Consider the following 144,179-nt stretch of genomic DNA (forward strand, 5'->3'; position numbering starts at 1 on the left):
CGAGTAAGGTATGAAGGACTTAAAGTAATGTTAGAAAGTTTATTTGAACAGAAAAAGAAATTAAAATAACACACAAATCAACCTTATTTAAGTTAAAGTCAGTTTCAGAGCTGGTGCCTTTATCGTGCTTTATGTGCTCTCATTCAAAATACATGGTACCTTGTGGACAAAAAATGAAATTGGGTATCGCAACAAAAGGACTCATAAATTTTAAACAGTAGTTGTGATTCACTTCATTTTTTCACAGAAGGTGACTATTGAGTGTGGCATTTATAGAAACTTTCAATAATGGGAAACTTCGACATGGTTCTTACATAAATATCGATTCTTTGCTCTATTGCACTTTTTTTGACTCACCCTGTAGCTACAGTAGCAAATCACAGTTATGTATTAATTTTAAACTTAGAACAAACTAAAAATAAGTCTTCACTCTATCTATTTTTAGTTTCATACAAATTCTAACATTTTTTATGTATTTCTTTATTTTTTGAAAATTACCTAAATTTTTCCACATTTTATTTTTTATTTCCAAAGTTTCAGGAATGGTGTATAAGCTTAATATCTAAATTCTCTCGCCAGCTTTTTAAGATCATAAAGTGTTTAATTTTTGAGAAAAATCATTTTTAATTTTTTTCCCCAAAATTTGAAAACTTGAAATAGAAATAGAAATAGAAATAGAAATCCGATTTTTTAAAACCAAATTTTGAATTGAGATGCCATTTTTCGAATGTTCAAAAGTACACAGCATAAAATTGTGGTTGATTTACACAATTGAAGTGCAAATAAAAATTGTTTTATACCTAAACAATGCGAGTATCAAATAACTTTTCTTTCAAATTTGTTTCAGAATTTCACGATTTTACGGCAAAAAACTATTAAAAAAAACACAAAACACCTTAATACTATAAATACCCTGTTTTTTTGTTACGTTTGCAAGAAAAAATGTAATGTTTTGTAAACTGGCAAGTTTAACCCCCCCCTAAATTCACATTTTTTGTCAGATTAATTATTTTTTGTTGTCACTGATGCTATATATAGGATAAATACAATGCATATCCAAAAAATTGAGGTCACAATTCATTTACATTTCGAACAGCGCCCTCACGAAGATGAAATTTATTGCAAATTTAACATTTTCAGGGGGCTCAAAGTCGATGTGGTCCACCTTCAAAATTTATAAAACATCACTTTTATATGACTACTAGTCTTAGAATTTAGGGGGGCTAAACTTGCCAGTTTACAAAAAATTACATTTTTTCTTGCATATTTAATGACCCCATGACACAACGCGCAATTACAGAATTTTTTTTTTTTTACTTTTTGACAAATTAGGCATACACACAGTTAGTGTGTATACAAGGTTTCACACCTCTCTCTCTCTTTTTATAAAGAAGGCACAGACTCCCAAAGATGAAATTTATTTAAAGGGCAACTTTAGGGTCCAACCCACACCGACATCGCCTGGCTAATAATTACTTTGTCAGCAGAGATACTAAAATAAATACCCGGGATCGATACACGTGAATTTGCTATGCACGAGTTTGATATGAGAAGAAAATCTTTGGATACCGTGTAGAAAATGATGAATATCTCCGTAAATGATTTCGTATAAAGAAACCAGATGTGGTTCCTTGCACATGAATATATATTTTGAACAGATATGATAGTCGTTAGCTTGCGTCTTGAGACAGTAGCTTGCGTCTTGAGTCAAAAACTGACAATATTTCTGATTTATATGTGCCGAATTATATAGCGCAGTGTATAGGCCAATCGTGGAAGTAGTCTAAAAGAATATGACCTATGGTGTACTATGCTCGACTGACACACAGCGAGGTCAGTCACCGAGCTAATCGGGCTATTGTCAGTAGCCTTAGTCAGATGTCCTTCGCCTATTATGTGACTCAAAACTAGTAAACAGGTTGATACAAAATGGCCAATTTTGGCGGTGGATTCAACCTACCATGGCGTTTTCTGCCATGAAGATATCGGGGCGATGACACTGTGCAACCCCCCTACTCCAACTTTAAATGGCTGCCACAGAAAATCCGTAAGAGCTACAGACCTCAAATTTGCAGGTTTTAATGTTTTTATAGGTACAACATATGACTAAAATATAAAGCAAATCTGAGGGGGTCAGGTGGGGGCCTCCTTGATATCATATGTAGTGACCCTCTTTTTAAAAGAAAGAGTGCATAAACATGATAAACAAAGAACATTTTGGCAAGAATGAAAATTGGATGTGGGCAGGCAATTTGAAACTTTGATTCATTTCCATTAGCCTAATGACAATTTCATTTTCTAATGAAGTTCGTATTCTTGTCCCTCTAGTCAAAGACTTTGAAAGGATATCTTTTGATGCTTGACCCAATGCTTTTAGCTGCAATAAGTAGCCTACTGGGATTTATTATGCTATTCCTATGTGATTACCACAATGCTATCTTAACCACACACTTGGGCTACTTTCACATGGCTTGCTGTCAAATTTGGCTACTTCCATGTTTAAAGCCATATTGCAAAATCAACATTCCCATAAAAATAAATTTGTATTTCTTTTCCACACAATGTTAGGATTTACTTACTGTCAGATATGTCCCAATTTAATTTTGAGCCGAACAACAGCTAACAACTGAGGTAAAGTCCAGCACCAAATGTTGCCAATGTGTGTCACTTTGTCCATCTGAGGTCAGTCCTGTTAATGCCTTTAAATTATATGACACCCCTCTTTCTTGGAAATTATGGTGCCCGGGGAATGGTGACAGTTATTGTACAGTCTTGTCTTAATTTCTTATAACTTTTAGTCACTAGGTGGGGGGAGGGGGGCACTTAACACAAATGACCATACAGGTATGCTCCCCTGAAAGACCCCCCTTTTCTGATTTTGCAGCTCCGAAAGACCCCCTATATTTGACCAAAATAGAGCTCCGAAAGACCCTTGATTTTGATCATTTCAGTTCTAAAAGACCCTAAAATTGCTCATTCCTCATATTTCTCATATTTAACCAAAAAGCGAAGAAAGACCCTTGATTTTGACTGTTCGCAGCTCTAAAAGTGCCCATTTTACTTGTTCTCAACCCGGTTCACAGCTCCAAAAGACCCCCTTTACCGGTACCCTGTCAGCTCCCAAAGACCCACCACCTCAAAATCTGGGGAACATACCCACCAATAATTTTGATGTGCCCCCCCCCCTCCTGAGTCACTAGGTCCAGTATTTTTTTGCACTTCATTTGAGTAAAAAACAAAACATGCAAATACTTGTTTACTGGGTGCTTTTTACATTGACTGAGATTTATTGAGCTACATGACAGTGCCTACCCAATGCCGCCTTGACATAGTGCTCCCGCAAATTTCCATCTGAAAACCCATGGCATGACATTCACTAAATGTGACTAGCAAGGTTTGATATGGAAGGCTCAAGTTGAGTACTTTTAAGTACCCAACTTGAGCCTTCCATATCAATCCTTGCTACTTAAAAGTCTCCTCTGCTTAAGACTCCAGCAAAGTGGTTTGGTGGCAAAATGGCTGGCTAGAAACTGGAAAAACAATCACATATCATAAGCCTAGATTAAAGAACATCTTACAGCTAAGAAAGCAAAAGCTCATTTCATCAGAAATGTTGACTTAACATTAAGGAGGCTGTGTACTCTCAGACATGCATGTAGTAAAGGTGCAATAACTTTGTAATTATTCGTGCAAGACATATAAAAAGTATACATTTTTATGAAGGCAAGACATCAATAAATCTTAATATAAATACAGATTTGGGGTAAAAATAACAATTATGAAGAAAATCACAAAAAAGTGAGTTTTTGGTAATATTTGTTAGGTACATCATAACAAAAAAACACTCTTTCCAAAATATTTTATTTTGTTTTTAGCTCAATCTTGAGGCTCCATTCCAAAAACGTTTTTTTTATTTTGTTGATATTGGCCTTATTTTTTGAGATATTGACCATATATGGCATCAAATTGAACTTTTTAAAATTCACAAATGCCTATTTGCACAAAATGATGCCTAAAATCAGAAATAGACCAAAATATAAAAAAATGAGAAAACCGTTTCTTGAGTCGATCATGTTTTTTACGATGATCATATTTGCTTACCTATAGATGCTGTATTTATTGAGTTATCGTGTAGGCCTAAATCGTCATTTTTAATTTTTTTACCAAGAAAATGAACATTGAAATAATGGCCGTTGAAGTTTAAAGTGGTCACATTTTGCACTTTCATCGAATCTCGCAGGAGAATGCGGCAGTTTGTATTTTTCTACCTTACATTACATAAACATCGGGTAAATCCACAGCCCCTTGAGAAGTTTGAGCGAAATCCATTCATAACTTGATATTTAAATCGGGGAAAGAACTTGAAAAAACCCACATTTTATCAGCTAAAACGGAGCCATTTGACCACTAGGTTTTTGTGCTTCTGTGGTGTTTCCATAAGATGCGCCGCGCATGCAGATAAGCGTCGCGTATGGGTAGCGTATTTGTGCGTTAACAAATTGCGCGATACGCAACGCGATGCGTTGTTGCGCGCGTGTACCCTGCTGGTACAACAAAGATTTTCTTTCCTTTTCAATTTCAAACACGAGTGGAATAGTGAAATAAAATCCTTAAAATATTGCAGTTGGAGTTTACAAATCTGGATTTTCATTCCTCGTATTTATAAAAAACATAACAAAGTACAAACATATCAAAAAAACTCAATTTTGCGATAGAAACAATGTCTAGAGTACACAGCTGCCTTAAGATGGCAGGCTGGACTTTCACATTTTAAAGTATTACTTTATTTAAATTTAGCACTTTATCATTTTCACTGTGTATCTTATCTGTAAAAATGTAGTAGTATTATTTTGTTATAGTTCGTTTCACATTTGTTTTTAACATAACAACTTGATTGAGGACTAATATCAAGGCTGAGCTATCAATGCCTGTGTCTGTTGTTCTTGTATTTTAAATTGAATGAAAAACAAATGAGTTAATGAATTTTTTTCTTTCAAAAGCTAAGAGATACAAGGTTTTCAGTCAAAAATTAAAAAACACTGCAGACAATTTGACACCAGTGATGCTGTATTATTAGCAAATCATATCAAGTAAGTTTTCATACCTAGAAATAGTGTTTGTAAACACACTTTTGGCTGCTAAACCATGGTCAAATTGTGAACCTCGTTCATGGCAAAACGTGACATTTGTATTATTTATCAAGCTTTGTTTATATTTACATAATGAATTTAAATATCATGCGCTGATCAAGGTTTACTATCAGGGTCAATGCAATGATACTAGAGCTCTAACCCAGGGGTTCTCAATCATATTTGTTTGCGGGTCACAGAGGGCCAAACTCTAAAACTCCAAGATCTCAGTTTAATTCAGGCTTAAATACACATTTTTCTGTTAGGTACTGTATTTCAGAGCTGCTGAAGAGCCAACCACATTGGTCGGCAGACTTGCACTTGGGCTAGCACTAGTCTCAGGACTCTCAGTCAGGAGTATCCAATTCACTTTAGCCTCTTCTAGTCCTGGTAGGGATATCAAATTTACCCCTTCTGGTCTCCAAATGGGTATCAAAGTCATTGTCATATTTGTTCCCTTGGTCTTATAGGGGTAACTGCCCAGGGGGGTCACTCTCACACAAAAGTGCTACAAAAGTGCTATCTCTGAAATGCACCCTTAATGGCGAATTTTCACATAACCAAATTATGTCAATATTTAGTCCATTGCTACACATGAGGTGTCAAGTTGTGCAGAAATAAATTCTGCTTCCAACGCATTTTACAGATTTGTAACACAGTCACCCGTTTTTGAATAATGGTCATTATTTAAGTGGGGTTAGTTACTTTTTTTGAGATGTTTACATCTGATCAAAAAATTCAACTCTCCATTGGACACCTGACAATAATGTTGACACATACTTTATGATGCAGCCAGACAAAGTTGCTTTTGTGTTTTAGTTTTGCACAACCTGCCAACTTACACATTTGGTCAAAATTTCACAATTGTGAAATGAGGGCCCATGATTCATCAAGATGGACCAATCAATGCTAACTATTTAGCATTACCTGTTGTTTATTTGTAGGTCTTAGGAGTCAAATGTAGACCATATATAACACCAATATTGTCTAACAATTGAATGTTATGATATTATCACTGCTATTGGATACAGACCATAGAAAATAGACCAGGGCCTGTACAGTTTCAGCCCCCCCCCCAAAAAAAAAACACTGGTCATTGTGATAAATGTTTCTTTAAACCACAAACAAAAGTATTAAGATAACTATCCCTAAGGTGGGGCATTTTTGCTGAACCATGAAATGGTATCAGCCTTAGATAAAGGGGTCAAAGGTCAAGTTTTCAAAAATGCTCCAATTGAGCTGATATTTAAATGCAATGATTCTTATGACATTTTAAACATGTTTAAATATTTTAAAATTAATTTAAGGTCATTAAGGGGTCAAAGGTCAAGTTGATATATACATGGGAGCGATTGCCGAATAGGGTGCAACTCTACTAGTCTTATTACAAGACTGCCCCACCCCAACCCTAAACCCTAACCCTATACTCCGTAAACGAGGACTGGACTCAAGTCTAGCAAGTTGCACCCTATTCGGTAATCGTACCTATACATGTACCATGGTTCAGCTATGGTGCGGTAACCGCTCTATTTTTACCATGAATATATAAATAAGTTAACTTTGATCAAGGATGATCACTAATTAATATCCTGCCACTGATAAATTTGAACCTATTAAGTGGGCTTTTTTGTCACCTTCATAAAATGATATAGGCCTAGGATAAACTATGGCATTTATCAAGTTTTGTTTTGATTTCATGTGCTGATCAAAGGTTACTATGGTGTGTGTGGATATCCACCCTTTTGTACCAGACTCTTCTAGAAATTCTTGGCAATCTCTCCTTGCTTTTATGTGTACACATGATATGTTAATATTGCATAAAAGTTGGATAACTTTTTCTTTTGTACATCATGTATAACCTATATTTAAGGGGGCAATATGTAGGCCTAGTTTGCTGCCTGGCCCCCCAACTCAAAACAAAAGTTGACAAACATGAGAGTTACCAAATCTTTCAAAGGCCCCCTTTTTCATGCAAAATCGAGGACAAAATTTGGCACAAAACAACACCTTTTTTGGAATTTTTAATGACCAGAATTTCAAACACCCCTTTTCAATGATTAGAATTTTAAACACCCCTTATCAATGACACTAAATATTGACATAAAATTTCTGGATTTTCTCAAGTACCCTTTTATCCAGATTTCTCGGACCTTGCATATTAAATACCCCTATTTTGCTGATTTCATTGTCAAATTTCACAGACAGTGCAACTTAAATACCCCCTATTTTGCCTATTTCGCGGTCCTTGCTACTGGTAAAAAAAATAACCCCTTTTCTGCGAATTTGGTAACTCTCATTACGCCACTTGCAGTTCCGCCATTATGCACTATATATGCGGGGAGAGCCTCGAACTGGCAGCATACATGAATGGGAATTGAACCAGTCATATAACATTCTGTGTAAGGTTACGTAATTCTTCCTTTCATGTATGCTGCCAGTTCGAGGCTCTCCCCGCATATAGTGCATAATGGCGGAACCGTGCAAGTGGCGAATGGTTATCAACTTTTGTGTTGAGTTGGGGGCCGGGGTTGGCTGAAGTAGAACATGTAAATAGTTCACTATTTTTAAAAATTCAGATTTGCCATTTCTGAAATTATACCAATCAAATGGTGAAGGTAACAATAACATTATGACCACAATAAAAATTTGTTTCACATCCCCACCTTTTTGGAAAAGTGAGGAAGGAGGGACGTGGTTTGTTGTTGTTGCTACATTGACAAAATACAGCAGTTTTTACATAAAGTTGACAGTAATTTTCAGCCAGGAAAACAACCATGCTCTTTTTTATTTAAGATTATGAGGGGTGGGACCCCTAAAGAGTTCCATAAAAATCACTTGCTAGTGAATCATGTGTAACAGAATTAAAGTCCGAGCGGTCTCTGGCAGGCGGGGTAAGGGTCAGGGGCAGAAACCTGTCCGATGTCTGGCGTGCGAAATCGCATGCGCAAAACACAAAAAAGGCGCTTAATTTGGATAATTTAACACATGCAGCATGGGACGCGCCAAAAGCAGCCGCGACAAAAGGGACTTACTTAAATACAAGAAAATCACACAGGAACACAATTTGGCGATTAATTTGAATATTGACACAAGAAACATGGGACGCGCCGAAAGCAAACGCGATAAAAGGGTGCTTACTTAATAATACAAGAAAATCACACAGGACTCATTTTGCTTACACCTTGGAAATACATCTTATATTAACTTGAACACATGAATAAAATACACGGCACTGATTGATCTCTAATTTGAAGTCAAATCCTGGTTTCATAAAAAGTTATTTGTACCACAACGGTTGGCTTGACTCATACAAACATAATGAATATCACGCACCACGCATTACCAGCATTAGGAGCAAATTATTGGTTCCAGAAAACAATTTAGTCAATAAAATAAAGTCACTGGGTCACATAATAAAACATAATAAATATCACACAACATCATGTTATTTGCTGAGATCACATTAGAGGGTCAAACCTTAGATCAAACTCACCAGGGCACATAAAAAACATAAAAATATACACAATAAAATGGAACCAAAACCAGTCATGAAATGCAATTTGGTCAACAGAAATGTGTGTAAACCCGGTATATTAATTTATGGCCATTTGTTTATGTCTGAAAAGTGTACAATATTTTTTATGTCAGCGCTGAATAATATTAGAGTGATTCATTTTTATACACAATCTGCGAACCTGTATCATACAGTCTATATATGCTGTACACAAGATCATGATCGTCCGAATCGATGACCCATCACAATGTCCCAATGTACTGTCGCTTGCAGACTGAGATGTAAAATAACGAAGCACCCAAATCTCCATTGCACGCTGTATCCAATGTCATAACAATCCAGAAGCACTCACATTCTTGCATCAAAAATCTCCGTAAATCACCATGTATTCATTCAGCACTGGATCACATTTGCAGCAGAAGTTCTTGTATTAATCATAGCTGCAGCTTATATTTCAAATCATCCTCCATATCAGCATAAATCAGTCAAAATCAGTGAAATTATCATCTGAAATTACGCCCCCCCCCCCCCATGATTGTTGTTGATTCTCCCTCGATTCTGCCCATGCAGCAGAAAATGTCACGTTTTAGCACGATCCTCCGGGAGCAAAGTTCAGCGGAATACCACAACACACGGCCAGCGCTTCACTGGTGCACAAGAATGCTGAGTGAGTCTGATTTCTCAGAAAATCACGCAATTTCACAGCCAAAAATGAGGGCGCTATGACGGTCTGCCGATTGATGACAATTCCAGACGGTGCATTATCATGATTATGCGAGGGGTTGATTTAGCACAGGAAAATTCCGTTACACAACCCCCTCCTCCATCGAAGCGCTGTCCCAGCGCTGACAAACCACCAGGCATAAAGGGAGTGTACATGTATTATTGTTCCACAGTACTCTTTGGTATGTGTCCATAGCAGTAGCATTTTTATAAGTATCAGTTCAGCAACTTTAAATGTTCACTGCCAGCACAAAAAGTGACATGTGTATGGATTAATATGGATTAATACTATATCACAGTGCTCCTTTGTATGTGTCCATAACAGTGGCATTTTTATAAACTCAGTTCAACTTTAAATGTTCACTGCTAGCACAAAAAGTGACTCTTTAGTTTCTCAATATACTTTACCCGTCACTGTCAATTGCCTGCTAAATTACAGCACAGATTTGTTTACATGAAATATGTAGATTGATTCACACCTTTACTTTGCATAAACAATATATTATGACACACAATTTACAATTATCTTTTTCATTGATTACTTGGCAAGAATTTAAAGGTACATGTCATTGTCAAACAAAATGATGTGAATGAATTAATGATGTATTAGTGGAATGGAGGAATGAATGAACATGACATGAAATGCACAATCAATAATCAACATTTTGCATAGATTAAAACACACATTTTCCAAGGTGTAAACTTTAGTGAAAAAAAAACAGCGCCGAACCAAACGCTACCAAAACTGAAAATTACGCAAGCATATGTAAATGCCGAGCATCGCCAATCGCCGAAACAAGCGCCAAACTCTGAAAATAGTTAAGTCGGACATATCAGCCACCACAGTGATAATTTAAAAACCTGCACATGAACAAAATAGCAAACGTGAATTCCTTCCTCTGAACAATCATCTCGTAGATGTCTATACGTGCATCTAACAGCTAGTCTATACTCTCCACAGACTGGTAAAAGTCGGTACAACCAATTTACTCCTTCCAGGCAATACTCGAAGTAGATGTCTATAAATGCATCGATCAAATCTTCTCCACAATGTTCGCTTCAGATTATTTTATGACACTTGAAAACAGCATTGAAACACCATCCTCCTCTTCTGCTAGACATACTCCGATTGGTTCCTCCCAATTAACTGCGCTTGCATGGCCATAACTCCGATAATCAAATCACTGTCGAGTAATCTATCAGCCTCAGGTACATAATTGAAATCACTGCGCAAACACGTCATTAAAACAGTCACTGAATCGCCACCTCCGATTGGAATCCTGATAACACACAAATAATTCACATAATTTACTGCACATACGCGTCTCAAATCACTACTATGAACTACCACCAGGGTCGTCCCGGACTACCGGAGCCAGGGGGTCAACGTGGTCCTCCTGGTCGGCACGAGCCTGTCATCGCTCAAAAATTACTTCCGCTGACTTCAGCATATTTCCCCTGAATTACTTCCGCATGACTAGTCTCTCTCCAAACGCAGTGTTTCGTCAACTCCAGCTGTCCTATTAAGTGTCTTCACTCTTGGTACGACAACACTCCCTTGTGGCACACACAGTAGCAACGGCCCGGAAAGACACCAGTCTACAAGAAGACGAAGTCTACCTACAAATTCAGCAGACCTGTCTCCCGATCCAACCGAGATGGGCACCACAAAGGAGGCTATCAGGATGATCTCATGTACAATGTATTGGTTGGCTGTACTTGTCCTCATTAATGGCGAGCTCTTCTTGTCATTAAATGGTTCAATTACGCTACATATGTACAAATCAGTGCAGCTGGGTAGTTACAAATCCTCTCCAGAACGCACATATCCATACTCAGAGTCTTCAGGGGCTAAATTAATCATAAGTCCATCTGCATCCATCATTGAGTCTCCATCGCAACCTCTTGAAGGGATCACGTCTCAACTTCAGGCATTCCGCAGACAAAACACTTTGACTCTCCTCCGTTGACACCTGGATTATGCTCTGGTTGCAACTCCTACTCTGCTGACACAAGATGATTTTAATTGGTAAACACAAAACATGACATGAAATTTTAAGAGTCATCCAACACTTGTAGTCTTTCACCTGATAAAATATTTACAAGATGAACATCACATTATTGTCTCTGCTGGAACTATTATCACCTGAATCGATGTGTCGGATCAATACCTGTCTAACAACCGAGATTTCCCTACATGGCCAGGCAAGAAAATCCATCAGACAAGGTCAGCCATAAATAGTCTCCTTCACATGACACTAAAAGTCCTGCAGTTATGATGATGTCAAAAAGTACTACAGATGCTCCTTTAATTACTCCTTGATTGGTAAAAATTACTAATTTTTACATCTGATTAGGCTTGAGTGGGTCACAGCTGCCAAATTCAGTCACTCCAAAATCCATCCTACTCCTGACACCGATGAAACAGAAATGACCGAACACAAACAAAAATCCCACTCCTGACACCAATGTAACAGAATTAAAGTCCGAGCGGTCTCTGGCAGGCGGGGTAAGGGTCAGGGGCAGAAACCTGTCCGATGTCTGGCGTGCGAAATCGCATGCGCAAAACACAAAAAGGCGCTTAATTTGGATAATTTAACACATGCAGCATGGGACGCGCCAAAAGCAGCAGCGACAAAAGGGACTTACTTAAATACAAGAAAATCACACAGGAACACAATTTGGCGATTAATTTGAATATTGACACAAGAAACATGGGACGCTTGACCAAAGCAAACGCGATAAAAGGGTGCTTACTTAATAATACAAGAAAATCACACAGGACTCATTTTTCTTACACAATGGAAATACATCTTATATTAACTTGAACACATGAATAAAATACACGGCACTGATTGATCTCTAATTTGAAGTCAAATCCTGGTTTCATAAAAAGTTATTTGTACCACAACGGTTGGCTTGACTCATACAAACATAATGAATATCACGCACCACGTACCAGCATTAGGAGCAAATTATTGGTTCCAGAAAACAATTTAGTCAATAAAATAAAGTCACTGGGTCACATAATAAAACATAATAAATATCACACAACATCATGTTATTTGCTGAGATCACATTAGAGGGTCAAACCTTAGATCAAACTCACCAGGGCACATAAAAAACATAAAAATATACACAATAAAATGGAACCAAAACCAGTCATGAAATGCAATTTGGTCAACAGAAATGTGTGTGTAAACCCGGGTATATTAATTTATGGCCATTTGTTTATGTCTGAAAAGTGTACAATATTTTTCATGTCAGCGCTGAACAATATGAATGAGTCATTTTATAAACAATCTGCGAACCTGTATCATACAGTCTATATATGCTGTACACAAGATCATGATCGTCGAATACGATGACCCATCACAATGTCCCAATGTACTGTCGCTTGCAGACTGAGATGTAAAATAACGAAGCACCCAAATCTCCATTGCACGCTGTATCCAATGTCATAACAATCCAGAAGCACTCACATTCTTGCATCAAAAATCTCCGTAAATCACCATGTATTCATTCAGCACTGGATCACATTTGCAGCAGAAGTTCTTGTATTAATCATAGCTGCAGCTTATATTTCAAATCATCCTCCATATCAGCATAAATCAGTCAAAATCAGTGAAATTATCATCTGAAATTACGCCCCCCCCCCCCATGATTGTTGTTGATTCTCCCTCGATTCTGCCCATGCAGCAGAAAATGTCACGTTTTAGCACGATCCTCCGGGAGCAAAGTTCAGCGGAATACCACAACACACGGCCAGCGCTTCACTGGTGCACAAGAATGCTGAGTGAGTCTGATTTCTCAGAAAATCACGCAATTTCACAGCCAAAAATGAGGGCGCTATGACGGTCTGCCGATTGATGACAATTCCAGACGGTGCATTATCATGATTATGCGAGGGGTTGATTTAGCACAGGAAAATTCCGTTACACATGCTTATCAATAAACTTGTTTATCAGCATTAACATTTTATTAAAGTATCAAAAAATTGAAATCAGCAATTTGCTTAACCAAATAAAGGCCAAATCTGTCATCTAACTTGAAGGGACGGACATAAAATCAGCAATTTGCTAAACCAAATAAAGTCCAAATCTGTCATCTAACTTGAAGGGACAGACATACAATCAGCAATTTGCTTAACCAAATAAAGGCCAAATCTGTTATCTAACTTGAAGGGACGGACATACAATCAGCAATTTGCTTAACCAAATAAAGGCCAAATCTATCATCTAACTTGAAGGGACAGACATACAATCAGCAATTTGCTTAACCAAATAAAGGCCAAATCTGTTATCTAACTTGAAGGGACGGACATACAATCAGCAATTTGCTTAACCAAATAAAGGCCAAATCTATCATCTAACTTGAAGGGACGGACATACAATCAATCAGTGATTTATTAAACCAAATAAAGGCCAAATCTGTCATCTAACTTGAAGGGACGGACATACAATCAGCAATTTGCTTAACCAAATAAAGGCCAAATCTGTCATCTAACTTGAAGGGACAGACATACAATCAGCAATTTGCTAAACCATATAAAGGCCAAATCTGTCATCTAACTTGAAGGGACCGGACGGACATACAATCAGTGATTTGCTTAACCAAATAAAGGCCAAATCTATCATCTAACTTGAAGGGACGGACATACAATCAGCAATTTGCTTAACCAAATAAAGGCCAAATCTGTCATCTAACTTGAAGGGACAGACATACAATCAGCAATTTGCTAAACCAAATAAAGGCCAAATCTGTCATCTAACTTGAAGGGACGGACATACAATCAATCAGTGATTTATTAAACCAAATAAAGGCCAAATCTGTCATCTAACTTGAAGGGACGGACATACATATTGGGTGATGACTGATCAAGTATGGGTATTAAGTCGGTGAGCTTTTACACTTGCACAACCAAATAAAGGCAAAATCCGTCATCTAAATTGAAGGGATGGACATACAATCAGCGATTTGCTTAACCAAATAAAGGCCAAATCTGTTATCTAACTTGAAGGGACGGACATACAATCAGCAATTTGCTTAACCAAATAAAGGCCAAATCTGTCATCTACCTTGAAGGGACAGACATACAATCAGCAATTTGCTAACCAAATAAAGGCCAAATCTGTTATCTAACTTGAAGGGACGGACATACAATCAGCAATTTGCTAGACTAAATAAAGGCCAAATCTATCGTCTAACTTGAAGGGACAGACATACAATCAGTGATTTGCTTAACCAAATAAAGGCCAAATCTGTCATCTAACTTAAGGGACGGACATACAATCAGCAATTTGCTAAACCATATAAAGGCCAAATCTGTCATCTAACTTGAAGGGACAGACATACAATCAGCGATTTGCTAAACCAAATAAAGGCCAAATCTGTCATCTAACTTGAAGGGATAAACATACAATCAGCAATTTGCTAGACTAAATAAAGGCCAAATCTATCATCTAACTTAAAGGGACAGACATACAATCAGTGATTTGCTTTTAAACCAAGTAAAGGCCAAATCTGTCATCTAACTTAAGGGACGGACATACAATCAGCAATTTGCTACACTAAATAAAGGCCAAATCTATCATCTAACTTGAAGGGACAGACATACAATCAGTGATTTGCTTAGGCCAAAACTGCCATTTAACTTGAAGGGACAGACATACAATCAGGGATTTGCTAAACCAAAAAAAAGGCCAAATCTGTTATCTTGCAGGTCTTTTAATGGCAAAAAGTCCTGATGTTACGTTCATGTTGTCACAGATACGTTACCTAAACTCTACTCCCCTCAGAAAAAACACTGTGATAAATGAAGCCAAATACCATACCAGACTTTAGTACATTGGGTGATGACTGATCAAGTATGGGTTTTAAGTCGGTAAGCTTTTACACTTGCATGATTAAGACAAAGGTGGGAAAGGGCTTCACAGATACGTTACCCCCAATACGTACAAGTAATATTGCCTAAAAATGAAGTGTTATTGAAAAATTACCCATGCATTGTTTCGTGTTCTGAAACTATTAAAGTTCTGATTCTGAATGATTTTCACGAATTCTTCGTGGTTTGCATTTTGTCATTTCTGAGACCAAACTTTAACACTTTATCGGAGAATGGGCCATAGAGAGCAAATAATTCAGGTTTTTTATGCTTTTTTGGTCAAAAGACTCCACACTTATATGTAACCCGTCCTACCCCAAAACCTGATCTTGTAATGACAATTGGATGCAAAGGTCGAGTGCAGAATCTTGTTAGCTCTAATTTGATATCAAATTTGCTACCAAACACTATTGCCAAAGATTGATACCAGTATATGAAAGTTGGTGCATTTTCAAAACTTGCAAATCAAAACAATGCACACGGTCAAAATTGCTAAGCGTCAAGTTTGTTATATGTGACCCATCACATAGAAACAGACCACCTTGCGGCAGAAATAAAAATGGAGATTTAAACACCAAGATAAACTGCTGCTTTTTACTTGTTGAAATCAGATACAGTAAAAATGTTTTGAGGCAAAACAAGCTCAGAATTCTTTTTATTTTCTTTATATTTTTTCATCTTCTTTCATTGTTATCTGCTAATGAAGCTAGCCGCGATGTGGTCGGTTTTGATGTGATGGGTCACATATATTATTTGTGATATGATCAGCTAAATTGGGTCAGATGTCAGTAAAAAATAATAATAATAATAATAAAAAGACATTTATTGAAAGCGCACTAATGCATGCAAAAGCGGCCTCTAGGCGCTATAAAAACAGAGTTTTTTTTTTTAAACAACAGCAAAATTCAAATTACAAATGACATTTTCAGATATATACTTCTCAGATATACTAGCTTCTTCAACTTCTGTTATTTTATTGTTTTCTGCAACATTAATGTTACCGAATCTCTTGAACCATCATTTTTTCCCAATTCTGATGGCACTTTCAATTCTAATGTCATTTTCAAATCATAGCCTTGAAAATGAGTAAAAAGATGACATTAAGGTGGTATTTGAGGCATTGGGGAAGTGCTCTATTCATGTTTTAAACAGATTAATTGAGTAGGGCAAAGAGCACTGATTAACATGCCTTTTATTTGAAGCTTAGAATCGGACATATAGTTTTTATCAAGAAAGGAAAGGAAAAGAAAGAAAAGGAAAGGAAATAAAAAGGGAAAAAGACACCATCACAGAGCCCTGTCACCTCAGAACTGAGGCTAATTTTAATACAAAGACACTCCCTGCAGCAGATAGGCTATATGTTTATATGAACCAACCCTATATTATTGATTGTTGACATCCTTAGAGTTGACTGACATTGGCTTTCAAGGAAATGCACTTGCTGCCCATGTATTACTCCACTTCTGGTCAGTCTCCCTATGCGTGATCTGGTCCAGGGTCTGGTCCACAGATTCAAGTTTGCTGTCTGTCACCACTAGTCCACACTATAAACAGAAGAATCAACTGTCTACTGTCACAACATGTGTCTGTATACCCAGCACAGATCTGTGTTGCATACCACCTTTGGCTGATCAAATATCAAGTCTTACCTGCTATTGGCAGGTAAAAATTTGAAAGTGGGCCCATCCATATAGCAATTTTCAAAGAAATTTTGATCCATCGCTATACCAAAAGTCAAAATTAGCGGTCACATTTACTGCAGATTGCCAAAGTTTTACCAAAGTTATTGGCAAATTTCAAAAATTTTGATTACAGTTAGGCAAAAGTGGCTAATGATAGTACTTTTTGATTGGTTAAATTGCAAGTGGTGATCGCTAGCGAATTGATTATGATGTAGGTTTCTAAGATTTGCAGTAATTAGTATTACCCTTCATGAGATGGTGGAATCATTGAATGACGTCACTGGAAATTTTCTTTTTGTGGGAATACAGTATAGGGCCGCTACTGAAAAACCAACATTGATGATTTTTGTGTGGGATACCGTACAGCAGAAATATTTTGCAAGATTTTAATTTTCCACGACTTTAATAATTAATATCAGAACCATGAATATAACTAATATAACTGCAAAACCGCTTTGAACAGTTCAAATAGTGAAAATTGAATACAGTGAAAATATCACGTTTTACAGTACTTTGTAATCTGCTGATTTGAATCGACTTTCAGCCATATATATATAGGGTGTCTGTTGATAACAAACTACAAATAGAATAGAATATTGACACAAAATCTAATTACAGTTACAGCAGGATTACTTCTAGTTGAGCAAATTTATTCTATCTCTCACAAGTATTGTGTCCGAAAATTTTTAAGCTTATTCCCAAAATTGCAACATTCAAATAATTTATTACAAATCAAATAATTATAAGTCAAATTTATAATAGAGGATCAACTATCATAGTTACGGATTTTGTATCAAATAAATGTTATTAACACCAACAAATTCACATGAAAGAAAATCCAGTTTGGGTTTTAATACTTTTACTCTTGTTTAATGACTGGGTATACACTTCCTGTCAGTGATCCCCCTTGAAAGCATGAATTTGATGAAGTAGCTGAAAAGTGAAGTTTTTCCTGATATCTTTACAGAATTAAATATGCGGCTCTGTTCAATTGCATGTTACAGTAAGTGTCCATACACAGAAAACTAAAATGTCAAATTTGTATCCTAGCTGCCCCTGCCTGTGAGAAGTGTCCCCCTCCCTCCATGTATAGTCCCGCCAGCTTAGTCAGGTGTTTTTCAGAGGGGAGAGCCAACTTTCAAGGGGGATACATTTTATGAAAATTGGCTATAAGGAACAAAAAAGGCCTAAAAATATTATATATCATGTTGGCCAACTTGCTATATAATATTTTCAGGCCTTTTTGTTCTTTTTATAGCCAACTTTCATAAAATGTGTCCCCCTTGAAAGTTGACTCTCCCATCTGAAAAAGTCCTGACTAAGCAACTATTCTTAACCCTAACCGCACTGTATACTACAAAATACTACTTGATATATGCGCTGTTCGTGCATGCATCCCACGTGGTGTGATGACGCAATCGCCTAAGTGATATATAGGCACGGTTTCGCTGGCCAGCGAAGCCCAAGACCTGTGGCAAGGTGTCGCCGACCGTGTGCTTGGCATGCGAGGGGTCTCGGGTTCGAATCCCACCCAGAGCAAACAACTTCTTTCCTTCTTTTCTCTCTTTATTCCTTCCTTCTTTCCCTTCCCGTCGCCGAAAAGCCCCTAGGCGGTTAGGGTTAGGTTACTTTCTATCTATCATATTTTGGATTATTTTGTAGGTTTTCAGATCTTGCAAATTAATGATATAACCTTCAAAGGAGAAAAATGGTATGATATTGTCATTAGACGGAGGTGCCCTATTATAATAGCGTTAGCTTTGATATTTAATATTTTCTTTATTTTCCCCTAGAGTGAAAAATCAATAAAATAATTAAATGTCCAAAGCCAATGTAAAATAGGCCGGGTGCCTATGCCTAATGGTAATGCCCTTTTAGCAGGAAATTGAGATATGTGCAGAACGTCTTCCCCCTTCCAGGGTCATATAAAGTACAGTGTCCTGATCCCCTGAATGTGTTATGACATATAGTATGATATCTTGTTTTTTACCTAGGTGGGTTTACACCCACCTAGGTATTCTTTTTTAGTCCATTCCTTCCGCTGGCAACAGAGACTCAGAGAGGGTTAAAGTATGAAACCCAAGTTGATGTCATGGAAAATTGTTTTGCCTTTGTTTACTAGAGGCTGTTCCTCTGTGGTAATAGTGTGTGTTAGAACCTGTGAGGGTTAATATTGTGGGCAGTCTCCGTGGGACTTGCAAAGAAAGTTTAGTAAAACCATAAATAACTGATGGCACCTCTGGGATAGCTGCTATGAGGAAAGTGGAATTTGTTTTGTAATTCTTTAACATGTCTAACATCTGATGTTTGTTTGCAGCAGCTATTATCATGATGATGCTCAAATTGTTGAGCCGATTCAAGTGATTTAATGCTTGTGGGTGACAGTTTGGAATTATGTGCTGTGGTCCAGCTTTCTGAAAATAAGGACAAAATAACTTGTTGCAAGTATTTGTTCTTTGCTGTAGCTACTTTAATAGCTTTTCAGTCAGTGCCCCAAACATTTGTAGATTGGTTTTTGATTTGGTTTCTAAAATTTAAAGATGTCTTTTCCAAAATTGCACATATTTGCTAACAAATCGCGGCTTTGCAGCAATTGCAGGCATACTTGTAGTATGTCTTTTGAATTTGTACTCATTTTGTGGGACAGGGACAAATAGCATAATTTTGAGGTTTACTAAATACTTGCTAGCCCAGCCAGGGTACAATGACATGAACGATCTAGACCCAGGGTCTTTGATGTGAAAATAATGGCATATCCAGTGGAGTAGTTTTCACTTGGAAAATGTGTTTATACCCTCTATATCACTGAATCATGAAAAAAATAATAATACAAATTCATGTAGGCCTATACAAAATGTCCCAATTGAAAAATCGTGTACAGATAGGCCTAATACTGATATCAGAGACATGGCACACTAATTACCTAGGTGGGTTTACACAAACCTAGGTATTAGAATCAGTCGTGTTGTACTTCCGCTGGCAACAGAGACTCACCTATCATGGCCCAGTTCTTGAACCCCAATATATTTGTATATTCATTGAATAACCTTTGACAAATTTGGGTACAAAAAACTCATACTCTGTAACAAATTCAAAATGCTATGTCACTTGCACATATAATCATGGAAGTATACTATATAGTGAGCATGGTCAGAACAGAGATCAAAAGTAGAATCAGACTTGCAGCTGGAAGTTGATTCCCAATTGGAATAAAACCACCCCTTGCTGCAACCCAGTCACAACTCTAATTTCACTGACCTCCAAGCAGGTGATGTCAGCCACTTACTCCGATTTCACCATTCAGAAGTTCACTGGCGGTTGTCATGGTTGTTGTGGATATTATAATAATGTGCAGATGATGAGCATTGATCATGTTGATTACCTAGCTGGGGGATTTACACCCCCCCCCCCACCGAGCTAGGTACTGTTTTGCTATTCGATCTTTCTTACCTATCTGGGGTTTACAACCCCGAGCTAGGTACTGTTTTGCTATCCAATCTTTCTTTTTTCTTCTTCTTTCTGACAATAACTTCAAATTGCTTCTCCTCCTACATGTAATTGAGGTCAAAGGTCATTAAGAGGGCATTTCCGGTATTTAACCAAATACCTTCAAACTGCTTCTTCTGTCACATATTATATATAGTACAATGATGTCATTTGCATGCATCGGCTATACCACACGCCTATAACTTGCATACAGAATTGGGGTCAACGGTCATTAAGGGGTAAAAATCTTACAATTGTATTATCTGGATATCTGTAAGGGGTATGGGGCTCAAAGTCGGTGACGACAAATCTCATGACCAGGGGAACGTTTTGCAGGGGTCAGGGCAAAGGTCATGCAGATGTGAAATTTTAGAAATGCATTTCCTGTACATCTGTAAGGAGTACGGCGCTCAAACTTGGTGACAACAAACTTAATGATCAGGGGAACATTTTGGGTCAAAGGTTATCTGGGGTTAAATCTTAGAATTCACTTTCTGGATACCTGCAAGGGGTATGGGGCTCAAATTCAGTGACAACAAATCTCATGATCAGGGAACATTTTGCAGGGGTCAGGTCAAAGGTCGTATAGAGGTCAAATCTTAAAATGTCTTTTCTGGACATCTGTAAGGGTACGGACTCAAACTCGGTGACAACAAACTTGATGACCACGGAAACATTTTTGAACATTTTGCAGGGTCAGGTCAAAGGTCATCTGGGTCAAATTTTAAAATTGCATTTTCTGGACATCCGTAAGGAGAAAGGGACTCAAACTCAAGCGACAACAAACAACATGACCAGGGAAAATTTTTGGAAAATTTTGCAGGGGTCAGATACCTCCACAACACCAACACGCCCCACCTAGGTTTGTGGTCTATGACCATCATTTGCCTCTAGTTTAATCTAAATTCACACAGAGCTATTGAGGAAACTGAGTCAGGTCTACATTGTATAGTCATTGCATATTTCAACAGGTTGCAATTATTTGTTTTAACCATCAGTTTCCTATAGGCATTTTTCAACATCTGTCATGCCACATTGTAAACACAGATATAATTGATTTAATAAAAACAGGAAAATGCATTTTCTAAAATTTGCATTACAAATCTAACCTCTAACTAAAAAACAAATAACTAACACAAAAAGTCATACTATCTCTGTAGAATAGTTGGTAACATCATATTGATGCACCATTATGGTTTAATATCTTGGAAAAGTCTAGTTTTGACAATACGTACTCCTACACTCTGATATTGTCATACATACTTACGCCACATGCATTGGGAATAAAAAACGTCCCACTTTCTTAACCCTAACCGCCTAAGGGCTTTTTTGGTGATGGGAAGGGAAAGAAGGAAGGAATAAAGAGAGAAAACAAAAAAAGAAGTTGTTTGCTCTGGGTGGAATTCGAACCAGAGACCCTTCGCATGCCAAGCACTCGATCGGTGACACTTTGCCACAGGTCTTGGGCTTCGCTGACCAGCGAAACCGTGCCTATATATCACTTTTTTACTTACTAATTCATTTTGCCGCCCCCTTCGTTTTTGCCGCCACTGGTTTTGCCCCTTCTTCTTCCGCCGCCCTTCATTTTGGCCGCCCCTGCTTTTACCCAGGGGCTTGGCGCCCAAAGCCCCCCAAAAATACGCGCATGCATGGTTGAGATGATGATATCTAAATGGAAACTCATTCAAATTATCTTTATTTGTTTTCCATTTTCCAGTCCTTTTTAATGCTATTTCTGTAAGTGCCTGCGATCTTTTCATGACATAACTTTTTTTCAGAAAAAAAGCAATTTGTTTATCACCAAAAACAAGCAAACAAATTGTAGCCATTTTAAATCTTCAGAATGAGTGTTGACATTCCACAGTATAAGATAAGTTGAGGTTTTAGGGCTTGGATTACTTTTAAAATATCAGAATAAAAAAAGGATTTTAAGCCCCAATAGGTTGACTTTTCGGGTCATTTTTTGAAAAACAAAATGCACCAAAAAATTTATATGTTGTGATTTTTTTCTTCCAAATTAAGACCTTTTGGGACAAATTTTCATGCGCACAAAAAATTGACCCTTTTAGTGGACACAGTAGGAGGGGAATGCATGATGGGCCTGAAGGAATTATATGATATACAACTAATACACAAATTGTATATTTATTTTTTTTAAATCAGAATGTTTTTTCAGCAAATCATTAAGTAAAGATCAGATTAATCAATCAAGTTTTGTTCCATATTAGATTATTTATTGATCTGGATCAATTGGGCAAACAAAATTTACAAATTATCATATTTAGTTTTAGAAGCATTGAAAAACAATTCTTTACATGTACGCTATTGAGTACCCAGTATTACGCTGTAACATGTTACCGCAAAGACATGGGTATCTGGTAATGAACTTTCACATTCTATCAGGAAGGCACATACCCAGTAACTTTCACAATTTAACTGGAAGGCAAAACCAATATAAATTATTCCGTTTCATCCTTTTGTGCAGCAATCTCCCATCGTATTAATATTTAGGAAATATACTGATAAATTATTACCGTAGAGTATTTTGTTACCACATATTGAGAAGTACATACATGTACTTTGATCCCCCATGTTTCCCACTTGTTGGGAAAAAATGTAAGTTGGAAGATTCTTTTGTTTTCTGTTAAATTTCGACATGTTCAGAATCAGTGGATCATATGTAAAAGAGTGCTGTCAATTTATTGAGCTGCCCTCCAGCAGACATTAATTGATGTGGGCATGTTGTTCTGAAAAAGGGAGTGAAAATTAACCTATTAGGGAGAAATCTGGGTCATTTTCCATTTTTTCCTAATTTTGAATGAATGAACAAAATTAATAAAGAAATATTTAAAATAATAATAATAAAAAGTACAATAAAAAGACTAGACTAACAAATAACATAAACTTAAATGAAAAAACAAATAAATTAACAAACATGAAAAAAACTGATGCAACCATCTCGAAAGTCCACCGGAGGGAACAAAACAATTTTTCCCTTATATGGGAATAGGTCACATGTTACTATGGTTACAACGCAATTGCGTTTTATCAGGAAATCTTGGTCATATCACAATGGGGCACCATCAACCCTCCAGACAAGACAGTCATCAAATATCTCACCACCCGTGTCCATACCGCCGTGAATCACACATACTAAACATCGCTGCATGCATTCACCACATGCTTTACCTGACTCACTGCTGCTATCACCCGATGACATAATCTGTTTAGCACCCTCTATTGACAACAAACTTGTCAGCGCTTCTACATTGGTATCAACGTCTGTATTACCTGCTAACGGTGGGTCCTGTCTGCTGCCCTCTATAATAGTTAACCCACTTGCCAGGGCTGTTGCATCAGCTGATGTTTTATCCATACTTTTTACAGCTTCTGCCTCTGTATCTACACCTTTCAAATCAGTATTTTCATCAACATTTTCATTGCTTTTAGAAACACTATCTGGTTCCTTAACATTTACCTTTTCATCACTACTTTTCACCTCTCCTTCACTTGCAATCGCTGTATGTTCTTGCCCACTTGTAAGACTCTGAGTGTCTTTGGACTTGGAACCATCACTAGTCCTATCTTTCTTGCTTTCACATTCACTTAAGTGTGTTCTAACATCTTCATGCTCTTCATCAGACACATTGTCTTGTTTAGTTGCATCATTCTTTGGATATGTTGTGATGTAGCCAAGACAGATAGCATGATCAAGTCGACACTCTGGTGGTGAACCTTCAAAGTTCATCTTTTTCCATCTGCAGCTGACTGAGAAAATATTATACAAAAATAAGATAGTATATTGATTATTTAAATTGAATACACACCATAAAACAGTTGTAGAAACAGGGGGCATGTGCCATGGTCAAAATCAAACTTATTCTACTTATTATTTACCTTGGTTTTTTCCTACTTATTTTAAAATCTTTAAAAAGCTTTTCTTTTTTCAAAAGCACACATTCTTTGCATTTTAAGCTGAAGCACACTACCAGACAATAAATGTACTATCTATTTTCTGTTGACTTTTACTTAATGCAAAACATGGTTATAAATAGGGGCTGTGCAATAATTATCTGTCCCACAGGTGGGCAAATTTCAAAATGGCTTGCCAAAAATGCTTGTCCCCCCTCTTGACCTGCCAAAAACCCTTGCTCCCCCCTCTTGGCCTGCCCCCCCCCCCCTTAGCCTACTAAAAATCCTTGCTGCCCCCCTTGAACATGCACAATTTTTTGAAACCCAATTTGTAAATCTTAAATGGTGTAAATATAGAATGCAAGAGCATGACATTTGCTCAAAGTCTTTACTAGATACCCAGGTAGACACCATGGTAAGCAACTGCTGATCAACTTGCCTTAAGCATTTGCAACTGAGCCAGATTCTTGCAAAATTCCACTGAGAGAATCCAAAGGCATTCTCGCACTTGGTTGCGAATTTCTGACCCTGCAGGGGGTATGTGGGTGCGTGCATATGTGTGAGGGAGGAGTGTTTGTAAGTGCACCCAAATCACAACCATGGCCACACACAGAACCAATGATGCCAAAGTTGCAAAAAGTATTTTTTTAAAAACTACTTAGAGCTAAGCTTCTTTGTAGGGGGTATAAGATGTCAGTTTATAATGCAGTTATAGTGTGATATCATGAGTGTAAAGAGTATGTTCTCAGTATTGATTTACAATCTTGTTTGCCCGTCATTTTAGACAGGGAGTTTGCTCATGGGATTGGCAAAATTAATGCCTTTGATAGATGCTACAATTAATATAATTTTAAGCATAAAGGCTATTAACCTTTTTAGTAGACCAGATTTGCAAAACAAGGCCATAGCAATGCATATTTGAACTTTTTGAACCCCCAATGGCCCTAGAAGTCTGGTTAATGTTTTAAAGGTCAACTCAGGACAGGCAATTTTATTCAAATGATGGGCAACAGTGGCATACCGTGGCCGCTCCTACCCGGGGGGGGCTGAAGGAAATTCAATTTTGCCGCCTTCCTCAACAGCCCGAAAAGGTTGACCCAAATTTTTTTTCGGTGGTTTGAAAAAGTGAAGAGCAAAAAAAAAAAGAAAAAAGGAATATAAGTGCTAGCGCCCTGAAAGTAACATATTTTGATGTAGAGTACAATTTTTCAATTTTTTTATAGTTTTCACATGTTTTCCGTCCTTTTTCTTTAGTAATTCTTTTTGCCGCCTTCTTATTCCGCCGCCCTTCTTCTTCCGCCGCCCTTCGTTTTGGCTGCCCCTGCTTTTACCCGAGGGGCTGGTGCCCCAAAGCCCCCCAAATACGCGCATGGGCAAACCTCAATTTCTGCCTAAGACCCTGCACAACAGGTTCAAATTCGATGTCTGTTTGACAGTGCTTTCATGTAGGGTTGCGTCTGGTCTTAATATGCGTGTGGTCTTACTATATTTCAGAGGACTTTTAATAGATCTCAGGGGCAGGGTTTTCTTTACGCTTTTTGCTGAAGGGGCATTTTCAAATTTTTGGAACCTTTCAATTGTGAATTTTTCATATGAAGGGGTCAAAAACATTGCCCAAGGGTTATATTTTATTTTGGAAGACATTTTTAATAATGTGTGTGTTTTTGGAGTACCCGATCTCATCTGCGCACCGGGCTGTGCACTCTTCATCATGAGTTTCACTGGCACCTTCATTGGCATCTTTGGTAGTTTTTCTGATTTGTGTCAGAAACCGAAAAGTGCCATTTTCAGCACTTGATACAACTGTATGTCCGTCTCAGCTTTCGATGCATGATGAAAAACTAAATAAATCGCACCTCTTTTTGTTTATTGTGCATTGGACAACAAATTGATGCCAATATGCTTAAAGGGACCATTGAAAGAAAATATTATTTGGTACCAAAATAAAGCCTATAAAATATAGAATCAATATCTAAAACAATTAAAGAACTAACTATTTTAGAAATAAAAATACAATGAAAACAACGTACTCGATTTACCCTCTTCCAACGCTACATCGTGCGTCATTTATCAAAAATAGAAAATTGGGCACTTTCCTGATGACGTCATTGTGGTTACGCGTTTTGTGTTGTGCTGACATTTTTGCGGGGACAATTTGACAACAGCGATCGCGATCTAAATTTCAGATGCAATAATACAACCACTTATCATGTGGTCAAGTAAAAACAAAATACCAGTTGATTGTCCACATGTTATCAAAAAGAGGAAGTGGAGGGCCTTTTTATATATCATTTATTATTTTTTTTACAATGCAAATCGATCATTTATGTATTATTTCCAGACATTTAGTTGTGCATCTTTTAGACATGGTAGAGGAGGAGGATAAGATCGAGGCTCTTGTTATTTGATGGTTCTCTGAGAGGATGATTAAAACAAAACCTGTAAATTGAAATGCTTATTGGACAGAAGCAAATCTAATCAATTGACAATATTATTTAACTCTTGAAACATTAAAAAAAAAGATGTTTTCCCTTAAATAAAGAAAATAGCAAGAAAATTTCAGACTTCCTCAATGGCAATGCCCTGCAAAAGGAAGCGGGCGGGGACGATCAATTGTTATTTTTTTTATCATCATCAAGCATGCAGCTTCTTATTTTACTTATTCAAAAATTCAACCCCCGGTCAACATGACCAAGATATGATTCCGATGACTTTATGTAGGCCCTACATGACATGTATAAAACCATAAAACTAATTATGAGTATGATAGTGACAATGACGAAGGGAATATCGCCAAGATTTGCCGCAACACTTGCAGATGATGTGCCGGCGCGAGCATCTCTCGTGCCTAGCTGGGCCCCATGGGTATTAATATGCCTATGTATTTTATTTTTCCGTAGGGCCTACCTTAAAATATTCAAGAGATGATTATTTTCCCCAAAACATGACAATTGGTAAAAAAACCTTTTCTTCCATAAGTTAACTAAACTTTCAAAAGTGCTTATTTTCATAACCCCAACATGCCAAAATAGGCCCTACCAGTTTTGCAAATTTATTCCCCTATACCATGTGTATACGGGACACTTGCCAATATTATTTGAGCCATTGGCACTGGGGCAGTAGCTAAACGGGAGATGAAGAACATGACATACATGCTGTTCCTGAAATAAATTACGAGGAGCGCCTACAAACATACATAGGGCTTCAAAAAGCCTTTGCTACAAAAATATAAGTACAAACATCAAATGGGTAACATACATAGGCCTACAATTATTTTAATACATGGATGGTTAGGCCCGGGGTAGGCTTAGGCTATGCGAAATTGATGTCAGTCATTTCTAAAAACGAGCTATCCAGCCGGGCGCGCACTATTTTACAACATTTAGGCCTACCCAATCAACATAAACTTTGGAACTGTAGGCCTACCTTTGATAAAACGCTCGGATACTTTGCACTTTCAAGTTTCAGTGGGAGTTGAGATTGGATTAGGCCTATTATAAGTAGGCCTATTTCCATATTAAACGCAAACTAAAGGATGACAGTAAATATTGTTCATTTGAATGTTTGGGGTAGCCTTTATATGTTCCTCTCGTGGTTCTTTATCTTCAAAGGTTTTTCATTTTTCATATATAGGCTTTACATAAATATAAATAAATTTCGGCTTTTATATATAGCGCCTTTTCCCAGATCTCGGAGGGTTCAAAGCGCTGTAATTTCGCTGCCATGGTACTTATCACAATCAGATCGCATAGGCTGGATGCTCCAGAAACCTGGCGCAAACCTAGCCGCACTTAGATTGTAACATCCATCAATTATCTTTGCAGCTCCCCAAATTTCATTGGGTGAAGGAAGTTTTTGATAACCAAACAACTAATCACCGATTTTTGAGAAGCAGGCAGAAACTGGAGATCCCGGAGAAAAACTTGTGAGAGCAGGCATGGAATTGGGATCCCGGGATCGGGATAAACCAAGTTTACATGATGAGTCCTTGAGCCGCGTGCCGGGGCTTGAAATTGAACCTGGGATCTCAGTGGTGCAAGGCGAGGGAACAACCGCTGCGCCAACTCGCTCTCCCAAGCCTGGCTTTTGTTTTCAACCTACAATCCAGGAAAAAAAGGTTGGCACACTTTGCCCGTCTTTTGGTATATCTCTTCCCCCGCTCCCCCAATTCAATGTTGGACCAAGCCATGTTGTCAACAGGTCCGTGAGACCCTCCAACATTGAAGGATGGGGAGTGGGAAGGTGAGATATAGGGGAGTCTGTACTTCACTTATATTGCATGCATGTTTCACTAGCCTCTCCAATTTTGATAGGGCACGCATTTCCATTGTTTAGTGCAAGTGTGCCAACTATTTTTTTCCTGGATTGTAGTCCCACAAGTGTGTCTCTACAAGAAGCGACCGTTTAAACGAAACAAACAATCACACTTTAATCATTCGCAATTCAGCTTCCAAACTTGGGAGTCAGGATCGGCTTGCGTTTTAGGCCCGCCGCGGCAGTGGTAAACCTAGGGCGCACGGCGCCCGGGAGGTAGGCTATTAGGCCTGAAGAAATCAAGTCGCATGTCAGGAGCTAACCCGGAACATGGCCTTCTCTTTCCTATCCTCACCAGATATTTCAGAGGAAATATATAGAGTTGCTATATCAGAATGCCTCAAAACAAATGATACTCTCTTGCAAAACCCGAGCAGCTAGCACAGCTTTACTTTGTCAATGTAGGCCTAATACTTGTGTTTCCCCGTTGTTGGCCAATTTTGTAGCTAGACTTTATATAGGGCCCTAGGCCTATCATAGTAGGCCTACCAGTTTAGTGTTCGTTTCATGGTCTGCATCTTGCAACAGTCATTGTGCTTTGTAATTTATATTATCCTTTTTTAATATACTTGTTAGGCCTAAAAGGCACAGAAAAGTTCATTGCTGTAAACACGTTCATGCGTTGTTTAGGAGTCGTGACTTATGAGTCTGTCGGCTTACGCTGTTGCTCAATTTTCTTTTGTATATGTAGAAAATAATATGAAGCCTCCAAAAGTCGAGAATAAATGCACAATATTGGGTGTTTCTGTATTCAAACCATGTAATATTTGAACGTGTAAGCTTTCAAGATTTTGTACGCGTTGGACTTTGGATTTGAAGGGGTATGAGTGTGTGAAAGCATAAATACATGTGATTTGTGTGTAAAAGTAAACCAGGATCTTGAAGGTTTGTGTGTGTAAATTTAAAAAAATGGGTGTGTATATTTAAGATTGTGTACAAAGTATAGACCATGTGGGCAAAAACAGGGTGTGTATTTTCAAATTTGGGTGTGTAAAACACTCCCTACATGGCTGGCTGCCTAAGCCCTTGGAAGTAAACCCTGCTCAGGGGATTTAAACTTGAAAGCACACCACTTTTTGTAGAACCTATATCAGCCACCTTTAATACACATTTATGTCCTCTGATAAACATGTACTTTATAGTATACCATAAAACAGTAATAAACTCAACCCAGAAAGTATCGAAACGATTATAGATGGTCAGATATATCGGGAACTGAAATATATAGCAAAAACTTATTTAATGTATATAAAGCGCAGCTTTCTCCTGCGCATTTTGATACCTCTTTTGTTGCTCTACGATATCATTTGGTCGAGTTATGGGCTCTTGAGTGGCTTCAAGTCGGATTTTGAAAGTTGCACTTACATGTAGCTCCTATTCAAGCCAAATGCGTCCTTTGTCTTGATCCAGGCAGTGATAGACAGTGATGGTGGGCACACCAAGTATTGAGATGTCAGCAGAAAGAGTGCATGAGATAAGTCAGAGAAAAGAAAAGGGTAGCAAGTATTGAAGTTGGAAATCAAAGGAGTAAAATAAAGTAAAGTTCATGGTTAAGTAAACAGAGCACATTTGATTTTGTGCGTGTGTGGGGGTGTGTGTACACGACGAAAACATTTGGCTTGAATAGGAGCTAAGTGCAACTTTCAAAATCCGACTTGAAGCCACTCAAGCGCCCATAACTCAACCAAATGATATCGTAGAGCAACAAAAGAGGTATCAAAATGCGCAGGAGAAAGCTGCGCTTTATATACATTAAATAAGTTTTTGCTATATATTTTAGTTCCCGATATATCTGACCATCTATAATCATTTCGATACTTTCTGGGTTGAGTTTACAACTCACCAATATCAAATACATAAGTGCTGTCTAGAGCCCCGCTTGATGTCATACCACCTTGTATACAGAATTGTGTGTTGCTAATAGCAACAGCAGCATGTGCTGTACATCCTTGAGGAACATCCCCCTTGCATCTTAACACCTTCCATGTCATTGTGTCTACACACCAAGAAAAAAGAAGAGTTATTCACCTTTTGCACAGAGCTGCTATCTTGCTCCCAACCGAAGCAATTTGTGCTTTTATAGCAGCATGCCAGAAGGCTTTTGCAACCCATATACGGTAATTAAAGCATGTGTATCACATAAAACACACTTTTTGCGGGTAGAACCTCTTTTTGAGATGCCTGTGCAAAGTGTCAACTGGTGGGTGACTTACATGTTTGTTTGTTTTATTATTTTATTTATTAATGACAAGGCATATCTTGGCATTATTAAAAGCATGAAACTATCATTTTGTAGCTCTAGACTTTTTGTTTATTTATTTGTTTACCTAGGTTGGTCCATAACCTGTATATGCAAACATGGAACAAACTCCCAAGAAAACAACTAACCAATGAGAAGTGTATAGCATAAATACCTACACACTAATAATTAAGTTGTGACAATGCTCCCAATCAGAATATGGATTGACATCAAATTGCAACTTGGGCAATAATCGATTTTAAGGTTGACAGCTGAGTTAGGGTTAAATTGGTAATGGGTTTAGCCTTAGGGTTAGGATTAAGGATTAGGATGGTCCAGGTAAGGAATAAAACCAAAAAAAACAAAGATTACTGCAAGTTTTGCCAAGTAAAAATGGGGTGTTGAATAATTTGACTTGTCTCACCTATATCAAGTTCATAGAGCTCATTGTAAAAGATGTCTCTTGCCATGCCTCCATGTAAATAGATCTTGTTGCCGATACCAACCATCACATGACCCAATCGTGGTTTGGGAACTTTACCTTTCACTTCAGGCTGACTCCATGTTAAAGAACCTACACAGGATAACAACAATTAAACCAAGTTGGCTTCAGGCAGGCATGCAGGTCTAGCAAGGTTCATCAACTGATGTGGATGCCAGCTAGCATGTTAGTATAATTTTACTATACTCTGATTAACTCGTAATAGACCAGACTCATAACATCATGGATTGATATAGAATGGCATATATACACCCAGGCATGGCACCTACGTGAACTGCATTTTGCGTATTGCGTGACTGATGCACGCTTCTGTTAATTTACGCATGCGGAATTGGGGACTATTTTTATTTATTATCGCCTATTACGAGCTGATCATAGTATACAGACATACCAATGCATCCATGATTGTTTGCTGTTTTACAGTGGTTTAAGACATCTTTTGATTATAGATCTTCACATCTGACAATCCAATATAACTGCATAGATTCCTGCAGTGTTATGTTGCTTATGAATGGTATTATATCAACCATGGCTGTGGCTAAGCACTGAGGTACTTCTGTGAACAAAATATGTTTTTAAGGTATATGTGACCCATCATATCAAAACAGACCAGTTGTCGGCTGGTTTCATTTGCAGATAACAAGGAAAGATGATAAGAGAATATTAAAGGGCATTTCGTGATCCACAGCCTCATCCCCCACTTTTCTCAAAAAAGTTGAGATTTTTATATCACTGGAAACCTCTGGCTACATAATGTTTATGTACAAAATATTTCTTGCAGATTAATTCGCTTAGCAAAGATATCGTGAAATTTGAATTTCGTTCTGGTGCACCAGAACGAAATTACAATGTATTGTCTATGGGGTGTCAGGACGTTTCGCCCCACACCAGTACATACCACTACCAGTTCGCCCCAATACACGTACATACCACGACCAGTTCGCCCCAATACACGTACATACCACGACAAGTTCGCCCCAATTGACTCACTGTGTAAACTGTAAAGTGCTGTGAGTGCAGTGCATGCGGTCATATGGTCAATCAATACAACTTCCAATTGTTTGCATTTATATTCATGTATTATGGCATAATCAATACGACCTATTCATATAATAATAATTAATATTATAGTAAAAATTATAGTATTATTATTATTTTCTTATGCTAACAATAAAAAATAAGACCTATTCATATAATAATAATTAATATTATAGTAAAAATTATAGTATTATTATTATTTTCTTATGCTAACAATAAAAAATAACTATCATTATTATTAATAGTACTAGTATAATATTAATCATATCTTAATTATTATAAAATTATTGAATCACTTTACATTGTGTTGTTTAATTTGTTTATTTACTGTAGGCCTATATCTTTGTAAACAAATTTGACGGTGTTCTATGAATTTTATGCCATTAAAATGTATTTATGTATTTTATGAATTTGTCATGTTTTACAATCCATTGTTTGTAACTAATACAATTTGTATTTTCAGTAGACAGTATGCAGTCAGCTGTGCAGTGCTGTTTTTAAATGAACGTTGAGTATTTGTAACAATTTGGCTGGTGCTATAAACGTGTAATGCTATGAATTTTTTTAGAAACCCATGTGATTCAGCCCAGCGATTCAGTTGAGCTGACTATGTTTATGTTATGAAAACATTTTATTTTTGATCATGTACTTTTCCATCCATATGGGTTTTTTTATACTTACCTATTTTATCTAGTATGTTTTTACTACCCCGAGAATTATTGGCCGTTTTTTTTAATTGTTACGTAGGCCTATATCGGGAGGCAAGCGAAGCAGAAAAAGTTGGGATTTTGTTTGCAAAACTGGTTAAAGCCCAGTACGTCTATTAATAAGATTTCGGTCTAATTTTAATTTGGTTATCCTTTGCCAAAATATTATTAGTAACGCGCTCCTTAACCCACATGTCCTTCTTTTTTTCACGCAAAAGGCAAATTTTTGCTCCCAAGACCCGGGCCAAGACCATTTTGTGGGAAAAATCCTATTATGTTCAGATCTGCAGGCAGCCAAAAGATTTAATGGTGTCTTGCAGTGCATGCAGCATGCGTCTGAACGTAGGCCTACATACATTATTATATCATCATGCATGGTACTGATATACTTTTAATGTAGGGAGTGGGATTTTTGACGCCATACTAAACGTTTAACAATAACACCCCTCCACACCCCGCCCCACCCACACGCACCCCCACATAAAGTTCACCTTCGTTCAGCAGTATAAACATTGAGCGCGGAAATGGAAAATGTTACTTTTGCGCACATAAATATGAATTTGAGTTTTCTTTCTCCAATAATTCGAAATGGAAAATCTTTCCCAAATAATTTTGTTTCTTTGCTTGGTTAGTTGTTCTCTATACAACCACACCCGGTAGCCCTATCCCCCCCCCCCACACACACACACACCCACATAACACACATCGTCATGATCGGTCACCCATATACTCAAACATTAGGCCTACTCATGATAAATTAATGGTGTCTTCCAGTGCATGCAGCATGTATGAGACATTATTATATCTTCATGCATGGTAATGTATCCGGTATGTATACTTTTCATGCAAGAATGGGATTTCTGACGTTGTAGGCATAAAACCTTTTAAAAACAACTATTTTTATAATATACACCCCTCCACCCTCGGGCTCCACCCCTAAGTTATATAACGCACACCTTCATGAACAGTATTGAACAGAATAAAATAATGGAGCGAATTGGAAAATGTTACTTTTATGCGCATAAATCCGAATTTGTGTTTTCTTTCCGCTATAATTCGAAATGGAAAATATTTCCCATTTAATTCTTTTACAACATAATATAGGCTAAAGCCACGATTTCTCCGTGTTACAAAATTCTGTGTTACAAATTAGACAATTTCCGTGATTTTCCATTTTCCAATATAAAGCACTGAAAAGTGAAAACAAACATGTTTTATAAGTGTATTTTGAATTACCCTTTACTGTAGTAGGCCTAGAATTAATGCTAAAATGGATTGTTTAATGGTTTTGATTACATTATTTTTTTAAGATATTAGACCTACCGTGGGTAAAAAAAAATCCAATTAATGGAACAATTTTGTGTAACGTGTTTATTGATAGGGGCTTTGATTCGATATAATTTGAAACGTTATTTTCCCTGTTGACGCGTGCAAGTATAGGTCTTCTCTATATCAAACACCCAGATTTGAAAGATAGGCCTACAGGATGTTCGTGTTTATGCATGATATCATTTTAAACTTCATATAACTCATTATTTTTCCTGTTCACACGCGCACCATCTACTATAGTCTATATATCTACCTCGAGTCACCGGCACTAGCTTTGTAGTTCAGCGTGTTCTGCATTAGCTTAGCGTTACTTATAATCAACATCGAACAATAGAAGTCAAGTGTTTTAATGTTAGCTGTAAATATATAGTCTCACGGGAGAATCTGTTATTAGTCTTCTTTATCAGTCTTTTTTTTTTAAACTTGCTGGTCACGGCTACCGCGTGACTCTAATAAACAAGTATGCTTGACAGTGTGTTTTTAGAGAGCAAAGTCGCGGGGTAAAGTTCTGCTTAAAATTCAAAGTCCATTGTCGGAATTTCGGGGTTCGCTATCAATAAACTGGTAGATTCCAAAATCAGAATTGTTCAGTATTAAAGTGAGCCATTATAATTATGCAAGATAGTGTTGCATTCAATTACTTTTATTGTCACTAATCATCTGATATTTTTAACTCTTTATGACCATTTTACTATTGAATACTTTAATTTTAATAAACATCAGTATAATTTTGAGTTCAACGAAATGGGTTCATCTTGACTAATAATAACTTATTTTTAATAAAATTCGACTATGGCATAGTCTAAAGAGCTTTTAAAATCCCCGATAAATTCTTTGTTGAATAGTAGCATTTCCATCAATGCAACATATTACATAGCCTATTTATAATAACGTTAACATTAGAATGTATATTTGATAATGACTATTATCAGTAACAACCGGAGGGGCCTTAAATCAAATTTAAATAATCAAATTTAAATAATAAGTAATGTGCACACCCGCCTTCAAAATCTAGGTATATCAAACACCCAGATTTGGAAGTTAGGCCTATACGAAGTGGTCCTTTGTTACCAAAAATAAATAGATGTTTGAATTGGTGAATTGGCGCAGTATGGTACCTTTGTTGTCTGTGTCATCATATTTTAGTATGAATTCAATAAAATAAGTAACCACTCGATGAACAATTATTACGGGTATACTCAACTGACAAATTACATTGATTAACAGTTTGAGCAAGTTTGAATGGGATGAAACTGAGTTCGCCTTATGCAGAATGAGATCAAACAAGAAAACTAAATGTGTAAAAAACAGGGACATATATCCCACCTATCCCTTTGAGCAAGAGGATTTATAAATCATGATAGTCCAGGAAGAATTAATCCCTTTCTCTTTACTGGTAAATGGTCCCAATAGAAACACGCCTATTGACAGGCAAGTTGCAGAAATTAAGAAAAACAAAATGAATCATAATAACTGTCAATCACAATTATCAAAATTGTAAAAATACATTTATATTAGAGAAGTATGTCCTTTATAAATGTATCTGATATAAAATAAAAATTATATTATCAAAATAATAGTATTTTAATTAAAGATATATAATTAATTTAGATTTATATCTTTGATTAACCAGTTTTGCAAACAAAATAATTGGATTTTTCTTCTTCGCGGCACTGCCTCCCACGCCTTCGTCGCAAATACAAAACACGGCCCGTAATTCTCGGGGTCTTATATCAAATTGAGAGCATCCTACTTGACCCGGGGACTTGTCAAGCAATCGATCGTACATCAGTGTGTAAAGCACGCGGATCGCCGAGCCCGGGACTTAATCAAGCAAGGTACACCGTTGTGTGTTCTAGTACTTTTATGCGTGCTTGGTGCACGGAACCGTTGATTGAACACATATCACACCCGGCGTTTTCGTGCAAGTGGCAGCAATAATCCGCCGCTAACACGCTGGGCAAAAGTCAGTGCACAGCACGGAACCCACAAAATATCTCAAAGCTGCTGCTGGCGTTTGTTTTGCTAGTTGTGCTCATTTGTCTTTGAAAAATTTGTCAAATATTTTCAGTATTAATAGTTTCATTATTTAATATGTTTATAGGACTGCAAGTTTTGAAAGTTTTGAACATCACAAACTTATTTTAACTGAGTTTGAGTCGGTAAAATAAAAATACACAAAACTCGCAAGAGTTTTTTTTTGTTTTTATTTTTTTTATATAATGTTTTGTTTTGCCATATTATGTAAATTATTACATAGCCATACTGGCGATAAGTAATTTACATGTTTAACACTACTTATTATATCTTGCAAAATATGAAGTTAACATGATTTGTAAAATGAGATAAATCCTTTGTTTGTGAAAGCATAATATTGTTATGTAAAATAAAGTACACGAGGATTTAATATTACATAAAAAATACATAATCAAGGCCTAAATTTCAGACATAGGCCTACACATGTATTAAATTAATTATTGTTAATGAAAATATAAGCTAATATAGTGTGACATCAAAAGTTTATTTTGCAACACGGGCGTATCATCGTGCATTATGGTTTTGTTACAGTACCAATCTTCAGTCCGTCAGCAATCAGCATACCATTTGCTTTAAATACTATAATATACACGCCGGGCTTCAAGCAATCGACCAGGAAACAGTCAACAACAGCCCCAATACCCGCGGTATAAAAATGGGGACGAAAGTGCACGGGAGTGTAGTGTAATTGAATTGGCGTGTAACGGAAGTGGAGAGGTTCGGTGGCATGTTTCCGGCACAGCAGTAGATTTCCGTGGTTGAAAATTAGCGAGAAAAGCACTAAAAAGCGAGTTTCACAGCGAGACATGGCGTATTCCATGTGGGCTTACAATCATGCTACAATGATCTCCGTGGACGAACGGTTATGATTGAGCGTATTGATTGGCATTGGTCGCATGCACACTTCGCAACGTTACACAGTGAGTCAATTGGGCGAACAGGTGCGTGGTATGTATTGTGTATTGGGTGAACCTTTTTTGGGGCGAATGTGTTTTGGGGTGAGACGTCTCGCATTCCATAGAGCAGTGTAATACACATAATCATGCATAACTCGCAAACGCAATATCGGAATCAACTGAAATTTTGGGAATATGCTTTTTTCGTGGATATGTACTGAAAAATATCATAAAAAGAGGATGCTAGGATCACGAAATACTCCTTTAAGAAAATAAAAAGAAATTTTGAGCTTGTTTCCTGTATCTGATTTCAACAAGGAATGTGTCATTTTAAAGCTAAAAAAATAGCAGTTAATCCTAGTTTTTCATCTGGTAGGTTATGATGTGATTGGTCACATATTTAGTACACATCCATATAGGACTGGTATTTGGTAGCGTGGACTAAACAGTTGTACTATAAGCCCTTTCACAGTCTTCAAATCAAAATGCCAGCTCGAGAAGATATTAAAATACCATATGTGCAGTCCCAAGATTGTGAAAGGGCTAATTCTGCAAGGTCCTTAATATAGGAGGGGCAGTGGCGTAGCATGGGTCATCATATGGGGGGGGGGGCACCGACCACCGGATCTGATTGGGGGGGGCACAAGCCATTTTTCTGCAATTTTCCTATGGGATTTTCTAAATTTTCAGATCATGCCTTCCGGTGCCCCTATGACGCTATGCCACTGGGGAGGGGCGTTAATTAGGGTAAATATAGTGCATCATTTACAGTATTTCAATCACATGTAAGATATGTGATTGAGATTTTATTCAAAGGCATAACTAATTGCATTGTATCTTTACAGATGTACCACTGGTCTGAAGAGCGACATGCTAAAATGGTTCATTTTTATTTCAAACTTGGACATTCAGCAGCAATCCATTGACAATTGTCGGTCGATCCTTCATGTAATTATTTCGTGTAATCTAATCCTAACTCTAACCCTAATCCTAACCCTAACCCTAAGCCTAATTCTAATCATAACCCTAATCCTAACCCTAACCCTAATCCTAACCCTAATCCTAACCCTAAACTAACCCTAACTCTAACCCTAACCCTAATTTCGTGTAAAATTACATGAAGGAATAACCCAATTGTCATGTTATCAACTGACAGGGAAACCATCACCAACATAGAGATCAAGTTGAAAATTGAAAAACAAATGAACCACTTCAGACCACTGAGACATGTTGATATCTCGGCAAAGGAAATCTACTATTGGAAACCTGTTATACTTGCCTATGTCAAATACATGCAACCTTCGATCGGTAACTGGCTCAGACTTTTCACCGCCTCCTCCAAACACATAAAGCTTGTTTCCTATTGAAGCACTACTACGACATGTCCTATGGGAAGGTGGAGTTCCAGATACACTGATACTGCTCCATTTCTCTGAAGCTGTATAACACAATACAATTACTGTAAATAACTCCTCGACTGTTCAAACAATAGCCCAATTTTGCCTAATTGAAACTAAATATTTTTGGGGAAATGGTAAAAAATTTGGCAATTTTCATAACTTTTGTTATATATGACCGTCCACGGCGAATGAGCCGTAAATTCCTCCCCCGGTCAATTTTATTTTATTTCGTGTTTAAAGAATAAACATCATAAACTTAAAAATGGTATATCATTTGACTTCAAACGATATCCAGAAGCGGGGTTATGGTTAGTTAAACTTTGCTTCTTCAACAAAATTATAGCTTTTTTCGTTTTACGTGTGTCTCTTTTTCCACATTGCTGGCAATAAATATCAAACAGTCATAATTGGCGGTCATTTCAAATCATCCCCAAGTCAACGAGGTTTAAGAAGGTTCTCTCATTGTTAATTGTTGGTTATGCATACCTATACAAAATACAATGCCTGGTAACCCACCACTTGAAAAGGATTTAGCAAAAGCAAACAAAGACCAGAGCTATTAAAAGTTCTATAGCCATCTAAGGTAGAAGCTTATTATCCACTTCAATAATAGGATTATTGATTGGTGTTGTGACTATCAAAATAAGACAGATGTCGCGACAGCTTAAGTGACCGATGAATACGACCTTCGTACACATTTTACACCATAACTCAGAATACAATTTAGGGAATTTACGGCTCGTTTGTGCTGCCGGGTCACATATAGTCTGTCCACATAGAAGTACAAAGTAAATAGACCTCGGAAACTAGAGGTATGAGAATAACTATTTCAGTGCAATTCTTCTTTGGCGCGCCAACTGCTGCGCGATTTGTGCACCACGCTCTTTCCGCGTCGCGTGTGACGCATAGCATCGACCCCCGATGCCACAGATTTGGTGTGTACTTCTAAGTGGACAGACTGTAGCGCTGAGTATCCATATATCTTGGAAAATTGGTATTCGTTCCATCTATCGCACTTACCCATTTCTCACACCTGTCAAAGGGGACTCCTTCGCTAAATCCCTATTAGTTTGTACAGGGCCTTTCAGTTCCAGCCAATTTTCTCTACATACACAATACCAATTTACTTTCCTTTTTTAATTATTGGGAGGTTTATTCCCCTGATAAGAAATTTTATGATATGCTTTGTGATTTCCCCCATTGAGTGCAACGGTTAGTCCCTCTTTGTGTCCGAGGACGCGATATGGAAAAGCCAAATCCCGGCAAAAACAACCAATGTGATTGCTAGTGACATCATGACAACCGACAGAATAAGGATGGGTCCACATTTAAATTTTCAGCAGCACATCCTTACCCAATCCAAACTTGAACTTGAGTGGATGAGATTGGGTCACATGTTACTTACCTAGATTCAACATTTGTACATCGTTTAGATTCTTAGCCTGATCAGCTCCTCCAAATATGTAGATATTATCTGGCTGGCTCTCAGGGTTGAAGGCGCAATGCTCATAGCGGCCTATTAGACCATCACACTCCAACTCATCCCACTCATATTTATCTGAAACAATAAAAATATGATTATTATCTGGCTGGCTCTCAGGGTTGAAGGCACAATGCTCATAGCGGCCTATTAGACCATCACACTCCAACTCATCCCACTCATATTTATCTGGAAAAATACAAATATATAGATCTGGCTGGCTCTCAGGGTTGAAGGCGCAATGCTCATAGCGGCCTAGACTATCACACTCAAACTTGTCCCACTCGAAATTTATTTGAAACAATAACCACAACATGAAATTATTCATACTGCACGCTTTTATGATATATATAAATATAATTGCAATTGGTGATGCCTCAGGTGCAAAATTGGTTACTTAGCAATTCAGGGTAATTTGTGTACCTGATTATATTGGTGTGTCAAAAATTGGGCTACTTGAGAGGCCACGGCCTGCCAAGCCAATTCTCAGCACCTTGGCCCCTAGTGATTTTCATCACTTGTTCCAGTGCACTTGTTCCAGTGCCAATTATCTGTGTTGTTGTTGTTGCAGATTTTATTAACACTGCTATGGGCCTTGGAATCGCTCATTTTTTGGCTATATTGAACTACCTACTTCTGTGCCTATGTTTGTTGGTTTTTTGTCCCTATCTGCATAACATCTACAAATAGTCTATATTTTACTTGTTTTTTGTTTCCCCACATCAAGTTAGTATACTTTGCTCTTTTTCTTTCCAGTTGTTCATATATTCAGGATATGATGGGTGGTCAAAAAGTTCGTAGATCAAGGTATGCTACTTTGTCGCACAGTAATGAATTTGGTCTCATTTGAAAGCTTGTTCTTCAAACATTACTGCAGAGGAAGCCTACCTCCTTGAATTCACAAGTAGTACCAGAACTGAATACAGAGTCATGTCATGCTGGTAGAACGGCATTGATAATGAATAAAGAACCAAACAAAGAAAGGTAAGATTCAGGGAGAGTCTTGATGACAGATCATAAATTTGCCAAATGAAAGTGCAATCATAGGCATATACATGTATCATACTAAAGTAGGTAATGGGGATACGCATCCTGCACAAGAACAAATAAACACAATGGGAAACGATTGCTCGCTACGGGAGGAAACTGAATATATTAAATAAGAAAGAGTGAACAGTTTACCAACCCAAAGTGTTACAATTAAACAAGACAACATATAAATACAAATCCCGACCGGCACACAACCCAACTTGAAAAAAAAGCAAGGGAATGTGCCGGCGCGGGAATCGAACCCACGACCTTTCCGTCTAGCGAGCAATCGTTCCCCATTGTGTTTATTTGTTATTGTGCAGGATGCGTATCCCCATTACCGGTACCTACTTTACTTATATTATACTGGGGAAACGATTAAGCATCAGTAATGATCTCCTTCACTTGTGTACTTGCGTAATATTTGTTTGTGTGTGTTGTATACCTCGACTGCCAACATTAGACCCAGTTTTAACCACCGTTTATCAGTGGGAGCTGTTAGCCTAATGGATAAGGCGTCCGTCTAGAGTTCGGAAGGTCGTGGGTTCGATTCCCGCGCCGGCACATTCCCTTGCTTTTTTTTCCAAGTTGGGTTGTGTGCCGGTCGGGATTTGTATTTATATGTTGTCTTGTTTAATTGTAACACTTTGGGTTGGTAAACTGTTCACTCTTTCATATATCATACAAATTTGATAGCAACATTGAGGCAAGCTATCAAGTGAAGACGGTTGGTGGTAGGTTGTCCTATACCCTATTCTCAGTTTGCCAAGCTGCCATTCATGTATGACAGAAGGGTCAATTAACTAAAGCAACCATATTGTGGTCCAGGTATGGCCTCCAGTTAGTGAAACCTATATAATATAATATAATATCATAATATCAGGTTTAGTGGTGATCAATGCTGGTGAGCCTTCAATGAGGAGTGGCTCATGGAGCAATCGGAAGACTTTCAATTGATTGACATAGGTTTTAAAAAATGCATCAAGGTATGCAGTGACCATGTTCAAGAGGGAGATAGAATTTGGCTGGTACTCTTTTAAGTACCTTGTTCTACAAACTTATTGACCGCCCCTCATATACTCTTGTATCATATATTGATCCTTGATGTGTTTTGTAGCTTTTTGTGTCCTCATCCATTGGATTCACCATTATGTACCCACATTTTTGTTGCTAAATGGTTTAGGGTCAGTCCATGTCGAAACAGATTGAGTGTACACCCACCCTCTTGGATTTTGCTCTCCTTTGGCTCAGGGGTACCTTTCATGGATCCCTAGGTGAGGTCACAAGAAAAAATTCAAATTCCATTTCGTTTATGAATGGCGGGCAATCAAAGTTTGGCGACCTCGACCAAAATTGTGAATTTAAGGGTCCAAATGACAAAGTGCTCTCTTTGAGGGGCACTTTCTTCTTAATTTAATCAGTTGTGATCCTCTTTTTGAATGTGGTCACTCACTGGCTGTGTCTGAAATACCTAATGCCAAAAAAGATAGATTTGAATTTCGTTGGGATTTCAGAGGGGTCAAAATCAGCACTTCGTGCTGTTCAATCAAATTATCTTGATTTTGAAGGACCCATGATAATGTCACAGTGCACTTATAGGTCCTAATTATGTTCAGAATGGATTAACCATATGCCAATGTCTATGAGCAATTAAAAAAAGAGAAATTTCTAGACCCTACAGAATTTTAGGCCACCCCTAAAGTGGTTCAGCCACAAATGGCACTTAAAGTCGGCAAATTTTGACCCCTAATAACTTTAGGTGTACACCAGATATGAATTTCTAGTCTTTTGCATCTGAAAGAATGTAGTTCAATGTTACTAGGAACATAAGATTTGTTTTGTATTTTGTGTGTTTTAGTATTAAGTTGACGCTTTCAAAAATAGTCATTTTGCCTAACATACCATGCATACAGGATACGGTACAAAATGCCAATTTTAGTATGATATTTTTTTATATTTTTGATCACTTTATAGCCATTTGTATTATTTATCCTGATATTTCAAGTTGCTCTTGAGTCAAGTATTAAGAAAAAACTACTTTCTAATCCTCTGTATGGATTTTTAAGGGGGTCAAAAATGCACTTCCTGGCAACGATGCACATGCAAAGTACAGGTTATGGGGGTCAAATTTTCAGAATGCTCCCAATTATGTCAAGTAATATATCAAATTACTCGGATGGTCATGAGGATTCCAAAAATGTATAGTTTGTTATGTGTCAGACCTTTCAGGAGGGCGCTATGACGAAAAATGTTCATAGGTCAACGACCTTTTGAAAGTATCAAAACACAAAAATACAAAACAAATCTTATGTTCCTAGTAACATAAGACTACATTCTTTCAGATGCAAAAGACTAGAAATTCATATCTGGTGTACACCTAAAGTTATTAGGTGTCAAAATTTGCCGATTTTAAGCGCCATTTGTGGCTGAACCACTTTAGGGGGGCCTAAAATTCTGTAGGGGGTCTAGAAATTTCTTTTTTTGAATTGCTCATAGACATTGGCACATGGTTAATCCATTCTGAACATAATTAGGACCTATAAGTGCACTGTGGCATTATCATGGGTCCTTCAAAATCAAAGATAATTTGATTGAACAGTATGAAGTGCTGATTTTGACCCCTCTGAAATCCCAACGAAATTCCGAAATCAATCTTTTTGGCATTAGGCATTTCAGACACAGCCAGTGAGTGACCACATTCAAAAAGAGGGTCACAACTGATTTAATTAAGAAGAAAATGCCTCTCAAAGAGAGCGCTTTGTCATTTGGACACCTTAAATTCCCAATTTTGGTCAAGGTCGCCAAACTTTGATGGCCTGCCATTCGAAACGAAATTGAATTTGAATTTTTTCTTGTGACCTCACCTAGGGGTCCATGAAAGGTACCCCTGAGCCAAAGGAGAGCATAATCCAAGAGGGTGGGTGTACACTCAGTCTGTTTTGACATGGACTGACCCTTTATATATAGTGTCTTGGGCCACGGTGCCGGGCCACGGTGGTCAGCGAATTCCTGTGAAGTGTGAGGCTTGTGGGTTTATGCCTGTACATACGAGGGGGTATCCAAAAGTTTTTGACATCACCAAGAAGCGAAGGAGCTATATCGATGAAATTTTGTCAGTGCAATTACTGGTCCTTCTCTACATTATGGTCCAAAAATGGTCTCATAAGTATGTTTACTTTTTTTAGGTGGCGCTAGATGGGCAGTAGGCGCATAACCTGTAAAATAGTGAAAATTGAGGCACGCAGCGTGATTAAGTTCCTGCATTTGAAGGGTTAGGCCTACAATGCTCAGAAAATCTATGATGAAATGAAAGCTATCTACAGTGATGATTGCTCATCATATGGCACTGTTGCTTTTTGTAAAAGGAATTTCCAAACTGGCCACATGTCCCTCACAGATGAGCCAAGAAGTGGACGTCCATCACTTTCGGATGATGCGGCCAGTGAAGAAATTCAAGAAAGTGGAGGATCTTATCATGAAAAGGTTATGCGCCTACATCTAGCGCCACCTGTAAAGAAAGTAAACATACTTATGAGACCATTTTTGGACCATAATGTAGAGAAGGACCAGTAATTACACTGACAAAATTTCATCGATATAGCTCCTTCGCTTCTGGGTGATGTCAAAAACTTTTGGATACCCCCTCGTACTGTACTACAAATCATCACGCTTTATTATTTAGAACAGCTTACCTTTTAACGTTATTATTTAGTTTGCGGACTTCAATGGATTAAATTACAACTTCCCTGGATAGATTTCAAGCTAACAATTGAATACATGAATACAAAAGCCACCTAAGTCCATGGGAAGTGATTTTGAGAGAAAAACCCGTGTATCATTTTAATTCCTTCAGTTAGATTTACCTGGTCAATATGATAAGTTTTACGTGCAAATGAGTGGATTAACCTGTATTAAGTATGACGATTAGCATTTCAGGGACTTCGTGGGGTTCATTTTCAATTTTGGACTTCATATACAAAGACAACAATGTTAGAATGAGATTACCACTAGTAAGATAATACAAAATAAAGCGCACAGGTATGTATAATGTTGATAAGCATTCTGCCATGTAATATAAACCACACACTTTCCTTTATTAAACCCATTTTTTTTTTTCAAAAGTCACTCTCTAGCAATGAATGTGTTACAAGTGGACTTTTTATACATACTGGATTTTAATCAATGTGTTACAAGACTCAAATCATGGAATTGGGTGATTCTTTCATACATGCTATTTTTCACATGCTCAATAGACACAGAGGATGAATTTGAGTTGTTCTTTCATACATATGACAGGCCTATGTAAAGGAACACTTTCCCATGCTTAACTCAATTTGGTTTAAGTATGGACTTAGGTGGCTTTTGTATTCATATTCAATTGCTAGCAGCATTGTAACCAGCATTTTGTAATCATGGGGTTGCAACTTGCAAATACACATCCCCGCTCCACACCACTGACTACGTAGTACTATGTTCAGGGGTGCTACATTGTATGTTCAGTAAATGCATCAGCCAACTCCTCAAAAACACTTTAAAACTTATGGACTAAGAGAGACCCAAAAAAAAAAAAAAAAAAAATTACAGTGAAGCACAGCGTCATCATCCCTAGATCTTTGTGTCAAAAATTGCCGTGATAGTACGATGAATCCTCTCGTTTTTCAACAGATACGCATGGCGATTTTGTTCAAGATAGGCAGAGCGACTCAGGCTACGCATACCAATTTCACACGATATGAAATTCCACAGAGCCTGCCACAGAGTTTCTATTCTATGTTTTTACGATTTGCGCATGATCAGTATCCCATATGATATTTCTATTACAAGAAAATTTGATTTGTTGTCAGGTAAATCCCAGGTTTTATTTTTAATACACTAACTGGAAATTAAATACACTAATTAGCGGGGACCGGTATTTTGCTGTGGATATATATTTCACTGCATTTTATAAGTAACGATTTTGATCATCAAAATAAAAATTGTGATATATTCAACTGTTTGAGAATTCCAATTCTATAAAGGAACACCTGTATTAGAAAATTAAATCACATGTCTATACAATACACACTACATGTATGCCACTTTCTTTATCTGCGTCAATAAATAAAATATTGAGTTTGTAGTTCACCGCTGAGTGATCTAGCGATCGATTGCTAGCAAATCAGATAGAACTCCTTTTCTTGCGTTCGGTGAAATACCACTCGCCCGTCGTTCACCAACGCAGTATTAAGTTTATATTTATAATATAGGGTGTCGACACTGTGTGAGGGAGTCTTATTGCTCTAATGTAATACCTACACTATAATACAGTCTTACCAAGAGAAAGAATGTGAGTCTCAGCAAAAGGTCCACTAGGATTAGCTCCTCCAATGATGACCAGTTTGTCAGGTTTACCATCTCTCCCTGGTACAAAGGTGATGGTGTGACCTACTCGCATGCTAGGGTACTGTCCATATGATGAGATCACATACCACAAACCAGGGTTTGGACTATCCCCTCTACCAAGAATAGGATGTACTTCCATCACACTGAAACAAAAAGCAAAGGTGGAGCTACAGTCAGGGATTAAGTAAGATGAGGAAATGACAGTGGGTTTCAGCAGCAGTACGAGGGGGTATCCAAAGGTTTTTGACATCACCCAGAAGCGAAGGAGCTATATCGATGAAATTTTGTCAGTGTATTTACTGGTCCTTATGTACATTATGGTCCAAAAATGGTCTTATAAGTATGTTTACTTTCTTTACATGTGGCGCTAGATGGGCAGTAGGCGCATAACCTGTAAAATGGTGAAAATTGAGGCATGCAGCGTGATTAAGTTCCTGCATTTGAAGGGTTAGGCCTACAATGCTCAGAAAATCTATGATGAAATGAAAGCTAACTACGGTGATGATTGCATGCCCATCATATGGCACTGTTGCTTTTTGAAAAAGGAATTTCCAAACTGGTCACATGTCCCTCACAGATGAGCCAAGAAGTGGACGTCCATCACTTTTGGATGATGCGGCCACAGTGAAGAAATTCAAGAAAGTGGAGGATCTTATCATGAAAAGGTTATGCGCCTACTGCCCATCTAGCGCCACCTGTAAAGAAAGTAAACATACTTATGAGACCATTTTTGGACCATAATGTACATAAGGACCAGTAATTACACTGACAAAATTTCATCGATTCGATATAGCTCCTTCGCTTCTGGGTGATGTCAAAAACTTTTGGATACCCCCTCGTATAGCTATGTAAGCCACCATTACCATATCGCGTATGCTGTACTGGATGGAATATATTGCATGCTCCGATAACATTGTGGATAGATATAGAATGGAGTACACACGTACAGCTGGGTGCATGGCCTACACGAACTGCGATTTGTGTGACTGACACACGCTTTTATTAATTTACGCAGTCGTACAGTTCACTAAGTTGGGACTTTATTGACTCGCGCAGTAACAAAAACTGAATAATTCTCGCCTATAACAAGCTGATCATAGTATAGTACATTATGCTTCTTTAGCACCCCGATAGCTGCCCCCATATGTGTCTCAAATCTCAGATTCCCTGTGGTTTGTTTTTATTTAGGTTCCATAATGCACAAACAATAACAAAGAGTACATGATTATACTATAGCCTAAGAATAAGGCAAAAAAAATATTGTTTTCCAACAGTGCGCACATTTCAATTTTGATGGCTTATTTTGCAATTGTTATCACTGTGATACAAATTAAGTATAAATTTAAGCGACAAGTAATGCATCGCAAAATCGGCGATTGCCCATCACTTTCCAAAAGAAATGCAGTGCATCGCAATCGCTCAGTGATCATGCAAGTATAAATTCAGCTTAATTCTGATGCAATTTGAGATAGCTCCATAAGCTTATATCTTCATATCCATCATCGATTTATCAGTGACAGTGGATTTGAGGAAAGACTAAATTGATCATTAAAGCAAGTCAAGTTAATTAACGAGTCAAAATCAACATCAATGTAACTTAAGGGTGGTCTGAACCCTGGAATTATGGAAACTTTCGGGCTTCATAACTGCTAAATTATTAGTCTAAAGAATATAAAAGTATACATTTTTAGAATGGAAATGACTTGATGAATTCATCTGTGAGGTCCAATTTGGGCCAAAATGCTCATTTTGGAGAAAATCCCAAAAAGCGGGTTTTTGGCCCAAATTTTTTCGTGCAACGTAACAAAAAATTGTTTGGCCAAAATTTTTTTTTATTAATTTTAAAAACTAGATAAAAATATCTAGGGCGCGTTTTTATTTTTTGAATTTTGACCAACTTTGAGAAATTTGCACCAAAAATGGTAAAAAATGCAAAATTTTCAAAAAATCATAAAAATTTTATGATTTTCACCCAAATTCAAATATTTTTGGTGAAGTTGGTCAAAATTCAAAAAATGAAAAACGCTCCCTAGATATTTTTATCTAGTTTTTAAAATTAATAAAAAAATTTTTGGCCAAACAATTTTTTGGTTACGTTGCACGAAAAAATTTGGGCCAAAAAAACTGTTTTTTGGGATTTTCTCCAACAATGAGCATTTTGGCCCAAATCACAGATGAATTCATCAAGTCATTTCCATTCTAAAAATATATACTTTTATATTCTTTAGACTAATAATTTAGCAGTTCTGAGGCCAAAGTTTTCATAATTCAGGGTTCAGATCAACAAAGGTTGGTCTGAACCCTGGAAATATGGAAACTTTCGGGCCTCATAACTTCTAAATTCATGGTCCAAAGTATATAAAAGTATACATATTTAGAATGGCAAAGACTTGATAAGTTCATCTGTGAGGTCAAATTTTGGCCAAAATGGCACTTTTGGCCCAAAATCCCAAAAATAACGTTTTTGGCCCACTTCTTTTTCGTGCATCGTAACAAAATAATTCTTGGGCCAAAACTTTTTTTTTCTTAATTTAATCTAGGACCCGTTTTTTCATTTTTTTGAATTTCGACCAACTTTGAGAAATTTGCGCCAAAAATGGTCAAAAAATGCTGATTTTTCAAAAAAATAATAAAAAAGCCTGATTTTGGCCCAAATTTCAAATATTTTCAGTGAAATTGGTTAAAATTAAAAAAAATGAAAAAACGGGTCCTAGATATGTTGATCTAGTTTTTAAAAATTAAGAAGAAAACAAATTTGGCCCAAGAATTTTTTTGTTACGATGCACGAAAAAGAAGTGGGCCAAAAACCGTTATATTTGGGATTTTGGGCCAAAAGTGCCATTTTGGCCCAAATTTGACCTCACAGATGAACTTATCAAGTCTTTGCCATTCTAAATATGTATACTTTATATACTGTAGACCAACATTTTAGAAGTTATGAGGCCCGAAAGTTTCCATAATTCCATGGTTCAGACCAACCTTAAACTGCAGAACTCAGTCTTCAATGATAGTCAGTCATTTATCTATCGGTACTGATCCCGTGTCATATACTGGGGTACTCAAAAAGGTGGTTTTGTTACATTTTGATGTGCAGCTTGGATTTCAAAACACCGTCTCTTGAGTATTCCTTCACTTAGACGATTCAATTAGGTCTTAAATTGAGGCTAATTTATTCTATATTACTCATGTTTTTATCCTGTTTTAAAATATTTTTTAATTATTTTTTTATGACGTTTGGCATGAAATGTGCCAAGGGTGGCTGAGGATTAGGGGGAGGAGGATTAGGGGGAGGGATTCATATTGTAAAATTGATTTAAAACCCCCATTAAAAATTTGAATCTAGTAAAAAATGTCTAAATGAACTCCCAGACATCTAAACCAAGTAAATAAATACAAAAGTTCATTTAAAAGACCAATACTTGCTCAGAATGATTGTAAATGTGGAAAAAAGAGGTGGGGTTACATCCTCCCTACTTTGTGATTGTTTTTGCCCGCACTCTCTCATTTTTTAACCGATTTCCATAAAAAAGGTGTCAAACTTCAAATGAGATGTGTAGGTAAAATGTTTGAACAATTTCATTTTTTTACTATGTAACACAAAGGTACCCCAGGTTGTGACACAGGACCTACTATCATTTGAAGACAGTTCTGATGCAAATAAAATACATCATCCGTAGTTCAAGGTACTCATACCTCCGTCGCTACGTACGATTTCCACTGACTTCTCGGCTTCAAGGTCTGAGATGTCTACCTTTATCCAGTGTACACAAAAAATACCACTTTTTCTCATAAATACCACTTCCTACCGCTCCTCACATGAGGATGAGACTTATTTTAAGAAAACATGTTTGGTGCATGTTTGTAAATTTTGAGCACATAGGATGTAAAATGACCAGACTTGTGACCGTTATCATTGCAGTGTTTTGAATTCTTCCCATAAATAAAGGCCGTCAGTGTGACTTCATCACCGCGACATGAGTTCAGGGTGCCCAACTTTTTTATGGTACTGCATTCATTCATGGCCCTATGGTGAGACTATCACTGTTTTAAGATCTAGAAACACCACCGAAATGCTGTTTTGTTAGCTAAATCATTTTGATGAAAGTCAATCTTTGACAAGATGTAACTTTTCTACGGAAAGTGCTATGACAAAACGGTTTTCAGTTGCCCGGGGCAATTGAAAATACTGTCGGGGGCAATTGAAAATACTGTTGGGCAAGCTAAATCATCAGGCACCCTGCCCGACCGGGCAATTGCCAAATTATTGAGCAATGACAGCATTATTATGTTCATATTTAACTTGATTTAATAGCAATGCAGATCGACAAACAAACAAAAATTTCCTGACAAGCCAGCAACTTAATTTCCACTGTTATTGATCCCAGGCTATTCCCGAAGCATATTAATAAAACTATATTTTTTATTTAGGCAATTTTAGCTAATTTACAAATAATACAGCAACTTGTTCAATGGGTTTCTTTCAAAAATATTCAGGCATAATCGGGCAAGCAAAAGTTGACATAAGCTTGCCCGATCCGACAATTGAAAATTAAAAATTTATCGGAGCCTGAATCGTGGTATAGTGTTCTAGACTAATTCCAATCAGCCGTCTACACTTCGCATGTACTTTGTTATGCTTTGTAGTGACGACTGATTATTTTACAGTCCATATCATGACGGACTTCTGAAAAATATTCAATGCGACTTTGGTTGTGCGCCGTAGGCACGACTGACTTGCGACGCCCGTGTACCGCGTTGCTGTAACGCGCCTCTGTGACAAGATTGCACTCTGAAGTTCTAAAACAACAAACCTGGTCAAAAGGTCAATTTGGACATAGTTCCAATAATTGGAACTCACGGCTCCGACCGTGAGTTCCAAGGAGCTATGTGTATGTGCCGCCGCGATTTAGCGTGCATTCATCACCATTCACATATGTACATAGTCGTGGAGTGGACTTTTCGCTGCTCATAAAAATCGCTCAAAAATCGTCTTTTTTTGGACAAAAGCTATTCATGCATCTATAAGTTTAGCAATCACAGATGACATACATCAGTAACACAGGTTTCTAAAGGGAATCCTGTTGCAAAATCTGTCACTTTTTTTCCACACAGTTTTCTCAGTTGTCAAACAAGCGTCTACGGGACGACAGGTAACCTTGTCAATCAAACACTCACGCTATTGTTCCCTCTCCGTGCATGTGACCGTTATCCACTCAATGACATCGATCGGAAGTCGGGGTCACGATGCATTGATGATAGGTATCGATCGCAAACCAGTATGTCATGTCCGCAAGCAGCACGTATCGGCTGCCGCCGGGCGACTACATGTCAAAATAGTTGGAGGGAAAAAAAACAAGAAAAAACGAGAGAAAATAAAATAATAAATAAATAAATAAACAAATAAATAAATTGATAATAAAAAATAAAAATAATTAAATTTAATTAATTAATAATTAAAAAGAAAATAAACATTAGCTCTATATATGCCCGCCCTAATCCTTGTAAAAAAATTGAAATAAAACACACACGAAATAAAATAAAATAAAATAAAATAAAATAAAATAAAATAAAATAAAATAAAATAAAATAAAATAAAATAAAATAAAATAAAATTAAATTAAATTAAATTAAATTTAATTTAATTTAATTTAAATGAATTGAATTGAATTGAATTAAATTTAATAGAAAATTTAATAGAAAATTAACTAAGTGAAAGAAAAATGCAATTCAATATTCAGATTCAGATTTATTTATTTGGTTTCATCTCCAACATACATAATAATAATAATAATAATAATAATATAATATTAATGTTATTATTGATATGAAATCCCTGCATTTATTTAGAGATTAAGATTTTGAAATTATTAAATAAAAAATTAAATAAATAAATTGGACCTGAAATTAAATAAAGTTGAAATGGAATACAATGAAATGACTGGAAATAAAATGACAAAGTTGAAATACACGGTATACGTCGGGTGGTCCATGTTCCATCACGGCAGACTTGGCCAATATTTTGCTAAAAATCCATGCATAAATGTTCAGGGTACTTTTATTTTTCATACTTTTGTAGATATTTATATTGAAATTAATAAAAAATACGAAGAAAAGAAAGATGAAGAAAAAAGGAAAGGAAAGGAAGAAGTCCATGAAATCAAGAAGAAAAGAACCATATATTTTTGGGAAAAAAAACAGACAGAAAGAAGAGGTGAAAAGAAAAAGAAAATCTATATATAAAAAAAATGACTTGTTTTATAAATTCTATAGATTTTCTACATAATTATAAAACAGTCACTGTTGACGTTATCCCAACATCGACATCAACAGTGATGTTGATGCTTTCCGGAAATATTTCACTGCTGAGAAATAAAGCAGAGGTAAAAGAAAATCTAAATTAAAATAAAGAAAAGATAATTTATACAGAAGGAAAGACTAGTGGAATAGCAAATGAAAGAGGAAAGAAAGAAAGCGTTTGAGAAAGAAAATAAATCGGGCGAATTAGGCCCTAGTTCAAAAGAAATGAATAAAGAAAAAAAAAAATAACAGAAAAACATGAAAGAACACTGAAATGCATTAGGTCTATAATAAATGAATTATGTATTATATAAAGAAAAACAGTATAGACAAAACTAAAATAGGCAAATTAAGTAAATGAAAAAGGAAATAAAGGGACAAACTGAGATAAAGTAAATATTTCAATGAATAGAGAAATATGAAGAAAAAAATGCAAATCGTATAAAGAAATGAATAAATAGAAAAAGATTAGAATAAGAACGAAAAGAACTACATAATTTTGAAGAAAAGGAAAAACAATCTCCTGATGAGAAGAATAAAGAAAATGAAAGGGAGAAAGAAGAAAATAAAGTGTGGGCCTAACAAATAGAAAAGCAATAATGATACGAAATAAAACATGAAAGAAAAATCCACATGATCAGAATATTTTGTATTATTAATATTAATTTATTATTATTAGACACAGTGCGCTACTACAATGCTAGCGTCGGTCCAACAAATTTAGGTTCTAACCCGGCCTGTGCCTGCTGCATCACAGGGCGCCGCGGGTACTCCATAATATCAATATTGGAGCAATCGATCAATTAGATGTCGATTGACAGGATAGCGGTCAACGGATTACTGTGTGACAACAATAGCTGACCGGAAGGTTACCTGTCGTCCCGTAGACGCTTGTGTTGTCAATAATACAATAATCTAAATGACACTGCAATAATGCTGAGCAGAGATTTTTTCGAAGCTTTTGGTTGAAATATTGTGTGTGTAAGCCTGCCAACGATAGCTTTCTTAACAAGCATGCAAGACTCCAAGAGAATCAACCATAACATGCATGCATGATGTGAATACTCGGACATGCGGAGAGCACTTTTTACGTTCAATTTTTTTAAATAATATTCATAAAACCAATTCATGATGGTGTACATTTCATTTCATGATTTATAAGCTTACTCAAATTATTTGCGTCTCGTAACTATGCCCCTGCGCCGCTGTGTACAGGCTGTTTTCCGTGACCTCTACATCCGTGATATGATGATAATTGATGAGATTTACTTCCGGTATACTCATGGTATACTGGTATTGTCATCCAGCAGCTATAAACTTTCATCCAATCAGCACCCGCGCAGCTACTCGTGGTAGGCCTATGGCAATTTTACAGTGATGGAGAAGTGATACTTCACTATAATTTCTATAAATAGGGATAACCATCAAAATTTCATGTTACCCCTATTGCTACAAAAGATTGTTTTCTAGATAGAACTCATCAACAGAAGTATTTTGGTCAAAATCGGTCAAAAACTTTTCGAATTATGAATTTTCAAAGTTTCCCATATTCTGACCGGGCATTGGAACGAAATAAAATGACAGAAGTCCAAAAATAGCAATTGGGAGCAAAATTGGCACAAGCATATATTTACATTTATATTTATTTATTTATTTATTAGAACATAAACTTTTGTAACAGTGGCACACCGTACACGCCAATCCGGCGGTGCGTTCATAAACATGATAGGCCCTATTAAAGGAAACAAAGTAAATTACACAAATCTTAATACTAATCACAGAGTGTCCGTCCGCGTGATATCGCGTTCTCGCTGTGCTTTCTCGATGTGCGATATCGCATACGCGCGGTGCTCGCGGTGTGCTATCGCGGAGTATCAACTGGGTGTGCGCAGAGTACCGCATCGCGCATCGGAAATCATTACAGTGTGACTAACAGGTGCATCTCATCGGACCAATAGGCCTATTTTCAAGACACGATTAACATAAAAACCATCAGTTATGGTAAGGCCTATAGGCTATAACCTGTTTGCGTTCACATTTCTCCCGATTGAATAAACGGCCTACATATACTAGAATTTGGGGGTATTTTTGGGTCCTCCAATGTGGTAGCAGGACAGGGCTTGGAAGCGGCGAACGATGGGTTTTCAGATGGGTACCAAAGTAAGCATCACAGCTACAAAACGGAGTTGATTAAGTTGTGTATTGTAGATTGGAAGGTCAGCGGGACAATTATTATGGGTATTGGGTAATTAGAGATATAAGCCTATCACGAGAACCGCGAAATCTAGGCCTAGTATTATATAAAGGTGAAAGCACAAGTCAAAAGTAAAACTTGTTGTACAGCAAAAGCAATACATATTGAATGACAAATGAATGAGGAAAACACACAACTACCTCAACCCAAGTTGACTTGAAGTGGGTTTACGGTAATAAAATAATATACAATACCGGTATATAGATTATATTAAACAAGCAATGCAGAATTTAGCACAATTATTAGTTGTCAGTAGTCTTCAATTCTGATCTTGATTTCCACGCTCTCTTTGCGAAAGATTTACAGAATTTATCAAAAATTTGATATATATCATCAGTATTACTTAAATTACAGAAAGTGCCACTGTACTTCCAAGAGCAAGATTAAATTTTACATCTAGATTGCCAGAAATAAACAATTCCCATATATCAAGGCTCCGGGTCAAGGCTATTTAAATTAATCAATTCATTCTCTAGTTTACAGTATTCATCAGCTCTATTGTTAAGTGCATGACAAGTATAAACAAGAAAATGCTTTCTTTTTCTTTTCTTTATTTTAACGTATGTGACCCCTCGGCACAACTGAGCCCTGAAGTCGCCAATCATCATTTTTGAGATATTCAACCAAAATATTCTGCTTGAAATTAGCTTTAAAATGATGTATATCATATCTATAATAGTACTTGACATTTAAGTAGTGAAAAATCAATAAAACAGTCAATAAAACCTTTGTTTCCTATTGTTTATTGTTAAGTTCGATGGAGCATATCTCAATAGTGGCACTGGCGACATCCGGGCTCAGTTGTGCCGAGGGTCACATATATATGCAAACATGAAACAAGCATATTGTGAAAGTATCAAAGGGGTTTCTTATGAAATGACACTTTACTATAGTGAATGGCATAAATTATTTTATCAAACCGAGGCATTGAAATCATGCATTTAGAGAACATTTACCAAAAATCATCCAAGATGGCCGATATGGCACAAAATCAAAATTGCACTAAGTCCAGGTGAACTTTTTTTTTCACAATCTGAGATAAATATTTTTGGCAGTTATGGAGCATCTGGCTTGCCATAGAATCCGCGGTTGACTGCCTGGTTGACTCCACGAAAAGCTGCCACGAATCTTTTTGTTTTCTGACCTCTCCGAGTTCACCAAAATAAAGTTGAGTGATTGATTGACCCTGCGGATCTGCTGGCACGTCACTGCACAGTAGGGTCATTTTTAATCAAAATATTTTGGGGAATGAACAATAACATTAACAAGTGACCACTTGTAAGTATTCATTCATCACTGTAGTCTCTTCACTAGTTCTTTCAACACTGTATCAAACTCGAGTGATCGTGATCGACACCGTGCATGTGTGTGGCTACCTATACCCGGAAGTAGGACGTGGTGGCAGCTGTACAACCAGTCTCCGATATATGTAAACAACAATGTAAGCGTATGCCATACATGCAGAATCTTTTAAGTTTTTAAATCTGAAATAGACTTTACTCGAGAGGTCTAAAGTTAGTTTTCTTAAACTTCCGTGGTCCGGGTACGCGCTGGTGAATTGCGATCGCGTAGGTCGCCTAGTACGCGCCGCGCCGAAGACCAATGGGTCAGTTGGCTTGTTGTCAAGACAAGCGGCTACGGGACGACAGGTAACCTTCCGGTCAGCTATTGTTGTCACGCAGTAAATTCGTTGACCGCTATCAGGATCAATCTAACCCGGCAATCTAATTGATCGATTGATCCAATATCCGCTAAATATTAATAATAAAAAATATTCTGATTGTGAATTGTTCTTTCTTTATTTTATTTCTCATCATTTATTGCTTTTCTTTTTGTTAGGCCCACACTTTATTTTCTTCTTTCTCTCTTTCATTTTCTTTATTCTCCTCATCAAAATATGTAGTTCTTGTCGTTCTTAATATTTGATTTTTCATGATTTAATTCGTCTTATTTTTTTCTCTTTAATTTTGCTTTTATCTTTTTCTCTTTAGTCCCTATTCATTTCTTTATACGCATTTGCCTTATTTGTTTACTTTATTAAATGTTTTTTTCTTCCTTTTTCATTTGCATTATGCCACTAGTAATTCTTTATATTATTTTTCTTTATTTTAATTTAGATTTTCTATTTCTGTTGTTGTCGTCTTTCTGTCTATTTCTTCAAAAATATATTTCTTTTCTCCTTAAATGATTTTTATTTCTTTCTTGATTTCATAGTATTCCTTTCCTCCTGATCCTTCCCTTTTACATTTTTTCTTCATATTTCTTTATTCATTCGAAATATTTTCTTTCTTTCTCAATTCGTTCCTATATTTCCTTTTTCATTACTTAATTGGCTTACATGTATTTTACTTTGTCTATATACTATTTTTCTATTATAATACACAATTCATTTCATTATAGACCTGTAATATTTTACTTTTTCAACCTATTAATAGACCTAGGCCTATGATCATGATGATGTATTTCAGTGTTATTTTTTTCTTTCGTTTTTCTGTTATTTTTTGTATCAATGCATTGTGCCCCGACTTCCGATCGATGTTATTGTAATTGGATAGGGCCACTAAGCAAAACAAAGGTTCGTTGTCTGTGTGGCAGGTCACATGGGAAAAAGTAAACACGGAACAAGGGCACACGCCACAAGGGAACAGCCTATGGATAGCCTACGAGGCCTAACGGTCACAGGCACGGAGAAGCTCGGAGAGAGAACAATAGCTTGAGTGTTTGATTGACAAGGTGACCTGTCGTCCCGTAGCCGCTTGTTTGTCAAGTGCGTTGATCAGCCAATCAGCGTGATTATTTATTGCTTTTGCATTTACGCTCGTGTACCCGATACGCACAGGCACGACCACGGAAGTTTAAAGAAAACATCTTAAAGGGGCATTTCGTGATCCACAGCCTCATCCCCCCACTTTTCAAAAAAAAAGTTGAGATTTTTACACCACTGGATACCTCTAGCTACCAAATATTTCTTGCAGATTAATTTGTTTAGCAAAAATATCGCCAAATTTGAATTTCGTTCTGGTGCACCAGAACGAAATTACAACACATTGTCTATGGAGCAGTCAATACACATAATCATGCATAACTCGCAAACGCAAAATCGGAATCAACTGAAATTTTGGAAATAAGCTTTTTTCGTGGATATCTACTGAAAAATGTCATAAAAGAGGATGCTAGGATCACGAAATACTCCTTTAACTAGTCTTGTTTCGAATTTGCATGCACACAATAGTTAATACCCCCGGTTAATACCAGCCCGGGGGGCACTCCAAGTTTGGATTGGATGTGACGCATATGTAGGGCTGTTAACATGGTTAAGACCCCCAGGTAACTGCTCTAGTTTGAGAAAAGTGGGGGACCAGATGAGGTTGTGGATCACAAAATGGCCCTTTAAAAAACTTTTCTGGTCCATTGGGCCAAAGGCAGCAAATTTGATATTGAGATAAATGCAAGAATATGGACTAAAAACAATAAAATACATTAATACACAATTTCAGAACTTTAGAACCAAGTATTCCAGACCTTTGATGTTTTCTTATAGCCTACATGTAATGTTTGAAGTCATAATGTGTGATTGACTCAACATCGACGCCCTCAAATTAATGAGCTTTGATTTTATTACAGCAGTTAGAAATCATGTGGAACTGGTTGATTAAAGTCTACTGGTACAGAATTACCGTACTGACGCGAGTATCCCACCTTTGAGTAAAGTCCCACCCCCAAATTTTCGAAAAGTTTCAGAAATTGTAAAAAAAAATAATTTCCCCCAAAACAGGGTGGGACTTATCATACTTTTGTAAAACACTATTTCCTTTCCCACTGAATCAAAAATATGATGAGGGGATATTAAATATTTCTTTAAGTATACTATCCAGAGAGGTTGTGTTATCACGCCTCATACTCGGTCCAGCCCTTCAGATTTATGAGCCGTATGTCACAGAATTAAGTGATAAACAATCATGCTGATTGGCTGATAAACAATTTTGACAGCAAGACGGTTGACCCATTCATCAATGATCGTGTACAGCGTTCGAAATTTTGGTTGTCCGGTTGCCCGGGACAACTAAAAAAGTCGCAGGACAACCAAAAATACTGATTCGGTTGTCCGCCGGACAACCATAAATCTAGCCAAAAGTCACATTTGTAGGCCTACGGACAACCAAAAACTTAGACAGACAACCAGAAATTGTAACCTGGTTGTCCGTGGGACAACCATTTATTTTTCCTAAATTCGAACACTGATCGTGTAGAAGTGGCGGAGACTTGCAATTTGCTTCTTCTACATGTATGATCTATGATCACCAGCGCGTATCCGGAATGTGAAAGAATTTAAATTCTTTCACATTCCGGATACGCACTGGTGAATAAAATTCATTTTAATATTTTGATTTTTGCATATTTAACAGGTTGCTGCATAATAATTGTACATATATGATCTTCTAAAATTCTATTATCTTGTTTAATTTAACTTTGCATAAGTTTTGTTCAGCGCTTTAATAGAGGTATCGCTTTATTTATTTATAAATGCACTATATATTTTTGCTATTATTTGTACCACAATACCCCGGGCCACAATACTTTCTTCTTCTTTTTGGGTACATGATATGGTAATGTCTAAACAAACAGGAAGTGTGCAAATGCAGAGTTATTTAGTCTCTCTGAAGTCCGTCCTGACACCCTTTATGTGTGACCAATTTGAGTTCGGGCTTCAATAATGATGTGCAAATTCATATCAGTTGCATGTATAAATTGGTCATATAGGATAGGTGTTGTGGAACTATTGTGCATAGACGGTAGTCCCATACTAAGGTCACACACTTGGGATAAGTTTTTCAATAAATAACCAGTTATGTGCGTTAGTGTATTTTCCAAATATTAGACAAAATAAGCACATGAAATTTTTTTTTCTGTTTTAATGAATCGGATAGCAACGTTTGCACATTTTTGTTTGACCTGAGAACACATCAGACATATCAAATTGTATTCGGAATACGAGGAATGTCCTGATGATGTCAAATAATTTTGATTTTTTGTAATTTGTGATACAATACAAATTTTATGGCAATAATTTGATGTTTTTGATGTTATTGATATTTAACAGTCCTCGAAGTAAACTTTATAAACCTAATAATGATATGTACATTACTTAATGTGTATGTAGCTGGGATGAAAAAAGCGACCATCAATTGAAAATTTTGACATTCCCCCAAAAAAAACCCAAAACTAAATTTGTTTGCTGTTTGGGGGAAAATCAATATTTTTTAATCATTTGGCATAAAATTTGTATTATAATATATCACAAATTAAAAAAAATCAACATTATTTGATATCAGAAGGACATTCCTCGTATTCAAGATGCAATTCAATATGTCCGATATGCTCTCAGGTCTCAAAAAAAATATGTGAAAATGTCACTATCCAAGCCCTTAACAGCAAAAAAGAAATATTCTTAAAATTTCTTCCACAGATTTGTTAATGATTTTATTTAATACACTTTTTTTCACAGTTGAAACACATATTAGTCCTTAACCCCTTTTATTGATTGGCAAGACATCTTTCAGCAATTTCAACAGCCATCAGTGTTGGGCAGTTGATAGTGATTATTGTGGATGCCAGGTAGGACACCATTGTTACCAATTTTGTGTGTCAGAGCTTCTTGTTATACCATTCCTGTACTACCAATGCATCCCCCGCCACAATCACCTTCTATCCTTCAATGTTATGTTTTTCATGTTTTACTGCATTATCATAATGTATGCTTCTTCTACCATTCCAACCATCATTCTTTGCTGAATGTTGCAAGTGACATCACTTTTCTGTTGCTGTATGATTGATTTGCTCTAGTCATTAACCTTGTAAATAACATTATTCCATATTCTGAACTTTGTCTAGCAAGGGCAGAGCCTGAGGGCCTACCCTGCCTCTCCTCTAAATAATAAATAAATAAGAATGGCCAATACATTTGCATTTAAACAAAACCCTCTCTTTCAAAAACATGGATCTGCCTCCAGAGCCGTCGCTAGACCATTTCCTCAGGGGGGGGTGTCGGGAAATAAATTTTGCTGATGACCGGATTTACCTTTTGCTGGCCCCTGCACAACATAATTGCCACCCCTGGCTCTTAGGATAGAAGACACCCCTCCCCACACTGTAACTCAAGTTTTTCCAAGCTGTCCCAGAATTCCTTTACCGGGGAAAGTGCACGAAATTTTGATAAAGTGCGCGCATATTTGTTATTTCAATGCTAAAATTAAAAGGGGGACGTACCGGAGTTACCGAACCAGGGGCAACATTTCCTTATCGTCCCACTGATTTGCTACTAAAAGAACATTACGGAACAAATGTGCTTGTGAAGAGTGCCAAAATTGCCATTTCAATGCTAAAATGAACACAATTGAGGACACTAAATAGTGCCAAAGGACGATGCATAGGCCTTTTACAACTTTTAGTCCCGGTATTTTGATCCAGCTCATGAATTTTATGCTTATTCCAGGCCCTAGCACGCATATTACCGAAGCATATTAATAATTTACATAATAGAAAAGATGGAATTATAACTCTCATTTTTTAGATTCGTAATCATGTTCAAGTTTGAGATGAAGAAAAAAGAGAAATTTCCAATGGGGCGTCTCGCAGATCTACTCACAGAATGGGTTTCCTGATATAAATGCGCGCGAAGCGCGCTGCAAGTTGACATGTTTATGCAAAATGTTCCAAAATGGGCTTAATTTTGGGTCTAAAATAGAGCAAAAGGAAGATGCAAATCGTAAATTTTGGGATGGGGTTGGAAATATTTCTTGAAGTACATGTATAGTGAATCTGGCATCTTTTGGTAACAAAATCAGTCTATTGTACAAATGCGCGCAAAGCGCACGAAAAATTTACCATATTGAAGCTAAACTGGTGAAGTGTGGTACAAATGTGGAATAAATTCGCTCGAAGCACTCAAAAATTGGGCCTTTTAGGTTTATATGGCCAAATATGAGGTTAATTTGGTAAATAGGCCTACAGGTGGCAACATGGAGGGTGATTGTATGGACCATCCCCCTGTCAATAGATTTATCCTCCATCCCCCCTAGGATCTACGCCTATGCACATGGCGAATCTCCATTGGTGCTGATGAAGGGAGGGGATGCGGAGGGGTGATGTGATGCGCACATATTTTGTAGATCTTGCAAAATCATTAGTTCTATGGCAAAATAAGACGAACAAAGTATCTATAGATATCCGGGGTATATAGTATGCCACTGTTGTTTCTGTATACAAATATCTAGAAATGCACTTCTTATTAATAAAGCAATATTGTAACATCTTCTAAGGAGGATGCCCTCAGTTTTTATTAATTCAGATTTTTACACAATTATAATATTATATACCCCTGCAAAAATCAAGGGTGAATCTGACTTCTATTTTCTGGCACTTCCAGCAATTCCCAAGAAATTCTCTTCATGACATTGTTTTACAACTCTGACAATTTTTGCTCAATTATTTGCACAGGTCAAAAGTTGAAGACAACGCTGCGATGGTGAAAAGAACGGTTGTGGATGCCAGGGTTACAGATGTGGAGAAAAGGAGATACCCAAGTAAACATTATGTAAGTACTTGTTCAGAATCTGGCACGATGTTTGGACATTTTACCCCCCCCCTATAATACTCTGTCGATCGAGGATGTGCACATGAAAAATATAGTGTGTAATAGTGGATGCACAGGGACTGCATACATCCATGCTTCCTGTACAGTGTTACTAGATTGAAAACAGCATAAAACTAGCATTTCGCAGTTCTCTGCTTGCGCGATTTTTCGACACAGAGCTTCGGCCGCAATGTATCCACCTTGCCTTGTATCATTTTAGCAATTTTGCTTAGTCATCCTTCCACCTAGCGCCATCCTTCCACCAAATCATACCACTTTAAATGCCTTACCAGTTCAGATAAATTGCACTTGCAGCCTTGGAAGGACAGACCGGGACAACCCGGAAACATAAATACCTTTGGTGGAGGCATATTAATACCTCGTCCATAAACGTCCATATTTACAGGTGTATGGTGTATTATATAAGGCGCATTTACAGGCCTATCATTTAAAGGAAGTGTCCGGCAATCACAACATTATGTCTTATATGTAAGAAAAATAATTATCAAGCACGAATCACATGGTTTTATTTAAAACAAAGTCATATTAACCATGAACACGAATAAAAACAGCCATATCTCAACACACGATATTCAAAATTCCCACGCCGAAATTTTTTAGAGCAATGACGTCATGGTCATTTGTGCTCATTTGTCGTCATGGCTTCATTGAATTATTAGGACGTCATTGCTCTAGACAATTTAAGGTTGACTCATCCTAAGTCTTGTGTGCTTGCTTGCTTGTCCCACCCACTCTAACCAGGTGTGTAATGGAGAGCTGTTAGGGGTAGTCATACCGACACCATTATTATTGGCTACCAAATGCTGTGATATATCCTAGTGGCAGAATTTGGTGGGTTTTTTGGTTGTTGCATACGGTATTATTTACAAACTTATGTAAAAGATTTATGTATAAAAATAGTATTAGTTGCAAGATTAAAGTTTGAATTTTTTTCCAGAAATTTTAATATTTAATTAAATTGATATTGACTGATTTAAAGTGGTTCTTTCTTCAGATTAGCTTTGAATCCATTGAGAGTGTATAATTTACGATATCTTTATTGAGTGCATTCAATCCTGCTAGAATTTGTGTTTCAAATGCAAACTTGTGCCAAGATGTGGATATGTTGTGGCTTGACACAGACGGAAGGAAGCTAGGAAAGGTTTTTTGGTTTTTCATAATATGGAGAAGATGGATAACCAGTGTAGTGGTTATTGCGAGGGGTATTAAATGACTGCATTTGGATTGCAGAATATCACTCAGGTCTAGTCTAGACTTGTGGCTTGGTCCCGGGGATATGTTTACATTTCACAATACACTCAAAAATAATCTATGCCAAAAGTCACTTTTGAATATCGGCTTGCTTTGAAACAACATTAAGTTGAATCAGGGACCGTGTATAAAGGGACTGGAAACAGATTATTGATAGCTATTGTCAAGCTATTGTTATTAGATTATCTTTTCGACCTTCGATTGTATGCGAGTTGCGCCGAGGGCGCTATGTTTGAATTTTATTATTTACTCATGTTGCCCTACTAAATATTTTTAAAAAAACATCAAAATATTCCAATATCTTTTTTAAAAGTTATGTAAAATTGTGTAAAATGTCTATCCTTTGTCGAACACAATTTCTGTGTAGCATGGAAAATCATTTACATAGGATTTTGAAGACAAAATGTGATAATTTTGTGGAGATACAGAATGCTAGAACAAACAAAATTATATTTTTTTCTGGAATGTGTACACCGTTCGCTTGGTATTCCTACTGATTTCGATACTGAAATAATTCTTAAGATGATGTTCTTTGAAGATTTATGTTGGCATTTCTAGAGTCTGTCATTATAGGCAAACATGTAGGCTCGTTTCGCAATGTACAAGACAAGCCACACGCTGTGTTGTAACTGTGCTTGGATTCGTACCAGGGTCTATTGATCAACGTATTATTCATGCTTGCTCAACTGAGGATAATTTGTAAACTAGCAACTCGCATGGTACAATGGGTGGAAGCCGTTTCCAGTCCCTCCATACAAGGTCCCTGGTTGAATGCAATTTGGACTTCACTATTAAATTATAGTTGAACAGACTATATAAATAATGTCAAATACTATCATGTGATATAGGCCTATCCAAAAATATTTGACAAGTGGGAAAAATAAGCCAGTAACAAAAAAAAAAAGTTTTAAAAAATGGTGCTGTCATTTTGGTGATCATGATTAGAATATCTAATAAATCTTTTGCAGATTTACTTTAAACATAGTTGCTGTCATAAACTTAAAACTGCCTAAAAGTGATCAAGATCACTAGTGATAAGCTTGCTATTGTTAATCTCAATCAATCACTGGACTCACTTGATAGATGTTGAAATCAAGACATTTCAGAGTTGCACCATTTTGACTTTAAAATCCATTTCCTTGGCCAGATGTAAAACATTAATGTTTATTTTGCTTATAATTTTTTTGGCCCCCACATATATGTAGGGCTTATGTTATCGCACATATGGTTGTTTGTTTGCTTCTTTGTTTGTTTGTTTGCTTCTTTGTTTGTTTGTTTGTTTCTTTGTTTGTTTGGCTGTCCGGGCGGAAGCAAATTCATTTATCCACTGTGCAGCTCCAACGCAATGGCCGATCAACTTCAAACTTGGTACGGTGATAGGGTATGGTGGCCTCATGTGCTGTATAGTTTTGTGTCATATTATTTGCATATTTATGAATATTAATGTGCTCATTAGCATATTTTGCCTATATTGTCATTATCACAGATTATCTTCAAACTTGGTACAGTGATAGTATATGGTGTCCTCATATATGCTGTATACAAGTTCATGAAAGTTGGAGGGAATGACCACTGTTGCGTGACAAAAAATGTCACAGCCATTTTGGGGTCATCTGGGGTCAAATCATCATAGATTGTTGCAGGTTCATGAAATTTGATGGGAATGGCCACCATAGTGAGAAAAAAAAATGTCAAGGTCATTTTGGGGTCATTCAGGATCACCTGCGGTCAGATTACCATAGATTGCTGCAGCTTAATGAAATTTTTTGGAAACGATCACAGCAGCGAGACAAAAAGTTTTGGTCATTTTGAGGTAATTCGGGGTCATCCATGGTCAAATCGCCATAGATTGTTGCAGGTTCATGAAATTTGTTGGGAATGACCACCGTAGTGAGACAAAAAATGCCATGGTAATTTTGGAGGCATTCAGGGTCATTCCAGGGTCAAATCGCCATAGAATATTGCTGGTTAGTGAAATTTGGAGGGTACGACCGTAGCGAGGCTAAAAAATGTCAAGGTCATGTTGGGGTAATTTGGTGTAATCCGGGCTCAAATCGCCATGATTGTTGCAGGTTGATGAAAGTTGGTGGGAACGATCAACATAGCGAGACAAAAATTTTAAGGTCATTTTGGGGTCATCCCGGGTCAAATCACCAATTGTTGCAGGTAAATGAAATTGGGTGGGAACGACTGTAGTGAGACTTGGGGTCAATCGAGGTCAAATCACCATAGATTGTTGCAGGTGCATTTACTTCTGCTACCAAAAATAATCACGAAAGCAGGCTGTAGCGAAAGCAGGAGAGATTTATTGTTTGAGAACCGCCTTGTTTACTTCTGTTACAAAAAGTAATTGTGACAGTAGGTCTAGCCATGAGACTTGTACGTGGCTCGAGAACAGCCTTGTTTTATTATTTTGGCTAGAAAATTAAAGGTAATCAAAATAACTGCAGTGACTATCAGATTATATCACATGGTTTGTTTAGAAATACTTGCAGTCTGCAATTCCATTGCTGCTTTTCCTGGATTCACGGTGATGCTATGATAGAGACTATTTCTGATTTCTACCATTTTTTTGTCCCCCACTGCCGAGATGAAAGTGTTGTGTTTTCAATATAACAATAGAGAATCGGGTGAACAAAATATGTTATTACATATTACATTGTGTGCAAGGAATAACTTTTATTGAGTTTCAAGGCGTGGTTTCAAGGCCGGGGGTCACTCCCATTGTGGCCTGTACACCATCCGCGATAATGAAAACAGCGTAAAAGGGTTAGTTTTTTGTGGGAAGGCACGATCTGCGCGTATCGCGTTTAGGGTGTCAAAAACATGACAAATTGGAAAAAAGGGTAGCAAAATTGCAATTTCTAAATACGCGGAAATGAAATTTAGGGTATGGAATTTGATGTTAGGAATGAAATCCTTGTTTAGGGTGTCGTTTTAGCCAAGGGTTAAATCCTTGTTTAGGGTGCTTTTCAAAAGTTGATTATCGCGGATGGTGTACAGGCCACAATGGGAGTGACCCCCCGGGTTTCAAGGTGACAAAAATTGGTGCCTCCACAGAAAAAAATATGACAGCGAGAGACAGCTTGCTCATTGTGTACCTATGCTTGCAAGTTGGGTGTAAGTACAACCCTGCATCTATAAATTTGTAAGTTTAAATTCTTGTCTTTTATTTAGGGTTGGATGAGCTCACTTCACAGCTAAAGTCCTTCATATTCCAAATGTATGACCTTGCTAAAAGCAAGTCCTATCTGAGCCGATGAAAAGAAATTAGAATGTGAATTGCTTATAAGTGTTGGCAAGTTAATTCTTCAGTATGGTAGCAATGGGTCGAGTTTTTTTTAAGCTATGAAAAGAAAACCCTGAATCTAAAGGGCTATTCCAGTTGATATAAACACAGCTCAAGAAATAAGTCCCCCTCTCAACATTTCGTCATAACATTGTAAGGTTTCGTTTTGTACCAATAAAACAAAATTTGAAATAATTAAATGACTGTTTACTAAGTGTTGTGTGAAAATGAAAGATGTCCATAACTTCAGGGCTGAATGAGCCCAAATTGAAGACAAAAACTGCCCTTTTCAAAAGTCACAAAGTAGGCCTATGCTTGTCACAAAAGTTGATTCATGGCTTGTTACTAATGGAAAACCCATGTGGTTGAGTGCAGTTTGAAATCCTCACCAAGTGAATTACTCTAATGTAGTAATGTGTATCGATTCTTAATCATTCAGCCATGCAAATACCCTTCTTGATGCAGAGCTCAGCACAGTGAGTTGTAAGATGGCCAGTCCCATTCCTTGTCCCAATACACCCTGCAGTTAACAAACATATAAGCCAGCTTTCTTGGTCAGGGGTGGCAAAATAAAATCTCAGGGGCACAGCTGAAAAAAAATTACAGTTACATCATGCAATCAAAAATTTAGAATTTGACACTATTTTTGCCCATAATCGGAATGAAATGGCTCTATTGTGATTTTGTATTTTACACTATGTTGGCCCATGATCGTGGTGAATTTTGATAGAAAAGAGGCTCCTTAGTGTCCTTTTTCTTTTCCTTTGCCCTCAGATTTTCTCTTTCATTTTTTGGGCAGAGGGCACTTTTTCTTTCATTTTTGTCGGGGAGGGACGTCTGCCCCCTGCCTTCCCATTTAGCCCTTTCAACAATATTTTGCCATCAATCAACATCAATATAGAGAACCAAGCGTGACAAGTATGGTCTGGGATTTTGTAGTACAGGCTTCCAGCCCTTTACCCTTGCAACAAGCTAGTCTGTGTTACAGACTGGGAAACTGATTACTACCCACCAGCTACCAACATGTGTAGGAGTACAGCATGGTAAAAATTGAGTTGGTTTCCCAGTCTGTGTCAATATGAAACTTTTCGTATCGCACTGCCATAAGAAAGTTTCCCCAGTTTCCCCATCACCTTATTTGGCATTTCTCCATCCTTATATGGTATTAGAGGTGTGGCTTACGTTCATCAATCACGCCAGCCAAGAAATTCACTCATGACCATCATGACACCCTGCTGCTTGGATAACAGGTGGTAATTAGTTGCGGTTTGGACCAGACCTGCATGCAGCTAGCTGGCAATGCAGCATGCATTGCTCTCTATCATATAGCACAGCTCAGCTAAAATGGGTCGCAATAATCAAATTCAGAGTTTTGACTTCATTCACAGATTTTTAATACTTTTAGAGTACAAAATTAACAAGACAGGTTTGTTTTCCTGTATGTAGGCCTATGTTGTCTGAGTTGGGGTGTAAAATCACGTGTAATAATATGCTTCTAATTTACTGTCAAATCAGTTCTTAGCCTACATGTATATACTACATCAATAAGTACATGACTTGTTTGAAAAAGCCGACAATTTGTGGAATGACGGCCCAATATTGAAACAATTCGTGTTCAAGTTTTGACCGGGAGTTTTGACTATTAGTCCTAGGCCTATAAATTATTGCTTTAAATGGTGTGTCGGTGTCTAAAGCAGCTTTAAAAAGGGCAACGCTTTTTATGCATACGCAGGGGGGAAATCTGAGGGAATGTTACCCCTAAAAATTTGGAAAAAATTGCAACATGAAAGCCCGATTGAAACCATTTAGCTCCATTTGGTGGACGATTTTAGAAAAAGTGAAAATGAAGGCCCAAATAAAGCCATTTTTGGACAATATTCACTATTAATGTAGGCCTAATTATGAAGTTCCTTCTCTTTTGGTTTGTTTTCCGGTTGTTTTCCGGGTTGTTTCGTGACGAGGAAGAAAACACGGAAACAGTCTCATTTAAGGCCTACTTGATATAAAAACTTCGCAGCTTTGTGGTCATATCGATCGCCGACTGCTGCAGCAGAAATGATTTGAAAAGAGAGTGTATGGTCCAAAGTGATTGGTTCATCACGCTTTCAAATATTATATCAGAGAAGGTCGTCATACATATGTACCTATATTTGTTTTATATAGGCCTACTCCAGTATTTATATTAAATATTGGAATTCTAAACTCAACTTCAAGCATCATCACTTCAGTTTCCGGGATCAGCTTCCCTGGATGTTCGATTGTACCAAACAACAAGGTCACCTCCGATCAACGTTGACCCGACCCGGACCAAGTGTTGTGATGGGTCGTGTAATACCATGCCTGATTAGCACAGTATGATGCAATCATGATAATTAGTTGATGATAGACGAAGTTATATTTTGAGTCTATTAATCAGTGATTATTAGTGAAAGGGCGGCCCGACTTTGACAAGTAACGTGACTTAGTTGCGATACGAAACGCTGCACATTGGCAAAGACGACTCACGGTCGCCGCTTAAGCGGCGATCGCTCGCTCTCACCGCTTGGCGGCGAGCTGTCGCGACTTCGCCGCTCCACCCCTCGGCAAGGATCGTGAGTCGTCTTTGACAAAGACTAGCAACAAGCATGCATTTATACTGAATCTTTATCAAGATTTTGTTGCTACATGTAAATAGATCAAACTTTATATGGTAAGGTTGACATAATGCCAATCAATGATACTTCTGATGATGTTATGAAAAACACTGACTGAATTTGTACTTACTGTTTCTGCAGGTTTATCTTATAACAGTCACATGGTCTGATAATGCTGTCAATATTATATATCGAAGATATAGCAAATTCTTTGATTTTCAGGTAAGGGGTGTACTATATATAATTGTTATTGAAAGTGTATCTCCATGCCATATTGAAAAGATGCTCAAGTTCAGTGGCGGCGCCAGGAAATTTTTTTTTTCGGGGGCAAATTGAATTTCAGGGGGCAAAATCAACAAAGTTTGCGCAAAATTACCGTAAAAAGTGGAAATTTTCGTAATTTTGGGTTTTTTCTGGGGGCCAACAGGGGGGGCAAGAGTTCGGACTGGGGCGCGCCACTGCTCAAGTTAGGTGTATCATTGGTGGAAGAAATTTATGAGTTAGACTAGTGTAAAGACTCCATTGGGGAATAAAGCTGATATAATCCTTCAATAGAAGATTTCTGTTTAAGGCTAAATCCCACACAGTTTAACACAAAAGATAAACACAAGTTAGCACTAACCATGTTAACACTTTTGATCATCAGTGATTGAACTTAGAAACAAAATAAAGAAAATTAAAATCTCATGACAAATATATTACAATTGGGTGTCATTTTCAAAAGCAGAATTTGTTTTTTTAAAAATCATTTTGGGTTTTTCAAACATGACTAAAAATGTGTCTTTTTCTGCCTGTAATACAGATGAAATTATTTGCTTTATTTCCTGAAGAAGCGGGAGCTAAAAATCCTTCACAACGCATGATCCCATTCCTACCAGGTAAGTCAGTGCTCATTCACATGATTATGGAATATATCAATATTTAATAGTATTTTAAGAAACCATAAAAGAACACAAAAAAGTGCTTTTTAACTTTAAAATGTTATATTGCAAAAAGCTACTTTTTGTAAACACATTTCAGTAGTCCATTTGTAAACATGTTTCAGCGTAAACATACTTTTGATGGCACGTGTTTAGCAAACAAACATGTGATATTAGGTTTGAAACATGCTTACAAAATGACTTCAAAAATTTGTTCAGAAAGTGTGTAGTTCATAAGCACTGTCTGTGTCTTTGATGAAAACTTGATGACAAACCAACATTGAACAGATATGCTTTATTTGATTCTTACTTCAGCATATACCAATATTTAAAGGATAAGTAAGTTTTGTTATGCCAATTAAAAAAATGATATGCTTTTTGCAATGTATTTGTTGGCATTTTTTTATCACATGTTTTTCTTAAAATTCAAATTTTGAAATTGTTTGTCAAATCTTAATTAGTGGCTGTTGTTGGCAAGTAGAAATGTTTTGCATGGCTTTTTGCTCATGGCTTACTGCATTATTCAAAATTGATTGGACTTGTTTAATTACATATTAATATGTTTGTTTGTTTATAGTCTGTGCATGTATGTTTTTGGTAGTGCATAACATTTTGTGTACAGTAATAAAATGTCCTACACAAATTATGCTGTTTCATCTGTAATTTTATTTTGCGGGGTTACCTTATAGGATAATGCTCTTGTTGTGCTTCCCAAATAGAAAACATTGGTACTGCATTATAGTGTGTTTGGCTTAAAATTGGTGAAAAAATAAGACTCATAACATAGTGTATTGATATGAGCGTAAGTTGGGATATTATTGATGTGTGCAGTAACAAAAACAAATAATTTTCACAAATTTTAAGCTGAGCAAACGTAACTGTGATACTATCTGCATGTATAGATCTATGCTGTTATTTTAATGTAGAGAGTTTTCAGTGATTTTTGTACTCGGGACAAGTTGTTTTTTGTTTCAAGGAATGTGAAGTAATAAAACTTTACAGTGCAATATATTTTTGTGTGTTGCTATTTTTCACACCTGCTTGTCCACTCATGCAATTCATGAAATTAAAACTCTTACCAGTATTGGCTAATGCTAATATTACATCACAAGAATGCGGATTATCTCAAGCAATTGCAAAGGTCTTGTTCTGTGAAGAATACCTAAGCAACATTTAATTCCATTTAACTTCCTTGTGATTATTGCTATGTAATATAATGACTATGTAAATGCAAGAAGGTCCTGTACTACAGCTGATGTTTGACTAACTCAAACTAGCTCTCTTTATAAGGAAATATTGGAATGATTTTTATAGTGAGTCTGAGATTTTGACCAGGCTCCCATGCTAGTACAAAATACCAGCAGCTCAGTGGCAGTAAAAAGATGACTATATAAAAACAAACTATTTTGTACTTTAAAGTCTTTCAAATTGCTTGTAAATTATCACCAAAATGGTGTCAAAGAATTTGCATACCCTGTACAAAATAGCGTGTCAAAGTTAAAAGTACCCATAAAAAGGCAGCATATCTTTGTTTAAAGTCATTGTGTTCAGTTATTAGCTACATGTAGTTTATATGTATATACTCAACATTTTGAAGACAAATTTGCAGAATGTCCAAAGCATTCCCTCTCAACTGTAAATCAAAAACCTGATGTTTATGATTAACAATATAGTGGTTGGTTTATATGTCAGTTGTGAGCGGTCTTCTTGTATTCACATAGTATAAGCATTTGTGAGACTTGGCATGCATTATAACATTTTGCCTCCCTCTCAGAGAAGAGCCTTAAAGATGTCAGCCTTCCAGACCAGCTTCCAGATGAGATCCAGCAAACGATACAGCAGGGCATTCAGAAAGGTTGTCATAGCAACTAGCAAGCACTATGTGTGACTACTCATGGCACTCCCTCACACTATATTAACATTCATCAACTCTCCTTTCTCCATTTTAAACTTCAATCGTAACCATTGAATATAAAGATGGAGAAGCCACCACAGTCAGTCCACCATGTTTGCATGTCGGGTCTGGAAGTAAAAATGGTGTACCTCTGGATTGTTTTACTGTTCAATTGTATTGTATGTATGTTTGTAACAATGTTTCTGCATGTACCGTATTCGTCCGAGTATAGTCCCACGTTCGAGTATAATCCCACCCCCATTTTTCAAAAATTTCAGAATTGTAAAAAAAAAAAAATTTTTTTTTTTTTTATAAGTTTTTTTTTTGGAGTGTCCTGGACCTAGAACCTAGATGCTAGGATCATTCATGGTTGTCCTAAAAATAAAAAATTAAAAAAAATTTCAAGATATTTTGTATTTTAATATGAAAATTGATAATTTGTATTCATGTCATACTCTATTAATGATTTCAAAATGCATTGAATTTGAATGCATTTTGAAATCATTAATAGAGTATGACATGAAAACAAAGTATCAATTTTCATATTAAAAATACAAAAATATCTAGAATTTTTTTTTTTTTTTTTTTTAGGTCAGCCATGAATGATCCTAGCATCTAGGTCTAGGTCCAGGGACACTCTCACCGAAAAAATAAACTTAAAAAAATAAACTTTTTTTTTGGAAATTCGAGTATAATCCCACCCCCCAATTGTGAAAAATTTTCACATAAAAAACGGGTGGGACTATACTCGGACCAATACGGTAATATGATTTGTGCTCTTGTATTAAAATATATTCCAATAAAGCCAGAGGTGCACCTATCTTAGTACCTGTGGTTGACAATCTAATATGGTGCATTTCCCATAGTGTTACACAGGGGCCTGTATAAATGCTAGCTCCTTTTGAATTCTTCATTCATAATCCATTACACACTGTACCTCTTGATTTTGTAGAATACTAAATATTTGTTTCTAGATGAATATTAAATGGGAAAAGGAAAATTGACCACTGACATAATGATAAATTGGGAGAATGAACAACTCAGAGCTGATGAATGGCCGGGAATTAAACCAGCATGCTAACAAATTCTAGTCAAGAGCTTTTCATTCTTATCATTTACATTGTAGAAGTATCAATAAAATCTGATGATCTTCAAATCTTGGTGATTCCAAGGGTTGAAATAGACAATTATTTATAATTTGCATCTTTTTTTTTTATGTCATACACCCTGCCATTGTGAAGCATTTTAGGCTGTTTTTCTGATACAACTAGTCCTAGTCTTGATCAAAGACTACTCATGGTTGAGGGGGCACGAGCCCCCGTTCGCAAACCGTGATGCCCCTCGAATAGCGAGCGAAGTGAGCAGCAAGGGCTTTGGTTTCCAATAGTGTTTATGGTTTCCAATAGTTACATGGTCTTAAGCACAGACTATAAAAGTCCATGATTTGTTATGTACAATGTATGGAGGAGAGGGGGATATTTTACATGATTTTCTAAAAAAAGAAATTGAGATTTTCCTAACTTCTGAACTGCTATTATTGGACTGGGCACAATTTACTTTCCAACGATATATGTGTTCATATACCTTCCTTTGTTACTTTTAAAGATAAAATAAAGACAAGAATCATGTGAAACATGCTTTTTCGTCTATTATTAATTCAAGCCATAATGTGTGATGATCCACAGATACACCCTCAATTTTGGTTGAATTTCTACTTTTTGCATGAATGTAATGCCCAATGGTGTACTAAAATACCATGTGAAAGGCTAAGCCTGAAGTGCTTTTAATTAAAGTAAAATTTAAGTTTTTATATTAAAACTGGAGATCTTCGGTTTTATTTAGAGTTCACCGATCGAGTGGTTGCTAAACACATTGTGTGTGTCTTTTGAACAAATTCATCAGGACTGTTCCATAAAACTGTATATTTTTTCATATACTAGTCAGGTAAAACACACTTACGTGCAGGCGTTTGATAGCTATCAGCTATCTTTCTCAATGCTACTGTTGATGGAAGAAATCGTCTGGCAACTCCGTTGCCAAGCAGCAATCAACAACAGCTGTTCAACGATCATCACATCAACAGTAGCATTGAGAAAGATAGCTGATAGCTATCGAAACGCCTGCACGTCAGCGTGTTTTACCTGGACTAGTATATGAAAAAATATACAACATTGTGTGTGTGTGTGTGTATTATTGAATCAGTGACGTATAAAACTGTGTGCATTATTATCGCTATTCGTCTTACATCTCTATTCGTCTTACGTCTTGACATATAAACTGTGTGCATATCGCTATTCGTCTTACATCTTTTTTGTTCATCCTAGCTGTGTGAAGCCAATATTCATGATAATAGTACAATCGGCGAGCTAATACATGCATAGGCGCTGGAATGAAATAGCAATTTTCTTTGTTTTACCTCATTTATTTGGCTCAAAATTAAAAGGGGATAATGTGAGCAGTGACAACTAACATTATAAATAGGAGTCTATTTATACAAATCACACATTATGGCTTTAAAGTGATTGGGTCTGAGGTGGAATGAAGAGTGGCAGTGGTCAACACAGATAGTTGTTGCTGCTGTATAAAGTGGCCATAGGTATTGCCATGCTGCAGTTAATTTCCCACCTAAAATACAATACAACATAGTAATTAATAAAATTCCTTTAAAAAAGGAATAGGGCACCCAATGGGAGCTTTGATGTGATGTGCTGAAATCAGGGGGGGGCACTCCCACTTTGGAGGTGACGCGTATGTAGGGCTATTAAGGGCAGAGTAATGGGAGAGAACATGGACCTTTTCGAGCATCATTATTTCTGAATTGTATCTCCAAAGTATATAAAACTATACATTTTTGGAAAGGAAATGAGTCAAGGAATCCCATGGTGACGCCAGATTTTTTCAAAAATCTCGAGTTTTTGATAAAATCACAAAAATCACTTTTTACCCCAATTTTTTGTGACAACTTAAAAAAAATCAGTTCGGAGTAAAAAAAAAATCAGTTAGCTTTTAATGACGAAGAGACATGAACTTAGGGAAGGTTTTTTTATTTTTTGGAAATTCGTCTCTTTTTTCGAAATATTGAAAAAAACATGTGAAAAAAGCAATTTTGTCATTCTATTCAGCTAAAAATTGCACATAATGGTGTATATTTTTGTTTAAAACAAATATTTTGAAAAAATAAGAAAACCTTCCCTAGACTTTGATGTACTCTAAACGATAGTGAAAAAAGTTTACCCTTTGCTTGCATATTTTTCGAGTTATCTTGTCACAAAAATCGTGCAATATTGTCAAAAGTGAACTATGAGAAATCGACGCTTTAGTAAAAAATGTCAAAATTATGCACAAAATGTCCTTATATTTTAAAACGGCAAGACTTTCACGCTTGTAAAAGCTGTACCTGGTGCATGGTCTTAATATGCATCTTTTTGCAACAATGAATTTATAATGTCTGCATTTAGTGCGCCAAAATTCAAAATAATTAAAAAATCTAAGTGGCATTTTGACTGCAAATTTGTGTTTTGTTTACACCGATTTGCGGCGTTAAAAACATACCGAATGCGCCTTTTGACTGCGTTGGACATACGCGCAGAGTTATGCGACGCGTCACGCGCCGCGAATCGCGCGCGTAATCACAATATTTTGCATTCGCGCATTCCTGACTCATTATTTCCCGCCAATTTACTAAGCTGTCTTGAGCCATGTGACTTTTTAAGAGTTGAAAAGAGTGAAACAAATCAAGCAAAAATACGTGTAAATATTAACAAGTTGTATTTTATCAGTTTCAAGTGAAAGAATACATCTTAGTGTTGATAAATATCAAGAAATCTCAAATTCGGGCGTGGATGAATGTGTCTTCCATTACTCTGGCCTTAAGACCCCCTTTTCACCATCGCTGTCACCCAAAGACCCCATTACCAGCACGTGCTCTGTCACCCAAACACCAGGCTATTAAGACCCCCTTTTTCACCATCGCTGTCACCAAAAGACCATTACCAGCACATGCACTGTCACCCAAAGACCCCATATTTTTCCTTTAGATCTGTCACCCAAAGACCTAAACCCTAATAAGTAATATATCCATCTGAACAGCAACGAGTCGTCTATCACTGATTTTCGAGGCTTCTTTTGGCTCTCACCAAAAAAAACCATTAAAAAAGGTCATATTCTCACCCAATGCCCCCCTAATTTAGATCCAAACGGTCCCTCTCTCACCCAATGACCCCATATTTTGTACACTGATCTTTGCTCTCACAGAATGCCAAAAATCATGCTCTCAGGCTTGCAATGACCTTATATTTTTTACATTTTGCTATCACCGGATGCCCCTTACTGGCCAGCCCTACACCTATATCCATTTCATATTGAAGTGCCACCCCCGGGGCTGAAATGTAACCGTTTGGATAGGCCTACAATTTTTTTTCTTTAAAACAATAATGTATCATTAGCATAGTAAGCAAAGAAAGATTAGGAAAAGTAAAGCATATTTATTGCAATGAGAGAGGTGTAAAATTGTACTGCATGGGACGAAGAGGGTTGGTTTCAAATAAAAAGGAATAAAGATCTTACCACTTCAGTTACTATTGTTAGGAAATCTTGTTGTGAGGATTGTTGGAGCAGAATTATTTTATTTAAAATATAGGTTTGTTAAGGATTGTTTTCCAAGTGGACATATTATGATAATTATAACTGTCGGTTGTAATACCTCACAATATTGCATGCCTGGTTATTGATTTAACGGAAAGTCGCCGCGGATATCAGGTTTTAAGAGCATTTGTTTAACTTGTTTAACATGCTTAAGCGACACAAAAGTCACGGTGTATTGGACGTTTTTATTAACCCAATAATTTTGCCTTTCAAACAAAGATGACAAGACTATACGCGCAGGATTTTAATGATTTTTTTAAAGGTAACTGTTTTAAATAACATCGTAGTATCGCTTGTCACCTGGATCATAGGCCTACTCTGCGATCGTAATAGCACCATCTCTTCAAAGCGTTTTTAAAAGACAAAGGCATTTTTATACTTTAGTATTTCAAGCGTTAATTCCCGCTGTATATACTGTAGAACTACTTTACTTGCATTCAATGCATATTAGTAAACAGTAATAAAATCAAAATCAAGCAAGTTGTGTTTTTATTTCTAAGCTGGGCATACTTTAAGCAAAACAGCAAACCGAAATTAGAAGTCAAGCCAAATAAGGGGGCCCGCCGTAGCAGGTGCCCCCCCCCCCCCAAATGATTACTCATAATACATGTTATTCAAAATACACACATGGCAAAAGTAATATATAATGATTTTGTATGTTAATTCCCTTTTCTGAATTGTGAGAACAAATAACTATTCCTAATAATACACCAGCAAGAATACCTACACCAGTGAATACCTGCAATGTTTACAGCCTGATTATTCTTGTTCAATCATTTGTATTGCCGATCAGGAAGTTTATTTTTAAAATCTGATTCAGGATCAACTTTTGAATTGAAGTTTGACCTCTTGGAAAATAAATGAATTCATTCTGTATACAAGTTATTGCGTGAGCACTGAGAGGCGGAGCAAATAAATACAGTGTTCATTGAAAGTTTGCACATTGTCGTTTACTCTTTAAATAGCAGTTTTTCTCTGGTTCCAACCTTGAATAACAAGAAATTTAGGGTCTATAACTTTATAAAAAAATTAAAAATTAAAAAGAATTTTTTATTTTTTTTTACCTTTAAACGGTTAGGGATGGTGCAATAATTATGTGTACCCCGGGTGGCATTTTAGCAGGCCAAAAGGGGGGAGCACGCATTTTTGGCAGGTCAAAAGGGGGGTCAAGCGATTTTGGCAGGTCGAAAGGGGGGGAAGCAATTTTGGCACAGATATTTTGGGTACCATTAAGGTTTTAAATTCGGGTTCCCCAAAATCTTGCATGTGTAAGGGGGGGGCAAAGATTTTTTGGCACATCAAAAGGGGGGGGGCAAAGGTGTTTTGGCACGTCAAAAAAAGGGGGGGGGGGCAAAGATTTTTGGCACAGCCAAAGGGGGGGGGCAAGCGATTTTTGGCAGACCATTTTGAGAATTCACCACCCGGGGGTACACATAATTATTGCACCATCCCTTAGTGATTTTCTTAAACGGATAGTGCATTTTACGGTCGTTTAAATGTTAAACGTGTAAACGTAGACACCCCTAATACAAGTGCACTGGCTCACTAGGATATTAAACAATCTCAACAACTGCCGACACATTGCAAGAAACTTCCAGGATCTGTTGAGTGGCTGTGATTCAAATGTTTGGCAAACTTTGGTTTTACATGGACTTTGGTTGATTTTGTAGTAATAAAGAACAGTCTATTTGCCATGTGTGAGGATTATTTTCCCTTCATGATTGAGCAGTATATCTCATTCCACTATATGAAAAATAACTGACATGTGCCAGAATACATCAATATATCAGGCCTGCTGACATTTTTGTCTGTTTTTGTTTGTTAGTTGGGGTGTTTGTGTTCTTGTTGTTTATTTTGTTTTTAGAGGAACTTATGGACACTGCTTTTGCATTGTGTGTAATCGTGGTGTGTAATAATCCCTAAATTGCACCATGCTTTTTGGCTATGGGAAAGGAAAGAAGGAAGGAATAAAGAGAGAAGATGTACAAAGAACTTGTTTGCTCCCCTCAGGATTCGAACTCCTGAATCATAGGGGTGAGGGTAGAAAACCCAATTAGTTTATATAGTAATTAGTATACATGTTTACGTGCCGAACATGCTGTACACAGTTAAGTAAATATTAAGGGTGAAGGTCAAGTTACGCATCAATTATCATGATTATTGAATGTTGTAAATGCAGCCTCTCAATCTAGGATTATTACTTGTACTAACAATCATTTATTTATCAAATTTCAACTATATGTTTAATGCTATACCTTGGTGATAGGCTACATAGCTATATAGACAAGTCTTGATGTGGATAAATTGTAGTTGTACCAGACTCAGGAATCTCTTTGTGTAAAATCCTGACTAATATCCTTCAGTTACAATAGGCCAAATCATTCAAGTGTATTCAAATAAATAATGGAGGTCACCCTTTCCAGGATGTTAAAAAAATAAAAATCATTCTGCATGTTTCAGTCATCAGAGAAGTTTGATCATTTATAGCGCATTTAACATTTAACATCGCTGAGATAGAGATGTTTACACAGTATTTTTGTGGGACATGCGAGCGCATCAGACACACCAAATTGCATTCTGAATACGAGGAATATCCTTCTGATATCAAATAATTTTGACTTTTTGAAATTCACAATATATAATACAAATTTTATGACAATTATTAAAAAATTATATTTTTGACATTTAAAGTTCATCTCCGGCAATCACAACATTATGCCTTATATGTTAGAAAAATAATTATCAAGTACTTAATCACATAGTTTTATTTAAAACAAACTCATAGTGACCATAAAAATGAATAAAACATCTGTCTCTCGATCAACATGTGATATTCAAAATTCCCGGTGTCGAAATTGTCAAGTGCAATAACGTCCCAGTAATACAATGAAGGCTTACGACAAGTGAGCACAAATAACCATTACGTTGTTCCACTTAGAAACTTTTAAAAGTTGTGTGTTGAGAGCCGACAGTTTTTATTCGTTTTTATGGTCAATATGAGTTTGTTTTAAATAAAACTATGTGATTTGTGCTTGATAATTATTTTTCTAACATATAAGGCATAATGTTATAATTGCGGGAGACTCCTTTAAAAAGTCCTCAAAGTAAACTAAATCTAATGATAGGTACTTAATGTGTATGCAGCCATCCGTCATATGCAAATTTTGACCTTTCATATTTTTTCCCCAAAAGACCTAAAATATCTAGGTGTTTTGGATTTATAAAGTTTACTGTGCAAAGGTGGGTGACTGACCCCTTACTCAAACATGTAGGTATATTGTTCTGTGATATGTTTATGCTATGTGTGAATAGGGCCTACTGTTATTGTTCAAAGCTCATGTTGATGCTAGATAAAATAGCAGTCACAATGATTTATCCTAAGAACCAAAATAATTTAATTGCGGAGGGTTCACAAGAAATATGACATGTCAAAAAGATATTTCCACAAACTTTACTTATGACATGTAAGTACATTGTAGGGTCGTCATAAAACAAAATTTGTGAAAAAATGTCAAACTCCAAATCTGTGAATGTCACTCTAACCCTACAACTATAAAAAAAAAGGGGGGGTCACAGTACAGATCCTAGATCCATCATACAATGTAGATCCATCTTTTGCACTCATTTTAGTGATATAAATTTTAACACACCATCTTACCGGGGGTAATGACAAGCATCAAGTATGTTGATGAAGCCCATTGCATGGTTCTACAGTAAAATCTAAGATTTTGATTTTATTCTTGTGAAATTATTCAAAGTGATATGGACTTCAAACTTGGAAGTGTTGTGGAATTTTCAGCTGAAAATAACAGTATAATGACATTTAATACAAAAGAATATACTCAATATAAGGGCATGTTATAATTTGCCTTTCAGGAGAACATAGTTATTTTTTAATTATATACCTATTTAAGGTTTCTGTAATCTGATTGGCGAAAGGTGCGGGCATAGTTTTGACTACATACATGTACGGCCCGTTTCCCAGGGCGACAAGCATATTATGCCCAATGCTTGTTGGCTTGCACAGGGCAGCATGATGGGCACGGTGGATCTGCATGTGCATCTATTAATGCAAACACCACAATGCCCAGTGCTGTCTAATGACAAGAATCTTTACCAAGTACAACTGGTATGATACCATAAAACAAATATTGACTGCTTTATATTTGGGGCCAGTTAAAATAATAATTATAAAACTATAATTTAAACCACGCCCCTCATAGCAGTCAATATTACTACTCTGTAAGTTTGATGAAGGGTTGTGACGTGTGTTGGATAACATGAAAGATATGAGTCTGAACATCATGTTTGACTTGTTGGTATTGGTTTGCATGCTTAGAACTAGCTACTCACATTGGTTCAAATGTTACATCAAATTAACATAATGAAGATATTTTTGATGTGATAGGGAGGAATGATGGGAACTAATAGGCATTAGTTAATAAGCATTTCTAACACATGGTAGTATTAACAATTTGCACAATGGTTGCATGCTGATAATAGAAAACCATCATATGATTTTTTAATGTTTTTTACAATGGTATTAAATCATTTTTCAGAACTACAAACCTTTATTTGTAAGTATAGTATTTAGGTTTTGCATCATGGAGTTATAGGCCGGTAGTTATCTGCATTAGGATATATTAATTTAATTACTGTTGCTAAGCTTTGTTATTATTATTATTATCATCATCATCATCATTATATTATCTTGCTCAATTTGTCTAGATGAATTAGTCCAAAATTGGAGTCATTTTGAATTTATAAAGATCATGCATATATGGCACTGAATACAAATCAAGTTGGAGCGCCAGGTACCACCGCTTTAACACTTTTGCTTGGTATTGCTCAATCCTGCCACCCTCTTTTTAAACAACTCTTGATCTGACCCTGTTATAAATCAAAGTTTGGAGTTTGTATTATTTTGATATAAAGAAACTGGAAGATATCAAATAAGACATGAATACCTGTCAAATGAAATATGATGTATTTTGATTTATTAAATATCTGGGTAAATGTTGAAGATTACTTTTTTTCTAGAATTATAATATAAATTTTGTCATTCTATTTTCCCAATATTTGTAGGCAAGAAACTATTTGGACGAAGTCACACCAGAGAAGTAGCCTTAAGAAGATTAGGCCAGGTGGATGAGTATTGTAGGGTATGTGTAGACATGTAGTCTATTATATCTACCTCCAGTCAGCGGTACTAGCTTTGAAGTTCAGCATATTCTATGTTAGCTTTGCGTTGCATGGTGCGTGTACATACTTTTATGCGTGTGATCAAAGTGGCGCGTATGTACATACAAGAAACAATGTTAAGCCAATGCAGCACACGCTGAACTTCAAGGCTAGTGCCAATCAAGACCTAACTTTTGAGATGGTTTGCATGTTTGAAGGTGCAAAATTAACAATAAGACGCCCGGTTGTACCACCGCGTTCAGCAAGTTATCATCACGACACTTGTAAACAAACCGTGCTCGAATTTGATTGACAGATGACGTCAGACGCGATAAATTCTTTTTATCTCTAGTCTTTAATTATATGCTGTGTACATTTTCCACATTATGGGCTCACATGTGTCACATGAACATGTTTTGTGTAATTCAATACTTTAAGGTTAAATACAATTGATTTTCAAGGCTTGAATCCAGAGGGGCGTAAGTTAATAATGGAAACAGCCATGCAGAAAAGAATGAACTCACGCGTATAATAGTGTATCAATCTGAACTAGGGCACGGACAAACCGCGGCTCGTGAGCCATCCTATATGTTGCAGGGATAGGGAGGGGGCGACCATGATAGGACCATATGGGCTGATGGGGGGGTTGATTGTGGGCAGCCGTTTTTGGCAATATTCCTTTGGATTTTCTAAATTTTCAATTTTTAAAATTATCCTGGATCGATGATATCTGTCGCAATGCTTCTATAGGCTATAACAGGCCTAGTAGGCCTATGCATACCATGAATATGCAATATATATAACTACAACAATAATAACAAAACCAACAACCAATATTTTGTTAATCTAATTTGTAAAAATATATTCATAGGCCACGCCTACTTTATAGACTAGTAGGCCTATAGGCCTAAAAATTGCTGAATTAGGCCTATATAATGAAAAAAATGGGCAAAAACAATCAATCGCTGCAGTCAGAAAGAAAGAAACGAACAAGAAAAAAGAAAAAAAAGTGAGAGAAAAATAGAATAAACTAAATGGAATGGACCACATAGGGACTCGAACACGTACCAAAATTTTCCAGCTCAAAACTATAATATTATATAGTAGAGCGTAAGTCCGGTGCGCTAACCGATTGAGCCACTGGGGCACATGAAAATGATTAATCTCAAAATGATACTTATGGAATAGTGCATATAACAGGCTCTTATGATAAACAAGCTTGTTACCGCTGTCAATGTCGGAGGTATCGATGGCGAAAAACCTTGTTTTTTGCAAAAGTAGCTTAAATTTGGAGTGAAATTCAAATGGTAAAGTAAGCGACAGACATTTGAGAAATAATGTAGGCAGTTAGAAATCAAAATTAACGTTCCACAATCCAGATATCGATAATGTAACAAAACAGTGTTTTGTGGTACAAGATTCTCAAAAATTGTTCCCAAAAACGGGCTAATAAAATTTAATCGGTACTGTATTTTGTTCTTCCCCATGGCAACATTATTTCTTTGGTCGATTTGTAGTACAATACAAAAAAGAGAAAATAATCACTTTCGGCGTGGTTTTATACGGAGCGAACATTTGAAAAAAACTGCATGGAACGCGTTTTTGATCTTTTGAACATGGTGCGTAAAAATGATTTAAACGAAGGATTTTCAAACGGATTCTAAAAATTTGTATAAACACACAAAAACAATGTAAAGATACATCCATGCACCAACATTTGACTCACTGCGATATTTGATTGCTGAGAAAACACGGTTTTAGAGAACAACTTGATACGCCTTTTTATACGCTTTTTATACGCTTCTCTGTGTAACCTTAATGAGACAACAAAATATGAACCACACATTATCTTTTTCACACAGCAATTGGTGAGGCTTCCCCGAAGATTTCTGATTGTGAAGAGGTCATTAACTTCTTTTCACCAACAAATGAAGATATTAATCCCCCACAAGATGAGTAAGTGAATCACCAATGCCATCATATAAATAGTGCTTGGGCTTTTAAAAAAACATGCTTGTTTCCTGTAAGTGTACCAAATACTACGATGTAAGGGGGTATACCAGAGTGCTTAAAATATTGTCTGTAAGGGGAAGATATCGCCAGTTAGTTTTGTGGTCATTATTAGTTCAAAATGGCGGCGTCATCAAAACTTATAAGGCTCATAAGGGAAATATTTAATAATTTCTTTACGGGGAAATGTATATTATTAACTTTTTATATACCGTAACCACCAGGGTATAAGCCCACCTTCGGCTATAAGCCCACCCCCTATTTTTCAAAACATTCTGGGAACAAGGTTGCACTCAGGTATAAGCCCAGTACTAAATTTTGGCCAGGTTCTTTTAAAAATCAAATCAATGCTTTCCTCTCATATTTAATAACAAATATAAAAAATATCAGTTGATAATTAACATTCCACACTTATAATTTTAAGAAATTGACATAGAAGATAGAAATTACTGGTACATTGGGCATATACAAATGGTGGTGATTGTTCTTATTTTTTAAATTCAAGCACTAGCCCTTCCCTGGTTATAAGCCCACCCCCATTTTTGAAGTGAAATCTGCCACCTAGGAGGGTGGGCTTATACCCGAGTGGTTACGGTATTTTTATTACAATTTCTTACAGCGACATTAAAAAGGACAAAAAGAAAGGAGGTAAGTACAGACAGCCAAAGAATTCAGGTACCAGTTATGTTCACCCCTGTGTATCATAAATGGAGACATGCAAATATGTCAAAATAAAACAGTAGCTATTACCCGTACCCTTTAGCTCTGATTTAAGACTTCATTTGTTGAAAACGGTGATCGAAACCCCAAGGAAGGAACAAAAAAAATTGCATTTTAATGTTCTAATCAACAAAAAGCATGGACCTTGTTCTAGAAGCCTTTTGTACAAATCAATAGGGCATCCAATGGGGCAATCTGCAACTTTTTGGATCATTTTGACCGATTTCTGCAACTTTTTGGATCATCTTGACCGATTTCAACGAATGAAGTCTTAAATCAAGCTAAAAGATGCAGCTATTTGCTTCTGATTCTAATTATGACATATTCTTGGGGATATATCTATCTTTGTTTAGGATATACTAAAGTGAAAATAACTGATGGGTGCCATGGGAGGGGGTTGGGTGCCATGGCAGAGGGTGGGTGCCATGGTAGGAGGTTGGGTGTCATGGGAGGAGGCAAAGTTATCATGGTCACATTGTCACTGTAGTCATTGTAAGTTGTTCAATTGTCTAAAATGTAGTCTAATGTTGAACATATATAGCAAGAATTACAACAATTACTGCAGGTATAAGGTTAGGTTTGGTATAGGCTTATTTGGGGGATTTTAGTGTTGTTAAATTGCATTTTCTTAGTAAATACAATGGTGTTTTACAATTACTTATAGGGCCATTTCAACTAAAGTCATAGTTAATATTGTCCAGGGAGATTATATATGCTTTCAAAAGAACATGCAGTCTTTCAAAAAGTTACATGTTATTTTAGTTTTGGAAGACGCAGGTAAACATAGTGAGTTATGAAGAAATTGATCATTTACACTTCACACTTGAAACCAGCAAAATACGATTTGGATTACTATTGTTATGATTTCTTGTACTCTAAGAAGTAATTGGGTTTTTTTTTTACTTTTCAAAACTCTTTTCTTTCTAGACATCGAACAAATATCAGATCCCATCCAGTCCGAGCAGTATATGGTAATTGCTGACTACAAAAAACAACAGAAAAATGAGGTAGACCTGCATGCTGGCGATGTAGTTGAAGTATTTGAGAAAGGAGAAAATGGTAGGTTTTATTGGTGTAAAATCTTGATAATGTTAGCATATGTGACGTGTCATGTCAAAAGGAGACACTTTTGGGCAGGTTATGAATTTTGAGGTTTTTACATATCTTAAATAAAGAGATATTTTGCTCCACAACACCGTTTTCCCCAATGAAATCGGACATTCCTAAGCGAAGATATTGAGTTCGGAAGTAATGATGTTATAAAATTGGAAATTGAGATATCGGCCTTTAAAAATACTATTGACAATGTTGAGAATAGGAATCAACTTGAAAAATGTCTCAAAAAATACAAGATGCCAATTATATTCTGGTCTGAAACTATCAGACAATATTTTTAACATTAATAACATCACAAATTCGCAACAAACCCAAATTGTGAAAAAATCACCCACCGGCAGATTTTTGGCTATTTCTCCATTTACGATCCTGCCCAAAAGTGTCTCCTTTTGACATGACACGTCACATATATCCAAGTGTTTGTAATGAGTGATTGATTTCCTCTTGTAGGCTATTTTGAGGTAGTCTTGGTCCCAGCTACTTTGACACTTAACAAAGTGACCAAGAATAATTTTGAGGCTATACTGGAAGTTCTCTGCAACCCAGAGATTAAGGGGGTAATACACCCCTATGGTAAATTCATGACTATTGTTGCATTTTCTCAACAACAAAAAATAACACAATGGTAACAAAAGTTATGTATATTATTGGGGCAAGGAATCCAATTACTACACTGAAATTTCAGTGACTCAAGACAAGCGGTTCAGTATATATGATAGAAAATGAGGTACATTCTGGCGGTACCTCTTTTCTTATCATAAATAACGAACCATGTGTCTTGGGTCACTGAAATTCCAGTGTAATAATTGATTCCTTGCCCCTATAATATACATAACTTTTGTTACCACTGTGTTATTAGTTTTGAGAAAAATGCAAAAATAGACACAAATTTATCGAGGGTGTAGCACCCCTTAATGCAATCATACCATTAACCTTCTGTACTAAGTCACCACATTTTTACTAATTAATTAGCTATTGTTGATAAAATATCATTATTTCTACCAAATGATTGGTGCTTTAGAAGCGGATATTTATGATTTGGAACCTCGGGCCTACATATATTATTATCTATAAATATTGTAAAAGTTATCCCCAACAGTTCAGAGTGCTCGATACATTATTTTATGTCAGTAGAGCCTAAATAAGTAAATCAGTTGGCTGATGATCGCCGTAGGCGTGAAACTTATACCAGCTCATAGCTGATCTGTGTATATTATATTTATATTTATAATATGTGACACGATCTATTCCATGGGGGCCAAAGGCGGCAAATTTGAAACTGAGATAAAAGTAAAAATATGAACTAAAAAACAATCAAATACTTAAGAAGATAGACATCAAAAAACTTTAGAACCAAGTATGCTAGACCTTTGGTGTTTTCAGTAAAGGATAGCTTATTGTATGTATAATGTAATAATTACAGTAACTCAATTTTCAAAAATGCCTCCTTTGGCCCCCATGGACCAGATCGTGTCACATATTATCTACCTATTTTTAGATTTCTGTAATCTGATTGGCTGATAGGGAAGGTATAGTTTTTACTATGGTGTGGCTGACAGGCATGTCATAGCAAACTCGCTTGATGCCTGTTGCTTGTGCGATATGCATATTCAATCTTTGTGTAATCATAATAATTCAAGCTTCACCACACCGAGTGCTGTCAGATGACAAGAATGTATCATGCATCTGATAGGTAGTATATGAAGCAAATATTGACTGCTCTTTATGCAGGGCACATTTAAAACTATGTAAGCCCTTGGTGATCTTAAAACCATGCTATGATCCTGGGCACAAGATAATACCACCTTGCCACTGGCTTCCCTGATAGCTCTGTTGGCAAGAGTTCTGGCTAGATACCTAGGGGTCATAGTGAATCCTTAATTGTCTACCAAGTGTGCATGTTATTTGTGATAACCTTGAATACCAACCCCAATATTTGAATCAGTTTATCAATGGCATCTTTTGAGAAAGGAAAAGAAACAAAGCAAAATATTTCGCATTATATAACTCTTACTAAAGTTTGTTCAGTTTATATAAGACAGAAATTATTCGGCTAATGCTTGCGTAAATTCACATAAGCGTGCATTAGTCATGGGTTACACAACGCAAACCTAGTGTAAGCACTGCGCCCAACAGCGTGCATCCATTTTTATTTTTTCCGCCTTATATAAGTCGAACAAACTTTATAAAGATCCTCTTCATTTGATCAGATGAATTCACGTCACATGACTTTTGATGATATTAGTTATTAGGTGAGGTTTGGGGTGATACGGACTCTGAGACTAGATGTAATCCATATCACCCTAAACCGAACCTAATAACAATTTTATCATTATGCCGTACAAATAATCTCACATAACGGAAAAAATATTCACGGACATAATTCTTGGCTTGAACAATTTTACTCATTATTTATATTATGTTTTAATGAATCCAAGTGTGTGAAAACATTGCAACACTTAATAATGTCTGTGAGTTGTCATGCAGAGCCAGCAAGATACATATGTCCTTACTAACATGATACAGTACGTCGATACTTGCATGTTACACGCTCAGCAGGTATGATACGAGATATATCATGTCAGTAAATTGGGATACTTATCCAATGAAAACACTGGAAACTACTTGATAAAAATATGACTTATTGTACCTCAGTTTCACAAAAGTACCATTCAATGATTAGTCCCTAGTTGGAGAAGAAGTGCTTGTATAGCGTTAACTTCCATGCATATAGCGTTAACTTCCATGCACGGTGACCACCAGGACTAGGCAATGTAAGTTATTTAGGGCGAAACAAAATGTGCTATATCAAATTTGCAAACATTTTGTAGTATATGTTGTGGTAGTATTTGAATTTAGTGTATTTTTGGTCTTTTTCTTCACTGTAGCAAATAAATAAACAATCTTGGATTGATATTTATTCTAGGTTGGTGGTTTGTGAGTGTAAATGACAGCCAGGGATGGGCACCAGGGACCTTCTTGGCCACATCTGATAGCAGAGATGAAGAAGAAACTCTCACTCCTTGTGGTAAGATATCAGCGGAAACAAAGGGCCAGTATATAATTCTGTGTTTGCTGATTTCCCACTTCTGCAGGCAACAAAACATCAAGAAGAACAACAAAACCTCATATAATGATCAAATTACAGTAAGCAGTTGAGAACCAAAATGGTAGTGCAGAACGGAAATTCGCTGTGGAGAGTGAGACATGTCAGTTTTGTTGCAACAGAAAACAAAAAAAAATGTCAGATTTTACTGGTATTAATGGGTTATTCCAGCTGAAATCCATATCAATCAAGTTACATTTATGTCTTAGCGCCAGTTCATTACAAAATGTTCAACAACGCTCATTAGCTCAAAATGCTACTGCTGATAAGCATCCTGAAATAGGTGGCTCTTCAGGAGCTTCTTAAACTGTTCAAAAGTACAATTTTGATTTGACCTGGTAGTTTATTCCACAATCTGGGAGCATAGGTATCAAATTTTGGTCACCAAAAGAAACACTATTGTTTTGGCTCAATAAGAAAGGTAGCTCTGACTTTTTCAGGACAAAGTACCTAAGAATGAGACATGTAGGCCGTCCCTTGCCTACTGATGGCTCTGAAAAGAGCCTTAACTGAAGACTGTCCCTTGTCAACAGAGAACAAGCAGACCTTGCCTATCTGCTAATGTTTGGTGGCTCTGAAAAGAGCCAGTCACTGAAGACTGTCCCTTGTCAACAGAAAATGAGCAGACTTCACCTATCTGCTAATATAAAAGGTTTGGTGGTCTGAAAAGAGCTGTTCACTGAAGACTGCCCCATCTCGCCTATCTGTTGATGCAATTGCAGAGAGTTTGCAACAAAGTAGGTTGCCTCTTTGTGTGATTATTAAATAGATAAATAAATGGGCTGCCCCTTGCCTATGAGGTCAGTGATCATAGACAGATGAGCATAAAATGTTTGATTTGCAATTCTCATTGCCTACCTCTTGTTTCAACTCACTTTTTCAATTTTCATCCACACCCACATTTGAAAAGTTACAAGAAAACACAAAGGTGTTTTGTATTCATTTTAATCTCATCCCCACACTTGACCCCATCAAAATCACCCCGATTTTGGTATCAGGTGAAACCCAGTGAAATATTAGGCATGGAATGTATTTCTTTTTGGCGGCATGAACAAAAACACATTACTATGGTGGTTACAACCCCAGAAGTTGTGTATAGTTCTATGGGCCACTAAAATAAAACATTTTGGCTTCTAAAATGCAAATCGCTAGAGTAAGATTGTTTGGGCAATGGGGCCTAAATAGTTATGGTAGAAAATTCAATCTGGTCACAAACCTTTAAAAGGTTGTCTTAATCAGTTGGTTTGGGAATTCATATTGCATGCTATTTGCTTAGATGAACTTACTATTTCATGTTATTAAACCATTTGACTTTCAGATGAATTGTTCATTACCAATAATGAATATGTAGCTCAACAGCCAGATGAGGTGAGCTTCCAGAGAGGAGTTGTTCTTAATGTTATACAGAAAAGTTTGGACGGCTGGTGGAAAGTCAGGTAAATACAGCTTGTTTGCATAAGTGGGGGGGCTAACAGCGCATCTTAGCACCACAAACATTCCCGTGAGACGTACTCGACAGGTTGTTCCAGAATACGCAATGGTACTATATATAATGGCAACTTGAATAGCTGTACTACTGCTGAAGCTTGCTGTCATTTCCCAATCTTACTTATTCCTTGGTTGGGTTAGGTGCTTGGAATTATTGGCACTTATTGGTTACTCCATTTATGCCAGTTTTCCAACACTTATTGGTTACTCAGGCCATTTATGCCAGTTTTCCAATACTTATTGGTTACTCAGGCCATTTATGCCAGTTTTCCAACACTTATTGGTTACTCAGGCCATTTATGCCAGTTTTCCAACACTTATTGGTTATTCAGGCCATTTATGCCAGTTTTCCAACACTTAGTGGTTACTCAGGCCATTTATGCCAGTTTTCCAACACTTATTGGTTACTCAGGCCATTTATGCCAGTTTTCCAACACTTATTGGTTACTCAGGCCATTTATGCCAGTTTTCCAACACTTATTGGTTACTCAGGCCATTTATGCCAGTTTTCCAACACTTATTGGTTACTCAGGCCATTTATGCCAGTTTTTCCAACACTTATTGGTTACTCAGGCCATTTATGCCAGTTTTCCAACACTTATTGGTTACTCAGGCCATTTATGCCAGTTTTCCAACACTTATTGGTTACTCAGGCCATTTATGCCAGTTTTCCAACACTTATTGGTTACTCAGGCCATTTATGCCAGTTTTCCAACACTTATTGGTTACTCAGGCCATTTATGCCAGTTTTCCAACACTTATTGGTTACTCAGGCCATTTATGCCAGTTTTCCAACACTTTATTATAATTTCTGTGGGAGACAAAGCTGATCAATATACTGATGCAAGAAGAAACTGGAGTACCCTAGGAAACATGTGAGAGCGAGTATACCAAATCCACATCAAGTTAAGGGTATATGATGTATTGTTGGTCGAAGCAGCAAGAAAAATGTAGTTCACAGCATCTTGCGAATAGTAGTGAGCTTTAGCAAAAATTGCATTGCTCAACTCATAGCCAGCATGTAGAAGAATTCAAATATCACAGATATACTTTTGTAGGTCCTGTGGTTCTCGAGTTATGTTGTAAAGAAGGCTGAAACAACAACACTTTTGTAAAACATACATAACTCATTAACAACAATAAATTAAGCAAGTTTTCAAAGTATATGATTTGTAGAATGAACTTTTGCAAAACACCAAAATGTTATTTTTCAATATACTTCTAGTGCCCGTTTCTATTCATCATTATGTATTCTTCTCCCGTGCATTTTTTTCGCGAACTACTTCATAGCCAGGTTTATATAAACCTGCACGCTAAACAATACATTATCTAAAGCCCGCACGCTAAACAATAGATTTTAGATAATACGTGCACGCTCAAATACTAGAAATACTACTTTCACATTACTATATAACTTATATAACTATGTTCGATATATATACCACCAAAAAAGTACGAATATACATTCTGTGGTGTTAAAATAGTTATACAAAACTGTTCTATTTTGCAACTATCAAATAAATCAAACATCAAATGAGAATAATCGAGCTTCTATTAATTAAAAAGAGCTAAAAACAGGTGGACCATAATTATACAAGATGACACCATTACAAAATATTCAGCTTTTTACAAATGAATTACATGTAGGCCTATATCTAAGATAACATAAACACGCCCGGGAAACACACATTAGTGTATAATATCATGATCATGCTTTATAATACTGAACAAATTGAAAAATTCCACTTTCATGTGTTTTAACAATATTAGTAGATTTTAAAGTTCAAATTGTAGAACTATAAAGTCCAGTTGATATTGATATATAAGTTTATTCTCTCATCTCCATTCACCGTAGTACTACATGTAGTGGGACGTCAAAATCGATTGTTTTCAGGTCAACTGCTTCAGTGCTCTCTGTGTTCGGAACCACGATATTAAATGATCACAACATAAAGTCAATTGGTTACAAACCATGCGTGAATAAGTTACTAAAGTATGACGTACGGTGAGATCGATACCATTGATAGCTCACTTATACAGTGATTGATTTTCTTGACCAGTTACTAGTAAATGCTACCTGGTCAATGACCTGACGGTGTTTTTAAAATTTAAGATATTTTACCTAATATTCAAACTAATATAATGAATGCAGCAATTAATATTGCCTATTGTTTTAATACACTCAAAGTATATGACGGATAATGTATCGTGCAAATGCATTCGTCAAGATAATCGCATTTGCCATGGAGTTATTGCATTTAGCTCTCGAGCCTATCGGCTCTCGAGCTAAATGCAATAACTCCACTGCACGTGCGATTATCTTGACGAATGCATTGCACTCAGTTCATTATCCTTATCATAATATATTGCTTCAGATATAATGAAAATTGATTTTTTTAAATTTTAGCTGCTTCAACCAACAATACCTCGTATACCGTTAATGGGAATGCCAGGGGCTCAACCCCAAAATTAGTTAAATTTTCACATTATTAAAAAACAACAAATGTTATGTGTAAAAAAATTTAAAACTTAGATATTATCATGTTTATTATTTTGAATGTGTGTGTTCACAATTATTAAACAAAACTTGGGCCAAAATTAAGCAAGAATTTTTTACTATTTTGTTGTTTGTGTTTTAACAACAAAAAAAACATTTTATAAGGCTAAAAATTGTTATATTTTTGCTGTAAAATCATGAAATCAAGACAAATTTGGAAGAAAAGTTACTTGATTCGATACTCGCATTCTTTAGGTATAAAACAATTGATATTTGTACATCTTAATTCAAAATTTAGTTTTTAAAAAATCTTTAAAAAATTTAAAAATCTTTAAAAAAACTTCATTCTGCATTTGTTTTTTAAACTGCCATGGGCTTTGAGACATAACAATTATTTTTTAGCCTAATATCATGGTCAAAATCTTTGGAAAAAAACATTGTTTTTATTTCGAGGTTGTGACATCAGGCAAATACACATCCAATGCTTTTATGCACCTAAACTGGCCTCAAAAAGAAACTTATAATTTGTCACAAGGTCATATCTTAAAATCCTCTCCATAAAAATGAATAAAAATTGCACACAGGATTACTTCAATACTCTACTCTAAACACATGTCAGTAACCAAGCAGTTGTCCAACGGACACAACAGCAAAATGCACTGACATGGAACACCTTCCTGGACCAAAAATCACATCCCAACAGATTTCTTTTGTTGGGTTCCAATTATTCGCCTGTACATGAACAAAAATTACACACAGGATAACTTCAATACTTTACTCTAAACACATGTCAGTAACCAAGCAGTTGTCCAACTGACACAACAGTAAAATGCACTGACACGGAACAGCTTCCGGGACCACATTCACAGGCGAATAATTGGAACGCAACAAAGGAAATCTGTTGGGATGTGAATTTTGATCCAGAAAGGTGTTCCATATCAGTGCATTTTGCTGTTGTGTCAGTTGGACAACTGCTTGGTTACTGACATGTGTTTAGAGTAGAGTATTGAAATAATCCTGTGTGCAATTTTTGTTCATTTTTATGGAGAGAATTTTAAGATATGACCTTGTGAAAAATTATAAGTTTCTTTTTGAGGCCAGTTTATTTGCTGTGATTTCAGTTCTGTCTAGATAAGATGCTATAATTGATGACCGAATTAAAAAGACTAGTTTGCGTCTGATGTCAGAGCAAAGGCGCGGCGTGATTGGCTGCTGACCTGCGCAGTACAACATTTTGGTCTGGTTGACAGGACGTCATACGCAAACTATAGTCTTTTAATTCTGTCTTCAATTATAATTTACCAGTTTCTTTTTTTCTTGTAGATACCAAGAGAAGGAAGGCTGGGTACCGGCTACCTACTTACAAGAGTACCGTGGTCCAAACACAATAGCTACTCCTAGCACAGCAACCCAAATCATTGGCAATGTCATGAATATTAGTGACTTAGAAAGCAGAAAGGCAAAGCCACTACCGATAACACAATATGGTGTTAGTGGGACATCCGATGACAGAAGATGTAAGTTGATTTAAGGGGTACTACACCCTCGATAAATTGTGTCTATTTTTGCATTTTTCAAAAACTAATAACACACTGGTAACAAAAGTTATGTATATTATAGGGGCAAGGAATCCAGTTACTACACTGGAATTTCAGTGACTCAAGACAAGTGGTTTGTTATTTATGATAAGAAAAGAGGTACCGCTAGAATGTACCTCATTTTCTATCATATAAACTGAACCGTTTGTCTTTAGTCACTGAAATTTCAGTGTAGTAATCAGATTCCTTGCCCCAATAATGTACATAACTTTTGTTATCAGTGTGTTATTATTTTTGAGAAAATGCAAAAATAGTCACGAATTACTACAGGTGTAGTACCCCTTAAAGTTCACCTGAATTGTTCTTGATGCATTATTTTGAAGGTTCTTTATATCACTCCAGTGTTAACAGATTTGACACTGCACTGTACAGTGTGCTGAGGCTTGTGGATCAACATTTTAGGTGTTGTGCCTGCTTGTAGCGCACTATAAATCACTGTACTTTTCTTTTTTTTTCAATTCAAACTGGATATTTTCCAAGCAACATGATGCTGCACTTAAAAGAAATAAGAAGTAGATTAATGTTGCAGCCAATGGTATGCAACCTGATGACCAGATTGATGTCATGTAATCTTTTATTTTTGTGAGTGTTTTATTTATTTATTTATTTATTTATTTATTGTGTGAATTTCATGACTAGACGTGCAGGTGGGAAGATAACAACACACAAAAATTGTTTCTATACAATGTTACTTAACACTTACATAAATTCTGTGAAATAAACAACTCACACAATTTCCAAAAATTTCAATAATAACAGTCTGTACAGTTTTGACCATAGATAATGCACCAACAGCCAAAGTCCTTGTTTAAAATGAGAATTCTTGCTTATTTGTGAGTGCTAATCATTCTATCGCATGTTTCTAACAAATTACGCATTATGCTGGTTTCATACTACCCTGCCGCTTGCCGCTGAGCCCGGGGGGGGGTACTCAAGTTTGGTTTGGTAGGGACGTGCCGCTGAGATTTTGGAAGTAGACCCATAAATATACCAATTTTTCAAGAAATTTGGACCCATTGATATACCAAAAGTCAAAATTTTCGGCCGAATTTACCCAAAATTGTCTTAGTTTTTACAAATTTTCCCAAAATTTTGGGAAAATTGTGAAAATTTTGGCTAGATTAAGGAAAAATTGGGCTGTTTTCCTAAAAAATTGAGAAAATTTTGAAAAAAGGACCCATTCATATACCAAAATAGGCTTTGAAAAAGGGGTCATTGATATACCAGAAGGCTGAAAATGCTACCCATATTTGCGGCACGTCCCCGTATGGTCATTTGTACTGAGTACCTCCCCCCGGGCGCTGAGCGGCGTGGCGCACGCGCATTGCAGACAAATGGACACAATAAAGGCTTGTCATTGGTTGAAACGCCCTGCCGCTTGCCGCAGCGGCAAGTGGCAGGAAAGTATGACGGGCGCTTTACATTGTTTTCATGAGAAGAATGTCAATAACTGTACAGTACTTTGAAAAATAAGTGGTAATAAGCTCATAACGAGCGTAGCATTTTCTTCTCTCACACTTTGTGGAACTCATTAACTTTGCCTATATTATATTACGGTAATATATGAATGACCCCTGTTCATACATACACAACATTCTATGTGCTGTTATTTTCCTCCACAACTAAAAATACAATCATTTTAGACTAAAAACTACCATTTTCTTATCCTTTTTAAGTTTTTCCATCATCAATTGAGAGAAAACATTTGGTTGCTCAGTTGATTGTGTTGTGAGAGCACATGTGTGTATATCCAACTCCTGAATGTCCATGCGTTTTAGCGCAGTTTGGTTGCAACCTGGAATTAACATTGTTTATGCCCACTCTCAACCAACTCATGCATGCTGTTATATAACGTGTATCAATGAATCAATGTTAATTACTATTATCTATAGGTATCCAGGAATGGAAGAAGGTGAATTAATTGATGACATTTTTTATTAATATTATTATTTTTCTGTGTAGCCCTAGCATTAGCAGTAGGAGGGACTGATGTCAAACCAACTCCTCCAAGAAGAACAACAGTCAGGGTAAGCAGTCTATTTTTAAAAGCATTTTATAATAAAAAGGGATCATACATAATCACAAGGGTCATGTTATCTTGTTTGTGTAACAAGGTAATATTTGTAATAGCTTTTGTTAGACTGACGCCCTCAGTCATCAACATTCTAGGTTGACAACTGAGAAATGTAAAATTTGTGTCTGACTTACCACCAGAATCATTTCTGTCATACCTGAACTATGTTCAGATGGGAGACTCGGTGGTAACTATGGTTGGGGGGTGTCCGTGTATGTGGGGGCGTTTGTAATTACCTGCAAACATGGACCAACATTAGGATACATGCATCACAAACATGGACACACCAGGAACCATGATTGTCCACAGTTGCTGGATATAACCAACGCAAATAATGTAAAAATGCATATAAAAGTGGTCCAAGTTTAGGGGGTTTAGGACGGTTCATGATTAGATAGGAAGTTATCGGGTGTGTGTGGGGTAGGTCCACAGTGTCGATTGAAATCAGGTGTGTGTGTGTCCTCGGATTAAATCATAATTATGCAGAATGAGGTCCTCGTGTGCAGCTGTAGGTATTTACAAAGATATAAAGTATTTGTGTGTGGGGGGGGTGTTATTGTGTTCAGAAAAGCTTGTGAACACGTCATCTTGAGAACCGTAAGTACTTTGATGACGAAACTTGGTGGCGAGTAGCATGATCAGAGGGTCTCGATCTGAATAGGTTTTCAGCTCAAAATATGGTAATTAAGAATCTAATTTGCATAATTTATATGTATCAAGCAAAATACCTTGTGGATGGATTATCCATATGGGGTACAGTGACATAACCTGGTGAGGAGAAGTGCAGCCAGAGGTTCTCGACCTGATTAGATCTTCAGCGCAAAATGTGATCATTTAGGGTCAAATCGCCATGATTGTTGCAGGCTCAGGAAATTTGATGGGAACAACCACTGTAGCAAGACAAAAAATGTCAGGTAATTTTGGGGTCATCGGGGATCAAATCGCCATAGATTGTTGCAAGTTCTTGAAATTTGATGGGAATGACCATCGTAGCATGGCAAAAAATGTCAAGGTCTAACAAAAAATGTCAAGGTCATTTTGGGGTCATTCAGGGAAATCAGGGGTTAAATCGTCATAGGTTTATGAAAGTTGGTCCAAACGACACCGTAGCAAAACAAAAAATGTCAGTCATTTTGGGGTCGTCTGGAGTCAAATCAAAGCGTCATAGATTGTTGCAGGTTCCTGAAAGTTGGTTGGATCAACCACCGTAGCAAGGCAAAGATGTCAAAGTCATTTTGGGGTCATGCAGGATCATCAAAAAACAAAACTAACTCACAGTCATAAACTTCATAAATCTAATGATGTTTACTTAAATTGTATGTAACTAGGAGAAAGAGATGTCCATCATTTTAAAATGTTTACCTTCCATATTGAAGATATGAAAAATAATGTTTACTTAGAGGATTGTTAAATGTCAAAAATAATAAATTTTTGATAATTTGCCAAACAATTTGTATTATATCACAAATGTAATGTGTGTGATGTACTCTCAATCTCATGTTGCACACAAAATACTGTTCAAATGTTGCTATCTGATCCCTTAAATGTAAATATTTTCTTGAGTCCTTCACTTTTTGGAAGCTATCTTTTTCAGTTGTTTGTAACAAGCATCACCAATAAACATGCATAGTTGGTCGACGACAAAGAATACAGTCTAAGCTTTTGGTTCAGTTGGGCTGTTCCAAATGAATCGCATTCTCCCCATCAAAGTCACAAGAAGAATTCATAGTGGAAGATGGGAATTGATTTATTTTCAAGCTCTAATTATGATCATGGAATACTGCGTATCTCAATACAGGGTAGCTATAGATGTAGAGAGTAGGTATGGAAGACTCACCACCATAGAAGGATACTACTCCTAGTCCCAATTACCACTAACCCCACTTAATTTGCACCCTAACCCTAATAACAGTTGAAGCACTAAGCCCGCTATTGTGAGATATCAGACTAATATTTAATCAGCCATTCGACAGAATGACTTTACTTGACCTAATTAATCGTTCTTTAATTAGTGCCCTCCAGGGACTTTCTAACTTTGTTTTCTTTTCATACTAATGTTGTGCCCTGAATAACCTCTTTCCCACATTCAGTGCACAAATCTAGCATGAAACTAGGTCAACTCAAAATTTGAATAAAAGCACAAATCTAGTCAAACTGGTTGTTGTCCATTGCTCTACATGTTACTGCTAATATGTTATGGGCTTAAGGTGGTACTACACCCCTTGATAAATTTGTGACTATTTTTGCATTTTTCTCCAAAACTAATAACATACTGGTAACAAAAGTTATGTATATTATATGGGCAAGGAATCCAGTTACTACACTGGAATTTCAGTGACTCAAGGTAAATAGTTATTGATTTATTGATCAAATATTGGTTTTCCCTCATTTTTGACTGTAACTCCACAACTGTTGTCTGTGCTGAAATAAAATTTCCAGTGCAGTAATTGTAGTCCTTGCCCCTATAATATACATATCTTACTTGTCACCAATGAGCTATAATTTTTGAGAAAAATGCAAAAATAGGCACAAAATTGGCCAGGGGTGTAGTACCCCCTTAAAGATGTATTTAGCTCTGTCACTATACTGTCAATGTTTGCCTAATGGCACATATGGAATCCTTGACATAATTTGAATTTTAGGCACAAACTAAAAGTTCCGTCCCGTAAAAATCTCACCAGCAAATAAGGGCACAGACCCTCAATTCTTGGGATTTCCAGCGGAGGGAGCTTCTATCATGTACGTGAAATGTGTCCAAAGACAGAGGAGCCCATGTGTGCCATTAGGCGAGTCTTAACGGATATAATTACAATGTGTACATTGTGGATATGTGTCTTGACTAGCTGTCTGAATCTTGAAATATTCATATGCCCAATTTAATTTTGTGGTACAAATTACCTTGATAATCATCTGGTTTTTTTTACAATCAAATTATAGCCAGATTTCTTATTGGCATATACTAGTAGTCGCAGTGTGCGATTTGATAATAGTAATCAAACACTGTTTTTCACAATCGCTACCAGCATCCAGTCATGGCTAAAGTGGCCTTCAAGTCACCTGTTTGCGATTTGACCCAAAGGCATGCTAGCGACTTATTTTCAGATATTGGCAGTGACTTTTCCGATAGCGACAGAAGTTGCGTCCATCACAAAAAACGCTGAGTTCCGTGCGATTGCTTATAGTATAATATTCCCTTAAACCCAACTAATTTTCTTCTCTATCATTCATGGTATGGAGTAGCTATATTAACATCATCAATTTCTTCTACTAATTTCTTTTTGCTTGCAAACATTGGAAGAGGTCACGTAAGTCTCATCATCGTTATAGTTATGGAGACACTAACCTAGAAGAGGGTGAGGTAGGTGGTAATCAAGGTTGTTACTAACTCACACAGTATGCTGTAGTTTGTAGTCATTTGTGAAGTGTCTATCTATTATCCACTCAGCTTCCTCAAGGCATTGACATCAGTGCCTGCTCAAGTGAACGGAGTATTATGCATGATCAAAGGCGGTGTATCTGCAAATGTACACACAAAGTAACTACAACAAAGACCCTGTTCACATTAGAAAATTTTCTTCTTTCGACGAACCTCGAACGAAGATTAAAAATCGCTTTTTCCTAATGTGTACGCACTTTTCTTCCTTCAACGAAGATTAAAATTGCTTCGTTCAACGAAGCTAAAAAGGTTGCTTCGACGAAGGAATACTTCGTTCGATGAAGCTAATTTTGTAATGTATACGCTCGCTTAGTTCGACGAAGGAAAGTGATCATGTGACAAGTGACCTTCGCCGGCTTTAATAATAGCCGGGCGTTAATATCTTCGTTCGGGCTTCGTTAATTTGCATGAAATGTGTACATTGCAATGTCTTCATTCAGTCTTCGTTCAGCGTAATGTGTACTCATGCTTAATTAGTTAATTAAGATTAACTTATCTTCGTCGAATGAACACATTTTCTAATGTGAACAGGGTCAAAGTTCAGCCTTGGGTAAGCTAATGGACTATAGCTACTGGTTCCAAAGAAATAAGACTTATAGTAATACAATTTGCACAAAAATGTTTGGCAATTCATTTCCTACAGAAATTCACACTAATTCATACACTCTGAGAACCACATACACAATCAGAAAATCTGTTAGAAAAATATGCAGAGAGCATACTTTTTTTTTTTATTTGTTATAAAAATAGTAGAGATTACAGAAATTATTTTTCATAAGTTAATAAATGCAGATCCTTGGACACATGCGACTGCACTTAATGTTGATGGGTCCAGGTCACTCCGCCCTGCAAGGCTTGTGCATAATTAGATATATGTGCATTATTGAGTCCATTTTCCTCTCAACAAATAATATGCAGTTATTTACCTATAAATAGACTTTTATCTATGACATTACTGTGTCAGAGATGTTGGCCACAAACTTACAAATTGTAGAAAATATCTACATGAGAAGGTTGTGTCTTAACAGTGTCTGGATATCAACTGGAATAACCCGGGGTACTCAAGTTTGGTTTTGGTAGGGACGTGCCGCTGAGATTTTGGAAGTAGACCCATAAATATACCAATTTGTCAAGAAATTTGGACCCATTGATATACCAAAAGTCAAAATTTTCGGCTGAATTTAACCAAAATTGTCTTAGTTTTTACAAATTTTCCCAAAATTTCGGGAAAATTTTGAAAATTTGGCTGGATTAAGGAAAAATTGGGCTGTTTTCCGAAAAGATTGAGAAAATTTTGAAAAAAGGACCCATTCATATACCAAAATAGGCTTTGAAAAAGGGGTCATTGACATACCAGAAGGCCGAAAATGCTACCCATGTTTGCGGCACGTCCCCTCGTATGGTCATTTGTACTGAGTACCCCCGGTCTTAACAGTGTCTGGATATCAACTGGAATAACCCAATTTGGGATCTATTAAATCTCATCTGTGTTGTACACAGTTATAGAAACCTAGTTGCCAGCCTTAACCTGAATTAGACCTGTATGCCACAAAGTAAAATAATGCTCCTCCAGATTTATTTTTAGCTTGAAGATTTATAGTAAGTTTGATTTATGCAAGATTGAAAATAATAGTTATTTTCAGCATTTAGTTTCTTTTGAATCGCTATTTCAAAAACAATGACCTTAATGAATCCTGTTGAATTCCTGCCAAAAAGTATCATTAAACATTCCATGCCTATTTTCATTAGCTTTTTTTTTCTTTTCTTGTTTTCGTATATTTTATTCACCTTTTAAAGGGGCATTTCGTGATCCACAGCCTCATCCCCCCACTTTTCCAAAAAAAAGTTGAGATTTTTACACCACTGGATACCTCTGGCTACATAATGTTTATGTACCAAATATTTCTTGCAGATTAATTTGTTTAGCAAAAATATCGCTAAATTTGAATTTCGTTCTGGTGCACCAGAACGAAATTACAACACATTGTCTATGGAGCAGTGTAATACACATAATCATACATAACTCGCAAACGCAAAATCGGAATCAACTGAAATTTTGGAAATAAGCTTTTTTCGTGGATATCTACTGAAAAATGTCATAAAAAGAGGATGCTAGGATCACGAAATCCTCCTTTAAACTTCAAGCAACAAAACAAAATGGACAAGACACAAAAACCACAAAAACAAGCATTAATCACACTCACATGCTCACTCATCAACAAAAATCCAATATCTCATGTATGTTGAAAGAGAGGAGAAAAGATAATATTACTGTTTTTATTATTACAAACATCAATAGGCCTATAATAGGGAGCACACCACTAAATCAGTTTTGTGTAACCCAAACCCGGAAGAAGCTTTTTTGAGATATTTGGGGCTCATATGTGATGCGATCAAGCAAAGTCAGTTGGAACTTGGAAATATTGATTTTGAGATATAGCCAAACAAAGGTAATATTACCTTTTGTTTCCTTTTGTGTTGGAAACTCTTTAATTGGCCATATCTTTGGAACTGTTTGTTCAATTTCAATGGGGTTTTCTGCAAAATGTAGCTTTGTAAATGCTTTTTACTATCCTATAAAAACTGCAAATTTAATATTTCTGAGTTTCAACTGATTTTACTTGATGGCATCACATATGTGTACATCCATATCAAAACGATGCACTTGTCGGCTGCTACATGTGCCTCATTTCACATAATAGCTAGGAATAAATATCACGACTCATCTCAAGTGGAGGTCACTTCAAATCATCCCCAAGTGACATGGTTATGTAATGTTCAAGCCATGTGACTTGGGGATGATATAAAGTGACCCCCACTTGAAATGAGTCTAGTATTTATTCCTAGCTATTATGTGAAATGAGACACATGTAGCACCCGACAAGTGCATCCTTTTGATTTGGATGTACACATATAGAGAATATTATAGCTTGGGGAACAAACCAGCAGTTTGATGACGTCCAATAAATCAAAGTCCATTCATTGGGGAAAGGGACCAAAAAGTCTGATTACATTTGTGAAAAACTAGTTAAAATCTTTGGGGTTGAATTTGTCAACATTTTACACTTACGTTTCAGATGATGAAAGGGGTCAGCCTCCTAAACGAAACCACTATCATTTAGACCTTAGGTTTGTCCACTTACAGTAGGAATTCCAATTGAATGAACGCAGCTTTCAACAGCTGTACTCGCTCCAACCGCGATCGTATATTTCAAACTACAACGCAAACGCATGACCTTGGATACAATGCTAACCAATCACGAGTGTGTTGGCATGGTTGGATTCACTTCCGCATTACTCATGCACAGTCGCATGGTGTACATCGCAGTTTCATCGCTTTTGAAAGCTGCATTCATTCAATTGGAATTCCGACTGTAGAATTCCGAATGTTTCACTTCAGAATTATTGAGAAAATAGGTTCTTGAAATGAAAAATCACCTAAAACACATTTCCCAGCTTGAGAACAGGTCCAAAATAGTGAGAGTGCTGTTTGCGTGCTGATATCAGAAAAATAAGGTTTGGAAGGTATATTGAAATTTCTTTGATTTTGAATCAACTGGGTGTCATAAATAATGATGAGTATGCCTCAAAATGAGTATAAGAAAACCAGTATTTTACCATCATTATTTCAAAGGGACGATTATTTAGCAGTGTGTGCCCTATATGATAACCTGTAATAAACCTTTTGGCTAGACTTAAACTCTTCATAAGGCAAAAAAAAAAAGTTGTTTGTCCTCCACCGCCCGCTCCTCAGATGAAGGCCTGACCAATTTTTTTTTTTTTTTTTTCAAATTTTTTTTATTTTATAAAAATAAGTAAAATTCAATTTGTTTTTCAGATTTGAAGTATCTCTGGACCTAGCTAAGAGCTAAATACTAAGATCTTTCATGGTTGAAAATTTTTAAAAAGCCCCCAAAAAACATTTTGTGTCTTCAATATGCAAAGTTATAACTTGTGTTCATGTCATAGTCTATTATTTTTAGTGACTTCAAAATACATTGGATTTGAAATCATTAAAAGACTATGATATGAATACAAATTATAACTTTAACTGCATATTAATGAAACAAAATGTTGGTTTTTTAAAGTCACCATGAATGATTGTAGCATTTAGCTCTAGCTCGATCCAGGAATGCGCCGTCAAATCCAAAAAAAAAAATTTAAAAAAAAAATTTAAAATCCGCCCGCCCGCACGTCCTCTTTCAAAGCTGTGGAGGACAAACAAACAATTTTTTTGGGGGGCCTAACATGGGTCATTAAATCATTGATGATAACAATATAATGAACATCATTTGTGTAATCATGGCAAATGAAGTTATGAAACCACAAACCATTACCTATTAATGATTAGAATTACTAATATTTTACTGTATGCATTTCGAACCATTACATGTCAACAATAAGCATGATAGTGTGTCAAATATAGTTCATAATGAAGGAGGTGGTCTATATGCTTCACCCTAGACACAATGCACGAGACACAATATAGTTCATGCAAAGAATTATAGTCCCAATGAATTTTGTTTAAAACATTTTTTATGAATGCATGAAGCACTAGAAGAATTAAAAATTTAAGGTTATGATAGCAAAGTAGGCCTACACCATAACTACATCCCAGGGTAGGCTCAGATTTTGAGCTCTTTTCTAGAGTGCAGATTATACCTGCTCAAATTTACCAAAATTGGCCTAAAATATAACTTGTATAAAAAATGTATTATCTTCTGAGAATTTTATCAAAAAATCATCTTTAGACAAATTTTTACTGATGGACTAAATTTCCCCGCCCTCCCCCCTCAAGCTCAAGCGTAGCTCAAAAGCCACAAAATCCTGGGGTCACTTTTCAAGGTGTGGGACAAGAGTTCATAGTCGCCCTAATGGGCTACCAAATTGCGAGTGTGGCAACCCTGCAAATTCCCAAGTGATATGTGTTTGATTGTGGCTATCGATTTCAGCACCCAGAGATTACATAATAGGAATGTATGCAGGCAACATTATTGAACCATCAATACATTTGCCATGTTGTACAAATTTATATGAATGCACTGGAACTGACGATAGCCATAATATCAAAGAATAGCAACACTGCTGCTCATATGCAATTATCAATAGGGTTTGAAATTCTACTTCACATTATGCAATTTTAAATTCATCAGTAATGTTCAAATTAGTGCAATTATGAAGTCTGTGTTGCAATTATGCAACTTCCAAAATGCTCAGTGATAATAGCACAATTATGAAACCACATTTTAAAAATTATGAAATTATGTGTTTTAGCGCAAATATAAAGCTATTGGCAGTTATCAACCACATTTTGAAATTTGCACAGTTATGAAGTCTACGTACACCCCTGGTATGGGAGATTAAGGTTGTGTCTTCCATAGGGTGTATGTATTTCAACCGGACTATAGCGCAACTCAGCACTTTGGACATACCTACAGGATTACACATTTAGATTTGTCACTTAACCAGCCATTGCTATACATGTCTTTGTATGCCTTATAATGTGTAAAACTGTGTTACATGAATATTATTCTCAAATGTGTGGAATTTGGTGGTGATAAACAAAAGTTTCATTAAAGGAGCATTTCGTGATCCTAGCATCCTCTTTTTATGACATTTTCAGTAGATATCCACGAAAAAGCTTATTTCCAAAATTTCAGTTGATTCCGATTTTGCGTTATGCGAGTTATGCATGATTATGTGTATTACACTGCTCCATAGACAATGTGTTGTAATTTCGTTCTGGTGCACCAGAACGAAATTCAAATTTGGCGATATATTTTTGCTAAACTAATTAATCTGCAAGAAATATTTGGTACATAAACATTATGTAGCCAGAGGTATCCAGTGGTGTAAAAATCTCAACTTTTTTTGGGAAAAGTGGGGGGATGAGGCTGTGGATCACGAAATGCCCCTTTAACAACATTTTTGCTATTATTTGCATGTAAATAAACCAAAAAAAGAGTTGTCTCACAAACCAGCTCACAAAAGTCCATTCTTGCCCTGGGTGTTTTTACAGGCTTTTTTTGTACTTTTTTTTTTTGTCAGAAAAAAGAGCGAAAGGAAATGGATGTGAAACAGTGAAATTCAAAAAAAGGAGACTAAGAACACTCTCGCTCACTCACAAAATCCACTTACACATAGCTTGTTTTACTATTTAAAATGGTAACACTTTATGTTTTATGCAAATCAACAGGCCCGGTTGCTCTTTTGGCAAATTGTTTTGTTTTGTTTTTTTACTTTTTGTACTCCTTCTGCAAACTTTGAGATAACTGCTAAAATCATTAATACCGCCCACAGCAGCTGAAGAGAGTATCCCATAATGCTTTGCAGTACCATAATAGAACTGATTGTGCCATAGAAAATGTAAACAAAATCCCAAACTTCAACTTTCAATTACTCGCTTAAATCAGGGAAGCTTAGACTTTGGTTTGAAAAAATATCACCCATAGAGTATTGTGCATCTATCAATAGCTGTCAATATCTAAGCGGCCCTTGTTTATATTTTGTATACATTTGCTATGGAGCATGCAGATATACTGCAATGCATGATGGGATACTCCCTTGAGCTGCTGTGAATACCGCCTGATTTTATTTGTGCCCAGATCTGATCCAATCAGGCTAAAGTCGGCAATGAAATGAAATTAAGATATAGGCAAGTGATATAAGTGAGGAGAAAAATAAATAATAAAAACTTATGAAAATGGACATATAAAAAGTTTATAACTTTGCAACCATGCAAGAATACAAATAAGAGATGTAGGTACTGAGCATGTTAGTATAATGGTAGTAACTCAATTTTCAATTCAGACTTTGGCCTGAGTGGATCAGATTGGGTCAAATTTGTATATCATACTAACCTACTAATAATTTGGCCTTGTTTATACTCCTTTGTTAATGGACATATTACATGCAAATACTTTAAATGTGATGTAACACAAATATGTAAATTTGTAGATGAGGTGACGGGGGGTACTCTAATTACATTTGGACAGGGGTGTGCCGCTGGAACTCTGAAACCCATACCAATGTTTAGGGATTTTTTGACCCAAAAAAACGGTTGATTTAACCGTTTTTGATCATTTTTTTTTCAAATCAGGACCCATGTTTGGACATTTTTTACCTTAAAATATGACTGATTTGACAGTTTTTGATCATTGTTTTTTCAAATTGGGACCCGTGTTTAAGGCCCGGTCACACTATGACGGCAGATAACCAACGAAAGGTGACGAACGTGAAAATCACAAAATGTTGACGGCAAAGCGACGGCAAAAAGAGGAAAACCAAGATTCGCTGACGAGTGGGAACGACCTTCAGCGACAACACGACGGCAAGGGACGAAAGGCTGCGGCAGGAAACGGAGACTAGTGACCAAAACCGAATGTTGTTTGGGCAGCGAGTGACAATGTCTCAACGGAGCCCGACAACAAGCAACGAGGTCAGACGGCTGGCAGCGGATTTGCTGGCGGCAAGGAACGGCAGCTGACGGTGGATTGCGGCGATGATGACATGACTCAGCGGCCGACATCAAAGCCTGTGCGTGTGTGCGGGTCGTATAGTCCACTTTGGCATTCCCACTCTTCACAACGTTCTGGTCATCCACTCAAAAATATCAATTTCAATAATAAATCAAAAATATTAACATCAATATCAACAATAATCAAAAATATTAAAATCAATATCAATAATAATCCAAACTATTAATATTTATATCAATAATAATCAAAAATATTAATATCAATAATAATCAAAAATATTACACATATCAATAATAATAATTAAAAAAAACATAAATATCATCAGTAATAATCAAAAATAGTAAAATCAATATCAATAATAATCCAAACTTTTAATATCTATATCAATTATAATCCAAAATATTAACATCAATATCAATAATAATCAAAAATATTACACATATCAATTATAATAAAAAAATAATATAAATATCAATAATAATCAAAAATGGTAAAATCAATATCAATAACAATAATAATCAAAAATATTAACATCAATATCGATTATTATAATCAAAGATATTAATATCAATATCAATAATAATAAAAAAATATTACACATCAATAATAATCAAAACAATTAATATAAATATCAATAATAATCAAAATATTAAAATCAATATCAATAATAATCCAAACTATTATATCAGTATCAATAATAATCAAAAATATTAACATCAATATATAAAAAATATTATCAATATCAATAATAATCAAAAATATTAACATCAATATCAATGATAATAAAATATCAATATCAATAATAGTCAAAAATATTAACATCAATATCAATATCAGTAATAATCATAAATATTAATATTTTTGATTATTATTGATATTTCTTTTTATATGAACTTCAAAATTGCATCGTGCCGGACAGTCTATTGAAGTCAAAAATCGCACAAAAAGTTTTAAAATCGTGGATCATCGTTTAAAAATCGTAACCCATCGCAGACCACCGTTTCAATGCCGCAGGTACTCGCAAACGACCTGCCATCAACAGTCAACATTCATCACCCTCCGGACAAAATTCGCAAGTCACTGTCGCACCAAGATCGTTACAATTTCGTTACTTGCCACAATGTGTCGTCAGGGTTCGAGATGTGACGTCACTTGCCGTTGTTTTTTCATCAATGGTCGTTGACAGCGACTACCAACGAAATTGTGACGACCTCAAAACGACTAAAGACGGCTTTGCACGGTATGGAAACGTAAAAGAAATGAGGGTTGCGGTCTCCAACAAAATCTGAACGGAATCACAACTACTTCTTTTGCCGTCCACAAAATTTTCAACATGTTGAAAATTTGCCGACAACGCGACGAATAATTTCGGCCGTCTGCGTCGCTAACGGATTCGTCGCGACAACTAACGGCAACACACGATGAGTGACGGTAAATTCAAAATTGCAATTCGCAGCTTAACGTAAGCTTGCCGTTCACCCCTATTCGTCATAGTGTGACCGGGCCTTTAGGGATTTTTTCTCAAATCGGGACTCATGTTTAGGGTTTTCTTGCAAAAAAGCAACCCTCTAAAGCTGCAAATCCCTGTTTACCTTATATACTTGAATACCCCTCCCCCACCCTGGGGAACAAGCTGTCACCTATAAAGTGTGCTGAGGCTTGTGGGATTATGCCTGTGCATAGCCCATTTTAAATCACTCTTGTTGTTTGTTCTATTGATATGCTCAAGTCTTGCTTAGGGAAACAGCATTTAATGATCTCTTCACTGTTCAAAAAGCTTGTTGCCCTTTATCTGATTAGGTGTGAGTTTCAAAAGCATCTGTTCTCAACTAAATAAACAGGAGGCATGTATAGAATCCGGGGGGGGGGTCTCAACTTTGGTTTTGGTAGGGACGTGCCGCTGAGATTTTGGAAGTGGACCCATAAATATACCAATTTTTCAAGAAATTTGGACCCATTGATATACCAAAAGTCAAAATTTCAGCCAAATTTAACCAAAATTGTCTTAGTTTTTACAAATTTTCTCAAAATTTTGATGAAATTTTGGCTATATTAAGGAAAAATTGAGCTGTTTTCCGAGAAAATTTTGAAAAAAGGACCCATTCATATACCAAAATAGGCTTTGAAAAAAGGGGTCATTGATATACCAGAAGGCCGAAAATGCTACCCATGTTTGCGGCACGTCCCGTATGGTCATTTGTACTGAGTACCCCGGGTATAGAATAATTGCCAACCATCTGTTTGGTACCACATATCACCTCGTCTATATTTTACTGGTATTTCTTTATGTGCAGTTAACAAAATTTTACATCACTAAAAGTATTCAGCACTAAATATTTGTTAACAACTATACAGTATAAACAGGGTCTTACTGAGTTTATTTCTTCTATCATTTAACACTGTACTGACACACCATTCAGCGAACAGCTTTGACAGGATTGCAATCAAGTGAAAAGAAACGCTATAGCTATGATGATACTAACATTGGTGCAGTAGAGGTAGGTCCTATGCATAGCAAGGGAACTAACATCATGTATCTCTAGATCACTTGACATGTGACCCCGGGGGGCACTCAACTGAAATTTTGGTAGGGGTGTGCGGCGCGGAGCACCGAACTTTAGGAACTAAGAACTGATTTTTGGAAAAATAGGGGCTTGATGAACTGAAATGTCAACATTTTTGGTGGGTCTTATGAACTAAAATTGGGCCAAATTATAGGCTTTGGAGCTAAAAAATTCCAAAATTTTCCAAATTTTGGCTAAAGAGCTACAATTGCCAGAGTTTGAGGCTCAAAGAACTGGAGCATGATCCCAATGTGGGTCTTAAGGAACTGCCGGGGAGCCTGAAAAAGGGACCCTTGACCGCCGCACATACCCATACCCCATTTACATGTGAGTACCCCCTCCGGGCATGTGACGTCATTGCCTGGCAGTATGCGCACGAATTATGGCAATTTCCATTGTTCTTTGCCATGTAGTGTGCATATGCATTGTAGTTTGCTCAGGGCATGTGCATATTAAACCGCCCACCATTTCATATGGTACAAGAAAACCATTGAACAATGCAGCTGTTCGTTCAAGCATATTAATAGACCCGTCCCTCACTTTTGTTGATAAACAATGATGTCAAGTGGTCTATATATGATATCATCTGTCACTCATAGTAGAAGGGTCACATTATTGGATTTGGGTGAGCATATTGCAGGCAGCCCTCGAATTAAGGATCTGAAGGGGCACGGCAACGTTTTTAGGGCAAGTTGATAATTGCCTTGGATTTTCACTGAAAAGGCAAGGCAGCACAGCAGTTTGTAATATTTCAAGAGGGCATCATGGCAACTGTTGAAAATTTGAGAAGGGCACCAAGGCAATTACTCAAAAGTGAAGAAAACACACACAAACATAGATAGATGCTTTTATAATGAATGGGCAGGGCTGGGGCACAGATAGCAACTTCATTAGAGGGCACAGCAAGTGACTGCCTTGGGTAAAGGACATATTTTGATGGGCACCCACAGCAAAATGCCATGGGTGCCGTGGGTTAATTCGAGGGCTGATTGCAGGGTATCATTTGAGTACAGAAACTTTCCTTGCCCCCTCAAAGATGACATCTGAAGCAACATTCCAAGTATTTCTCTGCTGGCAATTATAAAAAGTTACATTTTTGGCCTGGACGTAAAGGGAAAGGGATGTTTTAGCCCTCCCAGTTACAGCATGTAGGTCAAGGGGAACACCTGCCTAGTATACAGCACTTTGAAATACAATTCATGTGACTGAAAATGCTAAACACTAACTTGACCACATGAATGTTTTTGGTCACATAACTAATGTGAGCAAGTATAGGTCTTACCTTGCTTCTAGCTACTGTATTCTTAGAGCATATCTCTCACTAAATTAAACAATTTAAATTTTCAAATCAAAGGTGTATTCAGATGTTGGCACTATAATCTTTAACTAATTTCTTTACAGCATATACAGGTCCATAAAAATAGCTCATAAGAGTTCTTTCAAATGTTTTATGTTGCTCTACTATTTAACTAAGCCCACCCATCATTAAACACAAATGGTTAGCGATAAGGGCTCAGTTAAAACTGAGCCCTTATCGCTAACCATTTGTGTGCCCATCATGTGATTTCAAAGTGCATATTATTCCAATAGCATCTTCTTGTAAAAGTAGACATTTTCCCAGAACATTAATGTTCACACTTTTCACACTCAACATAGCTCTGAGAACATCGAAACATGCTGATATGTTCATTTAATATGCATAGGTGTAAAAATGTAAAAATCCCAAATTTTGAAAACAGGTGAAGTAGTCAAAATCAGCAAAGTGCAAACAATTACACTTGCAAAAATGACCACTTTTACAGTACTCCTGATTAAATATTCATATTAACCCTAAGGCACCAGAAACAAATTTGTTCAATCTTTGGATCGACTGTCAATGCTGCTTCGATGCTTGTTATTAATGAACTAACAAATTTATCAGAATTAATGCTAAATTTATATCGTTCAATATCAATACAGGCAAAAATTCATATGTTATCACAATTAACAGTGGTCAATTAATGGATTTCATAAATAATAAGGATCAACCAAGCATCGATGGTCAATTCACTTGTTCGGACATCCGGGAACATTGTCCACTTCGTCCCCTTTGCACAAGCGCGCGCATAGCAACCAGCTCGAGAAAGGAGAAGTGCACAAGGCTATTTCCCCTTTGTGACGTCAGCCCGACCAAGAGAATTGAAAGATCAAACCAATTTGTTTCTATTGCCTAACGCCTAATGGCGTAAGGGTTCTTTGGTGACTGAAAGGAATTAAGAGAAAAAACAAAGAAAGAAGTTGTTTGCTCTGAGTGGGATTCGAACCCAAGACCCCTCACATGCCAAGCACTAGGCTGGTGACACTTGGCCACACGTCTTCCGATGGCCTGGCCAAAGAAAGCGTGCCTATATATCACTTAGGATGATTGCATCATCACATCACCTGGGATGCATGTACGCGCAGCGCATATATCAAGTAGTATTTTGTAGTAGCTGGTATACTGTTAGGTTTAATTTACAAATACAATAGCATGGTTGAGTGGCAGCACCTGATTTTTTTTGAGGGGGAAGCATGCAGAAGTCTAGAAGTTTCCTTAAGATGTTCACTCGTACTCAAACAAGTGACATCTTAAACAATATTGGTTTTTGAGGGGGAACTGGGGGAAAAGCCCAAGGTGTTTTCTTTGTGGGGATGCATGGGGATGAAATGTGTAATGACGTTTAGTTTTTGAAACATTATGATACAAATGAATGTCTTGGGTGAATTCTGAAATGCACCAACCACCAATGAGTCTAGTTGATAATGCACTATTAACATACAATATTTAGTCTAAATATCTATTTCATTATCCCACTCTACAGTTTGGTATGATATTATATACATGAATAGATCTCCAATTGTAAGAGATTGACTTCTTTTATTTGGGTGTATCGAAGAGTGTAAACCCCAGGGGGTCACTCACTACTTGACTTGCTACGCACCCGTGTCCAAGAACATCTGAAAGGGTAACTATGTTTTTCGCCACACAGCGTCGTTGACGTCTTTTTGAAAAAGGGGTACTTTTTCAGAAGGCATCGCCGTTTAGGGGTCTTTTTCAGCTAAATCCTTAGACGTTTAGGATTAGTAATATTATTGTTTGAGTGAGTTTACACTAATTTGATAAAAATCACCACTTTTTAATTGATTCTTGTTACCTTTGTACAAGTTTTCTTTAGTATCTATAGGTCTGTAACATCAAAAAGACACATTGGGTATCAAATGAGCTCCTTTCCCTGTTTACGCCACTTGTATAAATTAGATATTTCTCAGTTGATGCCATGGTTTTTGCATGTGCTACAAGGACACCATTTAGGGTAGGATTTTGCATGTGTAAACCAGCTAGGTTTTTTGCTTCACTGTCTGCAGTAAACTTGTTTAACCTTTGCTGTTAGGCATACTCTATCTGAAATGATTTGAGTTGCTAAGGCAGAGATGTTTCCTTTTTGCCAGGAATTTGTCTTTTTGTCTCATTTTTAAGAAGACCAGAGATGCAGACATGTTTAATAAATCTTAGGGAATTTTGTTAATTGTCAATACCTGACACCTTTTGCCCTAATGTTATCTCTCAAGATTTATTACTTAATCTAAGAATAAAAACACCGGACACCTTGAAAACACTTATGAAAAAGAGGGTTATCTATAATTAGGTGTTCATACACAGTCCCTGGTATTATAATATAATACTGTGTGATTGCTTAAGGTATAATATGTAATTCAGTGACCGTATCCAGACTACAGGCATATTATCTTCACACAGATGACAGGACAGAAAGCCTATTCCAGGCTATGTCAACATTAGTGTATTGTGTTGGCGTAAAAAGTTTCAGCTCGCAGGGAGCTTTCAGTGCTTTTTAAACTAATTAACATTATTTGACACCATTAACGTAAACAAAAACAAAATTGGACGTTTTATTAGGGTGCGGACAACCTTACTCTACGCAACGCAAAAGCCGTTTTCCAAAATAATGTAAACCGTAGAAGTTTTATTACCAATTCGCCAAACTCAGTAATTTATTATAGATAATTGACAGTTGAACTATGACAATCCCTATTCAATCCTGTCTAAGGCAGGAAACTAATTAGCACATTACACAGACTAGCAATTTGGCAAAAATATCAATGTATCATTTACAAAATTATCCATATCTTGAAAAGTATTGATGCTATGTATATAATTTTGGTGTCATTTTGAAGCTTATTGTCTTGTGCTTACATTTTTTTTTTAATGTTCCTGGTTTTGTCGGAACGGGTCACACACACACTAACAAAATGTTATAGGGCTCATTTATACATAAGGATCATTATGCAATGATCTCTGTGCCATTTGTTTTGCCCGGGGTTGTCACTGCCTATGCAAAGGCGTAACGCATGATCGTTCCCAAAGTCAAAAATACCCCCCTATTTTGAGCGGTTTCACACAAAAACAGGTACAAATTAGCCTTGAAAATTACCCCTATTTTTTGCATTTCAAGTACACTTTTACAAAAGCACCCCCTTTTTTAACATTTCAAGAACACACACCAAAGAACACAGCGCCCAAACTGGGAAGTCCCTAGTGATGTAAATTGGTGTAAACAAACCCCAGAAACAAACTGAATGAGTTGCTGAATATTAGGAAGGCACAAAAGTTTCACAAAACGTGAAATTTTGAGTACACCGTCGTCAAAAACAACCGATTTCGCCTGTTTTGTCATACGGTTGTAAATTCAATGAACTATGACTTTGCTAAAGAGCGCTTACAAATTGATATGATTCAGTGGGGCTGCCCCAAGAAAATGGGGGGTCATTATGTGTGGGAACCGGGCTAAAGATTGGGTATCATTACCGTGAAAAAAAAGTATGAAATCTTTTGTTAAATTTGTTTAAAATGTACACAAAGATTTGGTGTTAATTTCTATAAATAAGGGGTCATTGGGTGTAAGCAGATAAACTCAATATATAATTTGCATTTCACTATCATGTTTGAAGCAATACTAAAATGACAATATCTTTCAAATTTCAACGCCAATCGATGCAACCCAAGCCGCCAAATCCACGGCCACGTGGGTGTCTATTTCGCCCAAACATTTGCTAATCTCTGCATAAACAGAATTGCATAGGCGTACACAACACTTTGGATGACATTACCATTTCATAGGGCATGTAAAAGTACCTGTGTGCATTAAATGGGTGTGCATTCGAGCCAAATCGCATATGGCGTTGATTCCGTTGAACTTAAAGCTCCTTGCCAATGTGATGACCATCATTTTAGTAGTATACAGAAAGTCCCACACTGAGCAGGTAAAATAACTGATGAATCGATTTAATTAGCACCCATTTTGGTTGTGATGGCAATGATCAATTGAAAACCGGCTGCTGAATTCGGTTCCACAGCAAAACCAAATTCAGGTGGTAAATGATTAAAATGAACGACAATAAAAGACCTAAAAAGACCAAATTTTGCCGGACTCGAAAAGGACTCGAGGAGGACTCAGAGCCGAGTTCCGAGTCCTTGGGGTCCGAGTCCGAGTTTTTAGATTCCGAGTCCGAGTCCTTGAAAAAAGGACTCGAGTCCGGACTTGAGTCCGAGTCCAGGACTCGAGTCCTCCAACACTGTAAATCAGGTTGTTACCAGCTGTGCATATGTTGTACCTCAATATAAATCACTGCGTTTTGTTTTGTAATGTGAAATTTATCATCTCTCTGCCATTTGTTGTGATCATACTCATTCATTTGAAATTTGTTGACTCTTTGTAATTTTACCATACAGAAAACAGTACGGCGTGGCGGGACAAGAATCAAAAACCCTAGGCCTAAAACTGAGTATTTCACTGTAGCAGATTTTGCAGGGAGCAGCACCGATGACAGTATTACATTCTTGACGGGACAAAAAGTGGAGGTAAGATAGTTTGACAAACAGGCCTGATTATTCCCCGATTTAAATCGGTTTTCCGATTTTTTTCTACTAAAAAAATTTAAAATTTTTTTTTTTTTTTTTTTTACATTTCCGGAAGTGGATGATGATATTTCATCATAAAAAGAGCAAGAAAATTTTTGTTAGTGGGGCAATTATATGCCTCAGAAACCCAATTGTTACCCTCTGATATGGCTAAAACCCAGGAGCTTCAGGGGGCTTCACCCCCTCGACCCCCACCGGGGCCCTTAAGCGGGCCCCTGGACCCCCCGCCGTGAGGGGCGATACTACGGTCGCTCCGCTCCCTCCGTTCGCCAACTTAAACCAAAACAGATTTTTTTTTTAGGACCACAATCAGGCCTGGACAAAGAGATTAGACCTAAAAGAGTACCAACTCACAATTGCCCCATGGTAAATCTGCCTGATTGGTTTGTAACACATATAGCACCACTGGCCGGCACCACTGGCATTTATCATCATAATCCAAATAGCGATTTGCATTTTTACGCTTGAGCCTTGCAAAGGTTTGCGCTGTAATAGCTCATAATAGCTTTTAGTGCGTATTATTGGCACAACACATTGGAGTGACTCTGCCTTCAATGAGATCATGCTATATGGTGAGTGCATATCAAGAAGTGTGATTTAGAATTAAGGAAAATAGGAAAAAGTGTACTTCAAAGTTCTAACTTCACCATAATCTCAATTGTATTCTGTTACATTGACTCATAACATAAGAAAAGATGCAGGTTTGAAAGTTGCAATTTGGTCCATTCAACTCGCATGAACCTTGCAGAAACAAACATGTGAATAGATACTCTTACATTGTTTGAACGTTGAATGAACCAAAGTGCAACTTTCAAAACTACATCGTTTATCACATAATGACCATTGTGACGGAACGCAATGATTTATTTGGGGAACTTTGAAATTGTGAACCCTTTATTTAGTACTGTCTGTATTTTTCTCCCTGGCTACTTTTGCATACAAAATCTACATCTGCTAGCAAACCTGATTCATGTAAAATGGAATTTCTTAAAGCTTGCAATGATCTAGAAAATCCAACATGGAATTTTCAGTAATTTAATGTGTAAACCGTAAGGCATACTGTTTTTGCAATGTCCATCCGTCCTTCCATCCCTTTAGATGCTGTATCTCGTGAATAGTTGAGCGGATTGCCTTTAGATTTTCAGGATATGTGGGTTATAAAAGTCAGAAACTGGCTACTTTTTTGGGTGATGTTCAAGGTCATACTAAGGTCAAAGGTCATTTTAGGTCAACAATTTTGTAAATTAAAAATTGGTCTTTTGGTTTTTAAACTGTTCATATGAGACCAATCCTATTGCAACCATATCGTTGGGTCATAGGTGCACTATGGGAGCCCTCATCTATTGGTGGTGTCCAAGGTCATACACTGAGGTCAAACGTTATTTGGGGTCAATTTGTAAAATACCGTTATTTAAGACTTTTGGTTCTCATATGAACAGTTCAAATCCTATTGCAACCATTATTATATGTTTTGATTGGTCGAACTATGAGTTTTAAAATATTGGACGAGACGTAAAACTCATAGTGAGATCATTAAATATTGGGTGTAAGCATCAAATTTTATGATTATTACGTGTTGGATCCAATATTTTCACACGCTTTGAGTCATCAAAACATATTGGATCCAAAACATAATAATGATAAAATTGGATGCTTATGTCTCATCTAATATTTTAAAACTCATAGCTCAACCAATACATATGGGCTCAATAGTGGATCTCAAACTTGGGTCATAAATGCACTTGCACTGTGGGAACCCTCATCTATTGGTGGTGTTCAAGGTCATATACTGAGGTCAAAGGTCAATTTGGAAAATACCATTATTTAAGAATTTTGGTTAAAATCTGGTCTCATACGAACAGTTTAAATTTTAGTGTAACCAAATTTGGGTTGTACCTTAATTATGGGCACCTTCATGTATTGGTGGTATCCAAGGTCACTCACATATGGAGGTCAAAGGTCATTTGAGGTTATGCTTTGTTGATCACTCATTCAGTGTGACACTTTAATGTTTCTGAATTTAAATCGCTCCAATCGATGCGTTGCGTCAAAGGTGACATCCCGCTATATCTAAGGACCGCTATCTCTAAGGTTCGCTATCACTAATTTAGAATAAGGTTCGCTAGTTCTAAGGTTCGATATCACTAATTTTAAATAAGGTTCGCTATCACTAATTTAAAATAAGGTTCGCTATCACTAATTTTGAATAAGGTCTGCTATCACTAATTTATTGAAGGTTCGCTATCTCTAAGGTTCGTTATCACTAATTGCGGTCCTTAGAGATAGCGAACCGTAACCGCATCAAAATCGCTATGTTTCTAGTTTGGCAGCTTTGAGACATACCTTTATTTTTTGCCTGATATGTACATGTGTAGTAGATATCTCATTTGTAGTAGATACAACAAAAATGGTAATTGATATTGTGAAATTGGACTCTTTATAGGCCCTAAGATTGCATACATTCTAACATAAACTGAGCTCAAAAAGAAAATTATAATTTTTTACAACTTGTGAATCACAAGGTCATATCTTAAAATACTGTCAATCAAAATGAACCAAAATTACACACAGGATTACCTTAATACTCTACTCAAAACACATGTCAGTAACCAAACAGTTGTCCAACTGACACAACAGCAAAATGCACTGTCATGGGACAGCTTCCTGGACTTCCTTCACTTTCACAGCCCAACATTTGGCACCCAGGACAAAAAATCTGTGAGAATGCACACAAGATCCTTGCACAGATGATAAAACGGTGCTGCTTTCTGCTTTTCATACACTTTTTTCATGAAACAGGGCTGGGCTGTGAATGTAGTCCAGGAAGCTGTCCCATGTCAGTGCATTTTGCTGTTGTGTCAGTTGGGTAACTGCTTGGTTACTGACATGTGTTAAGAGTAGAGTATTGAAGTAAATCTGTGTGTAATTTTGGTTCAATTTGATGGACAGGATTTCAAAATATGACCTTGTGAAAAATTATAAGTTTCTTTTTGAGCTCAGTTTACATACTAAGAAGACCCCAGAGCTAAAAGAGGGTTAAAGTCACATTTCATTTGGAGAAAAAGAAAAATTTGAGAAAAATGGTTCAATAATTTCTTACATTACTGAGACCATCTGAAAAACAACCAATCTAAGAAGTTCAAGTCCAATGACCTCCAAGAAGGTGGTTATGTCCATGTGTGTGGACTTGACCCCCAGTCTCACATCCCAGTGTCTTACACACGCTCTACCACATTACTCCACTAAGGAGTATAGAGGGTGTAGAGGACCCCCTTGTAGCTGAAACTGAAACTCATTATTCACAATGTTGTGACTTAACCCCTTTTAGATCTAAGGTCCTCAATTGCAAAAGAAAGTTTTTGAATGAATTCACATTCATCAGCTTGTTTCTTCTGGTCTTTAGGTTTTGCAGCAAACAGAAAGCGGATGGTGGTTTGTGAGCATTGATGGTCAAGAAGGGTGGGCACCCTCTACATTTATAGAAGGACGACAAATGCGACCAGGCATAAGTACAGTAAACAGCAGCGCTGCCTCAAGATCATCTAATACCAGTTTAGGGTCATTGGATGAAGAAACTGGAGAGAAAAACCGCAAAATAAATACCAAGGTTCAAATTGGAAGTAGTAATGGCGCTTTTACCCCATTCTCTCCCCACGCTCCTGTATCTCCAAATTCAAAAAGACCTCTTCCGAGTATTCCTTCTGTCGATGAAGGCATAGCTGAAAGTTCGGGAGGGCCAAGACAATCGAAAACCAGCCCCTCCTCCTGTCCTTCTAAAGCCAGAACACCAGCTGATCCTGGAGTTAAACAAGGAGGTGGTGTTGATGCGTTCGACAACAGTTGCAGGAGAAATTGAAAACAAAAGGCGGGGGACAGGGGCTCTGCCACCTCCAGTCACTCGAAGGATAACCCAAGAAAATGTTGCACCACCTCAGTGGATAACTGTAGCAAGCTATGATAAAGAGAATGACACAGAGATTGGCTTCAGAGAAGGGACACATGTTGAGATTGTTGAGAAAGATGATAGTGGGTGGTGGTTGATACGTATTGGAGCTGACGAAGGATGGGCACCATCTACTTTCTTAGAAAAGATGTAGAGAGTGACTATTTCAGATTAATGTTTGATTCCATTATGTATATATAACCCCAGTGGGTGAGCATAATAGGTGGTAATAATGTTGCATTCAGGTCAAAATGAATTAAAGGAGGATTTCGTGATCCTAGCATCCTCTTTTTATGACATTTTTCAGTAGATATCCACGAAAAAAGCTTATTTCCAAAATTTCAGTTGATTCCGATTTTGCATTTGGGAGTTATGCATGATTATGTGTATTACACTGCTCCATAGACAATGTGTTGTAGTTTCGTTCTGGTGCACCAGAAAGAAATTCAAATTTGGCGATATTTTTGCTAAACGAATGAATCTGCAAGAAATATTTGGTACATAAACATTATGTAGCCAGAGGTATCCAGTGGTGTAAAAATCTCAACTTTTTTGAGAAAAGTGGGGGATGAGGCTGTGGATCACGAAATGCCCCTTTAAGTATTTTGTTTTCTCTTGGTTGTGTATGAATGTTGTTAATCATTATTATAACATAGATATTGTTAAACCAACATTATTAATAACATCATGAATGCTAGAAATTCAGTGAAAAGATTTAAAAATAACATTAGTATTAACATATGCAAAAACATTCAAAAACTTTCATACACAACCAAGACGTAGGAATTGCTCAAACAATGTCAACTCTTCCATGATGACGGACTCTGGCCTAGTGCTATGGATTCAAATTGCCGGGGTACTGGTACAAATGACCATACGGGGCGTGGCGCAAACATGGGTAGCATTTTCAGCCTTCTGGTATATCAATGACCCTTTTTCAAAGCCTATTTTGGTATATGAATGGGTCCTTTTTCAAAATTTTCTCAATTTTTTCGAAAACAGCCCAATTTTTCCTTAATCTAGCCAAAATTTTCAAAATTTTCCCAAAATTTTGGGAAAATTTGTCAAAACTAAGACAATTTTGGGTAAATTCGGCCGAAAATGTTGAATTTTGGTATATCAATGGGTCCAAATTTCTTGAAAAATTGGTATATTTATGGGTCTACTTCCAAAATCTCAGCGCACGTCCCTACCAAAACCAAACTTGAGTACCCCGGCTCAAATTAACAAGGGAAAAGGGTTTTCTGACAAATAACCTGCTTACACTTTTGTTGTGTGTGCCAATTTTGTGGTTCACCAATACCCATGTGTGTATCATATTCCAAGCACTACTCCCCATTCCAGAAAAATACAGAACTAATTTTTTTGTTTTGGATTAAAAAAATATTATCCTGTTTTGCCAAATGAAACATAGCTAAATCCTAATCCTTTGGTTAGTCCTGGCAATTTGAGGGAAAATGGTCCAAAAACATGCAATTTTGCATGTTTTCTTACAATTGTAGTCACAAAATTGCAAGACTTTGAATATAGGGTAAGAGCTAGCTCATAATATATGTTATTTTTGCTAATTGGAATGTGTTTTCCAAAAATTAGTATGCATAACTTGATATTAGCCTTTGGTCAAGTCTTTGGGCTAGATTGTCACAGAATACGAAAAAGGTCGAAAAACACCCTAAAAATTCATGTTTTCCAAATATTGACCAAATATAAAAATTTTGACTTTTATTGCCAGTTAGGACTAACTAAAGGATTAGGATTTAGCTTTGTTTCATTTGACAAGTTGTGTATTTTTCTGGAATGGGGAGTAGTTGTGTATTGTTCTGGAATGGGGAGTAGTTGTGCTTTTAAGGGGAGGTGATCTGTTGTGCGTAATTATAAAGGGCCAGGGGATTCACTCTATCCTTATAAAAAAATATCTGAAGAAATCAAAGAGCCCTAGGAATAAAAATTGTAGTGTAATTCACGCCAGACACAATTTCTTTTAATGACAAAAATTAATTTTTGTAATCGATCAAAAACCAAACGTTTTATACCAATTTTGAATTTAGCCTGAATCCGTAAATATGGTACCTCTTGCCCTTTTTCAGGTCAAGGCTGTTTTTACCATTATGCAGCGAACCATTGTTGAAGCTATTTCACATACATGTTCAAAACATTCTAGAGAAAGAATGTGCCCATATACTGCTGAAATATCTTTTGTTGATTTTGAATGATAATGTCTTAACGTCGTAAATTTTAAGGTCAAATTCCTAAAATCCAAAACAAAACATTGCGATGCAGATATTCCCCGACTTATGCAATTTCATCATCGTATCAGTGTCTTTATTATTTGTTTGAGGCCTTTTCCAAACGTTTGTGCTATTTATGCATAAAACGGCCACTCTATCTTTACAAAATGCATCATTTTTATGTTTAACAAAAGGCTAAAGATATAGCATTATTATAAGATTTATCTTTTATTATTACACTCCTCTGATCATCTACCTCCTTGGCCGAGCGGTAAAGACCGGGACTGATAATCAATGATGCTTGGAATCGTTGGTTTGATTCCCGTCGAAGCCTGTGGAAACTTTTCTTCCTCAAAATTCTTGATCGCATTCCGAAATGAGTAACTTGTCGGTAAATCGTGTATCATATCCTTAATATTATTTCTCTTTGCATCTGAACTAGCCATTATGCTATTCCAGTTGAATTCCTATTATCACACAGGGGGGTGTAGATTCCAAAATGGAGTCACCCATTCAGGTAACCCCATTTGAAATATACACTTCCTGTGTGGGAGATTAAGGTCATGCATACCTGCCAATTGTCCCTATTTAATAGGGGCTGCATAAAAGAGAGCGATTTTACCATGTGTCCTAATTTTTGCAAAAATATGACTACAGTAATGTATAGGAAATTCATGAATGTCGCTATTTTCAGATTTGTTCTTCCATTTGTCCCTATTTGTGAGGTTTTAGGGTTGGCAGGTATGGGTCATGTCTTCTTGGGGATGTATGGATAGCAACTGGAATAGCCCATTGCTGTCATATGAATTTTAGTTACTTTAAGGTTCTTCTATGAAACAAGAAGGTGAACTAGCAAAAAAATGTCCATGGCCTGGAGTAGGAGGAGAAAGCCACATGCTCACACCAGTGGTGGCACTACAGGGGGGACAAGGGGCATTTTCCCCCTCTTACCCCCCTGTTTTCCCCCCCTACTTTTGAGGAAAAAACTCCAAAATCACATAAATTTCCACTTCCCCCCAAAAAAGAATTCACTTCCCCTCCCAATGCCAGAAAACATTCCTGGTGCTGCCACTGGGTCCCTCAACCGTACATATATGTTAGGGCTGTTATCGACAAAGCAATTTTTCCGGTTGTCAACAAAAGTAATAATTGAGCACAAGATGACAATGGTAGGGTGCAATGATAGGTTGGATAATATACTTCATTTTGTAATTGTAAGTTACCGATATTATAACGTAATTAACAGTAATATTTTGATGCAAATAAACAGTGCATAACATGGTCTCTGAACTTAATATTTGGACTTAATTGATATATTGCTTTGTCAACAACTTGCCAAAGTCGGATCTTGAGATTTGACTATTATCGACAATAAAATTTCTACTTGACAACAGCCCTAGTATATGTGTAACCACCGGCGAACAAGGACATGAAAAACACAATCCAACTTGTGGAGGTTCACACATTCTAAATGCGGAGCTCATCCGTACACAATCAACTGACTGTGGATGTATCACAAAATAGAGGGATGTAATACTCTATGGCCCAAAGACACTGTGGATCTCCACGGTTGCGATAAGGCTCCACAGTTGATATGTTTACACATCTTCACAGTTTGAATGTGTTGCAAATGCACCCCCCCCCCACCCCACACACATGCACACCCCTGAATGTAATCACTATCTATGAGGGGACTCAGGGCCGGATTTACCTTTTTGGGGGCCCGGGTCAAGGCCAATATTTGTAGGCCCCCAAACTCATAGTAAGGAAGACATGTGCACTCAAGTGGCCAATGCCAGGTTTAGGCACAGACCCTAGGGTCTGTCAGGTATAAGATCGATGGTGATGGCTGGAGCATTATACAATTGAAGGGAAGACGAGCATAGATTTTATTAGGACATTGGCGCGCCAAAAAAAAAAATTGACTTTAGCCCAAAAGGATGGTGAATTTTGCTATATAACTGGCCAGTGCGCACAAAGTGAACTAAAATTTGTAATTGTACCCTATTATGTCCCAAAACACTGGTGTTTTTTGGGCCCAATGGTAAATCCGGCCCTGACTGGGGACTATGGATGTATACTAAGCAAATGTGGATGTTGTGTATTCAATTCTTATTGCTATACCGAGAACAGTGTCCGTCTTTTCTTTTGTGTGTGTGTATTCATGCCAGGTTGAAATACCATACACCTCTATTTTACTTACAGCCCAAATTTCACCATTTTTGCAATATTATATATATAGGCAGTCTTTCATTTTCATTTTTTATTGATCTGTAGGTTTTTCACTTCTATTAACCAGGGTTGGCATGATTTACAATTTAAATCACAATTTAAATCTAATGATTTTTTTAAAATCATTGATATAAATCATCTTTTTCATATTTTTACCATGTGATAAATGTAAGTTAATTTCTTTCTTAAATTGACTGTTTTACTTCATTCCTAATGCTTCTACAACTTTTGGACACCTTTAAAATACCTCTATGATGTCATTTTATCTGTTGCTGAAAATACATCCTCTCAAGGTGCAGAATTCAACAGTTTTTTCCCCATGATTTTATCAAATGTAAAAAAATGTTTTGATTTTTTGTAAATACCTGATAGGTTTACACTTTTCCATTGGTGTCTTTTGACTTTATCATGGGGTATGGCAGTTCTGATTTAAATCAAATATTTTTAAAAAAATCGTCAACCCTGCTATTAACTAAATCATTTTTGCTTTATCATAAATATAGAGTAACAACTTGTTTAACCAAGATGGATATCACATTACAATGATATAAACAATCATTGTTATTTTTTTTCTCATTATTATATTTTGTAAATGAAAATGTGTGTGTTATCATTTGAATACATATGTGACCCATCACATAGAAACACGGCAGTTGTCGGAAACCCACATTTAAAGATAATAAAAAAACTTGCCCCGAAAAAAAAAGAAAATAATAAGGAATTTGAATCCTTTTTTTCACATAAAATCACCATTCAACATACGGCATCAATGGAAGAGGTGTCATTTTAAAGCTTAAAAGCTGTCCTTTAGTCTGGTAAAGAAACCTACAAGTTCACTGCCGTGTTTCGATGTGATGGGTCACATATCTTCTCTATTGTGTATTATGTGACTCAATCAGGTCAAATAAGGATGGTGTTGTGAATAATCAATTGATCAGCTTTAATTTGCTATTTTAGTATAATGTATAGGTGCCATCAAAATGACATAAGAAAATCATTGGGTATGTAAACAATAAAAAATATGAGCAAAAACAAAACAATTTTGTCAGCATTGTCCATAGTCATTTTGCTTGGCCGGGTAAGCTGTTTTATGTGTTATATTATTGGCTCCAGCTATAGCTGTAGAGCCTGTGTCATCCTGCAAAATGGAAGGAAGCTGTATTTTGCATCAACGGGTGATTTGCAAATTGCACCGTAAATGGTATCTTGAGTAGATAAAAAACAAACAAACAAACAGACAGACAGGCAAACAAACATGAAATATAAAAAAATATACCAAATGATCTTTGTGACTCGTCTCATGCTAAGTCTTACGATTTCCTTCTTTTTTGTATTATTTCATTAGGTTTAAAATGTTATCATCAGTAGATAGGCCTAACAAAATATATTCAACCTTTCTCAATTTCTTTGTATTTTAAAAATAAATACTATCTTGAGTAGATAGCGGAAAACTAACAAGCAAACAGATAACCAAAAACATCAAAACAAACTTTCCTAACAGGCGTGTTCTAAATTTGGGAAACATTTTCTGTGGTTTTATTAGGCCCGCAATGCTATCTTCAGAAGATAGCTAGCCGTTTCCGAGCGCGTTGTGAAAAAATGATGCAGATCGTAAATGATGCAGGTCGTAAGTGGGCTCACGCGTGTTCACAGAAGATGATAGATGTCGCAACGGGTGATTTGCAAATTGCACTGTAAATGGTATCTTGAGTAAATAAAAAACAGACAGACAGACAAACAAACATGAAATATTAAAAAAATATACCAAATGATCTTTCTGACTAACTGGGCCATATAGAAGAACAGGGAATACTTAAATTTCCCTGAATATGGACCCAGTATAAAGAAGAAATAAACAAACAAACAAACAAACTCGTCTCATGCTAAGTCTTATGATTTCCTTCTTTTTTGTATTATTTCATTAGGTTTAAAAATGTTATCATCAGTAGATACCAGTAGGCCTAACAAAATATATATATTCAACCTTTCTCAATTTCTTTGTATTTTACAAATAAATACTATCTTGAGTAGATAGCGGAAAAACTAACAAGCAAACAGATAACCAAAAACATCAAAACAAACTTTCCTAACAGACGTTTTTAAACTTGTGAAATATTTTCTGTTGTTTTATTAGGCCCGCAATGCTATCTTCAGAAGATAGCCGTTATGGCAGCGTTGTGAGAAAATGATGCAGATCGTAAATGATGCAGGTCGTAAGTGGGCTCGTGGCGTGTTCACAGAAGATGATGGATGTCGCGGGTGATTTGTGAATTGCACCGTAAATGGTATCTTGAGTAGATAAAAACAAACAGACAGACAAACATGAAATATTTAAAAAAATATACTGTCTTGCTGACTCGTCTCATGCTAAGTCTTATGATTTCCTTCTTTTTTGTATTATTTCATTAGGTTTAAAAATGCTATCATCAGTAGATATAACAAAATATAGTCAACCTTTCTCAATTTCTTTGTATTTTACAAATAAATACTATCTTGAGTAGATAACGGAAAAACTAACAAGCAAACAGATAACCAAAAACATCAAAACAAACTTTCCTAACAGACGTTTTCTAAATTTGTGAAATATTTTCTGTTGTTTTATTAGGCCCGCAATGCTATCTTCAGAAGATAGCCGTTTATGCGCGTTCTTGAAAAATGATGCAGATCGTAAATGATGCAGGTCGTAAAGTGGGCTCGGCGTGTTCACAGAAGATGATGGATGTCGCATAGCGGATGATTTGCAAATTGCACCGTAAATGGTATCTTGAGTTTATAAAAAACAAACAGACAGACAGACAAACAAAGTTGTGAAATATTTTATGTTGTTTTATTAGGCCCGCAATGCTATCTTCAGAAGATAGCCGTTTGCGAAAGCGTTAAGTGAAAAATGATGCAGATCGTAAATGATGCAGGTCGTAAAGTGGGCTCGCGTGTGTTTACAGAAGATGATAGATGTCGCAACGGGTGATTTGCAAATTGCACCGTAAATGGTATCTTGAGTAGATAAAAACAAACAAACAAACAGACAGACAGGCAAACAAACATGAAATATAAAAAAATATACCAAATGATCTTTCTGACTCGTCTCATGCTAAGTCTTATGATTTCCTTCTTTTTTGTATTATTTCATTAGGTTTAAAAATGTTATCATCAGTAGATAGGCCTAACAAAATATATTCAACCTTTCTCAATTTCTTTGTATTTTACAAATAAATACTATCTTGAGTAGATAGCGGAAAAACTAACAAGCAAACAGATAAACAAAAAACATCAAAACAAACTTTCCTAACAGACGTTTTCTAAATTTGTGAAATATTTTCTGTTGTTTTATTAGGCCCGCAATGCTATCTTCAGAAGATAGCCGTTATTGCGAGCGTTGCGAAAAATGATGCAGATCGTAAATGATGCAGGTCGTAAGTGGGCTCGTGCGTGTTCACAGAAGATGATGGATGTCGCAACGGATGATTGGCAAATTGCACCGTAAATGGTATCTTGAGTAGATAAAAACAAACAGACAGACAGACAAACAAATTTGTGAAATATTTTCTGTTGTTTTAATAGGCCCGCAATGCTATCTTCAGAAGATAGCCGCTTTGCAGCGCGTTCGAAAAATGATGCAGATCGTAAATGATGCAGGTCGTAAGTGGGCTCATGGTGTTCACAGAAGATGATGGATGTCGCAACGGGTGATTTGCAAATTGCACCGTAAATGGTATCTTGAGTAGATAAAAAACAAACAAACAAACAGACAGACAAACAAACATGAAATATAAAAAAATATACCAAATGATCTTTCTGACTAACTGGGCCATATAGAAGAACAGGGGAATACTTGAATTTCCCTGAACATGGACCCAGTATAAAGAAGAAATAAACAAACAAACAAACTCGTCTCATGCTAAGGCTTATGATTTCCTTCTTTTTTGTATTATATCATTAGGTTTAAAAATGTTATCATCAGTAGATAGGCCTAACAAAATATATTCAACCTTTCTCAATTTCTTTGTATTTTACAAATAAATACTATCTTGAGTAGATAGCGGAAAAACTAACAAGCAAACAGATAACCAAAAACATCAAAACAAACTTTCCTAACAGACGTTTTTAAACTTGTGAAATATTTTCTGTTATTTTATTAGGCCCGCAATGCTATCTTCAGAAGATAGCCGTTTGCGAGCGCGTTGTGAGAAAATGATGCAGATCGTAAATGATGCAGGTCGTAAGTGGGCTCGCGCGTGTTCACAGAAGATGATGGATGTCGCAACGGGTGATTTGTGAATTGCACCGTAAATGGTATCTTGAGTAGATAAAAAACAAACAAACAGACAGACAGACAAACATGAAATATTAAAAAAAATATACGATCTTTCTGACTCGTCTCATGCTAAGTCTTATGATTTCCTTCTTTTTTTTGTATTATTTCATTAGGTTTAAAAATGCTATCATCAGTAGATATAACAAAATATAGTCAACCTTTCTCAATTTCTTTGTATTTTACAAATAAATACTATCTTGAGTAGATAACAGAAAAACTAACAAGCAAACAGATAACCAAAAACATCAAAACAAACTTTCCTAACAGACGTTTTCTAAATTTGTGAAATATTTTCTGTTGTTTTATTAGGCCCGCAATGCTATCTTCAGAAGATAGCCGTTTGCGAGCGTGTTGCGAGAAAATGATGCAGATCGTAAATGATGCAGGTCGTAAAGTGGGCTCGCGCGTGTTCACAGAAGATGATGGATGTCGCAACGGATGATTTGCAAATTGCACCGTAAATGGTATCTTGAGTTTATAAAAAACAAACAGACAGACAGACAAACAAAGTTGTGAAATATTTTATGTTGTTTTATTAGGCCCGCAATGCTATCTTCAGAAGATAGCCGTTTGCGAGCGCGTTGCGAGAAAATGATGCAGATCGTAAATGATGCAGGTCGTAAAGTGGGCTCGCGTGTGTTTACAGAAGATGATAGATGTCGCAACGGGTGATTTGCAAATTGCACCGTAAATGGTATCTTGAGTAGATAAAAAACAAACAAACAAACAGACAGACAGGCAAACAAACATGAAATATAAAAAAATATACCAAATGATCTTTCTGACTCGTCTCATGCTAAGTCTTATGATTTCCTTCTTTTTTTTGTATTATTTTATTAGGTTTAAAAATGTTATCATCAGTAGATAGGCCTAACAAAATATATTCAACCTTTCTCAATTTCTTTGTATTTTACAAATAAATACTATCTTGAGTAGATAGCGGAAAAACTAACAAGCAAACAGATAAACAAAAAACATCAAAACAAACTTTCCTAACAGACGTTTTCTAAATTTGTGAAATATTTTCTGTTGTTTTATTAGGCCCGCAATGCTATCTTCAGAAGATAGCCGTTTGCGAGCGCGTTGCGAGAAAATGATGCAGATCGTAAATGATGCAGGTCGTAAGTGGGCTCGCGCGTGTTCACAGAAGATGATGGATGTCGCAACGGATGATTGGCAAATTGCACCGTAAATGGTATCTTGAGTAGATAAAAAACAAACAGACAGACAGACAAACAAATTTGTGAAATATTTTCTGTTGTTTTATTAGGCCCGCAATGCTATCTTCAGAAGATAGCCGTTTGCGAGCGCGTTCCGAGAAAATGATGCAGATCGTAAATGATGCAGGTCGTAAGTGGGCTCGCGCGTGTTCACAGAAGATGATGGATGTCGCAACGGATGATTTGCAAATTGCACCGTAAATGGTATCTTGAGTAGATAAAAACAAACAAACAAACAGACAGACAGACAAACATGAAATATAAAAAAATATACCAAATGATCTTTCTGACTAACTGGGCCGTATAGAAGCGCAGGGGAATACCTAAATACCCTGAATATGGACCCAGTATAAAGAAGAAATAAACAAACAAACAAACTCGTCTCGTGCTAAGGCTTATGATTTCCTTCTTTTTTGTATTATATCATTAGGTTTAAAAATGTTATCATCAGTAGATAGGCCTAACAAAATATATTCAACCTTTCTCAATTTCTTTGTATTTTACAAATAAATACTATCTTGAGTAGATAGCGGAAAAACTAACAAGCAAACAGATAACCAAAAACATCAAAACAAACTTTCCTAACAGACGTTTTTAAACTTGTGAAATATTTTCTGTTATTTTATTAGGCCCGCAATGCTATCTTCAGAAGATAGCCGTTTGCGAGCGCGTTGTGAAAAATGATGCAGATCGTAAATGATGCAGGTCGTAAGTGGGCTCGCGCGTGTTCACAGAAGATGATGGATGTCGCAACGGGTGATTTGTGAATTGCACCGTAAATGGTATCTTGAGTAGATAAAAAACAACCAAACAGACAGACAGACAAACATGAAATATTTAAAAAAATATACGATCTTTCTGACTCGTCTCATGCTAAGTCTTATGATTTCCTTCTTTTTTTTTTATTATTTCATTAGGTTTAAAAATGCTATCATCAGTAGATATAACAAAATATAGTCAACCTTTCTCAATTTCTTTGTATTTTACAAATAAATACTATCTTGAGTAGATAACAGAAAAACTAACAAGCAAACAGATAACCAAAACATCAAAACAAACTTTCCTAACAGACGTTTTCTAAATTTGTGAAATATTTTCTGTTGTTTTATTAGGCCCGCAATGCTATCTTCAGAAGATAGCCGTTTGCGAGCGTGTTGCGAGAAAATGATGCAGATCGTAAATGATGCAGGTCGTAAAGTGGGCTCGCGCGTGTTCACAGAAGATGATGGATGTCGCAACGGATGATTGGCAAATTGCACCGTAAATGGTATCTTGAGTTTATAAAAAACAAACAGACAGACAGACAAACAAAGTTGTGAAATATTTTATGTTGTTTTATTAGGCCCGCAATGCTATCTTCAGAAGATAGCCGTTTGCGAGCGCGTTGCGAGAAAATGATGCAGATCGTAAATGATGCAGGTCGTAAAGTGGGCTCGCGTGTGTTTACAGAAGATGATAGATGTCGCAACGGGTGATTTGCAAATTGCACCGTAAATGGTATCTTGAGTAGATAAAAACAAACAAACAAACAGACAGACAGGCAAACAAACATGAAATATAAAAAATATACCAAATGATCTTTCTGACTCGTCTCATGCTAAGTCTTATGATTTCCTTCTTTTTGTATTATTTCATTAGGTTTAAAAATGTTATCATCAGTAGATAGGCCTAACAAAATATATTCAACCTTTCTCAATTTCTTTGTATTTTACAAATAAATACTATCTTGAGTAGATAGCGGAAAAACTAACATGCAAACAGATAAACAAAAAACATCAAAACAAACTTTCCTAACAGACGTTTTCTAAATTTGTGAAATATTTTCTGTTGTTTTATTAGGCCCGCAATGCTATCTTCAGAAGATAGCCGTTTGCGAGCGCGTTGCGAGAAAATGATGCAGATCGTAAATGATGCAGGTCGTAAGTGGGCTCGCGCGTGTTCACAGAAGATGATGGATGTCGCAACGGATGATTGGCAAATTGCACCGTAAATGGTATCTTGAGTAGATAAAAACAAACAGACAGACAGACAAACAAATTTGTGAAATATTTTCTGTTGTTTTATTAGGCCCGCAATGCTATCTTCAGAAGATAGCCGTTTGCGAGCGCGTTCCGAGAAAATGATGCAGATCGTAAATGATGCAGGTCGTAAGTGGGCTCGCGCGTGTTCACAGAAGATGATGGATGTCGCAACGGATGATTTGCAAATTGCACCGTAAATGGTATCTTGAGTAGATAAAAAACAAACAAACAAACAGACAGACAAACAAACATGAAATATAAAAAAATATACCAAATGATCTTTCTGACTAACTGGGCCATATAGAAGAACAGGGGAATACTTAAATTTCCCTGAATATGGACCCAGTATAAAGAAGAAATAAACAAACAAACAAACTCGTCTCATGCTAAGGCTTATGATTTCCTTCTTTTTTGTATTATATCATTAGGTTTAAAAATGTTATCATCAGTAGATAGGCCTAACAAATATATTCAACCTGTCTTAATTTCTTAGTATTTTACAAATAAATACTATCTTGAGTAGATAGCGGAAAAACTAACAAGCAAACAGATAACCAAAAACATCAAAACAAACTTTCCTAACAGACGTTTTTAAACTTGTGAAATATTTTCTGTTATTTTATTAGGCCCGCAATGCTATCTTCAGAAGATAGCCGTTTGCGAGCGCGTTGTGAGAAAATGATGCAGATCGTAAATGATGCAGGTCGTAAGTGGGCTCGCGCGTGTTCACAGAAGATGATGGATGTCGCAACGGGTGATTTGTGAATTGCACCGTAAATGGTATCTTGAGTAGATAAAAAACAAACAAACAGACAGACAGACAAACATGAAATATTTAAAAAAATATACGATCTTTCTGACTCGTCTCATGCTAAGTCTTATGATTTCCTTCTTTTTTTTTGTATTATTTCATTAGGTTTAAAAATGCTATCATCAGTAGATATAACAAAATATAGTCAACCTTTCTCAATTTCTTTGTATTTTACAAATAAATACTATCTTGAGTAGATAACAGAAAAACTAACAAGCAAACAGATAACCAAAAACATCAAAACAAACTTTCCTAACAGACGTTTTCTAAATTTGTGAAATATTTTCTGTTGTTTTATTAGGCCCGCAATGCTATCTTCAGAAGATAGCCGTTTGCGAGCGTGTTGCGAGAAAATGATGCAGATCGTAAATGATGCAGGTCGTAAAGTGGGCTCGCGCGTGTTCACAGAAGATGATGGATGTCGCAACGGATGATTGGCAAATTGCACCGTAAATGGTATCTTGAGTTTATAAAAAACAAACAGACAGACAGACAAACAAAGTTGTGAAATATTTTATGTTGTTTTATTAGGCCCGCAATGCTATCTTCAGAAGATAGCCGTTTGCGAGCGCGTTGCGAGAAAATGATGCAGATCGTAAATGATGCAGGTCGTAAAGTGGGCTCGCGTGTGTTTACAGAAGATGATAGATGTCGCAACGGGTGATTTGCAAATTGCACCGTAAATGGTATCTTGAGTAGATAAAAACAAACAAACAAACAGACAGACAGGCAAACAAACATGAAATATAAAAAAATATACCAAATGATCTTTCTGACTCGTCTCATGCTAAGTCTTATGATTTCCTTCTTTTTTGTATTATTTCATTAGGTTTAAAAATGTTATCATCAGTAGATAGGCCTAACAAAATATATTCAACCTTTCTCAATTTCTTTGTATTTTACAAATAAATACTATCTTGAGTAGATAGCGGAAAAACTAACATGCAAACAGATAAACAAAAAACATCAAAACAAACTTTCCTAACAGACGTTTTCTAAATTTGTGAAATATTTTCTGTTGTTTTATTAGGCCCGCAATGCTATCTTCAGAAGATAGCCGTTTGCGAGCGCGTTGCGAGAAAATGATGCAGATCGTAAATGATGCAGGTCGTAAGTGGGCTCGCGCGTGTTCACAGAAGATGATGGATGTCGCAACGGATGATTGGCAAATTGCACCGTAAATGGTATCTTGAGTAGATAAAAAACAAACAGACAGACAGACAAACAAATTTGTGAAATATTTTCTGTTGTTTTATTAGGCCCGCAATGCTATCTTCAGAAGATAGCCGTTTGCGAGCGCGTTCCGAGAAAATGATGCAGATCGTAAATGATGCAGGTCGTAAGTGGGCTCGCGCGTGTTCACAGAAGATGATGGATGTCGCAACGGATGATTTGCAAATTGCACCGTAAATGGTATCTTGAGTAGATAAAAAACAAACAAACAAACAGACAGACAGACAAACAAACATGAAATATAAAAAATATACCAAATGATCTTTCTGACTAACTGGGCCATATAGAAGAACAGGGAATACTTAAATTTCCCTGAATATGGACCCAGTATAAAGAAGAAATAAACAAACAAACAAACTCGTCTCATGCTAAGGCTTATGATTTCCTTCTTTTTTGTATTATATCATTAGGTTTAAAAATGTTATCATCAGTAGATAGGCCTAACAAAATATATTCAACCTTTCTCAATTTCTTTGTATTTTACAAATAAATACTATCTTGAGTAGATAGCGGAAAAACTAACAAGCAAACAGATAACCAAAAACATCAAAACAAACTTTCCTAACAGACGTTTTAAACTTGTGAAATATTTTCTGTTATTTTATTAGGCCCGCAATGCTATCTTCAGAAGATAGCCGTTTGCGAGCGCGTTGTGAGAAAATGATGCAGATCGTAAATGATGCAGGTCGTAAGTGGGCTCGCGCGTGTTCACAGAAGATGATGGATGTCGCAACGGGTGATTTGTGAATTGCACCGTAAATGGTATCTTGGGTAGATAAAAAACAAACAGACAGACAAACATGAAATATTTAAAAAAATATACGATCTTTCTGACTCGTCTCATGCTAAGTCTTATGATTTCCTTCTTTTTTTTTGTATTATTTCATTAGGTTTAAAAATGCTATCATCAGTAGATATAACAAAATATAGTCAACCTTTCTCAATTTCTTTGTATTTTACAAATAAATACTATCTTGAGTAGATAACAGAAAAACTAACAAGCAAACAGATAACCAAAAACATCAAAACAAACTTTCCTAACAGACGTTTTCTAAATTTGTGAAATATTTTCTGTTGTTTTATTAGGCCCGCAATGCTATCTTCAGAAGATAGCCGTTTGCGAGCGTGTTGCGAGAAAATGATGCAGATCGTAAATGATGCAGGTCGTAAAGTGGGCTCGCGCGTGTTCACAGAAGATGATGGATGTCGCAACGGATGATTGGCAAATTGCACGTAAATGGTATCTTGAGTTTATAAAAACAAACAGACAGACAGACAAACAAAGTTGTGAAATATTTTATGTTGTTTTATTAGGCCCGCAATGCTATCTTCAGAAGATAGCCGTTTGCGAGCGCGTTGCGAGAAAATGATGCAGATCGTAAATGATGCAGGTCGTAAAGTGGGCTCGCGTGTGTTTACAGAAGATGATAGATGTCGCAACGGGTGATTTGCAAATTGCACCGTAAATGGTATCTTGAGTAGATAAAAACAAACAAACAAACAGACAGACAGGCAAACAAACATGAAATATAAAAAAATATACCAAATGATCTTTCTGACTCGTCTCATGCTAAATCTCATGATTTCCTTCTTTTTGTAGTATTTCATTAGGTTTAAAAATGTTATCATCAGTAGATAGGCCTAACAAAATATATTCAACCTTTCTCAATTTCTTTGTATTTTACAAATAAATACTATCTTGAGTAGATAGCGGAAAAACTAACAAGCAAACAGATAAACAAAAAACATCAAAACAAACTTTCCTAACAGACGTTTTCTAAATTTGTGAAATATTTTCTGTTGTTTTATTAGGCCCGCAATGCTATCTTCAGAAGATAGCCGTTTGCGAGCGCGTTGCGAGAAAATGATGCAGATCGTAAATGATGCAGGTCGTAAGTGGGCTCGCGCGTGTTCACAGAAGATGATGGATGTCGCAACGGATGATTGGCAAATTGCACCGTAAATGGTATCTTGAGTAGATAAAAACAAACAGACAGACAGACAAACAAATTTGTGAAATATTTTCTGTTGTTTTATTAGGCCCGCAATGCTATCTTCAGAAGATAGCCGTTTGCGAGCGCGTTCCGAGAAAATGATGCAGATCGTAAATGATGCAGGTCGTAAGTGGGCTCGCGCGTGTTCACAGAAGATGATGGATGTCGCAACGGATGATTTGCAAATTGCACCGTAAATGGTATCTTGAGTAGATAAAAAACAAACAAACAAACAGACAGACAAACAAACATGAAATATAAAAAAATATACCAAATGATCTTTCTGACTAACTGGGCCATATAGAAGAACAGGGAATACTTAAATTTCCCTGAATATGGACCCAGTATAAAGAAGAAATAAACAAACAAAAAAACTCGTCTCATGCTAAGGCTTATGATTTCCTTCTTTTTTGTATTATATCATTAGGTTTAAAAATGTTATCATCAGTAGATAGGCCTAACAAAATATATTCAACCTTTCTCAATTTCTTTGTATTTTACAAATAAATACTATCTTGAGTAGATAGCGGAAAAACTAACAAGCAAACAGATAACCAAAAACATCAAAACAAACTTTCCTAACAGACGTTTTTAAACTTGTGAAATATTTTCTGTTATTTTATTAGGCCCGCAATGCTATCTTCAGAAGATAGCCGTTTGCGAGCGCGTTGCGAGAAAATGATGCAGATCGTAAATGATGCAGGTCGTAAGTGGGCTCGCGCGTGTTCACAGAAGATGATGGATGTCGCAACGGGTGATTTGTGAATTGCACCGTAAATGGTATCTTGAGTAGATAAAAAACAAACAGACAGACAGACAAACATGAAATATTAAAAAAAATATACGATCTTTCTGACTCGTCTCATGCTAAGTCTTATGATTTCCTTCTTTTTTTGTATTATTTCATTAGGTTTAAAAATGCTATCATCAGTAGATATAACAAAATATAGTCAACCTTTCTCAATTTCTTTGTATTTTACAAATAAATACTATCTTGAGTAGATAACAGAAAAACTAACAAGCAAACAGATAACCAAAAACATCAAAACAAACTTTCCTAACAGACGTTTTCTAAATTTGTGAAATATTTTCTGTTGTTTTATTAGGCCCGCAATGCTATCTTCAGAAGATAGCCGTTTGCGAGCGTGTTGCGAGAAAATGATGCAGATCGTAAATGATGCAGGTCGTAAAGTGGGCTCGCGCGTGTTCACAGAAGATGATGGATGTCGCAACGGATGATTTGCAAATTGCACCGTAAATGGTATCTTGAGTTTATAAAAACAAACAGACAGACAGACAAACAAAGTTGTGAAATATTTTATGTTGTTTTATTAGGCCCGCAATGCTATCTTCAGAAGATAGCCGTTTGCGAGCGCGTTGCGAGAAAATGATGCAGATCGTAAATGATGCAGGTCGTAAAGTGGGCTCGCGTGTGTTTACAGAAGATGATAGATGTCGCAACGGGTGATTTGCAAATTGCACCGTAAATGGTATCTTGAAAAACAAACAAACAAACAGACAGACAGGCAAACAAACATGAAATATAAAAAAATATACCAAATGATCTTTCTGACTCGTCTCATGCTAAGTCTTATGATTTCCTTCTTTTTGTATTATTTCATTAGGTTTAAAAATGTTATCATCAGTAGATAGGCCTAACAAAATTTATTCAACCTTTCTCAATTTCTTTGTATTTTACAAATAAATACTATCTTGAGTAGATAGCGGAAAAACTAACAAGCAAACAGATAAACAAAAAACATCAAAACAAACTTTCCTAACAGACGTTTTCTAAATTTGTGAAATATTTTCTGTTGTTTTATTAGGCCCGCAATGCTATCTTCAGAAGATAGCCGTTTGCGAGCGCGTTGCGAGAAAATGATGCAGATCGTAAATGATGCAGGTCGTAAGTGGGCTCGCGCGTGTTCACAGAAGAAGGTGGATGTCGCAACGGATGATTTGCAAATAGCACCTTAAATGGTATCTTGAGTAGATAAAAAACAAACAGACAGACAGACAAACAAATTTGTGAAATATTTTCTGTTGTTTTATTAGGCCCGCAATGCTATCTTCAGAAGATAGCCGTTTGCGAGCGCGTTGCGAGAAAATGATGCAGATCGTAAATGATGCAGGTCGTAAAGTGGCTCGCGCGTGTTCACAGAAGATGATGGATGTCCCAACGGATGATTTGCAAATTGCACCGTAAATGGTATCTTGAGTAGATAAAAACAAACAAACAAACAGACAGACAGACAAACAAAGTTGTGAAATATTTTCTGTTGTTTTATTAGGCCCGCAATGCTATCTTCAGAAGATAGCCGTTTGCGAGCGCGTTGTGAGAAAATGATGCAGATCGTAAATGATGCAGGTCGTAAGTGGGCTCGCGCGTGTTCACAGAAGATGATGGATGTCGTGTCGCAACGGGTGATTTGTGAATTGCACCATAAATGGTATCTTGAGTAGATAAAAAACAAACAAACAGACAGACAGACAAACATGAAATATAAAAAAAAATACGATCTTTCTGACTCGTCTCATGCTAAGTCGTATGATTTCCTTCTTTTTTGTATTATTTCATTAGGTTTAAAAATGCTATCATCAGTAGATATAACAAAATATAGTCAACCTTTCTCAATTTCTTTGTATTTTACAAATAAATACTATCTTGAGTAGATAGCGGAAAAACTAACAAGCAAACAGATAACCAAAAACATCAAAACAAACTTTCCTAACAGACGTTTTCTAAATTTGTGAAATATTTTCTGTTGTTTTATTAGGCCCGCAATGCTATCTTCAGAAGATAGCTGTTTGCGAGCGCGTTGCGAGAAAATGATGCAGATCGTAAATGATGCAGGTCGTAAAGTGGGCTCGCGCGTGTTCACAGAAGATGATGGATGTCGCAACGGATGATTTGCAAATTGCACCGTAAATGGTATCTTGAGTAGATAAAAAACAAACAGACAGACAGACAAACAAAGTTGTGAAATATTTTATGTTGTTTTATTAGGCCCGCAATGCTATCTTCAGAAGATAGCCGTTTGCGAGCGCGTTGCGAGAAAATGATGCAGATCGTAAATGATGCAGGTCGTAAAGTGGGCTCGGGTGTGTTTACAGAAGATGATGGATGTCGCAACGGGTGATTTGCAAATTGCACCGTAAATGGTATCTTGAGTAGATAAGAAACAAACAGACAGACAGGCAAACAAAAATGAAATATTAAAAAAATATACCAAATGATCTTTCTGACTCGTCTCATGCTAAGTCTTATGATTTCCTTCTTTTTTTTATTATTTCATTTGGTTTAAAAATGTTATCATCAGTAGATAGGCCTAACAAAATATATTCAACCTTTCTCAATTTCTTTGTATTTTACAAATAAATGCTATCTTGAGTAGATAGCGGAAAAACTAACAAGCAAACAGATAAACAAAAAACATCAAAACAAACTTTCCTAACAGACGTTTTCTAAATTTGTGAAATATTTTCTGTTGTTTTATTAGGCCCGCAATGCTATCTTCAGAAGATAGCCGTTTGCGAGCGCGTTGCGAGAAAATGATGCAGATCGTAAATGATGCAGGTCGTAAGTGGGCTCGCGCGTGTTCACAGAAGAAGATGGATGTCGCAACGGATGATTTGCAAATAGCACCTTAAATGGTATCTTGAGTAGATAAAAAACAAACAGACAGACAGACAAACAAATTTGTGAAATATTTTCTGTTGTTTTATTAGGCCCGCAATGCTATCTTCAGAAGATAGCCGTTTGCGAGCGCGTTGCGAGAAAATGATGCAGATCGTAAATGATGCAGGTCGTAAAGTGGCTCGCGCGTGTTCACAGAAGATGATGGATGTCCCAACGGATGATTTGCAAATTGCACCGTAAATGGTATCTTGAGTAGATAAAAAACAAACAAACAAACAGACAGACAGACAAACAAAGTTGTGAAATATTTTATGTTGTTTTATTAGTCCCGCAATGCTATCTTCAGAAGATAGCCGTTTGCGAGCGCGTTGCGAGAAAATGATGCAGATCGTAAATGATGCAGGTCGTAAAGTGGGCTCGCGTGTGTTTACAGAAGATGATGGATGTCGCAACGGGTGATTTGCAAATTGCACCGTAAATGGTATCTTGAGTAGATAAGAAACAAACAAACAAACAGACAGACAGGCAAACAAACATAAAATATAAAAAAATATACCAAATGATCTTTCTGACTCGTCTCATGCTAAGTCTTATGATTTCCTTCTTTTTGGTATTATTTCATTAGGTTTAAAAATGTTATCATCAGTAGATAGGCCTAACAAAATATATTCAACCTTTCTCAATTTCTTTGTATTTTACAAATAAATACTATCTTGAGTAGATAGCGGAAAAACTAACAAGCAAACAGATAAACAAAAAACATCAAAACAAACTTTCCTAACAGACGTTTTCTAACTTTGTGAAATATTTTCTGTTGTTTTATTAGCCCCGCAATGCTATCTTCAGAAGATAGCCGTTTGCGAGCGCGTTGTGAGAAAATGATGCAGATCGTAAATGATGCAGGTCGTAAGTGGGCTCGCGCGTGTTCACAGAAGATGATGGATGTCGTGTCGCAACGGGTGATTTGTGAATTGCACCGTAAATGGTATCTTGAGTAGATAAAAAACAAACAAACAGACAGACAGACAAACATGAAATATAAAAAAAAATACGATCTTTCTGACTCGTCTCATGCTAAGTCGTATGATTTCCTTCTTTTTTGTATTATTTCATTAGGTTTAAAAATGCTATCATCAGTAGATATAACAAAATATAGTCAACCTTTCTCAATTTCTTTGTATTTTACAAATAAATACTATCTTGAGTAGATAGCGGAAAAACTAACAAGCAAACAGATAACCAAAAACATCAAAACAAACTTTCCTAACAGACGTTTTTAAACTTGTGAAATATTTTCTGTTGTTTTATTAGGCCCGCAATGCTATCTTCAGAAGATAGCCGTTTGCGAGCGCGTTGTGAGAAAATGATGCAGATCGTAAATGATGCAGGTCGTAAGTGGGCTTGCGCGTGTTCACAGAAGATGATGGATGTCGCAACGGGTGATTTGTGAATTACACCGTAAATGGTATCTTGAGTAGATAAAAAACAAACAAACAGACAGACAAACAAGGCCCGCAATGCTATCTTCAGAAGATAGCCGTTTGCGAGCGCGTTGCGAGAAAATGATGCAGATCGTAAATGATGCAGGTCGTAAGTGGGCTCGCGCGTGTTCACAGAAGATGATTGATGTCGCAACGGATGATTTGCAAATTGCACCGTAAATGGTATCTTGTGTAGATAAAAAAAAACAAAAAAAAACAAGACAGACAAACATGAAATATAAAAAAATATACCAAATGATCTTTCTGACTCGTCTCATGCTAAGTCTTATGATTTCCTTCTTTTTTGTATTATTTCATTAGGTTTTAAAATGTTATCATCAGTAGATAGGCCTAACAAAATATATTCAACCTTTCTCAATTTCTTTGTATTTTAAAAATAAATACTATCTTGAGTAGATAGCGGAAACCTAACAAGCAAACAGATAACCAGAAACATCAAAACAAACTTTCCTAACAGACGTTTTCTAAATTTGTGAAATATTTTCTGTTGTTTTATTAGGCCCGCAATGCTATCTTCAGAAGATAGCCGTTTGCGAGCGCGTTGTGAGAAAATGATGCAGATCGTAAATGATGCAGGTCGTAAAGTGGGCTCGCGCGTGTTCACAGAAGATGATGGATGTCGCAACAGATGATTTGCAAATTGCACCGTAAATGGTATCTTGAGTTTATAAAAACAAACAGACAGACAGACAAACAAAGTTGTGAAATATTTTATGTTGTTTTATTAGGCCCGCAATGCTATCTTCAGAAGATAGCCGTTTGCGAAGCGCGTTGCGAGAAAATGATGCAGATCGTAAATGATGCAGGTCGTAAAGTGGGCTCGCGTGTGTTTACAGAAGATGATGGATGACGCAACGGGTGATTTGCAAATTGCACCGTAAATGGTATCTTGAGTAGATAAGAAACAAACAAACAAACAGACAGACAGGCAAACAAACATGAAATATAAAAAATATACCAAATGATCTTTCTGACTCGTCTCATGCTAAGTCTTATGATTTCCTTCTTTTTGTATTATTTCATTAGGTTTAAAAATGTTATCATCAGTAGATAGGCCTAACAAAATATATTCAACCTTTCTCAATTTCTTTGTATTTTACAAATAAATACTATCTTGAGTAGATAGCGGAAAAACTAACAAGCAAACAGATAAACAAAAACATCAAAACAAACTTTCCTAACAGACGTTTTCTAACTTTGTGAAATATTTTCTGTTGTTTTATTAGGCCCGCAATGCTATCTTCAGAAGATAGCCGTTTGCGAGCGCGCGTTGCGAGAAAATGATGCAGATCGTAAATGATGCAGGTCGTAAGTGGGCTCGCGCGTGTTCACAGAAGATGATGGATGTCGCAACGGATGATTTGCAAATTGCACCGTAAATGGTATCTTGAGTAGATAAAAAAACAGACAGACAGACAAACAAATTTGTGAAATATTTTCTGTTGTTTTATTAGGCCCGCAATGCTATCTTCAGAAGATAGCTGTTTGCGAGCGCGTTGCGAGAAAATGATGCAGATCGTAAATGATGCAGGTCGTAAATGTGGGCTCGCGCGTGATGCAAGCAAGCCGTAAAATGCATGTCGCAACGGATGATTTGCAAATTGCACCGTAAATGGTATCTTGAGTTTATAAAAAACAAACAAACAAACAGACAGACAGACAAACAAATTTGTGAAATATTTTCTGTTGTTTTATTAGGCCCGCAATGCTATCTTCAGAAGATAGCCGTTTGCGAGCGCGTTGCGAGAAAATGATGCAGATCGTAAATGATGCAGGTCGTAAAGTGGGCTCGCGTGTGTTTACAAAAGATGATGGATGTCGCAACGGGTGATTTGCAAATTGCACCGTAAATGGTATCTTGAGTAGATAAGAAACAAACAAACAAACAAACAAACAGACAGACAGGCAAACAAACATGAAACATAAAAAAATATACCAAATGATCTTTCTGACTCGTCTCATGCTAAGTCTTATGATTTCCTTCTTTTTTGTATTATTTCATTAGGTTTAAAAATGTTATCATCAGTAGATAGGCCTAACAAAATATATTCAACCTTTCTCAATTTCTTTGTATTTTACAAATAAATACTATTTTGAGTAGATAGCGGAAAAACTAACAAGCAAACAGATAAACAAAAAACATCAAAACAAACTTTCCTAACAGACGTTTTCTAACTTTGTGAAATATTTTCTGTTGTTTTATTAGGCCCGCAATGCTATCTTCAGAAGATAGCCGTTTGCGAGCGCGTTGCGAGAAAAAGAATCAGGTCGTAAATGAAGCCGGGCGGATAAGTGGG

General features: G+C 36.5%; 2 protein-coding genes across 2 annotated transcripts; one reads left to right on the top strand and one right to left on the bottom strand.

The window, feature by feature from the left end:
• Positions 1–22,069: 22,069 nt before the first annotated feature.
• Positions 22,070–54,262, bottom strand: LOC140148174 (rab9 effector protein with kelch motifs-like). The gene is made up of 7 exons (XM_072170034.1): positions 54,148–54,262; positions 46,615–46,826; positions 40,198–40,350; positions 38,672–38,830; positions 31,308–31,457; positions 30,488–30,640; positions 22,070–24,186 (listed from the first exon to the last, which is right to left on the bottom strand). Exons 2-7 carry the CDS (start codon positions 46,820–46,822, stop codon positions 23,486–23,488), a joined length of 1,524 nt encoding a protein of 507 aa, XP_072026135.1. The 5' UTR covers positions 46,823–46,826; positions 54,148–54,262; the 3' UTR covers positions 22,070–23,485.
• Positions 54,263–56,355: 2,093 nt separating this feature from the next.
• On the top strand, positions 56,356–121,217 carry LOC140148176 (SH3 and PX domain-containing protein 2B-like). The gene is given in 17 exon segments (XM_072170036.1): positions 56,356–56,675; positions 62,732–62,828; positions 70,203–70,283; positions 70,864–70,939; positions 82,605–82,685; positions 84,563–84,656; positions 85,330–85,358; positions 86,358–86,489; positions 89,473–89,574; positions 90,971–91,088; positions 94,961–95,154; positions 97,198–97,262; positions 100,608–100,667; positions 110,644–110,721; positions 116,555–116,683; positions 120,147–120,581; positions 120,583–121,217. Coding segments are annotated over 17 exon segments (2,031 nt in total). The 5' UTR covers positions 56,356–56,673; the 3' UTR covers positions 120,841–121,217.
• The last annotated feature ends 22,962 nt before the right edge of the window (positions 121,218–144,179 follow it).

Source organism: Amphiura filiformis, chromosome 3 (assembly GCF_039555335.1).
Source record: "Amphiura filiformis chromosome 3, Afil_fr2py, whole genome shotgun sequence".
NCBI classification, from domain to species: domain Eukaryota; kingdom Metazoa; phylum Echinodermata; class Ophiuroidea; order Amphilepidida; family Amphiuridae; genus Amphiura; species Amphiura filiformis.

What these genes read in the sequence shown, in the direction of transcription:
- LOC140148174 (XM_072170034.1), bottom strand. Translation starts at nt 46,822, where the DNA reads ATGGAAGTACATCCTATTCTTGGTAGAGGGGATAGTCCAAACCCTGGT. An exon ending in TGTACAAATGTTGAATCTAG is followed by an intron (nt 38,831 to 40,197) that starts GTAAGTAACATG and finishes TGTGTTATACAG; the next exon opens with CTTCAGAGAAATGGAGCAGT. An exon ending in GTTGCATGTATTTGACATAG is followed by an intron (nt 31,458 to 38,671) that starts GCAAGTATAACA and finishes TATCCTGTGTAG; the next exon opens with GTTCTTTAACATGGAGTCAG.